Genomic DNA, 139,511 nt, shown 5'->3' on the forward strand with positions numbered 1-139,511 from the left:
CATGTTGCAAGAATGCCGGACAGCAACCCTGCAAAGATGGTGTTCGCTTCCGATCCGGCAGGTACGAGACGGCGTGGAGCGCAGCGAGCGAGATGGGCAGACCAGGTGCAAAACGACTTTTCGAGCGTGGGGCGTATCCGAGGATGGAGAGATGCGGCCTCGAACCGTGTAGGTATTGTGGCGTCAAATTGTTGATTCAGTGTTTTCTGTTTAGATGTAGACTAAATAAATGAAATGAAATGCTTCGCACGGAGCTTGGCAAAAAAACAGATATACTCCGGTAAAATGTAGACTTTTAAAAAAACAGTCACATACTTTTAGCCTTTTCCTCGGGACAACAATCCCGACCGATGCGCGATTGAAAAAAAGTCACCTACTTTTGCTTTAATTACTGACAAATGGGCACTTTAAATGGAGTCTCGCATTTTTTTGAGCAAATGTGAATGTGTGAAAGTTTGCAGTTTTAATTTCAAAGATTGCAGTTTTATTTTTTAGAATTGGCTGAAACTCTGCATGTGTAAGGAATTAGTACAATATAATGTACATGGAGCTAACCACGCTTCTCCCATTCATATATGTATAAGTCCCACTTGACTTATTAACTTTCAGAATGTTTCTCCAACGGGTTTTATCATAAGCTCATGCACTTGGACGTGCGGTGGTGTACCCAAGACATATAAAATGGCATCGGCTATGTCCTCTGGTTGTAGAATGGCTGCAGCAATGAGCGATGCGGGAATAATTTCCGTTTTAACCATTCCAGGACTAATGCTCTATAAAATAAGTAAATGTGCACAAAAATGAAACTTTTTTCTGAGTTATAATAAAAATAAATAGAAACTTTACCGTGACTTTAATCCTTGTGCCTTCTGTTCTGAACTCCTGTCTCAAAGTCTCGGTGAGTGCGGTAACAGCAAATTTGGAAGCACAGTAGACATTCATGTGAGGCATGCTGCTTTTGTGACCTGCTAAGCTGTTGATATGCACTATATGACCATCCACCGAGCGTTTCTTCATAGACTGGAAGGCTTCTCTGGTACAAAAAATCACACCCAGCACATTGGTGTCTATTACTTCCCGAACCGCAGCGCTATTATCGGCCTTCACTAGTTTGGTGTTCCTGTAAATTCCAGCATTGTTCACCAGAACATCGACTCCACCGAGCGTTTCTTCGATCCATTGAAATGCTTTTATGATGTCATCCTCTTTGGATACATCACATTTGACTGCATGCAAACGATTTCTGAGAGACTCATCTAAATCGTCTTTCAACGCTTCAGTGCGTTCCACCCGTCGAGCTAGGCCTACCACTACCATGCCAGCTTGGACCAGCTTTTTAGTAGCCGCAGCACCGATTCCGGAACTGGCACCCGTTACCACAGCCACTTTACCGGTCCAACGCTCCATGTCGATGTTTGTAATGGATGTTAAAGGTTTTGAAACGAATTTAACTCTGCGAATGAACAGACGCGGTTCCAGCGAAGTGGTGCACTTTATTAGTACAGTGATTCTGAACATATAAGGTAATGTGTTTCATCGGTTTCGATATAGAAACTTGAATAAGAAACGAGAGATAAGATAAACAATCAAATTAATTCAACTATCTACAATAATGCCTTTCTTTATTATAATTTGTTGTTTTAGAAATATGAAGCCGATAATAAATAAATTGTAAAACGTTAAATTTTATTCTGGTTTTCGTACGAATATTTTTTTCTAACGAAACATGTTCAAATTTTGATAGTGCTAAAAAAAACATTGTACCTATATTGATGGATTTTGTAAAGTATGAATTTTAATAAAATTATAAATAACCGGAGGAACGGTACGTTTCAATTAGATTCGTGCAAAACTTGTGATTATTCGTAAATAAAAAAACACGTGAGCGGTGATTCTATCGCTTGACTAGCATTGCATTAAAATCATAAACCTGTATTCACGGTATTCACTGTTTCGTTATTTGAGTGAACATGTAGTATTTCAATATCATATGGTGCACGAGAAAAGCAAAACAGAAATAAGTGTAAAATTCCCAATCACACTTCCAAACCTTTGGTGGGTGTCGTAGATTTTTCCAATAAGCTGTTTGAAACCGTTGCGCATGTGTAACGTGTGAAATACGAATAAAACATGCCAGACATGAGACAGTGGGGGAGGACGGGGCAGGATCGCTACCCGGGGCAAGAAGAGCACCGCTTAATTTTATACTGCTATTCTGCGCTGCTATTATGACTTTTTCTCTTTAAATAACCCCACACACTGTTGAACTATAGTCCAACAAAAGACTTGACGCTGAAAAAATATTATAAAAATAAAATGAATCTGAAATACAGATTAATTAGCAAAAGTTGGTGAAAACTTGGATTTTCTTATAAGAAATTAGAAATTAGCATTAGAAAATAAAGTTTTTAAAAACAAAAACATTTTTTAATGAAAATCTTGATCAAGTACACATTTTATATGTCATCAAAGAATGTTTTAGGGCAATTTGAAATATTCACAGTGAAATGTTTGACCATGATTAATTAGAATAGAATAATTTATCTCAAATGGGACAAAATGAGCACTCCATTTTTAAACAATGAAATAACACAAATACACACAAAATACTGAAACTCTCAACACGCAACCTCAATCGTGATTTACTGTGCGCTGAATCTGTTGAGTAACGTGTACATTAACAAATTTACCGTCGTGTGGTGCTTTTGTTTTGACTCTGGGGGGGGATTTTTGATTTTCTAAAATAAACTAAACGAAAAAAAATCCAAATTTGAAACAGAAAGTTGCCATCCAACTATCAAAAAGACACCCGAATGGTGACAATGGCAATTTAAGAGTATTGTACTATTGTACTATTATGGAAGTTTTGGCCAAAATACTTTTCTTACGGAACAATCACGTAAAAAAGTGTCACTCATTTTTCGGGCACTTATCCTCAACCGATTTGCTCGCAACAAGCTGCATTCGACGTGGAATCCTGTACCAATTTTCCTATTGAAAATTGGTCGGATCGGACTATGGGATTCGGAGTTATGGCTAAAATACATTTTTATGCAAGAAAAACTCTTACTCATTTTTTAGGCACTTACCCTCAACCTTACCTTGCTCGCAACATATTGCATTCAACGCAGAATCGTGTCCCATTGTTTCCTATTGAAAATTGGTCGGATCGGACTATGGGCTCAGAAGTTAAAGCCAAATACTGTTTTTCATACCAAAAGTGTGTAGAAATTACTCACTCGAAAGAAACGAGAAAGGCACCATCACCGCTAGGTGGATTAATCTGTTTTTTTTTCTTTATCAGAGTGATTTGCCCTCGGCTGGCTCATCTCTGAGAAGATAGAAGTATGTAACCACTGCACTATGGTCCAGGATACAGATTTACGCGGAAAGATGAATTTTACGCCAAAACTATATTTTCTAGAAAAAACTGTTGTTCTACAAAATTGTTCGAAATAGTAAGGCCATCATTATGGTTTTACCAAAAAATAGGGTGGCCCATCATATAAAAAAAATAGAAAATATTTTTTTTATTTCTTGGAATATTGACATGTTATGTTCTACAAAGTTGTAGCGTAGCTTATTCCAATCAATTTTGCTAAAAAACTTTTTCTGTAGCTCATAAGTTGGCTGATTTAGAGCAATTTTACTTAATTGGATTAGGGTGTACCTAAAAAAAACTGTATTTTTTATCTAATTGTTTTGTTTCAGATTTCTCGAAAAAGTCATCTTCAGGTGACTTTTAGAGCTCAAAAAAATGCAACTTTTGATGGGTAAATATGCTCAATATCTTTTTCCGATCAAAAGTTATAATCGTTTTTCTGTCAAAATTACATTTTTTTCATGAGTTGATATCTCCAGTTAGGGCAGACCAAAAAAATATGTTTACACGGCATTTGAAAGATAAATTAATATTCTTCATTATGTCAAAAAATTGGGGATATGTTATTTTTTTATCTCAAGTTTTACCAATTTTACTAAAATCATGTTTTTTTAAATAAATTGATATAACTCGACAACGGAAAAAGATACAGACGATATTCTTATAGCAAAACATGCGTTTTGAAAAGCCTCAAAAGTCTTCAGAAGATGACATTCGTGAGAAATGAAAAATAAAAAATCTACAGCTCTAACACTTTTTATAAGTTTTATCATTATCATCGTATTGCAAGATTTACGAGAAAAGATGCATTTTCGGTCTGAAGCATACTTTTAAGAAACAAAATTTGTTCTACAAAGTTTTCTGGATACTTGGGCCCTTATTATAGAGTTACCAAAAAAATAGGGTGGGCCATTTTATAAAAATGTAAAATCTTCATTTTTTATTTTGCGGAATATTGACGTAAAATGTTCTACAAAGTTGTAGCGCAGCTTTTTCCAATCAACTTTGCTATATAAACTTTTTATGTAGCTCTTAAGCTCACTTGTTTAGAGTAATTTTACTTACCAGGATTAGGGTGTCCCTCAAAAAACAAGATTTATAATCTGCTCATTTCACTTTTTATTTTTCACGGATGTCATCTTCTGAAGACTTTTGGGGCTTTTCAAAACGCGTGTTTTGCTATAAGAATATCGTCTGTATCTTCTTCCGTTGTCGAGTTATATCAATTTATTTGAAAAAACATGATTTTAGTAAAATTGGTGAAACTTGAGATAAAAAAATAACATATCCCCAATTTTCTGACATAATGAAGAATAATAATTTCTCTTTTAGATGCCGTGTAAACATATTTTTTTGGTCTGCCCTAACCGGAGATATCAACTTATGAAAAAAATGTAATTTTGACAGAAAAACGGTCATAACTTTTGATCGGAAGAAGATATTCAGCATATTTACCCATCAAAAGTTGCAACTTTTCAAGCTCTAAAAGTCACCTGAAGATGACTTGTTCGAGAAATCTGAAACAAAAAAATTAGATCAAAAATACTGTTTTTTGAGGTACACCCTAATCCAATTAGGTAAAATTGCTCTAAATCAGCCAACTTAAGAGCTACAGAAAAAGTTTTTTAGCAAAATTGATTGGAATTAGCTGCGCTACAACTTTGTAGAACATAACATGTCAATATTCTGAGAAATAAAAAAAATATTTTCTATTTTTTTTTATATGATGAGCCACCCTATTTTTTGGTAGAACCATAATGATGGCCTTACTATTTCGAACAATTTTGTAGAACAACAGTTTTTTCTAAAAAATATAGTTTTGGCGTAAAATTCATCTTTCCGCGTAAATCTGTATCCTGGACCATAGTGCACTGCCGCGAAATAAAAAAAAGGCCCCTGTCGTTATTTTGGCCCTTACATTTAATTTAACGGATGCCTGCACGAACCGTATGCTTGCGCCTTATGGAACATGGAGCTTCTCGACTTGTTGCGGTCACCAAGCTTCCACCCTTCTCTTATATGTTCTCGCCGTTTCAGTGGAGAGGAAAAAGATCCGGTCTACTGGAATTTCTTGCTAAATATCACGCAGATCAAATCTGCAAGCTTGATGTTCTTGATAAGTTGTTCACCCTTCGGAATTCTATCTACGACGGCAATGAGTTGACTGTAGAAGTTCTCTTTGTCTTGCAGATCGGCAGCTTCGGTTGGCGTATAACATTGGATTATAGTAAGGTTTCGGACCCGTGTTCTAAATCTGGGCACGATTATCCTTTCACTTATAGGCATTCATTCATTCATTTCATTCATTTATTTAGTTAACATCTAAACAGATAACACTGAATCAACAATTTGATGCCACAATACACGGTTCGAGGTCGCATCTCTCCATCCTCGGATATGCCCCACGCTCGCCAAGTCGTTTTGCACCTGGTCTGCCCATCTCGCTCGCTGCGCTCCACGCCGTCTCGTACCTGCCGGATCGGAAGCGAACACCATCTTTGCAGGGTTGCTGCCCGGCATTCTTGCAACATGTCCTGCCCATCGTACCCTTCTGGCTTTAGCTACCTTCTGGATACTGGGTTCGCCGTAGAGTTGGGCGAGCTCATGGTTCATTCTTCGCCGCTACACACCGTCTTTTTGCACACCGCCAAAGATGGTCCTAAGCACCCGTCTCTAGAATACTCCACCGAGTGCTTGCAAGTCCTCCTCGAGCATTGTCCATGTTTCATGTCCGTAGAGGACAACCGGTCTTATAAGCGTCTTGTACATGACACATTTGGTGCGGTGGCGAATCTTTTTCGACCGCAGTTTCTTCTGGAGCCCGTAGTAGGCCCAACTTCTACAGATGATGCGCCTTCGTATTTTACGACTAACGTTGTTGTCAGCCGTTAGCAAGGATCCGAGGTAGACGAATTCCTTGACACCTCGAAGGTATCCCCGTCTATCGTAACACTGCTTCCCAGGCGGGCCCTGTCGCGTTCGGTTCCGCCCACAAGCATGTACTTTGTTTTCGATGCATTCACCACCAGTCCAACTTTTGTTGCTTCACGTTTCAGGCGGATGTACAGTTCTGCCACCTTTGCAAATGTTCGGCCGACAATGTCCATGTCATCCGCGAAGCAAATAAATTGACTGGATCTGTTGAAAATCGTACCCCGGCTGTTACACCCGGCTCTCCGCATGACTCCTTCTAGCGCAATGTTGAACAACAGGCACGAAGGTTCATCACCCTGCCTTAGTCCCTGGCGCATTTCGAACGAACTAAAGTGTTCGCCCGAAATCTTCACACAGTTTTGCACACCATCCACCGTTGCTTTGATCAGTTTGGTAAGCTTCCCAGGGAAGCTATTCTCGTCCATAATTTTACATAGCTCTACGCGGTCTATACTGTCGTATGCCGCCTTGAAATCAACGAACAGATGGTGCGTTGGGACCTGGTATTCACGGCATTTTGAAGGATTTGCCGTACAGTAAAGATCTGGTCCGTTGTCGAGCGGCCGTCAACGAAGCCGGCTTGGTAACTTCCCACGAACTCGTTCACTAATGGTGACAGACGACGGAAGATGATCTGGGATATCACTTTGTAGGCGGCATTAAGGATGGTGATCGCTCGAAAGTTCTCACACTCCAGTTTGTCGCCTTTCTTGTAGATGGGGCATATAACCCCTTCCTTCCACTCCTCCGGTAGCTCTTCGGTTTCCCAGATTCTGACTATCAGTTTGTGCAGGCAAGTGGCCAGCTTTTCCGGGCCCATCTTGATGAGCTCAGCTCCGATACCATCCTTACCAACTGCTTTATTGGTCTTTAGCTGTTGAATGGCATCCACTTATAGGCACTGGTTTGTAGAAATCACTCTCAATAGGTAACGAAATACGATAAAAGACAGGCTACTGTTCCGAATCGTAACAAGTCATGATTACAAATTTATCAACTTGTATAATACAAATGCGAAAAAACAGAATCGGATAGGCAGCCCCCACAGAAAAATGGTGATTCTCGCTTTGTTTTCGCTCATTCCGTGTTGGTTACTGTAGAACAAGTGGAAATGCATCATCAGAGCCAGTGCTCCCCGCATTTGGAGCTTTCTAAAAAAAATTATAGCCTCCCGAATCAGTTCTCTATAATGAAAACTTGCGAAAAAAGTCTCTCGCGGGATGCTACACATCGTATATGTATACAGAGATGATAAGTGAGAGACTTGCTCATTCTCTCTAGGATTCAATCCCTGCTTATAGGTGCCCACTTCATAAGCGCAGAGTGTGCCTGAGCGCTTAGTAGGAAGCCAACTCCGCGATACCGGAGAGCGTGTTCACCTCGTAAACCAGAGTATAGCTATGTGGTATAATATTTAAGCTTATGTACTAAAAGCAGCATGTAGGACTCTTTCTAACGTTTATACAGCACGAAATTGAAAATAGCGTTAAATAAAACAACCTATGGGGTATGCGAAGAAGCATATCCATAATTTTCTTCGTCATTTACATATGTTACAGTGGCGGCGATGACAGAGCAGCAGCCATTGAATCAGGAGATCAGCAGTTCGAATCTAGGTAGCAACAAAATTGGTATTTCAGTTCTCACAAAACAAAAACATTAAGGTGATTATACAATAAAGCCAGAAATCGGCCATTTTGTAAACCAAGTGCTTTTCCAATACACCCGATTCTGTTTTAACACGGATTTTTTTTCACACGGCCGTGTAAAAAAATCCCATACAAAATATTTGCAAAGTTGGTTTGATGAGAAGAGCCAGCGAGTGACGGGCGAGAAAAATGTTGCAGAGAACGGTACAGTGTAGCAAGGGCAGATGAGAAACGAATCCACCGCAGAAAAAAATGGTAACATGAAGAAAGTGTGATAGCTGAAGCTCAGGTGAACATGGATAGAAACGATATGCGGAGGTTTTACGCAACTGTCAATGGCGCGTGGCATAAGACTGCGCCAGTGCCAGCCATGTGCAATGACCAAGAAGGAGCACTTAGAAAATTTGTTGAACGGTGAAAATGAGGGTGTATATAAGCAGCAGGATGGACATAGTCGGCGACGGTCAAGCTCTGGAACCACCAACGCTGGACGAGGTAAAGAAGGCTCTAAGCGAGCTGAAAAACAGTAAAGCTACTGGGAAGGACGAGATCCCGGTCGAGCTTCTCAAACACGAAAGTAAGCAACTTAATCAATCACCACATTATCCAGAAAATATGGGAGTATGAAGAATTGCTTGCTGGCTGGCCAATCTATAAGAAACGGCACAGACTAGAGTGTGCCAATTGCAGAGGGATCACTCTTTTGAACTCGGCGTACAAAATCCTGCCGCGTATCCTGTTTAACAGACTGAGACCGCATGAGGAGTCCTTCGTCAGCGAATACCAGGCAGGTTTTCATGAGGGCCGATCAACGGTGGATCAGATGTTTAGCCTGCTGATGATCCTTGATCAATTCCGGGAGTACAACTTGCAGACTCACCATCTGTTCATTGATTTCATAGCAGCGTACGATTCAGTAAAAAGAAATGAGCTGTGGCAGATGTCCGAACATGATTTTCCGGCGAAACTAATTAGACTGATACGTGCAACGCTGGATGGCTCGAAATCAAGTATTCGTATTGCAGACGAAGTGTCAACCTCGTTTGTGACCTTAGAAGCAGGGTGATGCACTTTTGAATTTATTGTTCAACATTGCACTTGAGGGAGATCTGACGTGCAGAGGAACGGCACTATCATCACACGGTCACATATGTTCCTAGGCTTTGCGGACGACATCGACCTCATTTTAATCGATTGCAGAGCAGTAGTAGAGGCTTTTGTTCCACTGAAGAGGGAGACGGCGAGAATAGGCTTAATCATGTGACTCGGGAAGGCACTAAACACCGTGTTATTTTTCCTATCTTTTGCCTCTTTCTAGCATTGTAATGCATTGTCACCTCGCAATTTTGGAGCGGCGTATTTCGGTTTTCTGTTGTTTGACGTAACTGTAAATTTATCAGCATGTAGATCGTAAGTAAGCACGCGCCGGAGATACTTTTTCAAAATCATATTTGTTTTAGAAAAAAATTAAGCATTCAATGATAAAAATGATGACTATTTGATGATTATTCGTGCTTCCGTGACTCTACCAAGACAAAGTACATGGTGGCAGGTAGAGATAGAGAAAGACCTAGTGGTGTTAGTGCTGAGGTAGTGCTTAATGGGGATGTGTTTGAAGTTGTTGAAGCATTTGTTAACCTTGGAACGCTTGTGACATGTGACAATGACGTATCCCGTGAAGTGAAAAGGCGTATTGCTGCTTCAAATAGGGCCTTTTACGGATTACGTAACCAGCTTAGGTCCCGCAACATGCAGACGGAAACAAAATTTGCTCTATACAAAACTCTAATTCTGCCAGTAGCCCTATATGGACATGAAGCATGGACGTTAAAAGAGGCGGACTGAAGATCTTTCGGGGTTTTCGAGCGAAAAGTGCTGCTTACAATACTTGGAGGGAAACTAGAAAATGGTGTGTGGCGCAGACGCATGAATCATGAGCTGTATCAGAAGAAGAAAATATTGTGAATCGAATAAAATACAGCAGACTTCAGTGGGCTGGTCAGTTAGTGCGAATGTCGTAAGTAAGAATAGCGAAAACAATATTCAACAGAGAACCAGATAGAGAACGGCGACTTCGTGGAAGGCCACGAACATGCTGGCTGTACGCGGTGAAATCGGACCTGGGGACCCTTAACGTTCGGGGAAACTGGAGGAACATCGCCCAAGATCGACGATTATGGAGCTCTACAATAAGACAGGCATATGTGTATCGGCGCTATAGCCAACCAGGTACCAGGTACGTGTTAGGAAAAAGGACATCTCCAGGATTAAGAGTCACCTAGCCTGCAAATGCATTTAAAAAATCATCACAATAATTTCTGCCTGAATCAGAGATGATTTAAACAACGAATATGGTTTTAATCGTACAAATTAGCTTTAGACAAATTTAGATATTGTCGTAGTGCCAGTGGTCAATAAACCAACATGGAATACGACATTTTCAAGCGAAACATCATTGGAACATAATCCCTAGAAGTGCAAGAAATGTGTCACCCATTCTAAATCAATTTAGCACACTTTTGATATAATTTTTGGTCTTCGCTTGTCTTTCCCCGAGTGGGTGACCATATCCCCCCAGATGTTAAATGTACTTACTTGATGAGCTACAGCTCTTCGATGAACCTTCGATGAATGGAGTATCCACTGGACTCGATCCTGGGCCAATCGCTTCCAGTCGCCCTGAACATTGAGCGCCCTCAGGTCCTCTTCAACTGCAAAAAGCCATCGTGTACGCGGCCTTCCACGAAGCCTGCGGCCTCTTCCGGGCTCTCTACTAAAGATTATCTTTGCTTGACGTTCTTTCGGCATACGAACAACGTGACCAGCCCACCGTAGTCTGCCGTGTTGTATAAGCTTAACAATATCCAGCCCTTTATATACCTGGTACAATTCGTGATTCATGCGACGCCGCCAGATACCGTTCTCTTGTTTACCGCCGAGTATTGTCCGCTGCACCTTACGCTTAAACACTCCGAAAGCTCTCCGATCAGCCTCCTTTAACGTCCATGTTTCATGGCTGCACCGGAAGAATCAGAGTAGTATACAGCGCGAGTTTTGTTTTCGTTTGCAGACTAAAGGACTTAAGCTGATTACGAAGACCGAACCCTATTTGCAGCTGCAATACGCCTTTTCACCTTGCGGGTAACATCATTATCGCACGTCACTAATGTTCCAAGATACACAAATTCTTCTACTACTTCAAATTTTTCACCATCCAGCACCATTTCGCTACCACCACCACAATTGAACCCAGCGACCATATACTTCGTTTTGCTGGTATTGACCGTGAGTCCAATCCTTGCTGTCTCCCTTTTAAAAGGCACAAGAGCCTCTTACACGGCACGGCGATCATTTCCGATAATATCAATATCGTCCGCAAAACCCAGGAGCATATGCGATCTTATGATAATGGTACCGCTTCTTTGCACGCCAGCTCTCCTAATCGCTCCCTCGAGCGCTATATTGAACAGTAGATTCGAGAGTGCATTCACAGAGAACAGACATGGAGGCTCGAACAAAATTTCTTGCAAAACGTGTGTAAACAAACACACTGAACCTCAACGCCATCGACGTCGACATTTCAACTCACAATCTCATTTTGACATCACGATGGCGCTGGTATGCTCTTGAATGCATAACGACACTAGCGCACAGTGGCATTTTTTGATGACGCTAGCGCTGATTATGCACGGTGTAACGGTGACATTCCAAAGTTATTTCAAAATGAACAGTAAACCAGTTATCACAACATGGCGAATGCAGCTTCAACGTCTGTTCTCTGTGGCGCATCACCCTGCTTTAATCCATCTAAGGTAACAAATGACGTCGATATTTCATCCGCAACCCTTACATTTGATTTCGATCCGTCCAACGTTATACGAATCAGCCGTATCAGTTTCGCCGGAAAACCATGTTCAAGCATAATCTGCCATAATTCATTCCGTTTCACTGAATCGTACGCCGCCTTGAAATCAATAAATAGATGATATGTCTGCAAGTTGTACTCCCGGAATTTATCAAGGATTTGTCTCAGGGTAAACATTTGATCCGTCGTTGATCGGCCCTCACGAAAACCTGCTTGGTATTCGCCGACGAAGGACTCTTCAAGCGGTCTCAATCTGTTGAACAGAATACGGGACATAATTTTGTACGCCGAATTAAGGAGGGTTATTCCTCGGTAATTGGCGCACTCCAGTCTGTGCCCTTTCTTAAAGAGAGGGCAAATGAGGCCGTCCAACCAGCTAGCAGACATTTCCTCGTCTACCCATATTTTCGACATAATATGGTGCAGAACTTCATAAAGCTGCTCACTGCCATGTTTGAGAAGTTCAGCCGGGAGCTGGTCCTTCCCCGCAGCCTTATTGTTTTTCAGCTCTTTAACAGCTTTTTTAACCTCATCTAGTGTAGGTGACTCCACAGCTTGTCCATCGTCGCCAATATTTATTCTGTTCACCGATGCACTGTCACTTCCACTATTCAACAAAGTCTCTTCGCCAGCCACTTCGGTTTTATCTGTCAGCAAATTCCCTTGTTGGTCGTTGCACATGACGGGGGATGGCGCTGTCTTTCTCCGCACGCCATTGACAGACTCATAAAACCTCCGCATATCGTTCTACTCCATTTTTTCCTGCGCCTCACTAATAACTTGATCTTCGTACTCTTTTTTCTTCCTGCGGTGGGTTCGTTTTTCGGCTGCTCTTGCTTCCTTGTACCGATCTCTATTCGATCGGGTATCCGACACCAACATTCGGCTTCTGGCAACGTTCTTCTCGTCTGTCACTCTCTGACACTCCACATCGAACCAATCCGTCCTGGGTCGCCTCTGTGCAGTGCCTACCACTTCTCGTGCTGTTGTGCTCACCGTTCCATAGATCGTTGATGTTGTCGCTAACGTTGATTGCACTTATCCGTTCGTCGAGCTACTGGCGGTACTCAGCCGATACTCCTTCCGCCGACAATCGCTGGATATTGTAACGCATCGTTCGCTGTGATCTTTCGTTCGATACAGTTGACAACCGTGATCGAATTTTACTGACAACGAGGTAGTGATCAGAGTCAATGTTCGGACCTCTGAATGTCCGCACATCGATAGCATTGACATCAAGGGGGGTTGACATCAAGGAAGGAGCGCCCAACAGAGCCCTGGTCCCCACAAGTTCCTATCTCACGCTTCCACGGGTCGTCCGATGACAAAAGACCGCCAGCTAAGGGTTGTGTACTTAGCTGGTACTGCAGCCTTGGCACTGTTGTCCTTCTGACATCAGCTAGAGCGAGAAGGTACGCCTCGAGCGTCTGTTCACCAGGAGGTGCGGCTCAAACAGCGTCTGCCTGGTACCCAGAGGCTGATCAACGAAATGCTGTATCGCGTCAGCTATACCTAAGGTGGCAGCCCCACCAGCAGCACGATGTAGGTAACGCGACACCGGTAAGGTAGCTTACTGAAGCCTCTCATATACCACGAAAAATGGAGATAGAAGAAAAAGAGAAAATTCTTTCGTTACATTCATTTCAAAGAACACGACAAAAAGAACCCGCTTTTCCGATAATTTTTAATATATTTTCTTAACGATCGAATAATGTCCACATTATTATGGTTTATATAGCTTTGTACATCAAATAATGTCTTAACAGGGTACGATATTACTACGTCAAAAAACCATTAGAAAATAATTCCTGAAATCGAGAACAAAAATAACCAATTCTACGGTTAAGAACGTGTAGCTTTTCGAAGAATTATGATTTTCTGCGTTCGCTTACTTGGTCGCGCGTTAGGTTCTGTGCTGTTCGTACTTTTTCCACGTAATCTATTATTATTTTCTTAATTTACTAAGTCTACGAAAAATCCGCGTGTCAGCGAGTTAATATTTTAATATAAAATAAAGACCTCAAAATAATGATATTAAAAAATCTCCATAATGTTTTGAAAACAAATAACAAAATTACCACATCTATATAATAGGATTCCTGCGAATGACCACTCTTCCTAGATCGAAAAGCAATCTCTTCCTCTACTTAAACACCATACAAATACACAATCATACGTACAACAGGGGTTTTCCTGTGCCTGACTTCATCCACTGTTTGATTTTACGTCAATGTTCTGCACCGCAAATAATTTTCACTAAGTTTGCACTTAATATGTACATTCAACATGACCTTTCGTCGTCCACACTTCAATGTTCGCAGCTACTAGCACATAATACAAATGATCAGGGAAAAGTTTCCCTAATCTGCCTTCCGTCCGAGCATGTACAATAGTTCGACTTTCTAAAAAGAATCAACAATAAAGAGCACGATATCGATTTCATCTTCTGAGATTTGCCTATTTTAAATACGACGTACGTACGAACGATATTAGTCAAAGAATCATACCACTAATTGGGATTTTGTGTTTGATTTTGCTATTTTACTCTCTTGATTAAAATATAGATTTTTTTTTAATATTTTTCTGTGACTGGTTTGTTTTATAGACTTAAAATTCCTTGGTGCAGCCTCTCGCGGCAACGGAAGATTGCTAGAGTTAGTCACGTTACTGTGATTGAATAAGCTGATTATTAATCATCACTAGGTATTTTATTGTGTTTAATCTTGTTCCTGGTGCAGAGTAAAACTGGGCGAATCTGACTGGATGTATTGACCTAAGAGGTACTATTCTGTTCTAGTGCAGATGGACTAAAGTTTAAATTCGATTTTAAACCGTTGGGGTTTGTTGCGGGGTTTTGGGAGTAGCAGAACTGGGTTCGCTGTTGACCGGAGCTTCCGGGGGGTTATTACTGGCCGGGGTCGTTCCAGTGTTAGCAGGTACTACTTTGTCTCGTTCGCGCTCTCGGCCGGGTCGAAAGGCTTCTAGCAGGGCATCAACTTTGGCTTCCGTCGGGCCCCACCGCTGGAATCCTGCGTTGTTCTGCAGCCAGACTACCATGGTTCCGTGGATGCTCTTGAAGTTTACATCCGACCTAGAAAAAGAACAACTTTTCAGTTAGATGGACCAAAAAGATAATATTTTAAAGATGGTTTTGCTATTGAATTCCATTTAGTTTCTGTTGAAAAAAATAATAAAAAATATTCTGTGCTACTTCTCATATGTAACTAAAATGCGCTTACCTCGGTATACAGTGTTGTAATCCGTGACGGTACTCGTGTTCCATACCCATCACTACCACTTGTTTCCGCTTAAAATGACTATCTTCTATTTTGGATAGACACTGCAAAGGCGGCTCCTTCCACTCTTGCAGAAACACGATAAAACTGAAACGAATCCATGTTTTAGGATCGGCACTCCAACAGTGCATACAAAACCCCAAAGAAACCTCACCTCAACGGATCCGTCGAATCCGTCAGTAGTCGGTCAATATGTTGCAGCGTGGCATCGATCAGCTCCTCGCAGTACGGTGGATTTACCTGGAAAGACCCGGACACGGGTTTGAACTCGAGAAACGAGCCCCGTGAGCCAAAGTACGAGTCCGAATCGCCGAAAGCGGAACAGTACTGTCGGAAGTAACAGTTCAGTGGGCTCGCAAAACATTCGAACGTGACGCCGAAGTGCTGATGGAGGCACTCGAAAACTACAGCTGGAAGGGCGGCTTGCGTGAGCTCTGGTTCCTGCTGGTTCGGACTCACATTGCACAGGAAGGTCGAGTAGCGTTTCAGCATACAATAAACTCGTCCAATGAAGAAGTCAAACTTCTTGTCATCGAAACAGTTGTACCGATAAAGTTGTTCCTGCAGAGTAAACATAAAGTTCTTCAATTTTGCTCATAGTCATTCAAAAAAAAATGCGGAAGGCCTTGCGCCCGTTTGAATTAATAATACTACTATTACTACTTACCAATTTTTGTAAATGAGAGCTGTTGATCGTGTGCGTGTCCGACCCGTGGATAGAGGCATGCGTGTACTTGATGGTCATGTGATCGCGGTCGGTGTTGTAGTCGATCTGGGGCATCCGCGGCGAAGGGATGGCGAACTGGATCGGATAGCACCAGACCTTGCGCATCAGTGGCGGCTGTAGGGGCTGCGTTAGCTCCTGGATGCCACTTTCCTTCAGTATCTGACTGTGCCGGTCCCGTATCGTCTTCACGTGCTGCTTGGACAGGGAGTAGATCTTCAGGCAGAGTTGTTCCACGCTGTTGCGTACCGTCTCTACAATGTGCGGCTCGCACTGCCGCCGGAGGTGTTGTAAACGGTCTTGGAAGTCCTCGTAGCTTGCGCCAACCGTTTTCCGCAGCCATTCGTATGTTTCCTCCGCGTTCCATTTGACCACCTTCTTGCTTTCAACCGAGGCCGAGGTCCGCTCGACGATTTTCTTCGCCGCATCACAATATTTGGACAGCTGCTTCCGCGCATCGCCGGTAAACTTTGGCTTTACGATTTTTATCGGAATGTCCCTTATGATTTCCCGGTACATTTGCTGTGAGATCTCCGGCTGACAGTCACTCGGAAGCATCGGATCACATCCATGATCTATAATATTGCGCTCCATGAGCCAGCGATTGAAGGACCCACAGGGAGGATTTATGGCTTCTCGTTTGGTGCAGAGATCTTCGTATGTTTTATAGAGCCGTACAGCAAAAAGTCCTCGCATTGCTTCCACTTCTGGGTACGGATGCGGATACATCGTTGGAATGCGGTCATACATTACCACGTTGGTTGGTATTTCCAGGTCCCAAGGTCCGGGCAGGATGTATTTCTTCAGAGGTGGGGGTGCTCCGGTACCTTGCTGGTGATGGTTTTGGGTGTCCTCAGAAGCTCTCCGTTTGAGGGCATTGTTATTCTGCTGTTGAGAGGTGGGGCCGTTTTGTCCAGTATGACAAATACCTAGAGGATCGGTCAACGGATCAAATTGTTGGTTACCCCTATTGAGCATCGGAGGTTCCCAGAGAGATTCACCGGTGAGTTTATTCCAAAAATAGGGTCGCCCTTCTCGTTTGGACCAAAATTTACGCCATCCTTGGTTGACCAGTTCTGGGTGAAGCTCCTCGGAGTAACTTGGCCCGGGCGTTTGATTTGGACCTGGCGCTGTCTGTGGAGTATGCGACATATCGGGAGGAGTGGTTTTAGTCGGGGTCATTGGCGGTGCCGCGGTTGTAGTTGGGCTGGTCGCTTGATGCTGTGGCGTTTGGTGCGGATGCGGTGATTGAATTAAAGGATGTTGAAGGGGGGGAGGTCCCTGCTGAGGATGGCTCTGATGCTGCATCTGCGGGTGTGGATGCGGCTGCGGGAGATGATGCTGCTGCTGTTGCGGCTGCTGGGGCGGGTGCACATGTTGGATCTGTGTTGGCTGATGATGTTGCAGATGCGGTTGTTGTGCTGCAACATGATGCTGATGTTGCAAATGCTGTTGCTGCTGATGTTGTTCGGCAAGAGCTGGGTTAGTTAACTGTTCCCAGGCTGAAGGGCCAGGAAGAACCGTTTCCTTATTGTTGGTACTAATGTCGTTCATAATTCATTAGTCGTTGGAACTCTGGGAATAGGAAAATGTTACCAAAAAAATGTTAGAATTTTACGAAACGTTCGTTTTCATGGATTTGTTTATAAACTTGCGATGCCTCCTGCTCATAAGCTATATGGATTTATTTATTTCGATCACTACTGGACTGGACTCCAATTTTCGATCTCGAGACTACACTGAAAACCAAAACTACCCAAAAGTGGGTTGTTTGCACTCAAAACCGTAGTAAAATGACTTTTCTGGCACTAGGTAGTTTGCCTTTAATCCCATGTAAACAATTTACCCAAAGCTGAGTTTAATTTATCCAAAGCGGACCTTGATCAACCCAAAATAGAGAATATTGAATTTACTCAAATTTGGGTTATTGGGCTGAGCAACCTCGGTGAGGTGTTTGCATCTTGCTTTTTTTTTCGCCGTGTACCATATAGTCGATGGTCTGTGTACGTTCCGTCAAGCGTTCCGTATCGCAACTTTAAGGTTCCCCCAAACACACGCGACGAGACAATCGTGACGCGATTCTATCGCTTGGCGACTGCGATTTTGTCGCCGTTGGTATGGAAGCGTAAATGGAACATTGCCTGCAGCGACCCAACGATAGAGTCGCGGCGACTAGCTGTCGCCGTCGCGGCGATGAAATCGCTTAGGTTTGGGGGAGCCTTTAAACTGTGTTTTTCGTGTTGAACCGATTCGATTTTATTATTTTTCCTGTTTTGATTCTAACTAATTACTGTGAAATCGTGCGTGGATGTTAAGTTATAATAAGTGTATATTGTCTGTTTCCTTGGTAACAAAACGCGCCGACCATTTTTTAGGCACTATCAAAATCGTCGCCAACTTCTTTATTTTAAAATTATGTTAGTTTTATTAGTAAATAATGTCAATCTGCATTAAAACAGGGCTCAATTTTGGGAAATAATGTGATTATTGAGTATATAAAATTTTGTTCACAGTTGATTTGACAGATCTTATGGCCATTTCTGCTGGCGACGATTTTGGCGTCAATTTGTTTTGCGACGATTTCAAATCGTCGCGGCCGATAAGGTGGGAAATTGATAATAATAAACTATTGTGAAAACTATTAGTCGATCACGGTGTTGTGTTTACATCTTTCGCTTCACTGTTCCCTTGCTGCACTTTTTCGGAGACCGTACTTTCAAACTGTCCGTGCTTAGAGCATTTCCACCGTTGATTCATAAAGCAGAATAACACCAAACTAATTATGGAATCCGCCTGTGATCATTGCGCCAAGCCCGTTAAAAACGATGAAGAATACATCTCTTGCATGGCATTCTGCGATAGAATGATCCATTTGAGGTGCTCTAGCATTAAATTAACGAAGACCTTCGTAAATGTTATCAACTCGTATTCCAATTTGTTCTGGATGTGCGACGCTTGCGCGAAACTCATGAAATGTGCACGGTTCAAGTCTACTGTTTCGTCGCTCGGTAACACGATCGAGGCAATTACCGAGAGACATGAGATCGCCCATGCTGAACTCAAAGCGGAAATCGTAAAGCAAGGAAATCAGATCGCTCAGTTGTCGAAAGGCATCGCTCTTACTACTCCGAGTCGGTCCAGTCCGAGAACTCTCTTACGCCAACCACCTTTAAAACGACGTCGCGATGATAGCTTGCTCATCAGCAAATCTCTCGTTAGCGGTACTAGAGCATGTGTTTGCTCTGTTTCTGCTGAGGTTCTTACTGTCCCTGAATCCGTCGAGCAGTTCTGGTTGTATCTCTCAAGAATACATCCTAGTGTGCAATGCGAGTCCATTGAAAAACTGGTGAAAGAATGTGTCCAGTGCAAAGATCCCGTTAAGGTTATTCCGCTAGTGAAGAAAGGTGCCGATACTAGCAGAATGAGCTTCGTTTCGTTCAAGGTCGGATTGGCCGTAAGACTAAAGGAAGTCGCACTCCGCCCAGACACCTGGCCGACAGGAATACTTTTCCGAGAGTTTGAGGACCTCTCAAAAAACCTATGGATGCCCCGTGTGAACACGCCGTCTGTCGTCATATCTCCAGACCCGAACGCCTCTCAGTTTCTGACTCCCACTTCCGGACAGGATCCGGCATGTTGATTGAAAACCACTGCGAAACCGCCCAACGTCCTTCCGTACGATGCCAAATCACATCTCCTGAAGACTCCGCATCACCCAGAGGCACAATAGAAAGCTTGTCGGAAGCCCCTGATCGCCCCAATCCAGTCCCGCTCTCTGCTGCCTCCGATCATCATAGCCGTCTGGGTCCTGAGATTGGTGGTAGAAAAGGGGGCTTCCACCATGCTTGCACAGGCAAGTATTCTTCTAATTGTAGTTCTTCTCTGCGTGACGAATTTTCCTCCACCCAGGACCCAGGACCTCCACCTTCGTTGCCTCATGCTGCTCAAAATTCCAGCACCTCACCCGGTGGTGATTTCCATCGAGATTCGCATCCCTCTCTGCTGGTCCACAACGCAAGTCAACAAGCTTCCATTGGATCTCCAGGACGCCCCATGAAAAGCATTTTGGGAGAATTTCCCGGTTGCTCTAGTTCAGTCGCGCCTGTTGCAGCCAACGTTCTTCGAAGTCGTCCTGGCCCTGAACTTAGATGTAGATCGGGAAGCTCCCAACCTGCTATTGCAGGCAAGTACTCTTACATCCCTGAACCTTCACCGCCTGATGCCGTTCAAACTTCTAGAGCCCCGTTTGTGGATTCCAACCTCGTTTGCGTTGACGAAGTGCTGATATATTATCAGAACGCCGGTGGGATGAACTGTGATGTCGAACAATATTTTCTTGCCACGTCCGATGATTGCTACGATGTGATTGTGTTGGCTGAAACCTGGCTCGACTCCCGTACCCTATCTAGTCAGGTCTCTGGGCCTGAATACGAAGTTTTTCGCTGCGACCGTGGCCCCATGAACAGTCGCAAATCAACTGGAGGAGGCGTCCTAATCGCAGTGAATAAAAAACGGAAAGCAAGAGTTATTTACAACGACTTATGGGGATGTGTCGAGCAAGTATGGGTGCGCCTCCAGCTTTCCCATCGTTCGGTGTTCCTGTGTGCACTATACATACCTCCTGATCGTGTTCGCGATGATACACTGATCGAAGCTCACACACAATCAGTCTTGTCAGTGATAGAAATGACTAATGCTTCGGACGAAATCATCATTATCGGCGATTTCAATCTGCCAGGAATTTCGTGGAGTTCCTCCTGCAACGGGTTCCTTCACATAGATATGGAACGATCTTCATTACACAGTCACGCCTCCAAACTCCTCGATTACTACAGCACAGCCACGTTACGTCAAATCAATCACGTTACAAACGAAAATAATCGCAGCCTGGATCTGTATTTTGTTAGCGCTCAGGACGCTGCTCCGCTAATTTTGCATGCTCCATCACCGTTAGTTAAAGTAGTTAACCATCATTCTTCGTTGATACTCAAGCTGAACAACACGCGAGCCAATGTTGTTGCATCGATCGAGCCCATAATCTACAATTTCCATAACGCCGATCATCATAGCATTGCTGAGTTCTTTGCTACATTGGACTGGGTTGACATTCTTGGCGGTTGTGATGCAGAGAATGCGGCATTGACTTTATCGCATATTATTGGACACGTGATTGAAAGACATGTTCCTAAGAAAATCGTTGCTCCTTATAGTTGTCCTTGGCAGACCCGTCAGCTTCGTAGAATAAAACTGCTAAAAGAGCTGCTCTCAAGCGCTATTCCAAACACGGTTCCTTATCGTTGCGTGAGCACTACAAAAAATTAAACTCTGCGTACAAGATTGTTAGCCGACTCTGTTTTTCTCAATATCAGCAAAATATACAGCAAAACTTGAGGACCAGGCCTAAAACGTTCTGGAAGTACATAAATGAACAAAGGAAACAAGCTGGGAAGCTGGGCTCCCTACAACAATGACTCTGGACGAGGAAGTGGCCTCTACACCCCAATCCATCTGTCAACTATTTGCCGACAAGTTTGCGAGCACCTATTGTAATGAAGTCATCTCTGACGTCATAATCGCGGAGGCTGCCAGCAACGTTCCTTCAGCCAGGATCACTTGAGCCACGTTTTTCGTAGATGCAGATATGATTCGTAAAGCTAACTCACAGTTAAAACTATCCATGAATCCAGATCCGGACGGCGTTCCGTCTGCGTTTTTGAAAAGGCACATCGAACTTCTGCTCGCTCTCATTCAACTGATTTGCAACAAATCCAGTGGACTTTTTCCGTCCGTGTGGAAAACCGCTACAATGTTTCCCGTGTACAAGAAGGGTGATCGAAAAGATGTCAACAATTATCGCGGCATCTCATCCTTGTGCGCTGCATCCAAATTATTCGAGCTAGTTATAACAGAACCACTCATATCTCACTGTAAGCAACATCTGAGTGCCGATCAACATGGGTTCATCTCAGGCAGATCTACGACCACTAATCTTTTGTGCCTAACTTCGAGCATTACCGACAGCTTTGTACAGAAAGCACAAACGGACGTTGTATACACGGACCTATCTGCAGCTTTCGATAAAATTAACCACGCTATCACGGTTGCGAAATTGGAAAGATTTGGCATTGCTGGTTATCTTTGCGCTGGTTCCATTCATATCTCACCGGACGGAGACTGTCTGTTACGGTAGGCAATTCTCAGTCCACTGAATTTTGGCAACCTCAGGCATTCCTCAGGGAAGCCATCTTGGCCTCTTGTATTTCAACGATGTAAACAATGTGCTTCGAGGACCGCGACTGTCGTATGCGGATGATATGAAGCACTAATTCGGTCTATCTCTGACGGAATGAACCTACAACAAGATATTAATTCATTTGCGGCTTGGTGCACATTGAACCGGATGGTTGTCAATCCTAGCAAATGTTCCGTGATCTCTTTCACTCGTGTACATCAGCCAATAATTTACAACTATGAGCTCAATGGAATTGTGATGCAACGTGTGAACTGTATAAAGGATCTTGGTGTTATTCTAGATACGCAGCTAACATTCAAGCATCATGTCTCTTACGTGATCGAGAAGGCTTCTAGAACATTAGGATTCATCTTTCGCGTCGCCAAGGGTTTCACCGATGTTTATTGCTTGAAATCACTGTACTGTTTGCTGGTTCGATCTACGCTGGAATATTGTTCCGCTGTATGGCATCCTAATTACCAGAACGGATCAGTAAGAATTGAATCTGTTCAACGCCGCTTCATTCGTTTTGCTCTTCGGTTGCTTCCATGGCGAAACCCATTCCGGTTACCAAGTTATAGCAGCCGTTGTCAATTGATTAATCTTGAAAGCCTACAATTGCGGAGGCACATTGCACGGGCCATGGTCGTTGCTGATACGCTCCAAGGCAGAATCGACTGCCCTGAAATTCTGGAATCAGTAAACTTGAACGTTCGACCTAGGGCACTGCGAGATAACGGAATGCTGAGGAGTCCTTTTCGAAGAACGAATTACGGACAACGTGAAGCGATGGTGGGTCTACAGCGGGCATTCAACGAGGTTGCCACATGTTTTGATTTTAATCTATCCAGACAGACGATTCGTCGTAATTTTACAAGGGCTTATTCTGCCATGTTTCATAAGTAGCGATGATTTTATTCTAATTACTATTTATTAGTCCGCTCGCTTTCAAATCGACTTCTATAAAAACACTCTTCATGCCTGCCGTATCCTAACGGAACTATCAATTCTATACTTTCGCCTCTAATGCTATCATGAACATGTACGTCCAAGTTTGGAAGATGATATTAGCATTTCCATATCATTGTAAATCGTTTAACTTCACGTAGAAGTAACACACACGAAATCATTAATTTAGTGTACTACCCTTGGTGGGGCATCCATCAATTAAGCTGTTATTGGTCGACGGTACAGCAGCAGTGCCTTTCTCTGCTTTGTTCTCTCCGAGGCAGCCAAGTTGGTTGCGACGAGACGGACGCAATGAGAAAACAGAACTGTGCAATAAATCCTATTCGACTAAATGCTGATGTCATATTAGAAATTTGGAGACAGTACTCGTCGATAGCAAATCCTTCCGCACGCGATGGCATATGAGCAAGTCAAACCACCTTCCTTTTGCCAGTGGAGATATATTAGCTTCCACACTGATATTCTTCCCTCCCCCTTCATACGGGAGCTTGGCAGAAGGAAGGTCGTGCGATATATGCCATCACAAATATTGCCTCCGCTCGCTTTCAAATCGACTTCTATAAAAACATTCTTCATGCCTGCCGTATCCTAACGGAACTATCAATTCTATACTTTCGCCTCTAATGCTATCATGAACATGTACGTCCAAGTTTGGAAGATGATATTAGCATTTCCATATCATTACTTTTATTAGTATTAATTAGGATAAGCATCATTAGGACCTAAGTTGTCTGTTGATGAATCAAACAATAAAGAATAAAGAATAAAGATAGCAATCATGGGAAAGAAAGGGAAAACTACCCAAATTTGGGTAAATTTTTTCTGCGATATTCTCAATAGTGCGTACCGTGCACCCCCGGTAATATGACCATTTTTAATCTGAACACTTTTAATTTGAACCCCGTTCGTTTGAACATAGTTTAAATTAAAAATGATTTAAACGTTATTTAGCACGTGGAATCGAGAAAGAAAAATGGAACATCGTGAAAAGGAATGCAGAATCAAAACAAACCAGCAAAGAGAGCAACCAGAAACCAGTTTTTCTGATGCAAATAGAGTAACCAGAAGTTCAAATTAAAAATGAACCCCGTTAATTTGAATGAGGTACCGTTCAAATTATCGGGGGTCCACGGTATATTGAACTCAAAGTTTGGGTTGATTTATCTGTCCGTGTAGATAGACGATAGGCCTTTTCATGTGACACTGCCGAGACTGCACTTGTTTACAAAAAAGATATTTTAGTTACTAGATAAAGATTGTCGCTACTGTTCCCTTTGTTTTGCTGTCCGAAACATGTGTGGTACATACCTGTCAAATCGTATGGATTTTCCTTCTTTGACATTTAGCTCCCCTATCCTCGCCAGCAAAAGATGTTCCGGACAGCGACGACAGCGACAATCTTTATCTAGTAACTAAAATATCTTTTGTTTACAACCACTGAACAGGCCTGCAAGTCCGAAGCTGTCACTTTCATAGAAGAACTGTCAATTGACGATAAAATCAGCTGTTTTTAAACGTCTCGTGAGAAGGCCTATAGACATAGACCGCTGTCATCATTGAAACGCAGTATGAAAAAAATTATAGCCCGGGACATCCTGGCTACGATCTGGCGATGGGCCAAACAATAGGATGTCAATAGCCTGGGTTTATAGACCAATGCAAACTCTAACTTAACCTCACTTATTTTGACAGTTCACAGAGCTTGTTTACAAGGTGTTAAAAGAAAAATCGACGAAGGGAAAATTAAAATTCATATTTTTAGTTGAAAATTGCTGTGATCCGAATATTTTAGTGTTATTCTTTGCATTCAGCATGAAATCAATCGCAATGGACATCTACATGCGAATAAAATGACGAAACAATTTTATCGGAAGCTGCGCCGGAGGCTAAGTCCCGGAGAAAAATCTCTGTGAACTGTCAACCTACGTCATCATGCACTGGTCTATGGCAGATAATGTTCCGTTACCACATGTTCCTGAAGTTCCGACCTTCGCTGAAGCCTTTGGATCCGTTCACAAATTACGTAAAGTAACATTGAACGATTTGAACCCCCTCCCATCCTCTTGAAACACTTTTTGTATGGATGATTTAAAGATTTAAATGTAACGTATGAATTTATTGTAAATGATCTCTTTCCTCCCCATACAGCGTTACGTAATTTGTGCGTGCCCTTTTTATGCTAAAGAGTACAGTAAAGAATTGATTTTACGTCCCAGGATTTCACCACATCAGCGTGATTAGAGATTGGACGTTGCAAATAAAAACCCAATCCAAATTCAATCCAATAGAAATTCAATCCAAATCCAATTGAAATCCTAATCAAATCCAAATTCAATCCAATAGAAATCCAATCCACATCCAATCCAAATCCAATTAAAATCCTAATCAAATCCAAATCCAATCCAAATTCAATCCAATTCAAATCCAGATCCAATTCATGTCTAATGTTATCGAAATCCAATCCAAATACAAATCAAATAAATCCAATCCAAATCAAATCCAGATCCAATTCATGCTTAATCTTATCGAAATCCAATCCAAATAAAATTCAAATCCATATCGAATCATAACTTAGCTCTTAACCACTCCTAATGAAATCTTTTTCAAACTCAATCCAATGTTTATTTAAAAGTCAATCCAAAAGTAGTCACGTGCAACTCATCAAAATCATTCTATGGTTCTAGATCTATATACACCCGATTCTTTTTTTACACGGGGTTGCGTTCCGTGTAAAAAAAGTTTTCAGTTCAAAATTTGAAAATCCGTGTAAAAAAAGTTTTATGATTTCTCGACGAATCATGCAAAATGGAGCAACTTTGCAAAAAGTTTGTATGGAATTTTTTTTACACGGCCATTTCATTGAACACTGTAAGCCATTTTATAAAAAGCTCAAATGACAGGAGACCTAACACTAATATTTACATTTTACAAGGAACATTTGCGAAAATGGAATGAAATGATGATGATGATGAAGAATTGATGATGGTTTGCAAATTTACCAAAACAAAGACCGAGCCGTTCACTCAAAATTTCGATCAGCTGTTCGAATCTGTCTCGTAAAATGGCTTGTTAGAATAGGAACGGTTCATGAATAAAACCAAGGATCCCGAATAAAAAAGTCCAATAGAATTACAATAGAAATTATTGTAACAATACGATAAATTTTATTGAAATTACAATAATCTCTATTGTTGCTCACAATAGAATAACAATTAAGAATATTGTTTCCCACCATAAATCCTATTGTAAATGGCAGTTCTACAATAAAAAATAGGGGTTGTTAGTTACCGTAACAATAAAAAATCGTTTTTTTCTCGAACAAATTTTTGCCATTACAATAGAATTTATTGTTATTCTATTGTCAACATTTTTCTGTCAATAGATTTTATTGTAAGTTTATTGGAACAACAATAAGGCAATTTAATTGGTACAATAGAAGTACAATAGAATAGAATGTTCATCAATAAAATGTATTGTAATTTTTAGATATTTTAATGTAATTCTATTGTATTTTCTATTCGGGATATCAAGCATGCAGCTCGAGCCGGTGACAAGCGCGGTGTCATCATCATCAATAGATATAGCCCGCTGTAATCATTGAAACGCAGTATGAAAACAAAAATTACAGCCCAGGACATCTGGCGATGGGCCAAACAATAGGATGTCAATAGCCTGATGCAGCTAGTAAAAACGAAAATATAATTTGCGACTATAATGACTAAAACGAAACCATAGAAAAATGCAATTAGAATGAAAACTCTCTTGGTTGCCTCTTTTAACTTTGGCTTGGTTTGGAAAAGCTAATCATGAAATACAATACCAATAAAAGCTTGAAAAAAAAACCCAAATCAATCCACCTAGCGGTGACGATGCCTTTCTCGATTAAATCGTTTGGTTTCGCTTTTATATATATTTATATATACACACACACACACGGACAGACAGATATATGTTCAGCTCGAGGAGCTGAGTCAATTCCCAACGGATTTCTATAAAAGGTTCGATTTTGGAGTGAAATGATAGCCTTTCGGTACAACTTTGTTGTTCGAGAAAGAAAAAAACCTATTTGTACACGGAGATAAATGAACTTAGTTTGAAACAACCAAAATGTTGGTTGTTTTTCAACCTAGAATTTTGTTTGCTTCAAAACTTTGAATATTTGTTCCAACCAGTTATTTTTGTTTGGAATAAACAATGAAACCAAGTCGTATTTAATTATTATTGCATATTATTTCTACCTTGATTATAGTTGCTTCAAACTAATAAATTAGTTTTCAACAACTAAATTTTAGTTTGTTTCCATCAAAAACCAGGTTGTTTATTGTTGATTTGCATTATTCAAATCAAACATGTGTTCTAGGTTGATTCAACCAAAGCAAATATTTAAATCAAGCTAAATTTGTGTTTGCTGTAAATATAACCAAAATATTAGTTTGAATCAAATAGTTTGAAAGGAAACTAATAACTATTGTCGGATTTTTTAAGCAAAATCATGCCGCTGTTCTCCGCTCCCGGGTTTGGAGTTTGTCCCATTATGGGTGCATCTGCGATACGAATTACGGTTAGTATATAACTCAGTATTCAAATAAGAATTCTGCAAAATTGTCATAAAATTTTATAACATACTCAACAGCAGATTACTGCCGGGTCGTCGAATAGAAATTGCGACTTTCAATACTATTCAGCGGCAAGCAATCCAGGAAATCGAATCAGCTAGAATGCCGATCGGGGTTTCGACTCAGATTTCGATGGGGAATCGAATAGGAGACGTTTGTAGCCGCGGTCATTTAACCTTTTGTGAAGTTTTAAGTTTATTCTACTGTCTACAGTTGGATGAAAAATGCCCATATAACCGAGGTGAAAAGTAAGTTGTTTCATTAATAGTTTGCGGGAAAAACATGTTCCTAATTCCTAAATCATTTGCAATCTAGAATCCTTACAGTAATAAAAAAATAATACTTTGTGCTGATCCGCAAGCAGGAAGAGCCGGGTTTATACGGTTTGGAATCATTACGAGGGAACTGGATCCACTGAAGCACAATGGCATTTTGTTATGGGCTGATATATAATCAAATGAACAATATGTGTTGTAGAACATTTGTATAAATCTATACATATCCATTACTCCGTAGAAATGTGCATATAAATTGCAACCGTATAAATAAAACCATTTTGAATACACAAAAATATTCCATTTTTCTCATTTTCATTTAGCACGAAACCGAAAAACAGCTATAGCATAACCACCAAATATTGATTGAAACAACCTAAAATGATTGGTTGTTTCAAACCTTATTTTTTCAAAAACAAACTAACTTATTTGGTTATTTCAATCGAAAATTTTGTTTGTTTCGCTTGCTGTCAAAACGAAACAACCACTATGATGGTAGTTCTGAACTAAATATTGGTTGAAATTACCTAAAAAAATAATTAAACATCAACATTGAACTTTAGTTTGATTCAACCAAACTACATGGTAAAAACAAATTAATTTTTGGTTGTGCATATATCAACCTGAAATTTTGGTTGAAATAAATTGAGATTTGTTTGTCTTTACCATATTTTTTTCTCCGTGTTATTTCTACTAAGGGAAGATCCATTAATTATGGATTAAATAATTTTGTATAAATCAGCTGAAAATTCTGTATGGACTTTTCCAACACCCGGTCTTCTCCCCCTTTTAGCGTTATGTAATTTATGGATTCATCTTCGTAATATATACACAGGATTCTGTTTTCACACGATTTTTTTTTCGCTCGTTTTTTTGATCGTGTGACTTTAATTTACCACCAAACTCTTCGCAACATGTTTCAAAAATCCAGGATAAATCAGAGAAAAATCACATGATGATTGATATGCGTTAAACATTTAGGATGAGTGTAAAATTGAGAAAATCACGGAGATAAATGAACTTAGTTTGAAACAACCAAACTGTTGGCTGTTTTTCAACCTAAATTTTGTTTGCTTCAAAACTTTGAATATTTGTTCCAACCAGTTATTTTTGTTTGGAATAAACAATGAAACCAAGTCGTATTTAATTATTATTGCATATTATTTCTACCTTGATTATAGTTGCTTCAAACTAATAAATTAGTTTTCAACAACTAAATTTTAGTTTGTTTCCATCAAAAACCTGGTTGTTTATTGTTGATTTGCATTATTCAAATCAAACATGTGTTCTAGGTTGATTCAACCAAAGCAAATATTTAAATCAAGCTAAATTTGTGTTTGCTGTAAATATAACCAAAATATTAGTTTGAATCAAATAGTTTGAAAGGAAACTAATAACTATTGTTGGATTTTTTAAGCAAAATCATGCCGCTGTTCTCCGCTCCCGGGTTTGGAGTTTGCCCCATTATGGGTGCATCTGCGATACGAATTACGGTTAGTATATAACTCAGTATTCAAATAAGAATTCTGCAAAATTGTCATAAAATTTTATAACATACTCAACAGCAGATTACTGCCGGGTCGTCGAATAGAAATTGCGACTTTCAATACTATTCAGCGGCAAGCAATCCAGGAAATCGAATCAGCTAGAATGCCGATCGGGGTTTCGACTCGGATTTCGATGGGGAATCGAATAGGAGACGTTTGTAGCCGCGGTCATTTAACCTTTTGTGAAGTTTTAAGTTTATTCTACTGTCTACAGTTGGATGAAAAATGCCCATATAACCGAGGTGAAAAGTAAGTTGTTTCATTAATAGTTTGCGGGAAAAACATGTTCCTAATTCCTAAATCATTTGCAATCTAGAATCCTTACAGTAATAAAAAAAATAATACTTTGTGCTGATCCGCAAGCAGGAAGAGCCGGGTTTATACGGTTTGGAATCATTACGAGGGAACTGGATCCACTGAAGCACAATGGCATTTTGTTATGGGCTGATATATAATCAAATGAACAATATGTGTTGTAGAACATTTGTATAAATCTATACATATCCATTACTCCGTAGAAATGTGCATATAAATTGCAACAATTAAAACCATTTTGAATACACACAAAATATTCCATTTTCTCATTTTCATTTAGCACGAAACCGAAAAACAGCTATAGCATAACCACCAAATATTGATTGAAACAACCTAAAATGATTGGTTGTTTCAAACCTTATTTTCAAAACAAACTAACTTATTTGGTTATTTCAATCGAAAATTTTGTTTGTTTCGCTTGCTGTCAAAACGAAACAACCACTATGATCACGGAGATAAATGAACTTAGTTTGAAACAACCAAACTGTTGGTTGTTTTCAACCTAGAATTTTGTTTGCTTCAAAACTTTGAATATTTGTTCCAACCAGTTATTTTTGTTTGGAATAAACAATGAAACCAAGTCGTATTTAATTATTATTGCATATTATTTCTACCTTGATTATAGTTGCTTCAAACTAATAAATTAGTTTTCAACAACTAAATTTTAGTTTGTTTCCATCAAAAACCAGGTTGTTTATTGTTGATTTGCATTATTCAAATCAAACATGTGTTCTAGGTTGATTCAACCAAAGCAAATATTTAAATCAAGCTAAATTTGTGTTTGCTGTAAATATAACCAAAATATTAGTTTGAATCAAATAGTTTGAAAGGAAACTAATAACTATTGTCGGATTTTTAAGCAAAATCATGCCGCTGTTCTCCGCTCCGGGTTTGGAGTATGTCCCATTATGGGTGCATCTGCGATACGAATTACGGTTAGTATATAACTCAGTATTCAAATAAGAATTCTGCAAAATTGTCATAAAATTTTATAACATACTCAACAGCAGATTACTGCCGGGTCGTCGAATAGAAATTGCGACTTTCAATACTATTCAGCGGCAAGCAATCCAGGAAATCGAATCAGCTAGAATGCCGATCGGGGTTTCGACTCGGATTTCGATGGGGAATCGAATAGGAGACGTTTGTAGCCGCGGTCATTTAACCTTTTGTGAAGTTTTAAGTTTATTCTACTGTCTACAGTTGGATGAAAAATGCCCATATAACCGAGGTGAAAAGTAAGTTGTTTCATTAATAGTTTGCAGGGAAAACATGTTCCTAATTCCTAAATCATTTGCAATCTAGAATCCTTACAGTAATAAAAAAATAATACTTTGTGCTGATCCGCAAGCAGGAAGAGCCGGGTTTATACGGTTTGGAATCATTACGAGGAACTGGATCCACTGAAGCACAATGGCATTTTGTTATGGGCTGATATATAATCAAATGAACAATATGTGTTGTAGAACATTTGTATAAATCTATACATATCCATTACTCCGTAGAAATGTGCATATAAATTGCAACCGTATAAATAAAACCATTTTGAATACACAAAAATATTCCATTTTTCTCATTTTCATTTAGCACGAAACCGAAAAACAGCTATAGCATAACCACCAAATATTGATTGAAACAACCTAAAATGATTGGTTGTTTCAAACCTTATTTTTCAAAACAAACTAACTTATTTGGTTATTTCAATCGAAAATTTTGTTTGTTTCGCTTGCTGTCAAAACGAAACAACCACTATGATGGTAGTTCTGAACTAAATATTGGTTGAAATTACCTAAAAAAATAATTAAACATCAACATTGAACTTTAGTTTGATTCAACCAAACTACATGGTAAAACAAATTAATTTTTTGGTTGTGCATATATCAACCTGAAATTTTGGTTGAAATAAATTGAGATTTGTTTGTCTTTACCATATTTTTTCTCCGTGATGGTAGTTCTGAACTAAATATTGGTTGAAATTACCTAAAAAAATAATTAAACATCAACATTGAACTTTAGTTTGATTCAACCAAACTACATGGTAAAAACAAATTAATTTTTGGTTGTGCATATATCAACCTGAAATTTTGGTTGAAATAAATTGAGATTTGTTTGTCTTTACCATATTTTTTTCTCCGTGATATAAATCGCGTAAAAAAAAAATCCAGTGTACTCTGGAATTAGTTTTGTTTATTGCACAAGCAAATAATTTTTTTCATTCAATTTATAATTATTTGAGCAAATTACATTAAAGTGTGCATAAAGCTTTTAATTTTGTTCAAATTATGACGCACCCAATTGTTACGTTTTGACAGGTCAAGTTATTTAAACAACACAGTTGAATCCAATTGACTTGCTAAAAGTTTGTCATGTTTCTTGTCATTCAATTGATTTGAACAAAAGTCTCCAATTCGCATTGAATTCAATTGACTTGATAAGAAAATTATTTTGAGCTTTTTAGTGGAATGTTTTCACCTGTCATAAGACGAGTTTATACCATCCCATTGAATTCCACCACTTAATTGTATCTTGACAGATACGTATTTCGACCTCAAAGGTAAGGCCGTCTTCAGTGTCTCGTACGTAAGTCGAGTCAAGTACGAGACACTGAAGACGGCCTTACCTTTGAGGTCGAAATACGTATCTGTCAAGATACAATTAAGTGGTGGAATTCAATGGGATGGTATAAACTCGTCTTATGACAGGTGGTCAAGCGACTTGTTCAATTTACTTGCCTTGCCTAAACTTAGCATATGACTTAATAAGAATATAGTGGAATCGCTTTTTATGCGACTCGTTTTCATGCGGATTTTGGAATTCACGTGGTTTTCTTATACAGATTTTAGTACAAGTCCATTTAATTCCATTTTACATATACGTATTTCTACCTCAACTGTAAGCCTTGTTCATTGTCTCGTACTTGACTCGACTCGCATGAAGGTGATAATTAAATCTCGGGTACTTATTCAAAAGGACGTATGTGATTTTGTAAACAAAAATTCGTACGTCGATTTGTCCAATCTGGTGGTACTACCACGCAAACCAACACCACGAACAGGTAGCCAAGCCTCCACCTACCTGTCTGTGATGATGGTTTGCGTGGGAGTGATTTCAGATTAGAGAAATCAACGTTCTAATCTTTGTTTACAAAATCACATACGTCCTTTTGAATATTATCTAATATATATTGATTTATCTAATATAGGGGAACGGTTCGGCACTTCATTGCATTGCTCCTTTATGCATCCCATCAAAAACATTGGAAAGGAATTTGGTTGGTTTCTTATTTTTGTTATTTTTTTGTCACCAGTAAACACGCGTGATAGTAATAAGAAGCGACGAGGTTGATGCCTTTGTCTATAAGGGGAACGGTTCGGCACTTCATCCCATAGCTCCTATTTCCATCTCATCAAAAACAAAGCAATGAAAAGGAATTTGGTTGGTTTCTTATTTTTGTGATTTTTTTTCACCAGTGAGCACGCGTGTTAGCAAAAAGAAGCGACGAGATTGGTGCTGTATTTCTTTGTTTTGCGATGAGATGAATATTCAGTTGGATGGAAAACGGAACAGTTTCCCTAAAAGTACACGATCATTTTGAAAACTAAGCCAATAATTCTCAAGGCCGACTTAAATATGACGTCAAATACATTAAGATTATTTAACCAACGTCACCCCCACACCTCCTTTGTCAAGGCCCCGATGCCATTTTTGAACGACTCCGGATGCCAATTTTGAACGACTCCTAAATAAAAATAGAGGACAAACAAAACCGTATAGGGACACGGCAGGTATTTCCGTCCTTCGTCGTAGGGGGTAAAACCAACGAAAGCAACGTACATTTGCTAGAACTCCACTATTGTAGAACGTTTCTCCTGAGTTTACGATTTGGTACGTATGAGTTTTACAAAAAAGCGTCTTTTTTATTGGTTTTCGAGACTATGACGAACAGACGAAAATACCTGCCGTGTCCCTACATAATATAATTTGGAAATAAGGAGATGTATAAATCGAAAGCTATATTCAAATTCGCCCTTGAAATCACCTAAACTTCATCATAACACCACACCATACCACCCATCTTACCACACACCCAATGTAAATAAATACTAAGGTATGGAAATCCATATATTGTGTGCGTGCCTTTGTGTATAGGTTGGTATCGTGTTCAAAAGAAATTTCTTTTCTATCTCAATCACATGTTAAATTCCGTTCACTGAATCGGAAAAGTAAAGAATCAAAACAAAATTCTCACAACAGTATCCACATTGAAAGAACAAAAACAAAATTGGCATTTGTAAGGTTTCCACGCAATGTAATGGGAGCTGTCACTTTACTTTCGGAAAAATATTCTGCTCGATTATTCCGTAAGTAAAAGTGACAATTTGCTCCATGCAGATCAGTTGTCAAAATTCCTCTTGGTAATATTGAACAAAATTCCGTAACCTCTCTACTTTTTAAGTCGATACTGCCCTTATGGCGAAAAAGTTTTCACTACTACATTCGAACGAGCCCCCATAAGAAGCCGTGCAAATATGTTCGTCACCATTTGCTGTTTACGTTTTTCATCATCCACTCATACACTTGCATTTGGTCTTCTTCCACACCTTCTATCTATTCTCATTGCCACACACCACCCAAACCAAACAGCATGTTGAAGCATCAATAAAACCCCTCTTTTCCTCTTCCAATGTATGACTCAAAACAAACGCAAACTTCAGCTAGGCCACGAGCGTACGATCCAGCAGTTACCGCGTCGTTTTCGAGCGCGATTTCTGTTTCCAACGATGAAACTTTCAACTGTGTTGGTGCGAATGCTCCGATAAAGAAGTATAATGGCAATAATCATCATCGAGTCGGCTCTCAGCTTAAAAGCGCGTGCGTTGTTCGTCGATTAGTTTTCGTGTTCAACACGTTCCACATTGCAGGCTTTGAAAAGCTTTGCTCGTTGCGTTAGCGTTATCGATATTGCCGTAGCGAGGATTCTAACCCATCGTGCAAAAGTAATTTATATTATGGCATGGTAGCTGCTCAATGCTCGTAGTCCCGAATCGATTATATGGGAAAAAATTTAAAACTGTCTAAACCATTTTCCTTGTCAGCTGCAAACGCATTGATCAATCTTGATAAAATTAAATAGCATGTCATGAGAAAAGTGGCTCTGCGAAATGCAACTTGTTGCGATAAAATCAGTTAAGTCTAAGTACATGAAAATCGTGTGAGTTTTTGGGGTTGAAAAAGTGACCATACAGACACACAAACATACACACACACATACATACACACACACAGACATCACCTCGAATCATCAAACTGAGTTGAATGGTATAAGAAACATTACTATCAGATGTTCCTGTAAAAAGTTCGTTTTCAGAGTGAAATGATAGCCTTTCGGTACAACTTTGTTGTACGAGAAAGGCAAAAAGCGTCGTTGAGACAAAAATGCCTCGAAAATTAGCAACAATTATTAGAACAAAACTCGCTGTCTTCTAGTATTCAAAAAAAAATCATCAAAATATCCCGCACTGATAAAAAGTAAAAAACTACAAAGACTAGCTTGGGACAATTATGCGTATTCATCGTGCTGATTAAGACATATTAGAAATTACTTCAATCAGTGATTAAAAAACCTTTAAAATATATTTTTATTTGCGCTATGCGTAACATTTGGTAGTACCCACCCCCTCCCCCATCTTTTAGTGTAACAAAGTATAACTCAAGATGAACCTCCCCCCTCCCCCCACAAGCGTTGCGTAATTTGTGAACAGACCCTTATCCGAATGAGAAAAAAATTGGCATTTGTAAGGTTCCCACGCAAAGTAATGGGAGCTGTCACTTTACTTTCGGAAAAATAAATATTCTGCTCGTTTATTCCGTAAGTAAACATGAAAATTTGCTCCATGCAGATCAGTTGTCAAAATTCTTCTTTGGTAATATTGAACAAAATTCCGTAGCCTCTTTTCAAGTTGATACCACCAGGGGGAGAAGGTGGAGCACTGAATCCCTACCCCAACATGTGCGACATCTGGATTTGGTTCTAAACTGTAAACAACAGTGTTAATTCTCTACCACCTTTTGTTATGGCGAGGCAATTTTTATGCACACTTTTGTTTTCGATATTTTATCAAAATTAAACACTCAATCATGCAGCAATATAACGATGCGGTATGCTTGAGATACCTGCTTGATTATAGGGACTCGAAAAAGAATTTGTTGCAGTAAATAACCGAATATAAAATGTTCACATTAACGATTGCGCCCTAACACCGGTTCTAAGCTTCGATGCAGAGTACACGAGCTTTGTTCGCCAGTGACAGGCGTATGAGGCCCTTGGATACCACCCCCATGAAACGGCTGTCATCCACGAACAACTCAAGACAAAATTTTCAAAACGACTTATCTGCTTTTGTAAACAAAGATTCAAACGACGATTTGAGGAATCTGATAGCTCTCCCACGCAAACCAACACCATCAATAGGTAGGTGGAGGATTCCGCTGCCTGTTGACCAACTGTTGACAACCAAATCGATTCTATCCGCACCACCCAGGTCGATACGCAGAAGTTCCGAACTGTATGATAGATACATTTTTGGAAAATATTCAAAAAATTGAGATAAGCTTTCAGACATGTATGTCAGAACTTTTTCCGTACCGTACATCAATCAGATTTTAATTACATTTTGTCTAGAATTTATTATAAGCATTTTAAAATGATCTCCCTATGCTGTGCTGTAGGATCATGAAACTACAGGCTGATTTATTTTATATATTTCACCAAAGGATAAACATGTTTTCTCTACGTTTGCAATGTAAAACATTGTGATCAATATCCTGATAAGATTGTCCACAATCACTTAAATTAAAATCTTCTATAGATATTTATCCAATAAAGAAGACTATCACAAATATACTGATTTGAAATAAGTCTTGAAAATGTACAAACACAATCCAAATTAAATTATCGTAAATAATAAAACCATAGTTTGTTCGATAAATAGAATAACACTAGAGTTCCAATCAAATTTCCACAATTTAAAACCGTTTTAATTTGGAATGATCTCGGGAATGATGTTTGGAATGTCAAATAAGGCGATTGTAACTACGCAAATAGTTATTATTGCATCCCAGAATGCAACTACACAGGATTCTGTTTTTACACGATTTTTTTTTTCGCTCGTATTTTTGATCGTGTGACTTCAATTCACCACCAAAATCTTTGCAACATGTTTCAAAGAATCCTGAATAAATCAAAGAAAAATTACATAATAATTAATATGCGTTAAACATTTAGGATGAGTGCTAATTTGATAAAATGTAAATCGTGTAAAAACAGAATCCAGTGTAGTTGAAAAAAGGTAATTATTTCAACACGAGTTTCGCTTTGCGAGTTGGATTAGAAAGCTGTTAAAGTTGAATATTGCAACCTGGCTACTGGCATCCTATTGTTTAGCCCATCGCTAGATCGTAGCCAGGATGTCCCGGGCACAAACATTTTTTCATATTACTTTTCAATGATGCCAGCGGGCTATGTCTATTGAAGATGACGACACCGCGCTTGTCACAGGCTCGATTGCAACATTTAGCTTTGATTTGATTGCTCGGGTCTAAAGTGTAGTATATCAGACGTGAGTATTGTTAGCAAAAATCCGATTCGGGCAGAGAACAATTTGACAGCTTCTCAAAAATTTGATGCTGGAAATTTTTAACACCGATCTTTAATAAAATTGTTGGATTTAGTAAACACACTTTTTGAAGATTCAACCATACAAAAAAGATGGATCCATGAAAGTACTGTCCCGTTGTTGGTTTCTCGTGATATAGTAAATAAAAAAAGTCGAAAAAAATGCAATCAGAAGTATTGATTATCATAGTGATCAATGTATTTCCATCAAGTATTTAATACACCAAGCAAGCCGGCATCACCGAATGCGGATAACTGAATGTCATACAGTCAAATGCTAACTATCTATCAAACTTCCTTCTGAATCTCGTATTCAAATAGTAAGCAGAGCAGAGCTCTCCACGCTCTTCATTGATGCTATTGAGAAAATTGAAAAAGAAATACCACAAAACTCCACAAAGAAGCATCACAATCCGATCCGGAGCCGAACGATCACATGGTCTGGTGTATTCCAAAATCATTTGTAATAGGTCCCATCGCCCAGTAGCTTTGTTCTCTTCGGTAGTCCGCGAGCGACTGACTGATGGTCGACGCTTCTACAGGGGTTCAATTTTTGAGATTCCTATAAGCGCTCTATATGTGTTGTAGGTTATAGGTAAAAGCAAAATAAAATACCCGTGTTAGATGGGTGCCTTGCCTACTTCAATCTCGGCGATGATGGAGTCGGGCGTGAGTGAGTTTTGTCTAGTTGAGGGAAACCACAATGGTTGTAAAGCTAGCAGTCCTCAAACAGGATTCGCAACTCGCAAGTAAAAGGATTATACTAACATAGTATCTTCTAATACAGGCAGTAGTAAGGACGGGTTTGTATAATTTATCGTCAATTTAAAAAAAAAACAATACATACTATGGCATGTGCCCAATTCGGATGTTGAACATACATAAAAAATAATGCAATTCATGAGATAGAGCTCGCTTTGATTTTTTATTGTTTAATAAATAAAAACATTGATAATACCTTGTTTGTACTACGACCTAAGCAACATGTTATTCAAATTACCGGAAAATCGAATCATTTTATTATAGATGTCTTATTGGTCTGGGTCTGTCTCATTTGGAGAATTAAACTTAAAAGTGGCAGTTCGAAAATTAAAAAATCAACCGATCATAAGAATGGCTGGTGCTACTCATGAATTCCAATAAGATATCGATGAAAAATGATTCGATATCTGTTAAAAGTAATCTTGCTCTGCAAGCAGAATTATTTTATAATTATTGAAATGTCATTTTTAAGTTTAATTTCAGTTCAATCGTCCAAATCAGACGGACCCTAAGTTCAATTTGACTTTCAATTGGAATGATACATAGCCTTAGTGTACGAGAAAGACTTTGCTTTTCTGCTGCCGCCTATGAAGCATCGCAACATGTTTAGCAGGGATGATAGTGATGCCAGCTTCATACCTTAAAGTTTCAATTTATTTCAAAATTGATAGTTTTCAAAACAACTGTTTATGTGGAATGTGACCATTATGAGTATACCGTCATGAGAGTATCGTAACTTCTTTATTTATTTATTTTATTTATCGTTAATTTTGCTGGTTTCATTTGCATACATTCCAAATATATGTGCCTTCACACCTTATTCAATAAATCTGGCAGCCGTGTGGAATGAGCAGTAGTTCCATCCAATCGGATTTGAAAGCAAAACAGAGCGACACTGCCTCCGCTTGCTTCGCTGTTAGTGCATTATAAAGATATTGAGACGAAGAGTAAAGTGAACAGAAACAATTTGGACGTTTTGCTGTACGGAACGCCCTGTACGTGGCACCTTCGGAAAAGAATTTTAATGCTGATTTCGAGGTTTTCTTCTTCCTTTTTTGGTGTGTTGTCGTTGAGTTTCGTGGTGATTTCTGTAATGTTTCGATGAAATTAGGCACCGGAAAGTTTTTCGGATTATTTTCTGCCGTTGATTTTCGTAGTCAGAAATATTTTCATAAGATCATCCCAACCCAGAAAATGTTCCGATGATACTCACTCGAAAACAGAACGACGTAGCGAGTAGACGCGTTATTTTCCTCTGCTGCGGCTTTGTGGAGCGCGAAAAAAACTTCTAATCAACAAATCGCGTTTTTTCGCGCGACTATTCCTACTTGCACAATATTATACTTTTTTCGCTTTTTGTAGTCTTGAAACTACGATTTTTTAACAATTTTCAATAACGAATCACTGATTGAACAGCAAGAGCTATTTTTTTATTCTGCACCCGCAAGAGCGAAAAAACTGTTTGTTCCCAAACTGGTCAACACCAGGATTTTTCGGTCGCAGCTTTTCGTCTAGTTGGCGGTCACTAAATAGATGCACTTCACCATTCCGAATAGCCGGAACACTTTATTTCCAACTTGACACATAAATTTCCCGCTAATACTTCGCGCGATGAGCACTTTCTTACGAAAACTTTTCTAGCGCAGAAAATCACTACGTTCCTCTACCGTTCGCCATTTGCATTTTCTGAATCGCTGTCGTTCGTTTTCGTTTGTCAATGGTTGAAAAATGAAAACTCTCTCCATTTCTCAATGAGTCGAACAACTCGCGCGAGAGAACGCTCCGAAAGGTCGTGAGCAAGAATAGGATGGCACATTGCCTCAGAAGATGGACAAACGAGATGGCTTGCGATGCAAATAAACACAAACAGCGCAACGAAGAGGAAGACGCGACTGCGTCATCTCACCAGTGTGAGAAATTTTGTCGCGGGTGTATCGAAGCCACTTTCCCAGAGAGGGCGGAAAAATGAGAGAGTATTATTGTTTGTGTTATTATGTGTCAGGGGTGGAAACAGTTGGATTTTTAAATTGACCATAAGGGTGCCAGCGTTATGCAGCGTACACATGCTCAAACACGTTGAACCAACATTGACTCCACCCCAAGAAACTGCTACGGTTGCTGCTTTGTTTGACTGTGTGTGAAGTTGTTTGAACAATCATTTGACAGTTGACCGGTTGGACAAAATCAAACCGGTCGATGCTTGACTAACGAGGGGTGGAGTCAATGTTGGTGAAACTGTTTGACGTCGGGAAAATTTTCGGCCGGATTTTGGACCCCGTGTATTTGAAATAGGGCCGGGGTTTCGATTTTCCAGGTCTACATTTCGTCGATCCTGCCCCATTCAAATAACACGGGAGCATAAGGCGCCGTTCAAAAATTTCGTAACGCTGTATGGGGAGGGAGAGGGTCGGACCAAGTGTTACGAGGGAGAAATATCTTTATTCCTGCCCCTTTAAAAATACACGGGAACAAAATCAGTGAACAAGATTCCCGAGGTTTAAGATATAACACCACGAGTAAATTTTCCGACGGATTTTCATCTGGATTTTGGTCCTTGTGCATTTTAAATGGGGCCGGGATTTTGGTTTTACGTGTCCAAATTTCCGCAGACCAAATTCCCGAGTTGTGAGGCTACAATAGAGGTAATAAACTATCCAGCTTTCCACGCTCGGTAATGGCGGCTTGCTGCTGTGTAAAAATCAATCGGTCACTGTATTGCTTTTTGCATTGAAACTTTTCGTTTCGTCACTAAAATCATTGACACTTGTCTTCAGCGACTGCTTTCACGATAGAGCATTTGCACATTTTATTCACTCATACATCTATATTACTGTCAAAATGTGCATTTGACAATTAAATTTTCAGCTAAAAGCTCTATTTTTTTTTGACACCGGTGCACTCACACAACCAATCGACATCAGTTGTCAAAAAATCAGGAGTACAAACTTGACGACTATCCCCTTGTCGCCGAGTCTGGCGCTGAGTGCTCGGCGCGGAAACCCAAAGGTGGGAATAAAATTTTGGGGCTTATGCGCAATTCTGTTTGACACTAGCTGGAGGAAAGCTCACTGGCGTTCCTGGGTGAGGGGAAGGGAAAAAAGGCCTTTTCGCCAGTGAGTTTTCCTCCAGTTAGTGTCAACAAGTACAGTGACCGATTGATGTTTACACACCGACAAGCCGCCATCCAGCTTTCCACGCTCGGTAATGGCAGCTTGTCGGTGTGTAAAAATCAATCGGTTACTGTACTTTTTGACACTAACTGGAGGAAAACTCACTGGCGAAAAGGCCTTTTTTCCGTTCCCCTCACCCAGGAACGCCAGTGGGCTTTCCTCCAGCTAGTGTCAAACAGTACAGTGACCGATTGATTTTTACACACCGACAAGCCGCCATTACCAAGCGTGGAAAGCTGGATTACCGAGCGTGGAAGGCTGGATAGAGGGCGATTGTCGCTGGGGTTCCATTTGTTCTCGTTCAAAAGCATGTTGGGTACACAACTTTCAAAGCGTACTGATGTTTCCTTCGTTGAAATTTAGCGCCCTATCCTCGCCAGCCAAAGATGTTTCCCCATCAGTGACGACAGCGACAATCTTCCTCCATAGTTTATTACCTCTATTGAGGCTACCTTTAAGTTACTACTACTAAGCGTGTGGGTCACTTTGACATAATTTTGGGTAGATCCAGGTTAAGATAGCCTCACATCTCGGGAATTCGGTCCGCGGAATTTTCCCCACACGCTAAAGGCTACCTTACACCTCGGGAAAACTTTCCGCCGGATTTTGGTCCCCGTGTTATTTAAATGGGGCCTGGATTTTGATTTTCCGTGCTCAAATCCCGAAAACATCGCATATGTGAAAATATCACGCTTAGTTCAGTTCACCCAAATATGGGTGAACAGTACCCATAATCTCAAAAAAGTGCACATACCTATTTATGGGTGAAGTGCCATTCACCTATATTTGAGTACATGTGGTTTATGAAAATATTAGTAATGTTTACTTATTTGTGGGTACTCTATTATAGGTGAAAGTTACCTAAATTTGGGTGAAATTTTTTTGTTTTTGTTTTGAAAATCGTTTTGGATAAAATCTTAAAAATTCTATAAATATATTGCAAAATTTTTTTTTTGTCATATTACATATAAAGGAAAATATTTTATTTATCTATGTATTTAAATTTACATTTTCATAAAACAGTTTGATCCACATCTTCATCTTCTATGAAGCTGGATGATTGGCTACTGCTGTATTACCTGCAGCAGAACCTGAAAGCAGTAATCCCGGATGGCTCGGAACATCCTTCAGCAGAAGCTTCGTATATGGTGGAGGAGAGTCGATCGCAGCAAAAAGCAGCGGAGAACAAGTCTAGAGTGCTTTGAGAATAGGTCGTATGTGCAAAGAGAGTCTCTCTTTGCCTCCATTCTCTTTCGATTATTACAGATCTATAATAAAGTTTACTTCAAATTTCTTGGCAGATATCTAAAGATTATAGCTTTGTCTAGTGTTCTGAAGTGAAAATGTGGCAAAATATGCAAAACTAGCTTATGTACAAGCGAAAGAAAGCGTGAACGAAGAGAGCCTCTCTTTTGCACATACGACCTATTCTCAAAGCAATCTAGAAGTAAGCTGGCAATAAAAGCAACAACTATACTGATGAGGAGCTTTGGCGGCATGGCATTAAGTAACTGGTGGCAGCTTTCCAGGTGGTAACTGTGCCGGATGAACAGATATGTTGGTGTACCAATCAATTAAACGGTTGCCACTGATAGTAAAACAATCTGGAAAATATTAAAAGTCGCAATTAAATTTAAAATAATTCCTTTAAGCTATACAATTTTAACTAATAATTGAACCTACCTACCTGACTATCTGCGATCCGGAAATTATTTGAGTAGCATAGCAGCATTGGATAGCATTGAAACAAATTTGTTCCAGTTACAAAAAATAATCAGCATCACCTCCCGCGCTCACGTTCCGTTTTCCTATTACGTTTCCTGGATTTTTCCATCTTTATTGTACAGTTAATAAATTCAATTTGAGCTTTTAGCACCTGCCGGCCTTTCGATCCGTTGACGAGTTGGGTGTTGTCATTATTTTCACTCGCACAGTAGAGGTCCTTCGAATTATAGTTCGTGAGACATTCAATTTGGGACGTGTCGAATGGGATCTGCAATCGAGTCTGCAATCTTCTGAATATCTCGGGGCACACCGAGAACTCCCAATATCCAAACCGAAACGCTTGCTGATAGATTTCAACCGGTTTCCTTTTATGGACATATTGGGCCGCTCAGCGACTCGCAATTGTAAGCAGAAGTTCTCCGCCGGTGGATCAGGAATCAGTTTCCATTCTTGCTATCTGCTGTATGATCCTCGGTATAATCGATCACCGCCTGCGTGGAGGTCGATATAGAGCTGCTGATCGGAACATCGGAACTGCAAAAGAAAGTTTCAACCTTAAAGTTGTGTTTCGAAAGTCAACATTTGATTATCAGAATAGCAATCCCAATAAAAACATAAAAATAGTTACCTCACTGCTTCCGGAACTAAAATGGTTATAGACTTTGACACCAGAAAGGATAAATAAACTAAAAATAGGAAAAATTTAAAAACTTTCAATGATTGCGACGTGGGACGTGGTGGCCATCAGCTCGAATTTGTTTATGTTCAATTTTTCACCCAAATATGGGTAACAGTGATTACTCAAATATGGGTAAAATCGGTTTATTCAGAAAATCAGTAAAATTAACTGATTTTTTGGGTATGTTTTACTGATAATATTGGTATAATTGAATTTACCCATATTTGAGTGAATGAAGTACCTATAAATAGGTAAACCAAACTAAGCGTGCATGGGGAAAAAATCCGCGGACCAAATTCCCGAGGTGTAAGGCAGCCTTAACCTAGATCTACCCAAAATTATGTCAAAGTGACGCACACGCTTAGTTCAGTTCACCCAAATATGGGTGAACAGTACCCATAATCTCGAAAAAGTGCACATACCTATTTATGGGTGAAGTGCCATTCACCCATATTTGAGTACATGTGGTTTATGAAAATATTGGTAATGTTTACTTATTTGTGGGTACTCTATTATAGGTGAAATTTACCTAAATTTGGGTGAAATTTTTTTGTTTTTGTTTTGAAAATCGTTTTGGATAAAATCTTAAAAAATCTATAAATATATGGCAAAATTTTTTTTTGTCATATTACATATAAAGGAAAATATTTTATTTATCTATTGTATTTAAATTTACATTTTCATAAAACAGCTTGATCCACATCTTCATCTTTCATGAAGCTGGATGATTGGCTACTGCTGCATTACCTGCAGCAGAACCTGAAAGCAGTAATCCCGGATGGCTCGGAACATCCTTCAGCAGAAGCTTCGTATATGGTGGAGGAGAGTCGATCGCAGCAAAAGCAGCGGAGAACAAGTCTAGAGTGCTTTGAGAATAGGTCGTATGTGCAAAAGAGAGTCTCTCTTTGCCTCCATTCTCTTTCGATTATTACAGATCTATAATAAAGTTTACTTCAAATTTCTTGGCAGATATCTAAAGATTATAGCTTTGTCTAGTGTTATGAAATGAAAATGTGGCAAAATATGCAAAACTAGCTTATGTACAAGCGAAAGAGAGCGTGAACGAAGAGAGCCTCTCTTTTGCACATACGACCTATTCTCAAAGCAATCTAGAAGTAAGCTGACAATAAAAGCAACAACTTTACTGATGAGGAGCTTTGGCGGTATGGCATTCAGTAACTGGTGGCAGCTTTCCAGGTGGTAACTATGCCGGATGAACAGATATGTTGGTGTACCAATCAAATCAACGGTTGCCACTGATAGTAAAACAATCTGGAAAATATTAAAAGTCGCAATTAAATCTCATTAAATCTCAAATAATTCCTTTAAACTATACAATTTTTACTAATAATTGAACCTACCTACCAAGTTTGACTATCTGCAGTCCGGAAATTATTTGAGTAGCATAGCAGCATTGGATAGCATTGAAACAAATTTGTTCCAGTTACAAAAATGAATCAGCACCACCTCCCGCGCTCACGTTCCGTTTTCCTTTTCCTGGATTTTTCCATCTTTATTGTACAGTTGATAAATCCAATTTGAGCTTTTAGCACCTGCCGGCCTTTAGATCCGTCGATGAGTTGGGTGTCGTCGTTGTTTTCACTCGCATAGTAGAGATCCACCGAATTATAGTTCGTGAGACATTCAATTTAGGGCGTGTCTAATGGGATCTGCAATCTTCTTCATAACTCGGAGCATGCCCAGAACTTCCAAAAGCCAAACCGAAACGGTTGCTGAAGGATTTTCAACCGGTTTCCTTTATGGACATATTGGGCCGCTCAGCGACTCGCAATTGTAAGCAGAAGTTCTCTACCGATGGTTCAGGAATCAGTTTCCATTCCTGCTATCTGCTGTATAATCGTCGATCGGCGCCTGTGGTGCTGCTAATCGGAACATCGGAACTGGAAAACAAATTGCAACTTTAGTTGTGTTTCGAAAATCAATATTTATTATCAGAATATAGCAATCGCAATAAAAAACATAAAAATAGTTACCTCACTGCTTCCGGAACTAAAATGGTTATCGACTTTGACACCATAAAGGATAAATAAACTAAAAATAGGAAAAATTTAAAAACTTCCAATGATTGAGACGTGGTGGCCATCAGTTAAAATTTATTTATGTTCAATTTTTCACCCAAATATGGGTAACAGTGATTACTCAAATATGGGTAAAGTCGGTTTCTTCAGAAAATCAGTAAAATTAACTGATTTTTTGGGTATGTTTTACTGATAATATTGGTATAATTGAATTTACCCATATTTGAGTGAATGAAGTACCTATAAATAGGTAAACCAAACAAAGCGTGCAGATTCGGCAAAACCGTGGTTACTCTAAAGCAGACCCCACACGACGGAAAAAGTTTGACAAACTCTTGATTATTGAAGAAAAAGATTGATGGTGTGAGGGCGAACCCAAAATATTGAAGTAAATATTGAGGGAAATCAGAAAAGTTTGATATTCCTTTCAATATTTCCCCTCATCTCCCCCCGCAGTTTGCCCACAGGAGTCGATGACGGTTGAGTGTGTGCGTGTTTTGTGCGTTATACCGCTATTTGATTCGTATTAGTTCAAGAAAAAAATGAGTTTTTCTTCAGCTACGGCCATGCCGGCTAATCAGTGAAAATATTGAAGAAAAGTTTGATGAAAAGTTTGACGAAAAAAGTATTGTCAATATATGCCTCGTGTGGGGTCTGCTTAATATGGGTAAGGGTACCTTGACTCAAATCTGGGTAACCGTACAAGCGAAAAAATTTGGGTAACCGGTACCCAGCTCTTTTCGCTTCAGAAAATTATTATTATGTAAAAAATATTAAATAAAACAAAATCCCCACCGCATATCACTTGCCGGCTGTGCCGACAATACTCCGCCATGATAACTTCAACACTTCTTACCTGTTTCTTGCTGCATTCTATAAAAAATGCCATCATTTATTCTAGCATGCGACTTCGACGCCGGTCGACGCCATGTTGATACATCCGAAAATGTTTATGTCCCCAGTTACCCAGATTTCGGGTTCGTCTGACTCAGATCCATTTTGTTGACATACCCAGATTTTGACAACTGCTAATATCAGAAGAATCCGAGTACAAACGACCCAGCGACTGAGTTATTTCAGGTTAGCGTGCACGTATTTTTACCAGGGATCATAATTCTCACTCATTCTCACGAGCAGAGAATGCTCCCTCACGCTGATTTTCGCCGAGAAATCGGTTTGCGGGAAAAGAAAAAAGGTGTGATGAGAGATAACAATTTCTCCCTCACTACCAGTTCCGCGAAAAGTTGATTTGCTCGTTTTCTCACTCCTTTCTTCCTTTTCGTGCCATCACTAATTGCAAAACGAGTAGCATTTATGGAACAAAAAACCTATTTCCTACATGCAGTCAATGTGGTGGTATGGCTATAGTGACCGCATCCTATCGCAATTTTTGTTGATGTTCTAGGTTCGAATCCCGTTGCGGCCATAAAATTTTTGTAATTGCTTACCGAAAATTTTCGCGAAAAGTGAGTGAGGCGTAAAAGTGATGAAACGAAAAAAGGAATTCATCAAGTAGACAGCAAAAAGTTGTTGAATATTACATCGAAATCGCTGCAATCCGCTGAATCCATCGCTTGTTGAATATTACATTGTGCGATGTACTCGAGAGCATGCTGTGTAATAAGCAGAAACGATGTAATTTCTTTCGATGTAATAAATAAAACTACGTAAACGAAGCGATGTAAATTAATGTGATGTTGAACCGTCCGACGTATGTATGGGTTTCCCATATTGGTATTTTCGGTTTTTAATTATTACTTCATTTTTATTGATATTGCACATGTAGTAATATTTATTTATTCTTTTTTTTTTGTTATCTATTTCACAGTTCCTGAAGAAAATTTATTTTATGTTCACAGATCGGGTTATTCCAATACAGCAGATTTTTAGGTTGGATTTCACTGCCGGTGACCATCACTCACAGACCGGTGGCATTGCACGTCGATTTAATAGGAGCCGCTAGTATCAGTCCGTATGATTCGTTGCACTGTTCGGTCTATCCGCGGCAATTACCTGGGATGGCCGGGGGTTCGCGAGTAATCGTAAACACGGAAGCCGATCCGGTGAAATGGCATTGTGACATGTGAGCATCTTCTCACTTGAAACACGCAGATCACAGCACAAAAGTCGATGGTCTTTCAAATTTCAGATGCTAGAATACAAAAAAAAATTCAGTTGGGTTAGTTGATCGCTTCCAATTGATATTAAGATAATTTATTGAAGATAATTTATAGTATGTTTTGTTCCAAGAAAACATCCAGAACGCCATGTAAGATTTCTCAGAATTCATAAGATTTCTAGAGATGCTTGGAGGTACTATTAGGAGGATTTTCAAGGGAAGGATTTCCTGGAAGATTTTTTATATGAAATTATTTCAAAATGAAGTACATAGTTCGGAAGGTCGAATCCTTCCCGGATTCCGAAGGGAATCCCTCCCGAATTTCGAAGGGTATCCTTCCCAGATTTCGAAAGGAATCCTCACCGGATGCCGCAGAGAATCCTCCTCGGAAAGCCCCTAAAATAGAACGTGAAATTATTCTCTTGTAAAATAGAATTTCTTCGATTTCACAGTGGGATTTTATTCAACAACTGTCACAGGAATCACGAATGCGATGGCAGGAGTAAGTACATACTAACATTGCAACGTATGGTCAAATGGCAACAAACTTCCAAAAGACCTGTGTGCCGATTGAAATTTAATCAGCGGTGGTGTGATAGATCATTTTCAGGCAGCTGCGACGGCGTGGCGTCGTTAGCCATTGGTGATTGGCGGCGTGGGTTAGCGTAAAATAAATCCATGCAGCAAAAATTCTTCGAAAGTTCACCACAGCTCCTCTAAAGTTCCTCCTGAAGTTTCTCCAGAAATTCCTTCCGAAGTTCTTCCACCGGTTCCACCGGAAGATCCCCCAGTAATTTCTCCGGAAGTTCCTCCAGAAATTTATCAAGGAATTCGTCCGGAAGGTCAGCAATTCCCCTGTTATCCAGCAATTCCCTCCGAAGTTCTTCCGGCAATTTACTCCGAAGATCCGCCAGCAATTTTCGGGAAGTAATTCCTCCGGAAATTATTTCAGGAATTCCTCTACAAGTTCTTTCAGGACTTCCTCCGAAAGTCATTCAGAAGTTCCTCCGGAAGTTCTTTCAAGAATTCCTACAGAAGTTCGTCCATAAATTCCTCTGGAAGATCCTCCGAAAGTTCCTTCAGAATTCTTTCAGGGATTTCAGAAATTTCAGGAACAATTTTTTTCAGGAGTTCCTCCGGAACTTCTTTCAGACCCAAGTAACCAAAAGTTCTTTTAAGAGTACGTTTTTCGCTTAAGCAGCTCAGTGAAGCTGATTAAGCGAAAAACGTACTCTTAAAGGAGCTTTTGGTTACTTGGGGAAGTTCCTCCAGAAATTCCTCATCAAGTTTCTCCTGGAAGCCCTTCGCATTTTCCTCCAGAAGTTCTTTCAGGACTTCCTCCGGAAGCTCCTCCATGAATCCCTCCAGAAGTTCCTCCTAAAGTTCCTACAGGAACTCTTCTGTGAATTCCTACAAGAATTCCTTACCTTCAGAAGTCCCTCCAGAAATTCCTTCGGTATTTCTTTCAAGAATTCCTCCAAAAGTTCCTCCACCAATTCTCTCGGAAAATCGTCCAGCAATTCCTTCGTAAGTTCTTCCAGGAATTCCTCCAGAACTTCTTTCAGAAGTTCCTCCAGAAGTTCTTTCAGGAAATCGTCCGGATGTTCCTCCATGAATTTCTCCGAGAATTTCTTTGAAGGTTCGTCCAGCAATTCCTCCGAAAGTTCTTTCAGGACTTCCTCCAGAAGTTCTTTATGGAATTCCTCTGGAAGTTCCTTCAGGACGTATTCCAGAAATTACTCCGGAAGGTCTTTCATGAGTTCCTCCGGAAGTTCTTTCAGAAATTCACCAGAAGTTCCTTAAGGACTTTTTCCAGAAATTGATCCGAAAGCTCCTCCAGGCATTCCTCTCCAGTTTCTCCAGACATTCCTCCGGATGATCTTTCATAAGTTCCTCTGGAAGTTCTTTCAAGTTCCGCATGAAATTCCCTCGGAAATTCGTCCAGCAATTCCTCCGTAAGATCCAGTAATTTCTACAGAAATGCTTTCGGCGGAAGTTCCTTCATAAATCCTCCAGAAGTTCAGCCAGCAATTCCTCCAGAAGTTCTTTCAGGATTTCTTCCGAAAGTTCTTTCAGGACGTATTCCAGGTTTGTCTACAAATTCTATCGGAAGTTCTTCCAGGAATTCCTCCGGCAGTCCTTCGAGGAACTCATCCGGAAGTTCCTTTAGGACTTTCTCCGGAAGTTTCTCCATGAATTCCTCCAAGATTTTCTCGGAAATTTCCTCCAGGAATTACTTCGGAAGTTCCTCCAAGAATTCCTCTGGAATATCCCCTGAAGTTTTTTCTTGTGTTCCTCCGGAAGGAATCCACCAAAAGATCCTAAAGGATTTATTCCAGATATTCCTTCAAAGGATCATCCAGCAATTCCTTCGGAAGTTCTTTCAGAAATTCCTCCGGAAGTTCCTCCAGGAGTTCCCTCAAAAGTTCTTTCAGGAGTTCTTCCAGAAGTTTTTTTTTTCAGGAATCCATCCGGAAGTTCCTCCATGAATTAATTCAGAAGTTCCTTCGCAAGTTCTTTTATGAATTCCTCCGGAACTTCTTCAAAGAATTCCTCCGGAAGTTCCTTCAGGAATTTCTCTGAAAGTTCCTCCAGGAATTCCTCCAGAAGTTCTTTCAAGAATTCCTCCAGGAATTTCTTCGGAAGGTCTTTCATGAGCTCGCCCGGAAGTTCTCTCAGAAATTCAACAGAAGTTCGCTAAGGACTTCTTCCAAAAATTCCTCCAGGAATTCCTCCGGAAGTTTCTCCAGGAATTCCTCCGTGAATTCCCTCTCTTTCAGTTTCCCCAAAAGTCCCTCCATGAATTCCTCCGGAAACTCCTGCAGGAATTCTCCAGAATTTCGTCCAGGATATCCTTCGGAAGTACGTTCAGCAATTCCTCCGGAAGCTTTTCCGGGAATTCCTCCAAAAGTTCTTTCAAGGTTCTTCCAGAAGCTCTTTAATGATTTCGTCCGGAAGTTTCTATATGAATTCCTGCAGAAGTTCCTCCAGGAATTCCTTCGGAAGATTGTCCAGCAATTCCTTCGGAAGTTCCTCCAGGAGTCCCTCCGAAAGTTCTTCCAAAAGTTTTTTTTTTCAGGAATCCATCCGGAAGTTCCTCCATGATTTCGTCCAGAAGTTCCTCCGTAAGTTCTTTCAGGAATTCCCCCAGAACTTCTTTAAGGAATTCGGCGGAAGTTTCTCCAAAAATTCCTCCAGGAATTCCTCCGGTAGTTATTTCAGGAACTCATCCGGAAGTTCCTCCATGATTTTCTCCGAAAGTTCCTCCATGAATTCCTTCGGAAGTTCCTACAAGAATTCCTCCAGAATTACTCCCGAAAATTTTTTCCTGTGGTTTCTGGAAGATCTTTTAGGAATTCACCAGAAGTTCCTTAAGGACTTACTTCAGATATTCCTCCGGAAATCCCTCCATGAATTCCTCCGGAAGCTCCTGCAGGAATTCCTCCAGAAATTCTTTCAGGAATTCTCCAAAATTTCGTCCAGGAATTATTTCGGAAGTCCGTTCAGCAATTCCTCCGAAAGTTCTTCCGGGAATTCCTTCAAAAGTTCTTTCAAGGTTCTTCCAGAAGCTCTTTAAGGAATTCGTCCAGTAGTTTCTATATGAATTCCTCCAGAAGTTCCTTCAGGAATTTCTTCGGATTTATTTTTTATCTTTATTAATGTTTTTTTTTTAATCTATAGATTAAGTTCAACACCGAATTCCTTCGGAAGTTCTTTCAGGAATTTCTTCGAAAGTTCCTCCAGGAGTGTCCCCGGAAGTTCTTTCAGGAATTCCTCCATGAATTCGTCCAGAAATTCTCCCCCAAGTTCCTAAGGCAATTCCTCAGAAAGTTTTTTCACGAATTTCTTCAGAAATACTTTCAAGACTTTCTCCGGAAGTTGCTCCATGAATTCTTCCGGAAGCACCTCCAGTAATTTCTCTGAAAGATCCTTCGAAAGTTCTTTTTCTCCCGCAGTTCCTTCAAGTTTCTCCAGGAATACCTTTGGAAGTTCCTCCAGAAATTTCTCCGCAAGTTGCTTCAGGAATTTTCCTCCGGAGGTCTCTCCAGGAATTCCTCTGGAAGGTTCTTCAGGAGTTCATTGGAAGTTCCTTCAGAAATTCCTCTGGAAGTTCTTTATGGAATTCCTACGGAAGTTCCTCCAGGAATTCCTTCGGAAGTTTATCCATTAATTCCTCTGCAAAGTCCTTCGGGAATTCACCAGAAAGTCCCTCCAGGAAATCCCTCTGAATTTTTAACGGGCTTAGTTTTTCCAGGAATTCCTCTGGAAATTCCTCAAAGGATCTCCGGAAGTTCCTCCTATTTCCAGGGGGGCTTGGGGAATGCCACAAGAAAATTTCTGAAATAGCTTGTAGTGAAGTTTATGAACACCAACAGATTGTTTGAAGTTATACCGGAGGAAAACCTGAAGGAGCTTCCAGAGGAACTTCCGAAATGATTCCTGGAGGAATTTTCAAGGGAATTCTCGAAGTAACTTACGGAAGAATTCCCGGTCGAACATTCGGAAGATATCCTGAAGAAAATTCAGGGGAAATTTTGAGGAGTTTCCAGATAAATTCCTGAAGACCAAACGGAAGAATTCTTAGAGAAGCTACCGGAGAAATTCTTGGATGAGTAAGGAGGAATTTTAGGAAAACTTCCGGAAGAACTACTGAAAGAATTTTGGGAGAAATTCCTGGAAGAGCCTTCGGAAGTATTCCTGGAGTAACTTCCGGAGAAATTTCTGAAGGACCTCCCAAAGGAATTCTAGAAGGAACTTCCGGATTAGTTTCTTTAGGAATTTAAGGAGGAATTCCTGAAGGAACTTTTAAAGGCATTTCTAGAAGAACATTTCTGAGGAATTACTGGGCAGACATCCGGGTGGAATTCCTGGAGGAACTTCAAGAGAAATTCCCGGAAGAACTTCCGGAGTGTTTTCTGGAGAAACTTTCGAAGGAATTCCTAGAGGAACTTTCGGAGGAATTCCTGGAGGAACTTTCGGAGGAATTCCTGGAGGATCCAATTCCTTGAGAAACTTTCGGAGGAATTCTCGAACGAACTTCCGGAGGAAATTTTGAAGGAATTTCCGGAGGAAGTTTTGAAGGAATTTTCGGAGGAAGTTTTGATGGAATTTCAGGAAAAAATCCTGGAGGAACTTCCGGAGGAACTCCTGGAGGAACTTCCGGAGGAACTCCTGGAGGAACTTTCGGAGGAATTCATGGAGGAACTTCCGGAGGAATTCCTGGAGGAACTTCCGGAGGAATACCTGGAGGAACTTTCGGAGGAATTCCTGGAGGAACTTTCGGAGGAATTCCTGGAGGAACTTTCGGAGGTATTCCTGGAGGAACTTCCGGAGGTATTCCTGGAGGAACTTCCGGAGGAATTCCTAGAGGAACTTCCGGAGGAATTCCTGGAGGAACTTCCGGAGGAATTCCTGGAGGAACTTCCGGAGGAATTCCTGGAGGAACTTCCGGAGGAATTCCTGGAGGAACTTCCGGAGGAATTCCTGGAGGAACTTCCGAGGAATTCCTGGAGGAACTTCCGGAGGAATTCCTGGAGGAACTTCCGGAGGAATTCCTGGAGGAACTTCCGGAGGAATTCCTGGAGGAACTTCCGGAGGAATTCCTGGAGGAACTTCCGGAGGAATTCCTGGAGGAACTTCCGGAGGAATTCCTGGAGGAACTTCTGGAGGAATTCCTGGAGGAACTTCCGGAGGAATTCCAGGAGGAACTTCCGGAGGAATTCCTGGAGGAACTTCCGGAGGAATTCCTGGAGGAACTTCCGGAGGAATTCCTGGAGGAACTTCCGGAGGAATTCCTGAAGAGACTTGCGGTGGACTTCCTGGAGGAACTTCCGGTGGAATTCCTGGAGGAACTTCCGGAGGAATTCCTGGAGGAAGTTCGCGAGGAATTCGTGGAGGAACTTCGGAGGAATTCCTGGAGGAACTTCCGGAGGAATTCCTGGAGGAACTTCCGGAGGAATTCCTGGAGGAACTTCCGGAGGAATTCCTGGAGGAACTTCCGGAGGAATTCCTGGAGGAACTTCCGGAGGAATTCCTGGAGGAACTTCCGGAGGAATTCCTGGAGGAACTTCCGGAGGAATTCCTGGAGGAACTTCCGGAGGAATTCCTGGAGGAACTTCCGGAGGAATTCCTGGAGGAACTTCCGGAGGAATTCCTGGAGGAACTTCCGGAGGAATTCCTGGAGGAACTTCCGGAGGAATTCCTGGAGGAACTTCCGGAGGAATTCCTGGAGGAACTTCGGAGGAATTCCTGGAGGAACTTCCGGAGGAATTCCTGGAGGAACTTCCGGAGGAATTCCTGGAGGAACTTCCGGAGGAATTCCTGGAGGAACTTCCGGAGGAATTCCTGGAGGAACTTCCGGAGGAATTCCTGGAGGAACTTCCGGAGGAATTCCTGGAGGAACTTCCGGAGGAATTCCTGGAGGAACTTCCGGAGGAATTCCTGGAGGAACTTCCGGAGGAATTCCTGGAGGAACTTCTGGAGGAATTCCTGGAGGAACTTCCGGAGGAATTCCTGGAGGAACTTCCGGAGGAATTCCTGGAGGAACTTCCGGAGGAATTCCTGGAGGAACTTCTGGAGGAATTCCAGGAGGAACTTCCGGAGGAATTCCTGGAGGAACTTCCGGAGGAATTCCTGGAGGGACTTTCGCAGGAACTCATGGAGGTACTTCTGGCGGAATTCCTGGAGGAACTTCCACAGGAAATCCTGGAGGAGGAACTTCGGAGGAATTCCTGGAGGAGGAACTTCCGGTGGAATTCCTGGAGGAACTTCCGGAGGAATTCCTGGAGGAACTTCGGAGGAATTCCTGGAGGAACTTCCGGAGGAATTCCTGGAGGAACTTCCGGAGGAATTCCTGGAGGAACTTCCGGAGGAATTCCTGGAGGAACTTCCGGAGGAATTCCTGGAGGAACTTCCGGAGGAATTCCTGGAGGCATTTTCGAGAGAATGCCTGAAAGCACTTCCGGAGGAATTACTGAAAGCACTTTCGGAGGAATTGAAAGCACTTCCGGAGGAATTTCTGGAGGCACTTCCGGAGGAATTCCTGAAAGAACTTCTGGAGAAATTCCTGGAGGAACTTTCGGAGAAGTCCTGGAGGAACTTCCGGAGGAAGTCCTGAGGAATTCGGAGGAAGTCCTGGAGGAACTTCAGGAGGAATTCCTGGAGGAACTTCCGGAGGAATTCCTGGAGGAACTTCCGGATGAATTTCTGGAGGATCTTCCGGAAGATTTCCTGGAAGAACTTCTGGAGGAACTTCCGGAGGAATTCCTGGAGGAACTTCCGGAGGAATTCCTGGAGGAACTTCCGGAGGAATTCCTGGAGGAACTTCCGGAGGAATTCCTGGAGGAACTTCCGGAGGAATTCCTGGAGGAACTTCCGGAGGAATTCCTGGAGGAACTTCCGGAGGAATTCCTGGAGGAACTTCCGGAGGAATTCCTGGAGGAACTCCCGGAGGAATTCCTGGAGGAACTCCCGGAGGAATTCCTGGAGGAACTTCCGGAGGAATTCCTAAGAGGAACTTCTGGAGGAATTCCTAAGAGGAACTTCCGGAGGAATTCCTTAAGAGGAACTTCCGGAGGAATTCCTTAAGAGGAACTTCCGGAGGAATTCCTTTGAGGAACTTTCGGAGGAATTACTTCGAGGAACGTCCGGAGGAGTTCCTTAGAGGAACTTCTGGAGGAATTCCTTAGAGGAACTTCCGGAGGAATTCCTTAGAGGAACTTCCGGAGGAATTCCTTAGAGGAACTTCCGGAGGAATTCCTTAGAGGAACTTCCGGAGGAATTCCTTAGAGGAACTTCCGGAGGAATTCCTTAGAGGAACTTCCGGAGGAATTCCTTAGAGGAACTTCCGGAGGAATTCCTTAGAGGAACTTCCGGAGGAATTCCTTAGAGGAACTTCCGGAGGAATTCCTTAGAGGATTTTCCGGAGGAATTCCTTAGAGGAACTTTCGAAGGAATTGCTTTGAGGAACTTTCGGAGGAATTACTTTGAGGAACTTCCGGAGGAAATCCTTCCAGGAACTTACGGAGGAAATCCTTATAGGAACTTCCGGAAGCATTCTTAGAGGAACTTCCGGAGGAATTCCTGGAGGAACTTCCGGAGGAATTCCTGGAGGAACTTCCGGAGGAATTCCTGGAGGAACTTCCGGAGGAATTCCTGGAGGAACTTCCGGAGGAATTCCTGGAGGAACTTCCGGAGGAATTCCTGGAGGAACTTCCGGAGGAATTCCTGGAGGAACTTCCGGAGGAATTCCTGGAGGAACTTCCGGAGGAAGTCCTGGAGGAACTTCCGGAGGAATTCCTGGAGGAACTTCCGGAGGAATTCCTGGAGGAACTTCCGGAGGAATTCCTGGAGGAGCTTCGGAGGAATTCCTTTGATGAACTTCCGGAGGAATTCCTTAGAGGAACTTCGGAGGAATTCCTGGAGGAACTTCCGGAGGAATTCCTTAGAGGAACATCCGGAGGAATTCCTTAGAGGAAATTCCGGAGGCGTTACTTTGAGGAACTTCGGAGGGATTGCTTTGAGAAACTTCCGGAGGAATTCCTTAGAGGAACTTCCGGAGGAATTCATAGAGGAACTTCCGGAGGAATTCCTTAGAGGAACTTCCGGAGGAATTCCTTAGAGGAACTTCCGGAGGAATTCCTTAGAGGAACTTCCGGAGGAATTCCTTAGAGGAACTTCCGGAGGAATTCCTTAGAGGAACTTCCGGAGGAATTCCTTAGAGGAACTTCCGGAGGAATTCCTTAGAGGAACTTCCGGAGGAATTCCTTAGAGGAACTTCCGGAGGAACTTTCGAAGGAGTTCACGAACGAACTTTCGGAGAAAGTTTTGAAGGAATTTCCGGAGGAAGTTTTGATGAAATTTCCGGAGGAACTTCCGGAAAAAATCCTGTAGGAGCTTTTAGAGGAATTCCTGAAGGAACTTTCGAAGGAATCTCTGGAGGATTCCCTAGAAGAATTTCCGGAGGAATTCCTGGAAGAACCTCCGAAGGAATTCCTGGAAGATCTTCCGGAGTATTGCTTGGACGAACTTTCGGAGGAACTTTCGAAGCAATTACTGGAGGAACTTTCGAAGGAATTTCTGGAGGAACTTCCGGAGCAATTCCTGCAGAAACTTTCGGTGTAATTCCTGCAGGAACTTCCAGGGGAATTCTTGGAGGAACTTCCAGAGCAATTCCTTAAGAAATTTCTAGAGGAACTCCTGTTGCAACTTCCAGCAGAATTCCTGGAGAAACTTCCGGATGAATTCTTGGAAGAAATTCCGAAGGACTTCTTAAAGGGACTTCCAGGAATATCCAGTTCGAGCGATTGCTAGAACATTAGAAAGATAGGGGCAATATGAACATACGGGGCAATATAAGCCACCCTCATTTTGAGCTTATTGACAAGTTTTAACATGTAAAAGTTTTATGATCTTTAAGAGGAAGCTCCACATATGCATCAACGTGAAAACCGCATTAAAAATCAATTCAAGCATGAAAATACACTTGAAAATGTAAATTTTCGCTGCATAGGCAAAATTATTATAAGATTTCAAGTTTATAAATAAGGTTTTGACACAAAACTGATTAAAATACACCACAATCAAAAGATGTATTAAAATTTAATATTGTGCACACATGTTTATATTGATACAAATCTGAATTTATCATAAAACTTTTTTTTTCCCAAACCAGTCTCTATGGGGCAATATGGGCATACCTGCATAGAACAAGATATCTGGCCTTAAAATGCGAACTAGTTCAAATTTCAGTAGTCAAATACAAGAATATTATCATATATGTAAGATTCATTACGGAAAAAATTACAACAGCGCATTACTGCGATAGAAACATAAAAAATGACCATTGACCAATTGAAATGTGGCTGTTCAAACGGTGAAGAGTGGCAAATCAGTTCAGTCCGCTGTTGTGCAGTTTTTTTCATTTAAATTGGTATGGAATACTCACAACTGTTGTAGGAATATCATATTCTTCCATATTACGATACTTTTTTCGCCTAAATAAACGTTTTGGATGGGTGGTCAATACTGCCCCAAATGGTGGCTCATATTGCCCCGTATAGTCGGGAACACACATTGAAATCAATACATTTTCAAAAGTGCATTCCAACAATTTCCGAACGCATTTTTCGTCATTCATCGACGTAATATGAAAGGTAAAATTCTCTAGTACAAGTCAACTACATTTGAACGGTGTTTTTTTGAGTTTTTCAACGCTTTTCGGAACGATTTCCTTAGGTGGCCCATATTGCCCCGATCACCCCTACAAAGTAAGAGAATGCAATTCCAAACCGCTTCCTATTGAGATTCTTAACTAAAATCTTCTGCGGGTCTTGCTGTGATTCCGATACTTACTTTGATTCCGAACGGAATCTAATACTTTGATTCCGATAGGAATCCTTCAACGATTCTGAAATAAATTTTCCTCATGTTACGAACGAAAACCACTGGTGAAAACAAAATTCTCAAAATTTTGAAATTCTGACAAGAACCTTTGATTCCGTTTGATATATATTTCGAAAGGGAATCCTTCTATGTTTCTGTTATTTTTTAAATGAAATTCTCGAGATTCTAAACGGTATCCTTCTGACATTCCTTTCGGAACCCTAGTGAGATTTCGAACAGCATCCTTGTGGGATTCCGAACAAAAGCTTTATGCGTTTCCGAAAGGATTCGAAATCCCGAAAGAAATCCTTTCGGAATTAAATAAGGACTCGCTTCTAAATATTCTAACGATTAGTTTTATGAATCCCAAAAATATTATGAAAGGATGACTTTCGAAATTATAATAAAATTCTTTGCGGTATCCCGATAGGATTCGCTTTGGACTCGCAGGATTCCTTACGAAATTTAAAAAATATTTCTTGCGTAATCTCTTTTGGGGATTTTTTTAGCTCTTCGGAATCCCAAAATGGTAAAATATGAAATACAATGTGATCATGCCAAAAAACACAGTCAATTCAACAAAATATGCCAATTCAATTCTATAGGTCCAATAATAACTAGAATAATAACTTATTTAAAAAAAATGTGTCTTACATACCAAGTGCCCTGGAGTTCCACTGGCACAGCGGTCAAAGAATAACCGCTGGTTCTCAGTTTGAGTGCCATGCCAAAAACGCAAAGATGTTGATTGTTGTCCTTGCCTCGACCTTATAAAGCCCGATTGGTTCTGTTCTGCGATGAGAAGCGGTTCGAAAAACGCCTGGCTAGCAGACAGCAGCTAAATAGCAGAACATCCAGAACGATGCTAAAATTAAAGAAACATTATAAATATTTACATTAAGCTGCAACTATTTTAGCAATATATCAAGCGGAAATACAATTTACATAAAGTCTAAAGCTAACACAAAAACAAACGGTAGTTATTGGGAAGACAAACGAGCAAAAAGCATCATCTCGCCTGAAGGGTGATCTCAGTTCTCTCAGCTATTACGAAACTCAACTCAAGTTCCGGATCTCAATAGAAAATAAGTATAGAATAATTCCATTTTCAGCCTTTGAAATCTAATCCTTCTTGTTGAACCTTCTTCTTCACTGGCATTACATCCCCACTGGGACATTGCCGCCTCGCAGCTTAGTGTTCAATTAGCACTTCCACAGTTATTAACTGCGAGGTTTCTAAGCCAAGGTACCATTTCTGCATTCGTATATCATGAGGCTAACACGATGATACTTTTATGCCCAAGGAAGTCGAGACAATTTTCAATCCGAAAATTGTCTAGACCGGCACCGGGAATCGAACCCAGCCACCCTCAGCATGGTCTTGCTTTGTAGCCGCGCGTCTTACCGCACGGCTAAGGAGAGGGCCCTGTTGAACCGGATCCATTGAATCCCTTTTCATCAATTTTTTGCCGATTTCAACGACGTTTATTTAATATTTGCAACGAAATCAACCCTGTTGCATCAAAAAGTGGGTACTCACGTGGTAAGGCTGACAGAGCGGAGTGGGTCATGCCATGACATTTCTGCAGAGATGAGCTGGTAATCGTGCGGTCTAATCTTCAAACTTTGCCCCTTGAAATTGATGTTATCGAATGCCATTGCTTCAGATCGATTTGACAGGCCAGAACCGGGCGGGTACTCGTTAAACTGCTGGGTGACATCGAACGAAATATAGCCCACATACCATCAACGAGCTTGTCGCGGGATTGTCAGCCCGATGAACGTTACGGCCGCCTAGGATGTATCCGCTTTCCATCGTCAGTTTACTGTTGTCGGTTTCTTGTCATCTACGACCTCTTCCTGAGTTACTAGGTTTTTGGGCGACCACAGGTTGTTTGGCAGGTAGTGGATCATCATCAGTGTCTGGTTTACCTTCCTCCAATTCTGAATCCTTGTCCGAAAGCTTGTGCGTAGTTTTACGGTTTTAAGTCGCCTGAACGGGAATAGCTGATCCGCTACAAATTCTCATGTGCACTATTGTCTGCAGATTGCTTTTTCTCGGGTGGAAAACCGGATCCGACGCAAATATACGATCTCGATCTACAGGATGTTAATGGAAGTTAGATGTCATTGCCAAATACAAAATATCCTAAATATTCTTACCCATTTTTCAGGAAATATCACAAAGGGCTTTTAAAAACTCACTACTATTAGTGTTTTCAATTAAAGACGCTACAGTGTCTTTAATTTCAATAAAATAAACATTTGTTTTCAATAATATAAACAATTTTGTTCTGCTACCGAACAAAAATTTCAGAAACAAAATGGAACCTTTCGGTTCCTCGAAGTGCACAAACGAAAAATGAGAAGTGTTGCTAGATTGAATATTATATCATCATCGAACACAATATTACATTTAATTTGTGTAATATGACACAAATTTATTAGAATCAACTGGTTGCATCTAATTCTATGTAATATTCACCATTTCAACATTTGAATATTACACAGCTGCAATGCAATGGAACTTGGTGAATCTGATTTCAGTGTAATATCCAGCTGATGTAATATTACATCGAAGTGGATGATAATATGCATTCAAATTCCGACGTTACATCGAAAATTTAGTACATTGCTTCGATTACGTCGATGGATATTACATTATTTTTTGCTGTGTAGGCACGATTTTCGTTTATCTTCTAGGTTTGCTCTAGAAAAAAGAGGGATGGGAGAAAGATGTTAATCACTACAAACTCCGAAAAAAGATTCTCCTCCGACCCGAAAATCGCTTGTTTTCGTCTCATCGAAACGAAAAGTACGAACCCTGATTTTTACATATGCAATGTTTTCGGGATTCGAGCACGAATAAACAAAATATTTAGTTTCCATTAGACTCATTGCTTGTGAATAACAAAGATTCCAAGTCCAAACTACTCACCGTTAACTTTGGGCATCAAAGTTGGCATTGGGTAAAAAAAAATTTCCACCAGTGCGCGCAAGCAAACTGTCATCATTCGTCATTCGTCTTTGTTCCTTTCACGTCGTCGGGAGTGTTTGATGAGCGATTTTTTTCCAAGTTTTTATTTTATACGTGTCCCCGTGTATTTCTTCAACCCGTGAAGGTTCCGGCCAATGTCCTTACGGCCAATTACAAGATAGATCCAGCCAATAGACCTTTTCATGTGACACTGCCGAGACTGCACTTGTTTACAACCGCTGAACAGGCCCCGAAGCTGTCACTTTCATAGAAGAACTGTCAATTGACCATAAAATCAGCTGTTTTTAAACGTCTCGTGAAAAGGCCTATTATCCTCATGAGCATGCGTCTCATGAAAAGGCCTATGGGCCTTTTCACAAGACGTTTAAAAACAGCTGATTTTATCGTCAATTGACATGATTAATTATTTTAGAGCGTCTTAGGGGAAATGCTACAAGGTTAAAAGACTATTATTCTTCCATTTACTTCCACTATTAACTTTTTTATGTATCAACAAGCAGATACGTATTTCGTTTCCTACTTGGAAACTTCTTCAGTGTTTGTGTTATGTTAGTTCAGTGTTATGTTAGTCGATAACAAACACTGAAGAAGTTTCCAAGTAGGAAACGAAATACGTATCTGCTTGTTGATACATAAAAAAGTTAATAGTGGAAGTAAATGGAAGAATAATAGTCTTTTAACCTTGTCAATTGACAGTTCTTTTATGAAAGTGACAGCTTCGGACTTGCAGGCCTGTTCAGCGGTTGTAAACAAGTGCAGTCTCGGCAATGTCACATGAAAAGGCCTATTATATATTTAAACTGGTAGCCCTGGTCAGATTTAGATTATAAATATTAAATTTACCATTAGGGAAAATTGACAATCGTGAACAGGCAAACAAAATCAGAAAAATTTAATAATTATTTTGATTGAAATTCTTTTCCCTGAAAAATACATTTCATTTTATTAAAAATATGTCAGAAAACCAAAACGAGCCAAGTTTGAGTCAATATTTTGCCAACGATCCTCCCAGTTTTTTCGATCATCTTGCAGGAAAAGATGGTAAGTCAAAACTGTGTTAATTTTCTATTATATATGTGCCTACATTCACATTCCAATTTTCTCAAACTGTGCAGGCAAAAAATCCGCCCAGGTTCCAGAATCATATGCTTCGTATGACTTACTTCAATCATCATCAATGGTTGATCCGAAATCTAACGTTCCAGACAGCGTTCGTGATTTGTGGGAGCTACCCGTGTTAGAACCGAAAGTATCCGTCCCACTCACTATGCCCGGTGTAAGTGTGGCCACTGATTTGAATGATCCTGTGCAGGAGGCGGTTAGTGTTCTTGTGGACCCGGTGGAAGCTCAGCACCGGAAAATCCTATCACCGGACGATGTCACGCAAGACGAGCGCGGTTTGAGGGAACTGATCGAGCACGGATGTTTCCGATCGGCCGTCAATCTTACGGCCAGGTTGTTATTTATTAAGCAGCAAGGCTTTGGCCGGGCAGGTTACACAGTCAAACATTCGCCCAACTCGTTACAACTCTGGTTCACACGGTTGGCACTTTTGGTGAAGCTTGGCCAGTTCGATATAGCCAACGTTGAGGCGGAACCGTTTGGGTCACTGAACAAGCCAGACGTGTTCTACGAATTTTACCATCCGGATATGCATTCGGATAAGAAAGGATCAATGGCTTCATTTTCATTTAGGTGAGTTAGGGACCCAAGATGAAGTAGAGCGAAGACCAAAAATATTAAGGTCAAAAAATGAATAACGAAAAACCCACATTCTAAGGTCCCAGATCGTATGTAATTTTACATTTTCAAAATAAAAATGATGCACTTTGTTCATACATATTTTTTCTCATTTAAAAAATGTATACACACATGGAAACGTTTTTGCTTTTTGGCCTTTTAATCTATTTATAGTTCCCTTTACATCTTGTTTAACAGATTCTTTTTAGGTTGCTGTTGGCGGAACTACCAATTTATCTGGGATTCCCAAGAGTTGCACTGGATCGCTTGACTGAAATGTTGGCCATTACCAGTCAAATTAAAAATTATTTCGAACGATTGCCGAAAGAAGAGGCCAATAAAAATTCGGCACATTTTTGGCACTTGAGAGAAAAGCGCCTTCTACATTCCATCGTAAACTGTTCGATTATTTTGAAGGATTTCAGTCTTACTGATCAGTTGATTCGTCGGCTGGCTGACGATCAAACTGCGTCTGTGGATGAGAAGCGTTCGTTAATGTCTGCATGGGGAAGAATTCGGCTGCAGTGCGGAGACATCTACGGCGCAGAGAAGAAATTCTCCGAAGCGAAAAGATTACGAGATGGCGATCAAACCGAGCAACCAGATGTGCGAGATCTAGTCGATCGTGGCTTGCTGGCGGTAGCACAAAATGATTTTCAAAGTGCTTTTGATTTATTCCAGAAGGCATCTGTACTGGAGTCCAACAACACCATGCTTTATAATAATATGGGAGTATGTTTGTTGTATTCGGGGAAGCTGAAGGATGCAATCAAAATGTTTGAGAGCGCAGTTCAAAGAAACCCGAAACTGGCACTAAACGAGTCATTGTTGGTTAATATCTCCACTCTTTACGAATTGGAGTCGAACAATGCGAAAGATAAGAAGATTGCACTCCTGAAATTGGTCAACAAGCATCGAGCGGACTTGTGCGTGGATTTAGATATTTGCCTGAAGCTTAAAATCGTTGCATAAAACTTGATTTATACAATCAACGACACAGCTATCGCAGTTTAGTATTAGGCACATAGTTTTAATCTGTTTAATTACAGTATATCTTGTAAAAAAATAAACTTTCGAGATTTGTTGTATTTATTGTAATGTTGTCTCGGGATTACACCCAGGTTTTTTTTTACACGGTTGGAATTCATTAATTTCTCGGGTAACCTGAATTTTCACTGCTTTCTAAATACCCCCTGAATTTTCTTTGATTTTTTCTGAATTTTTTCGTGGGGTTAACTCATTGTTTCATTGATGCTGAAGGTCTTAAACGACTAAAACCAAACCGTATAAAAAAAACCTGGGTGTATTATATTACCACATATTACCTAAATAAAAAAGGATGCTTTAAATATTTGTTGTGTCTCAAAAATACCCAATACACATACAGCCTATTTTTTACACCAGTTTAAACAAAACCATGGTCGAACACTCGAACCATTCGTTTGCTACTCCGTGATCAACTATACTTGCGAGATTGTACAGAGGATCAAATGAATGAGGGTTTGGGCAATCCATTTCCGAATAACACTGTATTGTATACACATTTCGAAGACTCGTGTATTTCCCGCCGGTTGGAGACAGAGAAAGACGCTGGCCGTAGTGAGAGAACAGCGCCGGCCACTACCTTATGGTCATACAAAGGATTTTTAGTCCAACTCTCATACTGAAGACCAAACATGCCTCTATATCTCTATATGTATTTAATTTGCAATTACATTGATAAGTTTGGTAAGCTTAAGAACGGGATTATAGTAATGCATATTGAATGCGGTCTACTTACGTTCCTTGCAGTCAAATGATAACACGATCCGATGCGCAGTAAATAATTTCCTGGTGTAAGGGCGATTCAAATATGACGTCCACTTTTTTAGATTTCTAGGTCCCCTCTGTCCAGCTTTTTGCATGCCTAGAATATGTATATTGTCACAAAACCTTAGGCCCCTCCCCTCTACAACCTGTGACGTCATTTTTGAACGACCCCTAATCGAAACAGTTTGTTTCCGCATATTTTGGCCCTACGATTCGACTGCCGTACAAAGCCATACAACACAATCCGACTCTACAATATAGCATATCCAATCGCGGTGTACAAATTACATAATTTCGGATCGTGGCAGAAACTGTATTTTTAAAACTCCGCGTTCGTCCCGAACAATCCGGCGTGCTGTCTGAACTAGAGATAACAAGCCGAAATATCTCGCAGTAATAATTTCTGATAATCGGAGAAGAAAATTTCTTATACTATTTTCAATAGTATTTTCTGTGCTCAGTGTTCTTCCTGATCAAAAACCTACGCACCTAGCGAAGAAACGAACAATCGTGCACAGTCACGGAACCGGTTAATTAGGGTATCCAATCATGGTTTGAACTAGTGAAAATCGTATCATGGTTTGAACCATTTTGAAATCAGTAGAAATTACCATCTCATTGGCAGGAAATTTACCTAAAATAGTATGAATGGCTTATTAAGGTATACTAGAAGTGATAGAGTTTATTTAAACATTCGTACATATTGTTTAAGTAATAAAATAAAGCGATTTAAAAACGTTCTGTATTTGCGCTAAATCCCCCCCACCAGTGGCATAATTTCCAAATGCTCGTAAAGGACGCATTTTATGACACAGGAGTGAGATCAATATATCAAAAGAACGCTATTTTTATCTGTAATCGATTGACATCATCATACAATTAAGAAACAGTTTTAAATAGTTAAAATAGCAACTTTTATACAAGGTAAAAACTGATCATGGTTTGAACTAAATTCGTACCATGGTTTGAACTTGTAAATGCAGTCATGTTCTGCTGCTGTCCGCTAGGAGCGCTGCATGCGCCTAGCTGGAGCATTTTGTTTACATTTCCAATATGAAAAAATCGCAATTTTCCTATCGATAATTTAGTAGATTTTCACACGTTTCGAGTTACTAATCTAATGCGAGAAGATGAAAAGTAAAACGAATTTGCTTTTCTATAGATTTCCTCAGCGTTTCATGGTTGTGATTAGTATTATATTTAGGAGCTGCTGGCTGCTGCACTAGTTCAAACCATGGTACGAATTTAGTTCAAACCATGAACAGTGTAGTTCAAACCATGGTACAAATCAAAGTTATGTAATTATTAAGTTTTTTCAATGAAACTAAGCATAAATATGTGCACCCAGGATGTTTTTAGAAAGATAATGAACTAAGCTTCCATATAAACTAGAAATCGCAGTTCTAACATGTCCCTTTAATTAAATAAGTCGACTTTGTTTTGACGGCTCATCTGAAACCCGCCATTTGGTTCAAACCATGATTGGATACCCTACTGCTCTCATGCAGGTTACTGCACTTTTTCGACACTAGCTGGAGAAAAGCCAAGTGCGTAGAGATATCGCAAACTAATCGATTACTTCGATTAATCGTTGTGATAATCGATTAATCTTGAATCGATTACTTCTCATCGATTAATCGATTCAATAATCGACAAGAATCGAGAGCAATCGATTAGTTAGAAATCGATTCATCTGGATTTTACGACAACGCTTAGATGTCGATCACTTTATCGTTGTGATAATCGATTTATTTTGAATCGATTACTACTCAATGATGAATCGATTCAATAATCGTCAAGAATCAAGAGTAATCGATTAGTTACTAATCGATTAATCGAGATTTTACGACATCTCTAAGTGCGGCAAGAGATCCCCGACCCCCGTAGAAAATTGACCAGGGTCTGCGAAGCGGCCATGTTTCTGATGCCAGCATCAAAATCATCGATTAATTTAATACGAAGGCGTAATCATAATCGTTGAAAACTGCCATTGAAAATATATTTTGAATATCATAATATTTCGGCAAAATAGAGCGCTTGGTGTCGATTGAAATATGAAAATTTATTAAAGACATCAATATTCTTGTTGAAATACACCTCGCATTCATACTTTCGCACAAGTTCTTGAAAAATGATGAAAAATAATTACGTCTATTTGGAAAAAATCACTTCGGAACAGTGGTTTGTTTACAAAAAAGAATTGTCAGTGGGAAACCCAATTTCAATAGAACAATGGGAAACTCAAAGATCCCTCTAAGAAATCTGAGTCCGACAGGAGCTTGACATCAAAGGGAGGATCAGTGAGACAGAGTCCGATCTGAGCCTGAGCAGAGCAAGAGGATCCGCCTTACATCTCGCGATTCTGCACCGTTTGCGTCGAGCTCGTCTGGCTTCGAACATGCGAAATGGGTTTGACGTTTCAGCCTGATGCGGGTCCGACGTCGTGCTATGGAACGTCAAGCCCCATCGAGCTCCTGATTTGGGGTTCTTCTTCTTGTTTTTGTTTTCTTTCATTAGTTGTTGTTTTGAAAATAGAGCCTGCTCACGTCTAATCATCTTTCTCTTTCAAGCGCATGAAAATGATATAATTTGTTTCCAAATCCTATCTTTTCTATATGCTTGAAAGAGATAGATGATTAGATGTCAACAAACTCGATGAGAATTGGGAAGCAGAAGCTTTACGTATTTTTATTAATCTAAAAAGAAATAATACATACAATAATTGCCATTGAAGCAATCGATCGGGTTACAAAGTCAGACGGAAGGATATTTGTGCTGCTACTCCGAAATCTCTAGCGAATCGGACAAGATTATTTTGGGAGAGTTCCTTCTCCACCAGGAAATCGGAACTGTTTTCACGATCTGTTCGATTACTTCCACTGGTATCATCCTGAGCAGCATAAAACGAAGGCCAACAGCCAGTTCTGGATCTGAAAAGGAACAACAAATCACCGAATGATGCTACTAAGTTAATTTTATAATTGGAAGCACCTTTCGTTCCAGGAACAACAAAAGTGATGGTTCCTCAGAGTTCCGTGAAAAGAATTTGATGATTCATGCAAAAATATTCGAGAAATCTGCGAAATATTGCATCGATAAGTACATACTTCGGAATTTCTCCCGCATTAATAGCGAAATCAAACGGAAGGTAATGCAGGGATTTCAACGACAACTCCTAATTGAAATGCTTCCAGCATTCCTACGGGAAATGCTTTCAACTCCGGAAGTTTTCTTAGCATCTTTTAGGAGAATAATTCATTTTGAGATTCCGAAATCTCTGGAATTTCGATGCGAATCCTTTTGGGGTTACGAAGGGAAACCTTTTTGGATTTCAAAAAGAATTCTTATGATGTTCATGAAATAGATCCTTTGGCCTTCCGAATAGCATTCTTTCGGGGTTCCAAAAGAAATCCTTTTGAGATTTAGAGAAGCTTCTTGGGATTCCGGGAATTCTCTTTTAGGAATCCAAAGAAAATTCTTTTGGAATCATGCAAGGAATTCTTTCCAGGCTTCATTGCGTTTAGGTAATCGTTTATGATTCGGAAGAATCAAGATTCCAAAGAAAATCCTTTTGGGATTCTGAAGGCAACCCTCTTAGGATTTCGAAGGAAATTCTTTTGGGACTCGGAAGAAACTTTTTTTTTTGATGAAGAAGGAAATTAATTTGTGATTCCAAAGCCAATTTTTTTTTTGGGATTTTTTGGGAAATTCTGAATTCTCTTTGGATTCTTGGAAGGTTTCTTCGAATCCAAAACAATTATCTTCGGAATCCCAGTATGGCTTCCTTCAGAATCTCAGGAACTTTCCTTCGGAATCTTGGAAGGATTCAGGGAGGAATATCAAAAGGATTCCCTTTGGAATTTCCAGACGTATTTTTCCGGGATTTTTTTTGAGAATTCTTTCCGAAATTCTTGCGGGAATTACTCGGCCGTCGGATATTCCTACGGAAAATTCTCTAGGAAATCCCTCAAAGCATTTCTTCGAAAAATTGTTTGGAAATTCCTCCAGGAATATCTCTGAATATTTCTTCGGGCATTCGAGAATTCCCCTGTCAATTCCTCGGGAATTTCATTAGAATTTTCTACTTTCAGCCCTAGACTGGCTCGTCTCCGATACAAGAATTTTTATGGAAATTCTTTCGGAATTTTTTTTGGAAATTGCTTCGGAAATTCTTTTGGAAATTACTCTGGGAATTCCTTCGAAAAAAACTTCGTGAATTCCTTCGAAAATTCCTCTAGAGTTCCGTTAAAAATTTCTTCGAGAATTCCTTTAGAAATTCTTTCAAAAATTTCTTTAGAAATTCCTTCAAGAATTCCTCCGGGAATTCCCTCTAGAATTCCTCCAGCTATTCCTCCGAAATTCCTCTAGGAATTTCTGGAATCCCAGGAAATCCTCCGAGAATTCCTCCGAATTCCGAAGAATTCGGAGGAATTTTTAGTGGAATTCCAGGAGGTATTCCCGGAGGAACTCCTGGAGGTATTCCCGATGGAATTCCTGGAGGTATTACCAGAGGAATTCCTGGAGGTATTCCAAGAGGAATTCCTAGAGATATTCCCGGAGGAATTCCTAAAGGTATTCCCGGAGAAATTCCTGGAGGAACTCCTTGAGAAATTCGTTTTTTCTTCGGAAAATCCTCCGGAAATTTCTTCGGGATTTCCTCTGGGAACTACTCCGGGAATTCCTACGCAAATTTCTCCAGGAATTCTTCTTGAATTGCTTTGGGAATTCCTTTATTCCTCCAGGAGATCCTCTAGGAATTCCTCCAGGGGATCCTCTAGGAATTTCTTCGGGAATTCCCCCAGAAAATCCTCCGAGAATTCCTCCAGGAATTCTTCCGGGATTTCCCCCAGGAATTCTTCCGGACATTCTCTCAGGAGTTCATCCGGGAATACCGCCAGGAATTCCTCTAGGAATCCTTCCAGCTATTCCTACAGGAATATCTTCAGGAATCCCCCAGGAGGAATTCCCGGAAGAATTCCTGGAGTATTTCCTGAAAGAGTTCCCCGAAGAATTCCGGAGGAATTTTTAGAGGAATTACAGGAGGTATTCCCGGAGGAACTCCTGGAGGTATTCCGAAATCCTAGAGGTCTTCCCGGAGGAATTCCTCGTAATTTCTTCGGGAAATCCTCCGGAAATTTCTTCGGGATTTCCTCTGGGAACTACTCCGGGAATTCTTACGCGAATTTCTCCAGGAATTTTTCTTGATTTGCTTCAGAAATTCCCTCATACCTCCAGGAATTCCTCCGGGAAATTCTCCAGGAGATCCTCTAGGAATTCCTCCAGCTATTCCTCCGGGAATTTCTCCAGGAAATCCTCCGAGAATTCCCCCAGGAATTCCTCCTGGAATTCCCCCAGGAATTCTTCCGGGTATTCCCCCAGGAGTTCCTCCGGACATTCCCTCAGGAGTTTATCCGGGAATACAGCCAGGAATTCTCCAGGAGCTCCTCTAGGAATTCCTCCAGCTATTTCTCCGAGAATTCCTCCAGGAATTTCTTCAGGAATTCCACAGGAATTTCCGGAGGAATTCCTGGAGGAATTTCCGGAGGAATTCCTGGAGGAATTTCCGGAGGAATTCCTGGAGGAATTTCCGGAGGAATTCCTGGAGGAATTTCCGGAGGAATTCCTGGAGGAATTTCCGGAGGAATTCCTGGAGGAATTTCCGGAGGAATTCCTAGAGGAATTCCCGGAGGAATTCCCGGAGGAATTCCTGGAGGAATTCCCGGAGCAATTCCTGGAGGAATTCCCGGAGGAATTCTTGGAGGAATTCCCGGAGGAATTCCTGGAGGAATTCCCCGAGGAATTTCTGGAGGAATTTCCCGAAGAATTCTCGGAGGAATTCATGGAGGAATACCGGGAGGAATTTCCGGAGGAATACTGGGAGGAATTTCTGGAGGAATACTGGGAGGAATTTCCGGAGGAATTTCTGGAGGAATTCCCGGAGGAATACCGGGAGGAATTTCCGGAGGAATACTGGGAGGAATTTCCGGAGGAATCCCTGAAGGAATTCCAAGAGGAATTACTGGAGGAATTCCTGGAGGAATTCCAAGAGGAAATCCTGGAAGAATTCCCTGAGGAATTCCTAGAAGAATTCCCTGAGAAATTCCTGGAGTTATTCCTGGAGGAATTCTTGGAGGAGTTCCTGGAGGTATACCGGGAGGAATTCTTGGAGGAATCCCTTGAGAAATTCCCGGAGGAGTTCCTGGAGGAATTCCCGGAGGAATACCAGGAGGAATTTCCGGAGGAATCCCTGGAGGAATTCCAAGAGGAGGAAGTACCGGTGGAATCCCTGGAGGAGTTCTTGGAGGAATTCCTGGAGGTATCCCCGGAGGAGTTCCTGGAGGAATTCCCGGAGGAACTCTTGGAATTCCCGGAGGAATCCCTGGAGGAGTTCTTGGAGGAATTCCTGGAGGTATCCCCGGAGGAGTTCCTGGAGGAACTCTTGGAAGAATTCTCGGAGGAACTCCTGGAAGAATTCCCGGAGGAACTCCTGGAAGAATTCCCGGAGGAACTCCTGGAAGAATTCCCGGAGGAACTCCTGGAAGAATTCCCGGAGGAACTCCTGGAAGAATTCCCGGAGGAACGCCTGGAAGAATTCCCGGAGGAACTCCTGGAAGAATTCCAGGAGGAACCCTTGGAGATATTCCAGGAGGAATTTCCGGAGGAATTCCTGGAGAATTCCCGGAGGAATTCCTGGAAAAATTTCCGGAGCAATTCCTGGAGGAATTCCCGGAGGAATTCCTGGAGGTATTCCCGGAGGAATTCCTGGAGGTATTCCCGGAAGGATTCCTGGAGGAATTACGAAGAACGGCGGAGGAATTTCTTCGCAAATTTCGCAAGGAGTTCCTTCGGAGATTCCTCCAGGAGTTCCTTCATGAACTCCTCCAAGTTCCTTCGAAATTCATCCGCATTCATCCGAGAATTTCTCCCGGAATTCTTCCAGGAACTCCTCCACGAATTCCTCTGGGAATTCCTCGAATAATTCCTCCGGGAATTCCGGAATTTCCGAAGTAATTCCTGGAGGAATTTCCGAAGGAATTGCTGGAGGAATTTACGGAGGAATTCCCGGTGGAATTCCTGGAGGAATGCCCAAATGAATTCCTGGAAGATTTCCCGAAGGAATTCCCGGAGAAATTGCCGAAGGAATTCCCGAAGGAACTCCTGAAGGAATCTCCTAAGGAACTCTTTGAGAAGTTAGCGAAGGAATTCCCCCGGAATGCCTCGTAATTCCTTCGGGAAATCCTCCGGAAATTTCTTCGGGATTTGCTCTGAGAACTACTTCGGGAATTCTTCCGCGAATTTCTCCAGGAATTCTTCTTGAATTGCTTCAGAATTCTTCCGGAATTCCACCCAGAATTCCTCCAAGAGTTCCTTCGGGAATTCCTCCAACAATTCCTTCAGGAGTTCCTCTAGGAATTCCTCCGGGAATACTTCTGGGAATTTCTCCAGGAACTCCTCCGAATACCGCCAGGAATTCCTGGAGGTATTCCTGGAAGAATTCCCGGAAGAATACCTGGAATCATTTCCGGATGAATACCTAGAGGAATTTCCGGATGAATTCATAGAGGAATTCCCGGAGGATTTCCTGAAATGCCGTCGGAAGTTCCTCTGTAAATGCCTTCAGAAGTTTATCTGGAAATTCTTTCGCAAGTTCCTCTGCAAATGTGTTTGCAGTTTCTCTAAGAATTCCTTCAGAAGTTCCTCTGGGAATTCCTTCGGAAGTTCTTCTAAGATTTCCTTCGGAAGTTCCTCTGGAAATGCCTTCAGAAGTTTCTCTGGAAATTATTTCGCAAGTTCCTCTGCAAAGCTTACGCAAGTTTCTCTGAATTCCTTCGAAATTCCTCTGGGAATTCCTTCGGAAGTTTCTCAGGTATTCCTTCGGAAGTTCCTTTGAGAATTCCTTCGGAAGTAACTCTGGGAATTCCCTCGGAAGTTCCTCTGGGAATTTCTTTGAAAGTTCCTCTGGGAATTCTTTTTTAAGTTCCGCTAAATTCCAGAGGAACTTCCGAAAGAATTCCCAGAGAAACTTCCGAAGGAATTCCTAGAAGAATTTCCGAAGGAATTCCCAAAGGAACTTCCGAAGGAATTACCAAATGAACTTCCGAAGGAACTTCCAAAGTAATTTAGAGGAACTTCCGATGGAATTCCCAATGGAACTTCCGAAGGAATTCCCAGAGGAACTTCCGAAGGAATTTTCAAAGGAACTTCCGAAGGAATTTTCAGAGCAACTTCCGAAGGAATTTCCAGATCAACTTCCGAAGGAATTTCCAGAGGTACTTTCGAAGGAATTTCCAGAGGAACTTCTGATGGAATTCCCAAAGAAACTTCCGAAGGAATTCCCAGAGGAACTTCCAAACGAACTTCCGAAGGAATTCTCAGAGCCACTGCCGAAGGAATTCTCAGAGCCACTGCCGAAGGAATTCCCAGAGGAACTTCCAAAGGAATTCCCAGAGGAACTTCCGAAGGAATTCCCAGAGGAACTTCAGAAGAAATTCCCAGAGGAACTTCCGAAGGAATTCTTAATGGAACTTCCAAAGGAATTCCCAGAGGAACTTCCGAAGGAATTCCCAGAGGAACTTCCGAAGGCATTCCCAAAGGAACTTCCGAAGGAATTCCGAAAGGAACTTCCGAAGGAATTCTCAAAGGAACTTCCGAAGAGAAACTACCAGAGAAACTTCCGAGAGAACTACCAGATGAACTTCCAAAGGAATTCCTACAGAAACTTCCGAAGGAATTCCTAGAGGAATTCCCAAAGGAACTACCGAAAGAATTTCCAAGGGAACTTCTGAAGGAACTTCCAAAGAAATTTAGAGGAACTTCCCAAGGCATTCCCAGAGGAACTTCCGAAGGTATTCCCAGAGATACTTCCGAAGGAATTCTCAAAGGAACTTCCAAAGGAATTCCCAGAGAAACTTCCGAAGGAATTCCTAGAAGAATTTCCGAAGGAATTCCCAAAGGAACTTCCGAAGGAATCACCAAATGAACTTCCGAAGGAACTTCGGTAATTTAGAGGAACTTCCGATGAAATTCTCAAAGGAACTTCCGAAGAGAAACTACCAGAGAAACTTCCGAGAGAACTACCAGATGAACTTCCAAAGGAATTCCTACAGAAACTTCCGAAGGAATTCCTAGAGGAATTTTCGAAGGAATTCCCAAAGGAACTACCGAAAGAATTTCCAAAGGAACTTCTGAAGGAACTTCCAAAGAAATTTAGAGGAACTTCCCAAGGCATTCCCAGAGGAACTTCCAAAGGAATTCCCAGAGGAACTTCCGAAGGTATTCCCAGAGATACTTCCGAAGGAATTCTCAAAGGAACTTCCAAAGGAATACCCAGAGAAACATCCGAAGGAATTCCCAGAATAACTTCCGAAGGAATTCCCAGAGGAACTTCCGAAGGAATTCCCAGAGAACTTTGCGGAGGATCTTGCAGAGGAACTTGCGAAAGAATTTCCAGAGAAACTTCCGAAGGCATTTCCGAGGAACTTCGGAAGGAAATCTTGGAGAAACTTGCAAAGAAATTTGCAGAGGAACTTGCGAAAGAATTTCCAGATAAACTTCCGAAGGCATTTCCAGAGGAACTTCCGAAGGCATTTCCAGAGGAACTTCCGAAGGAATTCCCAGAGGATCTTCCGAAGGAATTCTCAGAGCAACTTCCAAAAGAATTCCCAGAGGAACTTCCAAAGGAATTACCAGAGGAACTTCAGAAAGAATTAACACATTAAAAATGTTTAAAAAAAATCAGATGGAATTCCCAGAGGAACTTCCGAAGGAATTCCCAGAGAAACTTCCGGAAGGATTTTAGAAGAACTTCCGAAGGAATTTTCAGAAAAACTTCCGAAGGAATTTCCAAAGGAACTTCCGAAGGAATTCCCAGAGAAACTTCCGAGAGAATTACCAGACGAACTTCCGGAGGAATTCCCAGAGAAACTTCCGAAGGAATTCCCAGAGGAACTTCCGAAGAAATTCCAAAAGAACTTCCGAAGGAATTTTCAGAGAAACTTCCGAAGAAATTCTCAGAGCAACTTCCGAAGGGATTTCCAGAGGAACTTCCGAAGGAATTCCCAGAGGAACTGCCAAAGGAATTCCCAGAGGAACTTCCTAAGGGATTCCAGAAGAACTTCCGATGGAATACCCAGCGGAACTTCCGAAGGAATTCCTAGAGGAAGTTCCGAAGGAATTCCCAGAGAACTTTGCGGAGGATTTTGCAGAGGAACTTGCGAAAGAATTTCCAGAGAAACTTCCGAAGGCATTTCCGAGGAACTTCGGAAGGAAATCTTAGAAGAACTTCCGAAGGAATTCCCTCTGGGCTCCTCTGGGAATTCCTTCGGAAGTTCCTCTAAGAATTCCTTCGGCAGTTCCTTTGGGAATTCCTTCGGAAGTTCCTCTGGGAATTCCTTCGAAAGTTCCTCTGGGAATTCCTTCGGAAGTTCAAAGCACACCTTGAATTCTCTTGGAATTTCTTCAAAAAAGAGGAACCTTCTGGTGATGACTGACGGTTCCTGAACATTTTTTTAACTCGAGAGGGTTCGAAAAAAAATGTCTTCTAAAAGATTTGTCTCTGGGGGGGGGGGGCTTTATGTCCAAAACCACCCCTTCCCGTGGCTACGCCACTGCATTTGACCAATAATATCAATCAATGCGAATCTTCCTTCCTTCTTTATTTTGTATTTTTTTTATTTCTTCTTCCTTATTTCTTTCTTCTACTTTGCTTCCTCCTTCTTCCTTTTTCCGTCTTTCTCCTTTCTCATTTCTTCTTCCTGTTTCATACTTCCTGCTTTCTTCTTCCTTCTGTATTCTTTGATCTTCCTTCCTTCTTCTATCTTCTTCCGTATTTCTTTTTCCTTCTTCCTTCTTCATCCTTCTCTCTGCTTCTTTATCCTTTTTTTGTTTTTCTTTCCTATTTCATCTATATTCTTTCTTATTTCTTCTTCCTTCTTCTTTATGTCTTTCTTCTATTTTGCTTCTTTCTTCTTCCTTTTTCCGTCCTTCTCATTTCTTCTTTCTTCTTCCTGTTTCCTACTTTCTGCTTTCTTCTGCGTCTTCTTCCTCATTTCCTCTTCTTTCCTCATTTGCGAAGGAATTCTCGAAGGTATTCCCGGAGATGATTTCGAAGGTATTCATGAAGGCACTCCTGGTGCAATTACCGAAGGAATTCGTAAATGAATTCCCGGAAGAATTTTGTGGAATTTCCAAAAAACATTTTTGGAGAATCCTTTAAAAATTACTCCCACTATTTCCAAAACTATTCTGCAAATTCCGTAGGTATTCCCAAAGGAATTCCTGTAGGAGCTCCCGCAGAAAATCTCGTAGATATTCCTCAAGGTATTCCAGAAGAAATTCCCAAAGAAAACCCCGAAAGAATTTCCAAAGAAAATACCGAAAGACTTCTCGATGTATTCTCGGCGGTATTCCTAAACAAGTTATCGAATGAATTCAGTTTTGTTATTTAATAAATATTATTACTGACCTATTCAGGCTTTGGAGCAGCTCTAAGGAATCCGGGATGGATCGAAAATACAGAAATTCTTTTCGTAGCTTCGTGCTGTAAATTATTTCCCTCGTATTCATCAGACCCGTCTGAAATCAAGATGACCTACGGCAGCTTGCCTTCCGGTAGAATTATCCATCCGACAAAATGTGGTTTTGTCTCAAGCATCAAGGCCTTCCTACCTTAGAGGCGACCTATGTGTATGAAATATGCATTTATTTTCTAGAAATAGAATCATAGAAATAAACATTCACCTCTCGTATGGTTGCCTGAAGAAACGAACCATTTCCTTCCGCGTCAGTGACGTCCTTCGAACGCTTCAACTACGCTTTCAGCCGCTTGGTGCCGATCGGGAAACCTTGCATCGCCTGGATGGCGGCCTGTGCCGAGGCCACATTGTCGAACGACACAAAGCCGAAGCACTTGGGAAGGTTGGTTTGCTTGTCGATGAACACCTTCACGGACACCACGTTGCCGAACGGGATCTTTTATCTGCTTCCCGGCGCGGCGGCCGCGACCACTGCTTGTGCCATTGTAGGAATAGGTAAATACGTTTTGATGAATGCTGCTGCTGCCGCCGAGCCAATCTGAGGCAGAGTGGTGTATGGCGTCAGATTGGTGGCATCGGTTCCTGCGGCCTACAGTGAGGTCGCTGCGTTGGGCGTTAGGGAGGAACGGTTGCGTTTATTGCCGCCAGCGTAACAAGATTCTTCATCGGGCTCTGCAGAAACTGCTGCTGCTGGGCCACCGCGTCAGTGACGCCGGCGAGATAGCATCCGCCGCCAGGAACGGTATCTGCTGCTGCGGTGGGTTCGGATGGTGACCAATGGCCGGCGCGATTAGAGTCGTAACCGATTGCGTGGTTGATGCCGGCTATGTTCTACAGATTCGTCTGCTTCTGCTGCATCCAACTAAAAGCGAGGTGAACAAGTTGGTTTATGGTTTCAGTTTCGAATGGTGCAACCGAAAAAGCGTCTCGATGTTGTACAGCACATCCTGGACCTTGAGGACCGCTTTCTCCGAACAGTTCGCACTGCAACCGTTTTAACACTCGCGACTGAATCGGAGGCCTAATTTTCGCGAAGTTGTTGACCGGTTCACAAAACATTTTATTTTTGTAAGAGTGAGAAGGAGAAGTTCGAAACCCCGTTTTCAAATTATTGTTTTTATTCTTTTCACTCTTACAGCAAAAATGAAACGTCAAACCACGGCGACATGATTTTCGACAAAAAAGAAGAAGTAGATTTCGCCGAGAGCTTGATTTGTCGAGGGCGACGCTGAGAGGGATGTTGGCTATTGTCAAACGTAGTGGGTAGGATTGGGGTTGCCAGATACCTGAAATTGACCGAATACTCCACACGGAAGAAAAAAGTACCCAAAATTGAGTATTTTTAAACTTACTTTTGAGTAATTTTTTCTCTTCTCTTTCATCCACTCTTTCTTTTGTTGTCAAAAACAAAAGAGCCAAACAATCCAACAACGCCAGTTCAATACCGGAAGCCACTTTTGAGTTTTATTACCTGAGGTCGAAGTTGAGTGAATTAAACTTAAATTTGGGTAAATAAATTTTCCGTTGGGTACTTTTTTGACAAGGGAGTAGGCAAACTACTTCGACCCTACTATAGATAGTGGAATATATAGATGAGCGAAGATAAATCCTCTGTCTCCAAACGAACTGTCAAACGTGTCTCCAAACGTGCATGACGTCACGATTTCAATGGAAACGTTAAGGGCTGTGACGTCATATGCGCGTGTGCACGGGCAAAAAAATCGACTCAGCCATGCTTTCGCTCATCTATAGATTCTACTATCTATAGACCCTACTTACTCAATTTTGGCTTCCCGTACGGATGTTCGAGGTTGGGTGAATTAAACTCACTATTGGGTAGTTTATTTCTTCCGTGATAGACCAATGCAAGATCTTGATCTAACCTCACTTATTTGACAGTTCACAGAGCTTGTTTACAAGGTGTTAGAAGAAAAATCGATGAGGAGAAAATTAAAATTCATATTTTTAGTTTAAAATTGCTGCGATCCGAATATTTCAATGATATTCTTTGCATTCAGCATGAAATCAATCGCAAAGGACATCCTGAATAGAAATAAATTGTACGCCGAATAGTTGATATTTTAGTTTTCCATTTTGCTTTATAATCATCATATACTGTATGATACATGTACATTTATATGATAAACAAAACTAACAACCCAATCGTATAAAATTTTTAACGGATCATACATGCTGTAGTAAGGATTACCTGCTATAATTTTATTGTAAAGGTATCTTATCGTAAATGATTTCAATAGCTATTTCCCAACATAAAAATTAAGTGTTTTCTTTTACAGTGTATTAGTGACAATTCTTTCGACAACAGTGTTTGGGCCAACCGCCATTGAAACTTTTTTCTAAAAGTCGGAGGCAATGTGAATTCAAAAAGTAAAAAGTTTATTCGCCGAAAACAAAACAATATTAGGATCAAAATGCAAGTAAGTGGAAACTTAATTATAGGAAAAAAGGTGATATATATATATTGATCGTTTATTCTCTTAAAGAACCGAGGTATACACCAATGAATTCGGAGATTCTACTGCGAATTACAAAAAGCTTTCAAAGGTGAGAATAATCTATGATGTACTTTCTTTAATGTATGTAAAAGACCTACTATCGATCCAATAATTGAACAGTGTTGCAACTGGCCATACCATTATGGATACAATAATCCCCCTAGCACAAACTAGCAAGTTTTTTTTTCGCATGGCGGCAGAACCAACCGCAATGCCCTTTCAATCGACCTTTTATTGCTTAATCGAGTTTATTCATTTAATGCCAGTTTAAAAAAACATCTTTTTAGTGCCTCAAACTATTATTAAAATTAAATGCAAAATCCCAGATTATTCCACTATTATTGGCTTATTTTATAGGAATATGCAGCCCCGTTGAAACATGCGAAGAGTAACTGATGGGAGAGCAGCATATCTGCTGGACATGGACAAAGGTCTCATCATACAAACATCGTTTGAAAGGGATTTGTGCTCATCTATTGTATTATGAACTGAAAATAAAAACTATAGCAATCGTAGCAGCAATCATAGTGTCTTTTAACTATCATATCATGTATCGTAGTTTGTAAAATATAATTATACATATTGTGATACTGCTATCGTACAATTAAATGTTTATTGAACACCTTTCAATTTGGATTAATCATGGAATCTTTATTTGTATTGACAAAAATCTTTCTATCGATCTTCTTTGTTGAATACAATTATAATCCGTATCATCTCATGACAACAAAATTATGATAAACTAATGATATCTGGTAAAATTGCTTGTCGAAAATATATGGAAAAATTAACCTTTTTGAATGGTAACGATACTTAACAACCCATTCAGTGTATCGTCCGAAATGGAATTATTATAAAGGCAATCATAAAAATTGTTCATGGTGTAATTATCGTACGATATTTTTTATGATTCCGTTAAAAATTAAATTATAATTCTATGATCAAAAACGATAACTAGAAAAATAGTTGAATAATATAATTCTATTCGGGATCTACATGCGAATAAAATCCTGAATAGAAATAAATTGTACGCCGAATAGTTGGTATTTTTAGTTTTCCATTTGGCTTATAATCATCATATACTGTATGATACATGTACATTTATATGATTAACAAAACTAACAACCCAATCGTATAAAATTTTTAACGGATCATACATGCTGTAGTAAGGATTACCCGCTATAATTTTATTGTAAAGGTATCTTATCGTAAATGATTTCGATAGCTATTTCCCAACATAAAAATTAAGTGTTTTCTTTTACAGTGTATTAGTGACAATTCTTTCGACAACAGTATTTGGACCAACCGCCATTGAAACTTTTTTCTAAAAGTCGGCGGCAATGTGAATTCAAAAAGTAAAAAGTTTATTCGCCGAAAACAAAACAATATTAGGATCAAAATGCAAGTAAGTGGAAACTTAATTATAGGAAAAAAGGTGATATATATATATTGATCGTTTATTCTCTTAAAGAACCGAGGTATACACCAATGAATTCGGAGATTCTACTGCGAATTACAAAAAGCTTTCAAAGGTGAGAATAATCTATGATGTACTTTCTTTAATGTATGTAAAAGACCTACTATCGATCCAATAATTGAACAGTGTTGCAACTGGCCATACCATTATGGATACAATAATCCCCCTAGCACAAACTAGCAAGTTTTTTTCGCATGGCGGTAGAACCAACCGCAATGCCCTTTTAATCGACCTTTTATTTATTGCTTAATCGAGTTTATTCATTTAATGCCAGTTTAAAAAAAAACATCTTTTTAGTGCCTCAAACTATTATTAAAATTAAAAGCAAGATCCCAGATTATTCCACTATTATTGACTGATTTTATAGGAATATGCAGCCCCGTTGAAACATGCGAAGAGTAACTGATGGGAGAGCAGCATATCTTCTGGACATGGACAAAGCGTCTCATCATACAAACATCGTTTGAAAGGGATTTGTGCTCATTTATTGTATTATGAACTGAAAATAAAAACTATAGCAATCGTAGCAGCAATCATAGTGTCTTTTAACTATCATATCATGTATCGTAGTTTGTAAAATATAATTATACATATTGTGATACTGCTATCGTACAATTAAATGTTTATTGAACACCTTTCAATTTGGATTAATCATGGAATCTTTATTTGTATTGACAAAATCTTTCTATCGATCTGCTTTGTTGAATACAATTATCATCCGTATCATCTCATGACAACAAAATTATGATAAACTAATGATATCTGGTAAAATTGCTTGTCGAAAATATATGGAAAAATTAACCTTTTGAATGGTAACGATACTTAACAACCCATTCAGTGTATCGTCCAAAATGAAATTATTATAAATGCAATCATAAAAATTGTTCATGGTGTAATTATCGTACGATATTTTTTATGATTCCGTTAAAAATAAAATTACAATTCTTTATGACCAAAACACGATAACTCGAAAAATAGTTGAATAATATAATCTATTCGGGATGACGAAACAATTTTATCGGAAGCTTCGCCAGAGGCTAAGTCCCGGTGAAAAAGCTCTTCACTGAAAGAAGCGCCATAGTAACGCTTACTATATCGAGGGTAAAATTAAAAACATTTTACCACTAGATTTGTGCAGAACGCAGCTCATATTTGAAACTACTGCAATTTGGTGTCAATTTTACTATGCTGTTTTGAGTAACGCACAGTCACAAATTTGACAATGTTATTTTCAATTCTACTATGAGCAAGCGGTCTTGCACATGGTAAATTTAACCGCAAAAATATTTAATGTTTTACTGTGCATATGACGCTGTATGAAAATAATATTGTTTAGTAAAACAAATGTTGAGTCTCACAATTAATTTTATTCTTAAACATGATGCTGAATCAATATATTGTGTTCATATTTCATTTTGATATACGCCATTTACTTCGAAAACGACGTTTTAAAACAAACAAAAATGTAATAGAGCTTGCTGACGTTTACTCATCCTACTCTTTCAAGCACATGGGAAGGATAGGATTTGTTTTCATCGGGAAACGCTTCGGAAGGGTTTCCCGATGAAAACAAAACCCATTCTTTCTGTGCGCGTGCAAAAGAAAGGTGACCAACGTCAGCAAGCTCTATTGGCACTCGCGGCACTTTTCCTGACAACCTCCGGATGTTATGTATATCTCGATGTATATATAAAGTAACCTTTTGGTAGGTCCGGAATAATTCTTGGGACCACGGTAAGCAGGCGGCAGCATTTTCCAGCTCATTTTCTGTTCGGCGGTGTGCAGTAGAATACAGCGGGAATGCATTTTCATGTAACTGCGAGTATCCGTTCTAGCAGATTTGGTGTCCCAGTTTTTGTAGTCCAATGGAGTCATCTTCCAAAAATTTTGCGTGCATTTATCAAAGAGTAATTATCTCACATTTCTCCCTGTAATAATTTTACAATTCTTATGTAGCTGTTGACGGTTTACATATGTATTTCACCAACTTACCATAATATGCTCAATTTTATGCTGAATAACACCAAGTTAAATTAATAAAAGAATTTAATTTTCTATGAAACAGTCGAAATGAATATGAAATAATCCGTTCAATTCCTCGGAGTGGTTTTATCAATACTCCATGTTTACTGAATCAGCGACAGAGAAATTATTTTTCTCAAAAACACTGTGACTTAAAATTGACTATGCTGAGTAGTTAAAATAGTAAATAATCCATGGTCGTCTTAAACACAATGAGGGTTGATAAAAATGCATCATGCTCAGGAATACTATTTTTATGAATAGTAATAACAAACAGATCTACGATGATAATTCTACCACAGAATTATTATCAGTGTGTGAACTGTCAACCTACGTCATCATGCACTGGTCTATTGCACAGTGACGTCACGCACGACTTTTGGCAGGTACTGGTCCTGTCGTTTACAGACGACTTTGTTTTAATTTTGAGATACTTCTATCATTCTTTGGATTTCCCGATTGTTAATTACCTAAACTTATCGATAAATACCAATATTTGAATGCGGAATGTACACGCTTAGTTCAGTCCACCCAAATATGGGTGAAGAGTACCTAAAATCACCAAAAAGTGCACATACCTAGATATGGGTGAATTTCCATTTACCTATTTATGGGTGATCCTATGTTCACCCATATATAGGTACTTTTATAGGAGCGGTTTATTAGTAAATTTCACCCATATTTGGGTGGTTTTTGTTTTTGTTTTTGAGAATATTTGCAACAGAAACAATTTCTAAATTTATAATCATAGAATCAATTCAATTTATTGTTAAGAAAATATTATTATTATTTAAAAGTATATACAGTGATCGTTCGCTAATTAAGATGACCTCACCCCAACTAGCGAATGCCGTTCGCTAATTGGGGCGTTTTGACAAGCGTCAATGTTGTTTACTTTCTGCATTGAACAAAGGAAAATTTTACGCGCCAGAAAATATCGATCCCGCCAAACACGGAAACAAAATGTCAACGCGTTTTTGACATCACATTCTGACGTTTAGCTGCTTTTTAATTGGGTTTCGACCCAATTAGCGAACCCCCAACTAAAAAACGCCCCAACTAGAAAAACCCCAATTAGCGAACGTTCACTGTACACAGTTTGAGCCTTCATTCAGGCAAACCAAAGTAATGCCGTATCGCTTTAAAGTCGGGAACAGTAGGAGGTTAAGTAGCAGCTGGTGCTGTCGACATGCCGCCGGATATTCCTGCTTGCGGCATGGGTGAAACGGGTGTCCATCTCGTTGAATATTTCATAGTACCAAATCCGATGTTGATGGCAATTTGTTCCAGGGCTGATAGCTGTTAACATGGAGGGGAGATTTATCATTTTCATTGTAGAGATGAGAATGAAAATTGAAACTTACCTGAGTCTGAAATTGTGGGTACGGTTGCTGCTGAGTTGACATTGTGGCTTGAAATGAGGAATGCTCTGATAGGACTAGGTGTGCCCCAGGTTGTCGTTTGTTGTGTATTCTCCGCTGGTACTATCACAATTTTATTAGGGGCTATGAGGAGACCAGACCACCCCACCCGCCCTGATGGGATGTGGTCCAATAATGGATTTTACACACAACTCCTGAGGTCACTGTAGCCGCCCAAAACACAGCTGCCAATTTTCTGCTTAAAAGAATCTCTGCTGCGGTCATCGTTTTCCTGAAACATGTATTTTGCATATTACATTAGTTCTCATGGCACAAATCATTTATTTCCAGCATTACTTACCGCGAATCTGTTGGCCACAATAACAAAACTGCATTTATTTGAGTATCATCAGCAGCCGAATTCCGGTCAAAAAATCTCTTGAAAGAAAAGAAATTCTCGAAGAGATTTTCAAAATTTTCTTATTTTGGAATTCCGACGAAAGTGTGGAAGAAATTTTTTGACAGATGAAAAAGAAAACGAGAATTTTAATTTCTTCGAAATTTTTGTTGGAGAAATTTGATAAGAGATTTTTTTGGGATGTAATTTGAATGTATAATTGTGTCTTCACTTCCCATAATGAGTGTACAGTAATGTTGGAAATATTCTCGGTTTCCTGTGCATGCATATGTTGAACTTAATTGCTACTCTAGAATGCAGTGGCAAGCATAGTAAACCTTTCAATAAATAACTGTGGAAATGCTAATAGAACGCAGAATTGAAAAATCAGGCCAAGTTCCAGTTGGAATGCAGAGCCATTGAAAAAGAAGAAGAATCGCATTTGCTTGATTATTTGATTACATTTTTTCAAAGCAAACATTCCAAAACATCCAAATTATTCCAATATCATGGTATGTGCACGTACAATCAACTATCATAATAAAAAGTACGCAGATCGCAAAAACAAAGCTAAAGCTAAGCTAAAGCTAAGCTAAAGCTAAGCTAAAGCTAAGCTAAAGCTAAGCTAAAGCTGTGTTAAAGCCTAGCTAAGCTAAGTTGTTAAAGCTAAGCTAAAGCTAAGCTAAGCTAAAGCTAAGCTTAAGCTAAGCTAAAGCTAAAGCTGTTGTTAAGTTAAGCTTAAAGCTAAGCTAAAGCAAAGCTAAAGCTAAGCTAAGCTGCTAAAGCTAAGCTAAAGCTTAAAGTTAAGCTGCTAAGCCCCAGCTAAAGCCTGTGCTCAGCTAAGCCCAGTTAAGCCCCAGCCCTGTGCTGCCCAGCCCAGTTAAAGCTGGCCCTGTTGCTCCAGCTGCCCCTGCTGCCCAGCCCTGCCCCAGCTCCAGCCCAGCCCTGGCCCAGCCCAGCCCCCAGCCCCAGCCCCAGCCAGCCCCAGCCCAGCTCCCAGCCCAGCCCGCCAGCCCTGGCCCAGCCCGGGCTCAGCCCCGCCCAGCCCTGGCCCAGCCTGGCCCAGCCTGGGCCCGCTCAGCCCAGCTGCCCGGCCCAGCCTGCCCCAGCCCCCGCCCCAGTCAGCCTGCCCAGCTGGCTCACCAGCCTGCCTCAGCCCGCCCAGCCTGGCTCAGCCTCACCAGCCTGCTCAGCCCCAGCCCGCCCCTGCCCGCCTGGCCTGGCTCAGCCTGGGCTCAGCCTCCCAGCCTGCTCAGCCTGCTCAGCCCGCCCAGCCTGCTCAGCCTCCGCCTGTGCCTGGGCTCAGCCCAGCCTGCCCAGCTCAGCCTGCTCAGCCTGCCTGTCAAAGCTAGCCTGGCTCAGCCTGCTCAGCCTGTTGCTAAGCCTAAAGCTGCTAAAGCTAAGCCAGCTAAAGCTTGTTTAAAGCTAAGCTAAGCCAAAGCTGTTAAAGCCTGCTGTGCTAAGCTAAAGCTGTTTAAAGCTGCTTGCTGCTTGTAAAGCTTAAGTTGTTAAAGCTAAGCCTAAAGCTAAAGCTAAGCTAAAGCTAAGCTAAAGCTAATGGTTTATACACCGAGGTAAGAAAGTTAGAGCATTTCTTGGAGTATTCGTTATTTTCAGACAGTCAGCTATTACTGCATATTTTCATCACAAGATTGAATATTTATCATTTTTTCCCCTCCATTATTTCGATAACTATAAGCGAAAGCAAGCTTTGTTTTCGATATGAGGATGTTTTGAACAATCAGTATACAAATAGATGTCAAAAGACATCTAGTGGAAAATAAGTGAACTAATATTTTTCTTCGCAAGAAATTTTAGTTTTTTCTTTCTCTTCAGTCTATCGGAATACGGTATGAAGAGAAGAAATTTTTGGAAAGAGAAAGAAAATTTATAAATCTCTATTTGTAAAGACATTTTTAATTTTTTCTTGAACCACCGGAATTCGGCTGCAGGTGTGGGTATTTTACCGCCTGCTGCATGTCGAGTTTCCCCAGTTCTGTCACGAATGAGACCGGAAGCTCCACCAGCGGAAAACCTTGTGAGGTGAGCTGCGCAGTTCTGAGACTTCTGCTGTTCCTATAAGGAAAAGAAGAGTCATGAATGTTAGAGGAGCGGATCATTAAATAAACTTACCTATTGACTGGGAGAACGCAATGGTTTCTAATTCGACGGGTATCCGTATCCGGTGACCGTTGATAGCTGAAAGATTCTCAATTCGTTACCTTAATACGTTACGTTTCAGCAGATCAAATAGACATTATTTTTCCAGTTACAATATTTCTCATGAACTTTCCAAATTGAGTTTTGTTAGTCTGATCGTGGTGCTTGTGCCATATATTGGTAAAGTCGAATAACGAATAATTTGAGTAAAATTAACTAATTTTCTCGGTACATTTCACTCATAATATGAGTAATGTTTGCAGTACCCAAATATGGGTGAGTAGAGTACCCATAAATAGGTAAACTGAACTAAGTGTGTAGGGTAAAATGACCTATACACTAATAAAGATCCACACATTTTATTGGCAAAATCTAAAGAAATTTACAAATAAATTTTATGTGTGCGTTAATAACCACCCGCTATGGGAAAATCCACATAAAGGTTATTAGTTAATAACGGTTATGTGTGTTTCCACATATATGCTATGCGAATTCACATAGCCGTTATGTGGGAAATGCTATAGTCAAAATTTATGTGTGCCACACATAATGGATATGATTGGATTTTTGTCAGTGTAGTGGACCCCAACCAATAGTGGACCCTCCAGCAATTTTTGCATTATTACAGCATAATGTCAACATTTTGCAATGAAATTCCACCGGGAGAACCTACCTTAGGCCGGTCCCAATGCTGAAGTTGCAGTTTCGGTTTAGTACTGCTTGAAGTTTTAATATTTATAGTTGTCAAAATAAAACTACAACTTGGTGCCCGCAACGCAAAGTTGTAAACAACATAAAACTTGGTTTTATTTTTTCAAAACGCAAAAACAAAACAAACTAACATTTTCCGCGGTAGTTTTTCTCTCGCAAACGAACAACAATGAGTTTGTCTATCATCTGAGACACACAAACACTATTAATTAAATTTAAAACTCAGTTGCATTTCAGTTTCAAATCAGGTCATATTTACACGGTTAGATGACTTTACCCATTAATGGGTACTATGTTATTGTTGATATTATTCCCACCGTGAAAAATTCACCCATTTTCTTGAAAAAGTGCCACTACCCTACTGTGACGTGATTTATTACCCTGGATTGTCTGCAGTACTGAAAGATCAACTTGACCGCTGCTTTAAAGCATCTGTACGCTTCGTACATAACATCAAGCGCAGAGAATCAACGTACAGAGTAATCAACACAATAATTGGTCATGACATACGAACGAACTACCACGAAAGGATCTGCTGCTTTATACGACAAGGCTTTGTTGGTAATCTGCCCGACTATCTCCAGCAACACCTTCTACGCGGACAACTGGAACGTGCTCGTGCTTTTGTGATTCCACGACATACATCATCTATGAGGAAGAGTGTCCTCATCGCAGGAACTATAGCCTGGAACCGACTCCCGTTGTCGGTAAAACAACAATACTCCACCAACGCATTCAAAAGTTCACTTAGGGCAAGCTTTCGATAAAATAGAACAAATCTATGTAATTCCACTTATTTAGTTTTCCATTTTGTATAACATTTTTTTTTATGTAAATTTCCTTGCCCTGAAAATAAGGTCTGTACCTACAGGATCACGTAAAACTGAATGAATAAAATTACAATTACAATTTAATGAGTAGTGGCGCTTTTTAAAGCAAATGGGTGAATTTTTCACGGTGGAATAATATCAATAATAACATAGTACCCATTAATGGTAAAGTCATCTGTTGTATACAACAAACCAATCGAGCAGTTGCAAATCAGTTTAAAAAGTGCTCGAAAAATAAAATTACAACTCTGCGTTGCGAACTGGTAGTTTCAGTTTCAGTTTGATTTCCAAACACGCCATACAAAACCCAACAGCATTGCGACCGGCCTTACAGTCCTATGATTTGATTACATGCATTGGAAATGCTATGGAAAGTAAGATTAGATGATTTTTTTCAATTCTATTAAAAATAAACACGAGAGTGTCCATTAAAGGAATATTTTGGGGGGTCCACAATAGGGAGGAAGAACGTCCCGAAACGGAACATAAAAATCAAATGAAGTGTCGACTATAGGGAAGCAATTTCCTATTATGGACCCCCAGGGGGTCTACTATAGGGCGAATTCAGTCAAACTTTAAAATGTCAATTTCAACGAATAACGTCGTGTATTTGGGTGTTTTATGTATGTATCGTGAAGAGGAGATGCAGAGCGTGGTAAAACATATCATGCAGAATTAATATGTTGACAATTTCTACCCCTTATGACAGGTAGAGCAAAATTCCGCTACTAGGGGGTCCACTATTGGGCATTTTACCCTACAGATTGTCTTCATCATCGTGAAATATGCAGATTAAATTTGGATAAAAAAATTCTAAGTCCGAAACGTAAACAACAGGACCAGTACCTGTCAAAATAGTGAGGTTAGGTTTGCCGCGCGCAATGACCTATTGGTCAGGGATGCCAGATACAATTTTCATAAGTCTGTATCAATCTTAGGCTGTGAACCATTCCACCGATTCGTTTAACTTTTAGTTAAAATTTGACACTCCGATGGTTATTTTCCCATCGTGGTTAAAATTTTACTCCGAATCCGACCCATTTGAGTTTTGACAGCTTGATAGTTATTTACAACGAAATGGATTTGGCGCCAATTTTCTCGCGAACAAATTTTAACTATCGAACTGTCAAATCAAACCATGCTTCGGAGCAGGGTTATTTTTAACCACGGCGAAATAACCATCGAACTGTCAAATTTTAACTAAAAGTTAAAATTGGTGGAATGGTTCACAGCCTTAGTAAAATGTCTGTATTTGTCTGTATGGAGCTTAGAAGATACATAACAGGAATTAGAACAGGAATTATTACATAACAGGAATTAGAAATTATTAAATAATCATGCACTTTCGCCAACGTAGAATATCGAGGTTTCAATAATCCAAAAGTCGGTGTAAGGCTTACTCAAGTCAAGTACGAGATTCTGAAGGCAAGTAAGGTTGCTGTAGAGGTCGAAATACGTATTTTAGAAGTTACTGCAAAGCTACAATTTAGTGGTGAAATTAAAAGGGATAATACTATTTCGTCTTATGACAAGTGAAGATATTAAACTACACAGCTCTGAATAATGTTCTTGCTTATCAATATGTACCGTTTTGACTCCAATCACGAACGTGACTCATATTCTGAACACTGGCGTTTTAGCGCCCTCAAACTAAAGGATCAAGATTACAAACGAATTCAAGATCCAATGATGAAAAATACACGAATAAAGCCAAAATGGCAATTTGAACGCGAGTGTTTGGAATATGAGTCATGTTTGCAATTTGAGTCAAAACGGGTAGTTACCTTGGAATAAATTGACAATATTCACGCTATTTTCTAACTGAAAATCCGTCAGAAAGCTCAAAAGAGTTTGGTTCCGAGGAGAGGCATGGAAGGAATACCGTTTGAAAACCCAAAGAACTGAACGGACATCTTTTGGATTCACAAACGGAGAACGTTTGGTATTTCGAACTTCTTTAGGCCTACGAACTATTTTTGCGTTTTTTGAACAAAATTCTTTTGGCATCCGAAGGGAATCTTTTTAGGCTTCGGAATCACAAAAGGATATCTCTTGTACAGAGAAAGAAAAAAAAATCCCATTTAGAAGCCCAGCTGGCTCCACTCGGAATTCTAAAAGTATTCCTTTCGAAAGTCTAAAAGGAATCCCTTTGAAAGTAAAATCCAAGATAATTTTGTTCAGGAGCCCAACAAGGTTTCGTTCGGAAATCCAAATTAATTCTGTTTTGGAAGCCCAAAAGAATTTCAATTCCTTTCAGAATTCCAAATAATTTCATTCGGAAAACATGAGAACGGCCTTGTTTTAGGTTTACGAACCGATTTTGTTGGTTTTCTAAACGGAGATCTTTTTAGGTTTCGGTTAGGTTTAGGTTTCTTCTAGGTTTTAGAATCGATTTCTTTTGCGCTTCCTAACAAAATTCTTTTATGGCTTCGGTATTAAATCCCATAGATATTCTAATCGGGATCATTTGTCCAGAAACAGAAAAAGACTCCGTTCAGCCCAGAACGCTTCAATCGAAATTTCAAAAGTATTTCTCTCGAAAGTCCAGAAGGATTCCGTTCGGAAAACTTAAAGTTTTCCGTTCGGAGAACTAAAAGTATTCCGTTCGGAATTTTAGAATGATTTTGTTCAGAATCCAAAAGGATTTTTTTGGAAATGAAAGTGAAATGTAGTGATTCGTTTCAAAAGCCCAACAGAAACTCGAAGGGATTTCGTTAGTAAACCTAGAAGGATTACGTTCGGAAATTCACATAATTTTGTACGGAAATCCGTATGAACGGATATCTTCTATCGGACTTCTGGTATCTTTTTAGGTTTCCGAAAAGAATAAAAGATTCTCTTGAAAGAATTGTTTTAAATTCTAAAAGGATTCTGTTTGGAACTCAAAAGGGATCCCATTAAGAAGCCTAAAAGGCTCCGCTCAAAATTCCAGAATGATACTGTTCGGAAACCTTATAGAATTCCGTACGAAATCTCCACAACGATTTTGTTTGAATTCCCCAAACTGGTTTAATTAGAAAGCTCAACAGGATTCTGTATTGCAGTCTGTAAAAGTCTGTAACTTCAATCGAAAGTCTGTATAATGTCTGTAATCTGTATGATGTCTGTATGCAAGACCAAATGTCTGTATAAATACAGACATGTCTGTATGTCTGGCATCCCTGCTATTGGTGCGAATGGGCAGAAGCTCGGGCAGAAGGGACTATGTCCAAGGGCTTGACGATCCCTCCCCAGGCCATCTGCGAGTTGTGGGGCTTGCCTTGGATGTGGTGGGGTTTGACAGTGGGCCCTGTTATGGAACGTACACACGGTCAAGCAGTTTGACCAACATTGACTCCACCTCTCGTTTATTCAAACATCCATCAAGTTTTTCCAACAGCAGCACGAACAATCAATTTATTCGACCAACAATATCACACACGAACGACCGAAGCGCCAACTAGAGCACCAACCATCAAAAAATATATGAGGGTTTGTGCAACTTCACTACACAGAAAAAACAAACATGGTTCTATTAAATATTTTGTCCTTTTGATTTAAAAAGTATTCAATTTTAGTGAAAATAAAAGTAAAATTTTTAAGCGTGAAAATAATATACCTATTTATTTAAAAAGTGTTTTTTCACGATTTAGTATGTACATTTAAAAGTTGTAAATTTCAACACAAAAATTGTACAAGCGTACAAGTGTCAGACCATTGGATTTTTTTTTGTTTTGTAAGTGCCAGAGTTCGTGTTTGTTTTTGTCTGAGATCAGGTTTTTGATCTCAGATTTTTTGTTTGCCAGCGCTGCAGCTGTAACGCGAAGTCTGGAAAGGATCACATCTGCAGCCGAATTCCGGTGGTTCAAGAAAATATTGAAAAATTTCTTTACAAATAGAGATTTATAAATTTTCTTTCTCTTTCCAAAAATTTCTTCTCTTCATACCGTATTCCGATAGACTGAAGAGAAAGAAAAAACTAAAATTTCTTGCGAAGAAAAATATTAGTTCACTTATTTTCCACTAGATGTCTTTTGACATCTATTTGTATACTAATTGTTCAAAACATCCTCATATAGAAAATAAAACTTGCTTTCGCTTATAGTTACCGAAATAATGGAGGGAAAAAAAATAATAAATATTCAATCTCGTGATGAAAATATGCAGTTATAGCTGACTGTCTGAAAATAACGAATACTTTCTTACCTCGGTATATTAACCATTAGCATTTGGCTTAGCTTTAGCTTAGCTTTAGCTTAGCTTTAGCTTAGCTTTAGCTTAGCTTTAGCTTAGCTTTAGCTTAGCTTTAGCTTAGCTTTAGCTTAGCTTTAGCTTAGCTTTAGCTTAGCTTTAGCTTAGCTTTAGCTAGCTTTAGTTTAGCTTTAGCTTAGCTTTAGCTTAGCTTAGCTTTAGCTTAGCTAGCTTTAGCTTAGCTTTAGCTTAGCTTTAGCTAGCTTTAGCTTAGCAGCTTTAGCTTTAGCTAGCGAAGTTTAGCAGCTTAGTTTAGCTTAGCTTTAGCTTAGCTTTAGTTAGCAGCCCACTGCTTAGCTTTAGCTTAGCTTTAACAACAGCTTAGCTTAGCTGTTAGCAACTTTAGCCCAGCTTTAGCTGCTTAGCTTAGCTTTAGCTTAGCTTAGCTAGCTGTTAGCTTAGCTTTAGCTGTTCAGCTAGCTTTAGCTTTAGCTTTAGCTTAGCTTTAGCTTAGCTTTAGCTCTTAGCTTTAGCTCTTAGCTTTAGCTCTTAGCTTTAGCTCTTAGCTTTAGCTCTTAGCTTTAGCTCTTAGCTTTAGCTCTTAGCTTTAGCTCTTAGCTTTAGCTCTTAGCTTTAGCTCTTAGCTTTAGCTCTTAGCTTTAGCTTAGCTTTAAGCCTGCTTTAGCTTAGCTTTAACTTAGCTTTAGCTTTAGCTTAGCTTCACAGCTTAACTTTAGCTTAGTCTTAGCTTAGCTTTGAAATCTGCGTACTGTTTATTATGATAGTTGATTGTGCACATAGGTACTCAAATAAATGAATAAATATTTAAATAATTCGGATGTTTTGGAATGTTTGCCTTGAAAAAAAAAATGTAATCAAATGATGAATCAAACACGATTCTTCTTATTTTTTAATGGGTCTACATTCCAACTGAACTTAGCGTTCTATTGGCATTTCCACAGTTATTTATTGAAAGCTTTTCTATGCTTGCCATTGCATGAGTATGCATCTTGAGTGGCAATTAAGTACAATGGATGCATGCCCAGGGAACCGAGAATATTTCCCACATTATTTTACACTCATTATGGGAAGTGAAGACTTAGTTATATCGTCAAATTTTATCCCAGAAAAATTTCTTATTGAATTTCTCCCACAAAAATTTCGAATAAATTTAAATTCTCGTTTTCTTTTCCACCTGTCAAAAAATTTCTTCCACACTTTCGTCGGAATTCCAAAATAAGAAAATTTTTAAAATCTCTTCGAATATTTCTTTTCTTACAAGAGATTTTTTGACCGGAATTCGGCTGCTGGGTCCAACATCAGTCGATGCGAAATGACTCTCGGGATGGATCTCGGTGTGGAATATTTCCCCCACTGCCTCTAGCAGAATATTGGCGCAAGTAAGTTTTTCCAACATCCTATCATTTACCAGCGATTTCTTATCAGAATTCGATTTGTATACATAATGAGCTTACGTATCTTTCCAGCAAATTGTTTGCCGTTGCTAGATCCGGCCTGCCATGGATTTCTAGTTTGGTCTTGCCTACAACTCATCATTGTCATTCCAACGTTTTTAAACATGGGTCATCTTGCTGCCATCCTGGACAGAGGTAAGTTTTCGGAACATAATATTCAATCTTTTATTCATTGGTGTTTTATTTGCACATGAGCTTTACTGATTCACCATCAAATTTTCGTCTACTTTGTGTACCAGATCCTGTACCCGTTCGCCCATTACCGGATTAGAAATGGCTCCACGCAGAAAAAACTACGTTAAAAACAAACATATTCTAGGTAAATCCAAACATAAATTCAGTTTGTTCTGGCATCAAACATAAATATGTTTGGATCAAACATATTGTTGCATTTGAAGCGAACGAAAACTTTTTTTTGAATCAAATGTGTGTTTCAAGTTGTTTCAACCAGCTAAATGTTTGAAGCAAACATGGATATTATTGTTTTGGTTCGACCACTCATAATATTTTCTTATCAATTCTACCAATTTTCATATTCTGGTAGCATTTGACTACCAGATTTCACAATTCCAAACATTCATATTTCATTTACTTACCTTTCTGTACCTGAAAATCATCCTTATCATCAATTTGGAAGCAAGAAAACATGATTCACTCTTGCTCCTGCTCCTCCTGTGTTGACTTCTGATCGGATCCGATCCGAACTCGAGTTTTTGTTTACTTTTGCAAGAGCGAGCGAGGGGCTACCCACTAGTGTATGTATAAAACAAACAGAGATTTAATTTGGTTTTAAAAATAAATATGTTTGATTCAAACATATTACCATTTTGGAAATAAACATGTATATTTTTGAAGCAAATGGATGAAATTTGTATCCGTGTCTCACGCATCTATATTTACTGATATGTATTCGAAATTATCATCAAATTAGAGGGCATCAGAATCATCGCATCGGTTGGAATGGTTCGACAAGGCTAGCTCTTCCTTAAATAAGACTATAACAATAATCTCGACAGTAATAAATGTTTTCTAAAAACGAACAGTGGGTAATGTCTGTGACATAACCGCTAAGTGGACGTAGGACTTGACTTGACCATGCCTTTAAGATACATAATATGTCCAAATTTCATCACATCACCTATTTTGGATAAATAATCGGCGTTGCATACCATTTCTTGGCAAAATGTTCTCACCAAACCGACACAGTAATCAAATCTACCTCGAAGAAGAATCATCAAAACAATTAAGGAAGTATCTGTCCGGTCACGGAATATTAGCCTCGACAGTGGCAACCTTCCCACTGAAGGACTGCCTGAAATAAGCCACAAGTTGGCCCAGCAGAGATGTAGGGCCTCTAATCTGTGCGATAGCGACTGCAGGAGAACATTATTTTTAACTCTTAGAGCCTTGAAAAAGGCTGTTTGCTTCAGCTAAGTCCAAAAGTAAGAAAACGATCTTTTCAAATAACCGCGAATTTCTAGTGGTGGTATAAAACAGACTGAATGTTCTGCGAGCGAATGCACTTTTCTTTTATACCTTATTTTGAATATTCTCTGCTTCACAATTGGTAGGCCAATCAGCCAGTGTCTTGTATCCCGCTTCTTTGTCAGCCAAAGCGTCATCATCATCAACGCGTTCGAGAAGGACTTCTTCTTTTTACGCTTGTTGCTCGCCGCTGGCGTCTATTTCCTAACAGGACTTTTCGCTTGATACAGGCCAATAAGCCGGACAAGCGAGCTTAGAATTGCAGTTCAGGTGAGAAGTACGTGTTCTTTTCTGAGACAACATTGTTACAGTGATCGTTCGCTAATTGGGGCACGACCTCACCCCAACTAGCGAATGCCGTTCGCTAATTGGGGCGTTTTGACAAGCGTCAATGTTGTTTACTTTCTGCATTGAACAAAGGAAAATTTTACGCGCCAGAAAATATCGATCCCGCCAAACACGGAAACAAAATGTCAACGCGTTTTTGACATCACATTCTGACGTTTAGCTGCTTTTTAATTGGGTTTCGACCCAATTAGCGAACCCCCAACTAAAAAACGCCCCAACTAGAAAAACCCCAATTAGCGAACGTTCACTGTAGTAGTAGTAGAAGGAAGGAAACACCCGGACATGGGATTTCGGGTGATAAGATTTAGAATTGATAACATGGGACGATCATTCAGTCTCGTTCGCTTTGTGTGCGGTCAGTATCAAACAATGTTTATCTAGATATTTCTTGATCAATGCCAAAAATCCAACATTTGATGAAAATCGATTGATAGTTTATTAATGTTTGAGCTGTTTTTTAATCCAAATATCCAAATATTATGTGAGAGATTTGGACATCTTATGTTTTTTAGGCATGGTCAAGCGAAGTCGCTATTTATGAAAATCACGCATAATATTTTATCACTAGAATATTGGAGTACAATTTCTATCCCAAAGGATATTGAAAGCTTCGATATTGATCTCTATTATTGGTTCTCTGAAGAACCGTTTGCTTTTTGACATACATGCTGCATCATGTGGCTTTTCTTCAGCCTGTCTCGGCTCATCACCGATGCCGGCCGGTCTCGGCTCGACTCTGCTGCTGCTGCCAGTATCTGCTCAGCATTGCTGCTTTGTCGGGTCTGTAGGGTGGACTGCTGCTGTACTGGCTCGGCTGATGATGGTGGCTTCGATGGTGTCGAGCCGAAAAGCGGTCGGTGCAGACTTCATTACCTGGTGTGAGTGCTGTTCAATCGATGATGCGGTTGCTTCGCTTGTCCCGGTCAGAATGAAAGGAAAAAACCGCGTTGCGCTATTTTATGGCTTCTCGGCAGACCCAGCGGCTGCTCATTCGCTGGTGTCTGCACCAATCAGAACGTGGTAATGGAATGATGCAAGAATTATGCGGTACCCATATTTATAGGTTCCCTTGATCTCAATGTTTTTCATTTAAAACAGTTTCATGCCTATTGAAACAAGTTTTTCGGGTCTTATCAAGCATAGACATGAAAGGCATACTTGAAATCTGTCGATTGAGGCGCTTACCGCAGAAATTCGTCCACTGAGACGAACGCTATTAACGTTTAAAATCTTTCAACACAGCGTAACGCGGTCGATTTGAATATTTTGGAATGACACCCGGTATAGTAAAGAGAGACGTAAGTCCTACGTCAAAAACATTTTTTTGGCAAAAGTTAGTTGTCTGGAAAATCAGAAATATAAGCTGGGTAGGAGAAACAGGGTGGGGAAGGAGTGGTTTTTGGGAATTCTCTGGAAAAATCAATCTTTATTCTAACAGTGTTATTATTTAAGTTTGACAGTTTTACAATTTATTTCAAAAGTACATAAACTTTTATTTCAGGGGTTGCGTACCGAGTGACTATCAACTTTTTTTTAACAGTTTTCTAACTTTTGCTCTAAACATACACAACTCTCTACGAAAAAGAACCAATGCAACTTTTTATTTTTACCAATGGTTTTTTCAATAATACCAATGAAATTTCTTTCTGTGTACAAATGCTCAAACATGTTCTGCGAACCTTGACTCCACTCCCGGTAACTCAAACCAAAATCAAACCGTTTTAATTTTTGTCAATCGAGCCGCCAACTGTCAAATGGTTGTTCGAACAACTTCACACACGTTCAAACAAAGCAGCAACCGAAGCGTTTTCTTGGGGGCGGAGTCAATGTTCGTCAAACTGCTTGACTGTACTGTACGTTGCATTAAACCTCTATAAAAAGCTGCATGTATCCCCAAGAGGACCCACCAAAGCGACCGTGTGCCGCTCAAAGCGCACAAGCCTAAGTCCTGGTGTTAGGTGCAGCACGCGCAACATCTTTAAAATAGGTATTTGTTCCTAATAAATTGCATTGAAGGCACTGGCAATACATCGAGTCACATTAAAGCCACTTTCCAGTTTCAGAAAATCTCAATGTTTCATTACCGTTTAAGTGGCGTCTCAATATTCTACCCATCTGACTTCTTGGGTGTTTTAAAATTTGATTTGTTTCATATCAGAAACAAAACAGATAAGTTGCAGAATTAATAACACTTCGGATCATTGCTGTTACGACAATGTTTCTGATACGTTGCAAAACACTTTGAGCTCAGCTGAGCAGTATTTTATTTCTGACAGTCCCCTGCATGTTCCGTATAAGGTACAATGAAGTTACAAATGACTTTGTTGTTTATGTAGTGCACTTGTAGCAGAATCTCCAAATAGAATTGTTGGTGTGATGGTTATAGTAGCAGGTTGCAAATCTCAAGGTCCATGGTTCGATTCCCGGTTGGTTTTTGTGTTTTTATTTTCATAGTAGCCGCAAGATGTTGCAAATAGGCTCCACCTCTTGCGCTTTTTGTGTCACAAAGGAGTTCCAAATACGACGCGTTGTGCATAAGTCAGACCTTTAGTAAGTCACACCACAGTTGTTGTTACTCACTGAGAAACAAGAGGTGTTGCTTAGTGGACGCTAAACAGCCCTGACGACGGCCCTCCGACGAGACAGGAGGTTTGCGCAGGCCCAATAAGCCGCCTGAAAAAGCAATCATTACGAACAATATAAGAGATAATGCAACTCGATATAATCGGCAAAGCCCTAGGCGACGAATACAGGATCACGATTGGAAGCTTGGAACATGGAACTGCAAGTCGCTAGGTTTCGTAGGTTGCGACAGGATGATCTACGATTAATTACATCCCCGCAACTTCGGCGTCGTGGCGTTGCAGGAGATTTGCTGGACAGGTCAGAAAGTGTGGAAAAGCGGGCATCGAGCGGCTACCTTCTACCAAAGCTGTGGCACCACCAACGAGCTGGGAACCGGCTTCATAGTGCTGGGAATGATGCGCCAACGCGTGATTGGGTGGCAGCCAATCAACGCAAGGATGTGCAAGCTGAGGATTAAAGGCCGTTTCTTCAACTATAGCATCATCAACGTGCACTGCCCACACGAAGGGAGACCCGACGACGAGAAAGAAGCGTTCTACGCACAGCTGGAGCAGACATACGATGGATGCCCACTGCGGGACGTCAAAATCGTCATCGGTGACATGAACGCACAGGTAGGAAGGGAGGAAATGTATAGACCGGTCATCGGACCGGATAGTCTGCACACCGTATCGAATGACAACGGCCAACGATGCATAAACTTCGCAGCCTCCCGAGGAATGGTAGTCCAAAGCACCTTCTTTCCCCGCAAAAATATCCACAAGGCCACATGGAGATCACCTAACCAAGAAAAGGAAAATCAAATCGACCATGTTCTAATCGACGGTAAATTCTTCTCCGACATCACGAACGTCCGCACTTACCGCAGTGCGAATATTGAATCCGACCACTACCTCGTTGCAGTATGCCTGCGCTCAAAACTCTCGACGGTGTACAAAACGCGTCGAAGTCGGACGCCGCGGCTACAAGACGGTAGAATAGCCCAAGAATACGCGCAGTAGCTGAAAGTGGCACTCCCAACGGAAGAGCAGCAAGGCGCAGCGTCTCTTGAAGATGACTGGAGAGATATTCGATCCGCATTTGGTACCACCGCAACCGCTGCACTTGGCACGGTGCCCCCGGATCAGAGAAACGACTGGTATGACAGCGAATGTGAGCAGTTAGTAGAAGAGAAGAATGCAGCATGGGCGAGATTGCTGCAACACCGCACGAGGCACGATATAAACAGGCGCGGAACGTATCGTGCTTGAAAATTCAATCCGGCTTGAAACCATTTTTCCATTTGTTCTATCACTACACTGGGCTTCTTGGGCGCAGACTCCGCCTCGTCTATGCGACTGAGTGTGCATTCCATAGGACGTTTCAGTTAAAGGTGAATGTTAATCTTGATAAAATTAGCACAATTTGTCATTTCTTTCGGAAGGGAATCGGCTGAACGATAGGCAAAACTGTCGCGAGATCAGAAAAATACGGAGCAGCAAAATTTAAAACTGCCATCCTCTAGAACGGATTGCTTCGATATATGAACACGCTAAATACATTGTATACAAATATGTTATAAATATTATATCCAGTTTAATGAAATGTATATTGCTATACATAATGAAGGATATGTATCCAATTAAATAAATAAAATAATTACTTTTTTTACGTGTACGTCAGTTCAGCGGGCGATGGAAGTCAACTAGCCCCAAGACTAGCCCCCATCTCGAGGGAAGTTAAGGATGCCAGCAGCTAAAGACCAATAAAGCAGCTGGTGGTATTGGAGCTGAGCTCATCAAGATGGGCCCAGAAAAGCTGGCAACTCGCCTACACAAACTGATTGTCAGAATCTGGGAAACTGAACAGCTACCGGAGGAGTGGGAGGAGAGGGTCATTTGCCCCATCTACAAGAAAGGCGACAACCCAAGTAACCAAAAGTTCCTTTAATAGTACGTTTTTCGCTTAAGCAGCTCAGAAACCTGATTAAGCGAAAAACGTACTCTTAAAGGAACTTTTGGTTACTTGGGAAGCTGGAGTGTGAGAACTTTCGAGCGATCACCATCCTGTGAATGAGTACGTGGGAAGTTATCAAGCCGGCTTCGTTGACAACGAACGACGACAACAACGTCGCTTGACAACGGACCAGATCATTACTGTACGGCAAATCATTCAAAACACACTGGGGCAGAGCCGCCTTGCAGCTTAGTGTTCATTAAGCACTTCCACAGTTATTAACTGCGAAGCTTCTGCTCCAAGTTACCATTTTTGCATTCGTATATCATGAGGCTAGAACGATGATACTTTTATGCCCAGGGGAGTCGAGACAATTTTCAATCCGAAAATTGCCTAGACCGGCACCGGGAATCGAACCCAGCCACCCTCAGCATGGTCTTGCTTTGTAGCCGCGCGTCTTACCGCACGGCTAAGGAGGGCCCCTGTAACAGCCAAATATTTTATTTTCAAATATTTAAATATTTTTATTTTTTTTCACAACAAACTTTCATCACCAATTAGTTAAGCTTTTATACATCCGCATTGAGCAATGCAATTTATTGATAGACTTGAGAGCAGCAGTTCTTAGGGTATCCAATTTACCCCCAACACCCCTACAAGAAATACACCCTACTACAAATTTCGAAATTTCTCCTCTTCTCCTATCATCTCTTGTTCGTCTGTCAAGATGTTCCCATTCTTATCCCTGCATTCAGCTTCTGATAGAACTTTCGTTTTTCTTGAAAAGGGGACTGCTGTTCCCGTTTTTGTCTATAGCGTTCCACGTGATCGCCTCTGCATATGCCCATCACTATGAAAGCTGTTTCCAGCTCGTGTGTTTTGCCGTAGCTTTGGTATGATTAGGTACTTTGTACCTAAAACATAACAAGCTTCATACCCAATATACAAGTATGTACCTATTACGAATATTTAAAATAATGGGACCAAGACTCAAAATGATAAATATTGATCAACCATCATGATCTTGAGTTGCCTATTTGCCATCGCATTCCATTTGACCGGGTGTGTGTCGACGTCCGGATTTTATATCGATAATGGTCAGGGTCAAACAATTCGCAACAACGAAATTAGCCACCAGGATCGACAGAAAATCGAGCATGAGATCCTAGATTTGCTAGGATTGCCGGATCGACCCAACAAGGAACATATTCATCCATCCCTACGGAAATCTGCTCCGCAATTTCTGCTCAACATCTACCACAAATTTTCGGCGGAAGCTAACGGAGATAACAAAGGTAGACGTGTTGCTAGAAACGCACTGTACAGTAGCTCGGATCTATTCACACTGACGGATGAGCGGACATTGAAGGAAAGTGATTGGATCATGACATTCCTGAATAAAGGTCACCCGAATATGCCTAAGGTAAGGCATCATAGATACGGAGAGCGATTAGTGTTCGACACAAGTGAAGCTGCAGCAGATGGTGCGCTGCTTTTATATGCGAGTTTGAAGGTTTATAAAAATTCTACCTTGGACTACTTTAATGCGATTACAAACGGTAGGATGTTAACCATAAAGATTTCTTTGATCAAAGCTTATGACTCTAGTCGCAATTTTCATGAACTTGATTATTTGGCGCAATATACCGTACCATACGACTATCAAGGATGGATCGAAATTAACGCAACCAAAGTGATGGATCAGTGGATGGTTGGATCTACAAGAAATAAGGGAATATTCGTAGAGGTGTTCTTTACCGAGGCTCCCAAAAAGCAAATCAGACCTCAGGACATTGGGCTGATTTTATCGAATAAGTTTGGACGTTACCAACCATTCTTAGTTAGTTACTATAAAAGTCGTAAATTGATCCAACCGACTCCGCATGTGACTCGTACAAAACGCAGCGTGAGTACCCAAAGTCAACGACGAAAACCCATCAAAAAGACTGTTCGCCCGAGAAACCCATTATTGGAGAAATGGTCTGTAAAAGAGAAGAGTTGTCAAGTCCACACACTGTATGTAAGCTTTCGGGAGTTGAACTGGCAAGACTGGATTATTGCACCCGATGGGTTCGAAGCGTTTTTCTGCCACGGCGAGTGTAGTTTTCCGTTGAACACGCACATGAATGCAACGAACCACGCGTTGATCCAAACGTTGGTACATCTGAAGAATCCGGCGAATGTACCGAAACCTTGCTGCGCCCCGACGAAGCTGACACCGATTTCCGTACTGTACCACATTGATGACGCCAACATCAATTTGAAGAAGTATAAAGACATGGTGGTCAAAAGTTGTGGGTGTCTGTGAGGTCGGCCAGCGAATGGGTTTGATTTAAAAAGGGGTGTTTCGGATTACAATGAATGAATCGCAGTGAAAATATTTAGTATTATTTATTCGTGTATTATCTAGGTTCGATTATAATAAAATGATTTTGTCTCATATAATATAAATCCTTTGTTTAAATTCTTCATATACTATATATTGCACCTTTCAAGCTGATTAAATCGCCTAAACTCAAATTGGATAAAATATTCATTGGTGAATTTTATAAACTTCTACTGATCCAATGCATTCTCACTCGTTTTTTCTAGCAATTCCACAATGATCTTATATGATAAGTTTTAATTTTATAAATGACGCAATATCATTTTCCAGTCACATGTCGGCTATGATTTATTTCAATTCAATGAATTAACTGTTGACCGTTCGTAGCTCAATTTTTAAACTGCACATCATTTAGCTTTCTCATTCATGATCCGAATAACTTGTTTTCATCAGGAATAAACTGCTACAACCTTGATATTATTAAGTCTCACCCAAATTTCGACGTCAATTTATCATCCCTATATTGGTTTATCAACGAATGGACCTTTCAAACAAATCGCGTTTGTTTGAATCGTTTTCCGACCCGATTTAATTTTGTTGACGGAAATGGGAATTTTGGACTTTCGCTCGAAAGGGGCCGTACAGAAACCACGTGGTCATATATGGGGAGGGGGGTTTGGCAAATGACCACGATAAGCCACATGGGGAGGGGGTGTTGCTCTCGAACCACGTGGTTTTTTTACACGAAAACTTTTGGTGAATAACCAGCGGTGTAAAGAATACAAATCAATAAAATTTAATGATTAAATATTAAGCGCAAAGCGCATCTAAGAACCGATGCCCACGTAGCGTCTTTTCAACTCAGCGTTAAAAGACGTAGGTGCACATCGAGAAAAACCGGTAACGCAGCGTCGGTTGCAATGCCGATGCATATCTGCGTTATTTGACCATCTTAGCCTTAGATCCTATTTCCCGAAAAAAATAAACGAAAAAACAGGTTGCAATTCAGTCTCAATTTCCACAAAAAAAAAATTGGAGAGGAAAAATAGAAAAATATTTTTCACAAAATCCGCCGCAGATGATTTTTGGCATCACGCCGCCGACACCTTGCATCAGCGGACTGCAACTACAATTTTGGAAAATGTTCATGTTTTTACAATAATCCAAGAAAAATCTTAAGAAGAAAAATTCAAAAGAATTTTTTGTGGATATTCAGAAAAATCAAGTAAAGAAATTTCCTATAAAAACTTTGACATTACTTCATACAATCCTGATAAAGTGCTGGCATTCAGATTTTTTGATCAATTCTCTCTGAAAAATTTTGCTTGGAAATTTTGCTACAAATTAGCAATTAAACAAAAACAAAACATCTTCAGTGTTAATTCCGAAAATTTTCCTTAAAACTCCGAAAAAAATTCCATGTAAATTCTGTCCTTTTTAATTTTCAAAACAGTCCTGTGGGAAATACATATAATTTTCGGTGGAAAAACATTCTAATGAATTTCTTCGACAAGTTCTTCCGAATCTTCACCAGAAATTCTTCTTCATTTACAAAAGAAGTTTTTCGAACATTTTAAAGAGTGCACTTCAAAATGTTCAGTCTCCAGTTAGCCTTGCGAGCAAAGGCGTAGGATTGCCAATCCGGAGATGACGAGTTCGATTCTCGTTCCTGTCTAGGATGTTTTCGGGTGGGAAACATTCTCGACACCCTAGGTATAGTGTATCCATCGTACTTGCTACACAAGATATATAATCATGCAATGGCTGGCATATAAAAGCTTTCAATTTATAACTGAGGAAATGCTAATAGAATATACTAAGTTGAAAAGTAGATCAACTTCCAGTTGGAATATGGAGCCAATGTCACATAAAACACTTTGATATTTCCGTTGATTTTTTTTTTCAATTATGGAATTTTGAAATGAAAATTTTTCGGTATACATTTTTACGCTCTTTGTGAGTTCTATCACATTTTTTTAAATTTTCCAAGTATTTTTTTATTCGAGGCATTATTTAGAATTTCCACGGAAGAGTCTATGGATTACCTTCAAAAAATTCTTTGGATTTTCAACCAATAAATCTTTAGAATTCTCAAGGTTCATGTTTTTTTAATTTGAACCAGAAATCATTTCAAAATTTCATCGGGAATTCATTCTTCTTCGGGTTGTCATTTTGATTTCTTTGTAGGTTCAGCTAAACATTGCTTTAAATCTTTACCATGCAAAGATGCACATGATTTAGAAAGTTTAAGGAATTTTAACATCAGAAAATCTTTAAAATTTTGATTTAATTTTTTAAGGAATTCCTACTGGAAATGCTTCAAAAGTACAACCTTCACAAGTACTACAAAAGTACAATTTTTTCGTTATTTCTACTTGTAAAAACATCGGAATTTCCTCGGGAAATTCATTATTTGTGATTCAGATGAACTTTTTTCGATTTTCTACTGGAAAATCTTAGGAATTGCCATCGGAAATATTTTGGCATATTCCTTATAATTTCTTTTGGAAATTAAAAAAAAACTGCTGAAAATTTCTAAGAATTTCTTTTGGGAAACGAAAAAAAAAATCCATTGGAAATTTAGGATAATTTCCTTTGAAGATTCATTAAAGTTGCCCAGGATTTAGGAAAAAATCTTTGAAGATTTTGTAAAAAAGTAAGCTGGATTTTTTATACTTGAAATTCTTCGGAATTTGATGTTTATTGGAATTTTCATCGTAAATATGCATTTCGGATCCTTCTACGGATTCTTCTAGTTCTCAAAAATTTCTACCGACCATTTTTCGGAACTCTTCCACAGAATTTCGGAAAAAATGTCTTTGAAATTCTAAAGATTTTCCTTTGAGACTCCGAAAAATTTCTTATCAATATTCCGAAGGGTTTCCCTTGCAACTCCAGAATAATTATTCTTAAAAATTAAGAAGATCTTGGAGTTTAAAATTAATCCAAGCAATAAATGTAGACAATAATTTAGGCTTAAGAAGCCTAGTTTTTATGATATTGAATAATTATCATAATTGATCGAAAAAATTAATAATGCACCTAAATGTTCTAAATGCACAAAATTCAAGTAGTGCGCATGAAAAAGGTTATGACATAGAGAAGCTTGCATTTAAAAAATCAACATGAAATTCTAAATAAAATGCTTTTAAATTCATAAAAGGGTCTTAGAACTAAGGAGATTCCTGCGATATAAAAAAAGGGGCAGTGTTCCAGAAAAAAAACTCTCCAATTCCTAAAATAATCTAGGCTATAAAATAGTGTTATAATAACGATTGAAATTGAATTCAAAAACAAATCTCAACCCTTTAAGGAATGAAGGGTCATATATGCCCAGCGTTTTAGATTGTCTATAAAATCACAAAAGAAAGCTAGGCCACCATTTTCTTCAGTAAAATTTTTCATCTAGATATAGGCTTTACAGAAAAAATATGGGAGCTCAAATTTTACTGACCATGAAAACTCAGATATCCAAAACCTTGGGAAGATTTCGATTCTAAGAGCGTGTAAATAAAGTTTAAATGCTTGAATCATTCTAAACAGATGGGTTGTCAGATAGGTTAAGCCAGTGATTAATATTCAGGAACACGAGATGCTCAAGGTACTTCAAAATGCTCTCAAGTTCAACCCACGAATCTACCAGATCAATCAAGACATTTGCAATGTTCTCATCATCGGTATATACCCAATCCGATGAAATAAGCATATGACCCTAATTTCCATTAACATGAGATTCAAGAGACAAGGTACCCAAAATTATCTTGAGTCAACAGCAAGTTGCGCAATGACTATGAGGTATGTTCGCAAACTGTTTTTGTAGGGCCTTAGAAGCACTGGGTTCACGGACTTGAATGATCAAGTAGTTCCAGGACGATTTGTATAAACTAAAAAGTCTGTAGTAGCTTGTGTAAATAATAATTGAAGTCATATTAACCCAATGGACCTACTGGGATATTATATCATACATCATTCATATGTTGGTTAATTGGATAAATGGAATGATCCGAACTCCAAAATAATAATTGGTCTATAATACATCCATTTCTCTATGAGTCGCTTATGAAAGGACCATTGACTGAAGCATATTCGAGATGTGGAATAGAAGTTCCTTGGAAAATTATTCCAAAGAACCATCAGAGTGACCGAGAAAATATTTTTAGTATGGCAACATTTGCTTCCACGAGTCGATATCAAAATAAAATTTCAATGAAGAATTAGAAATTTTGAGACATGAGCCAGATCTGGATTTAAAATCTCTTTAGTATAGAAATTTTCCATAATAAAATAGGAAATTGCCAATAAAGAACAATAATACACACAACAATAATAAATTAGCACTTGTAATAGCAAAAATTGCAATTATAAAACAAGAATTTTCCATAAAGAAATCAAAATGTTCAACGGAAAAATACAAAATTTTCATGAATAAATCAATATTAGCAATGAACAATTAAAAAAAAAATTATTTTATAATTATTTATTTCTAATATTGATGATTCTGAAAACAATACTGAAATTTCTACAGGAATGCTACTCAAAAGAAACAACAGTAGGAGGTTTCATTTGCATCTCTAATATTACATATTAACTTTGTGATTCTCTGATAAACCTTTCATTGTATAAGTTCAGTTCAGATGCTTCGCTGAGGTTAATATCTTAAGAATTTCCAGTAGCTCCAGAGCTATGGAAGGTCCCGAATACTCTATGGAATCTATAGGGATATTCAGTAATGAACTTTCTAGTTATTAAAAAAAAACACTAATAAAAAAATTTCGAAGAAATTAAAAGTATATGGATATTTTGGAAAATTTCTTAACCATTATAAATTTTTCTCGAAATTTTTATAAGATATTCGCGAGCCCACATTTTTTTGTATCCTCCTGAAGCATTGAAGGTGTGCGAGTTCTAGATATCCTAATACCTGATACACATTACAACATGATAACATAATCAAAATTTTCGACTTCATGAAAATTTATAATTTCCATGCTGGGTTTAGTTTAATTTTGAATCCATTGAAATTGTCCATCTTCAAAATTGATCGGATTAACCATATGTTTTAGTTACATAAGGTTTTTTTTAAATTTTTGTACTTGAAAAAAACCACGTGGTCATAGGGGGGGAGGGGGGGGGGGTCTGCCAAATGACCACGATAAGCCACATGGGGGGGGGGGGGGTTGAAAATCTTCAAAAATATGACCACGTGGTTTCTGGATGGCCCCAAAAGAGCATCCGAACGCGAACGAGAATATGATGTAGGTGATATATGTTCTCGTCTCAGACGCAGACAAACAGTAGATTTTTTTTACAATTTATAATTTGACGCATAATCACCAGATTGGTAATCCTACGCTTTTGCTTGCAAGACTAACTGGAGACCTTGGGAGAAGAGAAATTTGAGGCTGTAATCAAATACATAGTTACAACATTTCCGATAAAAGTGTAGGTGTAAGGAATACAGAAAGTAACAAGGCCTTGACTTATGGATTCATTTGACTTATGAAATCATGCAAACTATTTCTTTTCCCTTAGATAATAAACTCAACTCTTGTTTCACGTCACTTAATGGCAGGACGTAAAAAGAATACATATGACGTAAAAGGAATTGTTGCCTCAATTATTAGATTTTCAATTAGTTCATTGATCATTGAACACTTTTAAATACAATACATAACCATTGCAATCTGATGATGACGCAAATTGGATGTGTTATTATCACATGTGATAGATCTTCCAAGAACTCCCTGCAGTTTAGGCTTTCAGGCCTTCACGCTTTTAGAGTGAAATCAGTAGTACGGGGCATTCATTTTGAAAATGAATCTGAAACATGCATTTTCTCAGCAGCTGTTTCTAGATTCATTATTTGTAACATAGTCAACTGTCAAAAGCATAAAACTAATTTATCGCTTAGTTCTATTTTATGTAGATTTGAACCCCGAATAAATAACGAGATTCGAATATTTTTCAATCGCATTCAAGTGCGAATGTATCCTTTTATCTACGGATCAATCCATTTAACAATTAACTACTCGCGTTTTCATGGGCAAACCATCCAATACGGAAGCAACGCACAACTGTCATTTTTATTATTTCAGCTTTGCTGCGTCGCAGCATGCGTGAAATGATAAAAATGTCAGTTGTGCTTTACTTCCATATCGAGTGGTGTGCCATTGAAAACGCGAGTTTTGAATTTGCATCATAACATTTTCCCATTTCTTACTATATTTGTCAAACTCTCTGATAGCATACTTCATCAATGGTATACAAACCTATTTTTTTCATTTCGTATGCTGCTTGAACACAAAAGTTAAAAAATACTCATATTTTTTTCTAACGTAGGGACCATTCTTTGATAGGTTTGCAATCAATTTTCCTCCAGAATGTCTAGAAAAGTGTTTTTTTATTTGACCTAGTAGGTAACTTTTTTTCTAATCATTTTCAAAAGTAAAAACGAAGAGTGGGTAATGTCTGTGACAAAACCGCTAAGTGGACGTAGGACTTGACTTGACCATGCCTTTAAGATACATAATATGTCCAAATTTCTCACATCAACTATTTTGGATAAATAATCGGCGTTGCATACCATTCCTTGGCAAAATCTTCTCATCAAACCGACACAGAAATCAAATCTACCTCGAACAAGAATCATCAAAAAAAAAATTCAGGATGTATCTGTCCGGTCACGAAATATTAGCCTCGACAGTGGCAACCTTCCCAATGAAGGACTGCCTGAAATAAACCACAAGTTGGCTCAGCAGGGGATGTAGACTGTATCTCAGCCCTTCCACTGAAGAGCCTTCTAATCCGTGCGATAGCGACTGAAGGAGTACATTATTTTTAACTCTTATTTCTTTAACTCCGATTTCTTCACCAGCCCCGCTTAGCGTCATAAACCTGGTCTATCGTAAGCTTTGCTTATATTTAAACGTCACTTTTAAGCCGAGCCTAAAATTTTGATTTCTTCACGCGCGCTTAATGGTTGGAGGCGGTCGCTTAACGTAAGTTGCGTTTAACTAATTTTCCAATATCTTTCCATTACTTTCCAATTGAAACGTCAATCTCAGCCTTTTGTTTTGTTGTTGTTGGTGCATTCAATCTTGCGTTGAAATTTTGAAAGTGAAAAAAATGGCAGCGAATTCTGAACAGAAAAAGCGAATCCGTTCGGCAAATTTTTCAGAAGCGGAGGAAGAACTACTGGTACGGCTCGCGTTGAGTCGGAAGTACATAATCGAGTGCAAGGCTAGTGACGCACAAAGAAACGAAGATAAATCTAAAGCATGGAACGATATTTGTTCCGAGTTTAATGCTAACTGCCTTAACACGGTGAGTGAAATAGTTGAATTTTAAAACTTTGTGAGTTGTTGCGGTTTTTTAGGGTACCGTAAATGAAGGCATGCAAATCAGTTCAAAAATATTTTTTTAGGTTCGTACTGCGGACTTCGGAAAAAATATGAGAATATTAAAAAATATATCCGCCAAAATGCTTCGAAAGAAAAAATGTCACGTAAGGCCACCGGAGGTGGTAGAGGTCCTGATGAATGGTGTCCAAAATCAGAGGCGATGGCAGAGCTTCGCGATGTGATTGCGCTGTCTGTAGATGGACTTCCTTCCTTGTGCGATGACGATGACGACGGTCGAGGCGAAGCTCTAAATGTGGACGCTGATAAGCACATTGAAAACATACTGGTGCCCGAAGTGAATACGAGCGATGCATTTGTGGTGGAATATTTGGAAGACGAGCATATCAGTGGAGAACAGGAAGCCGTATCTCACGAAATCCCTGAGAAGTCGCTCGTTATTCCATCTGGTGATGACCAAGGCGCAATCCCCGGACCGAGCCAAATTTTGAATGGACGAGAAAAGTGGGAAAACTACAGCCCTGCGATGTTGAGAAAGCCCACGAGCGAAGCATTAAAAACACGCAAGAAGCGTCAAGCCTCACGACAGGTGACGACGGTTGAGTCGGAACTTAAAAAGAAGTTGTTGGAGCGTGACCAGGAGATGATGGAAGAGCTCCATCGTCTCGAAGTTCAGAGAAAAAAAGTAGAGCTTGAAACGGCGCATATTGGATTCAAGACCAACAAAATGAAACTTCAAACACAGCAGCTGCGTTACCAGCATATGCGGGAAGAACATGCTGTGCGTATGAAGCTTCTGGGAGTCACAAATTATCAGAACCCAGGAAACCAGAATAATAGTTCTGGATCAGAGAATGACTAAAACTATTACATGTATATTATTCCACATCTTCTTCTTCTTCTTCTTCTTATTGGCATTACATCCCCACACTGGGACAGAGCCGCCTCGCAGCTTAGTGTTCACTAAGCACTTCCACAGTTATTAACTGCGAGGAAGTCGAGACAATTTCCAATCCGAAAATTGCCTAGACCGGCACCGGGAATCGAACCCAGCCACCCTCAGCATGGTCTTGCTTTGTAGCCGCGCTTCTTACCGCACGGCTAAGGAGAGCCGCTATATTCCACATGTTGAATACATAAATGAAGTTAAAGAGTTACAATAGATTATTATTCTGAAATTCACTGTATTTTACTGCATTTTTATGATTTGTTCACTTTACTTCTGAATAGCAAAAAAAACTGATGAAATTTTCGAGCATCAGATGCTTTAGGGCATCATTTTTCTTCTTCAATGACTCTACAATCCCACTGGAACTTAAGCAGCTTCTCAACTTTATGTTCTAAAAGCAATTTTACAGCTATTAATTGAAACCGTTTCTATGCCGCCATTGCATAAGTAAAGTATATATCTTGTGCGGCAGATATAATGGGTACACTATGCCCAGGGAGACGAGAATGTTACACACTCGCCTTTTTTGTTTCCTAGGGATATTGCCTTTCTCTCAATAAGCTAATACATCAACCTTTATGGTTTGAACCATTATTTTCTTAATAACTTTTGAACGTAATGATCACTTGTATGGAAATTTGGTAGTCATCAACCGAGTCATCAACTGGGAAAGCTGTCGAATGTCGAAGAAAATCGGTTTAGAGGTAGCCTCACACCTCGGGAATTTGGTTCGCGGATTTTTTCCCCATGCATTTTTGCATATGCGATGTTTTCGGAATTTGGACACGGAAAATCAAAATCCCGGCCCCATTTAAAATACACGGTCTCAAAATCCGCTGGAAAATTTTCCCGAGGTGTGAGGCAGCCTTAGGGTTGAAAAATTGGTTTTGAATGGCTTCAATGATTTTCTACAAATGGCCGGGGTTCTGCCAAATCGCACCAAGCGCCTTCAAAAAATTACCTACTATTCAGTCCATGCTTTCGTTTTGCAGATTTCATTAATCTCATTAGTATTATATATGCAATCCTATCAATTTTAAACACACAACTTTTCTTAGTGTATACGAGCTGTCAGTTGAATGTAAAATAAAAAAGCCGCGTGTCGCGAAGTTAACGCGTCCGATATTAATTCGCGGTTTATCTTTAAAAGTAATAAATCTCCTGTAAAGTTAGCGGTAAACGATTTGTTTCAAATTTCTTTATTCCGGGTGAACACCTGCAAACACGACAATTGGTGTCAGAAGTGGGATTGGTCGAAAACTTCTCGCGCTACGGGAGTGAGGTTAGTGTTTCACCGAAAGCATATTCTTCCTGCTGCCAAGAATGGCCACCACAAGTCCCGAATTCATGGAGGCGCTGTCCGCAATGATTGCACAGGCCCTCAAAGCATCTATTGGAAGTGCCGTTGAACAGGCGAGCGCTGGTCAACAGATTCCGGTTGGAGATGCTGCTGCTCCACCACCGAAAGTACCGTCGTTCACAATGCCCGAATACCACTCAACAGGAGAAACTTCCGTCGCCGATTACTTCAACCGGTTCGAGTGGGCACTACAGCTGAGCCACATCCAGGAAGCCCAGTATGCAAATTTTGCAAGAGTCCACATGGGGCAGAGTTGAATAATGCCTTGAAGTTCCTCGTCACTCCCCGTAATCCTGCCGAGATTCCCTACATGGAGCTACGCACCACCTTGGTGAACCACTTCGATCGTACAAGGAATAAGTTCGTCGAGAGCGTCAAATTCAGGCACATCGTTCAGCAAAAGGGCGAATCCGTTGCACAGTTCGTCCTTCGACTAAAGCAAGGTGCTGCCTACTGTGAGTATGGAGATTTTCTGGACCGGATGCTTATCGAACAACTTTTACACGGACTGGAAGCACGGGATGTCTGCGATGAAATCATCGCAAAGAACCCAGTTACTTTCAATGCTGCGTACGAGATCGCGCACACCCTGGAAGCAACCCGGAACACAGCACGAGAAATCAACAGTGGGACGCCGTCGACGTATGCGGAAGCAACCAACAAGCTTGGCTACGAGAAGCCGAAGACGAAGAAGTTTGCCCAACCTCGTTATCGATCGCCACCCTTCCATCGGAAGCTACACGAGAACCAATCCCGGAGTGCGTCAGCCGACGAACAACGAACTAGAGTTCTTCCGAACAGTGCTGGTGGATCAACTTTCTGCAACGGCTGTGGCGGACACCATCTGCGGAGTCAATGTCGTTTTCGCGACGTTAGGTGCAACATCTGTTGTAGGATGGGGCACATAGCCAAAGTCTGCAGATCAAGAAATTACCTGTCTCAACACTCATCTACCGATCAGGTGCAATCGCAAGACGAACCAGCTTCGGAAATCGACTTGGTACAGTCGCTCAGTCAGGTTCGCAACATCCCATATACCGAAAAGAAAATGATCGATGTGGAAATCGATGGCCACCACCTACAGATGGAACTGGACACCGGGCGCCATGTGGAATCATAGGAGAATCAAAGCTACGCAGTATTAAGCCGGAGTTTTCGCTGCTGCCAACGGACAGACAATTTTCGAGTTACACTGGTCATCACATAAACTGTTTAGGTCGACTACCTGTAGACGTATCCGTCGGATCTGCAACGCACAGACTAAACATATACGTAGTGTCCGGAGAATCCAACTCTCTCTTCGGGCGCGAATGGATAACTCCCTTCGCTGGTGATATTAACTTGAATCGAATGTTCTCTTCGGACACGGCCATCAAATCCCTCACGAGCACTGATGTAATTGTGTATCAATCAGTGCAGCTGTCAAAACTTCTGGACAACTTCGATAGTATCTTTAGCGACGTTCCAGGTAAGCTCGTGGGACCTCCAGCGAAAGTCCATCTCAAATCAGGAGTCTCTCCAGTTTTCACGAGGGCACGGGACGTGCCTATTGCACTTCGTGATCGGTTTGCCATGGAGATCGATAAGAAACTTGCATCTGGATTCTACGAGAGAGTAGATCACTCCGAGTGGGCATCGCCAACTCATATTGTCATAAAGAAGAACGGAGGTATTCGAATAACCGGCAACTATAAACCAACAGTCAACCCAAGGATGATCATTGACGAGCATCCTATACCCAAAATTGAAACGATCTTCAACAAGATGAGAGGAGCTGCCTTGTTTTGCCATCTAGACGTAACCGATGCCTACACGCACCTGCCAATCGATGATGAGTTCCGCCATGTGCTCACTCTCAACACTCCAACGCACGGACTCATTCGTCCTACGAGAGCCGTGTATGGAGCTGCCAGTATCCCAGCCATTTGGCAGCGACGTATGGAGTCCATTCTTCAAGGGTTGACCCACGTTGTCAGCTTTTACGACGATGTCATTGTTTTTGCAAACAACTTCGACGAGCTGCTGCTTGCTCTTACCGCAACGATGGACAGGATGAAGCAAAATGGTCTGCGACTGAACCGATCAAAATGCATCTTCGCTACGTCATCGCTTGAATGCCTAGGTCATAGGATTGATCGTCACGGACTACACAAATCAGGAAAACACGTCGAAGCGATTCGTGATGCACCACGGCCGTCAACCCCGGAAGAACTGCAGCTGTTCTTAGGTAAGGCAACCTATTATTGTGCGTTCATCCCCAATCTCTCTTCAAGGGCTAAAAGTTTGCGCGACATGTTACTTGCCGATCCGTTCAAATGGACACCCGAAGCAAACAAGGCCTATCATGACTTGAAAGAGGTTCTAGTCTCACCGCAAGTGCTCATGCAGTACGACCCATCATTACCGCTGATTCTTGCAACGGACGCCAGCAAAACTGGACTCGGTGCGGTCCTCTCGCATCGACTGAACAACGGAATGGAGCGACCAATAGCATACGCCAGCTGCGCCATGTCCGTCACAGAGCAACGATATCCGCAAATCGACAAGGAGGCTCTGGCTATCGTATGGGCGGTGAAGAAATTCTTTCATTACCTTTATGCACGTAAGTTCACGCTGATAACGGATCACAAGCCGCTCACCCAAATCCTGCATCCAGAGAAGTCGCTTCCTACGCTCTGCATCAGTCGAATGGCAAACTACGCCGATTATCTGGCTCACTTTAACTTCGACGTGGTCTATAAGCCGACCGGTCAGAACACGAATGCCGACTACTGCTCCAGAATTCCATGCCAATCGACGCAGTCCGATGTCAACACCGTTTCTCTTCACGAGGGAAGAAATACTGAGGACGATTTTGAACTGTTTGCCTTACACCAGATCAGGCAACTACCTGTGCGAGCAGAACATATTGCACGCGAGTCACGGAAGGACACCCATCTTGGGAAGATTATTCAAGAGCTGGAGCTGGGACGGAACCTTGCGCAGCTAGGCTATAAAGCACCGGAAGTGAAATACACCTTGACAGGCAATTGTCTACTCTTCGAGCATCGTGTCGTTATACCACCTACTCTTCGACAAACGATCCTGAACGACTTGCACGTTGCTCACATCGGAATCGTTAAAATGAAAGGCATGGCACGTTCTTTTGTGTATTGGCCAGGAATAGATGCAGATATCGAGGGTCTAGCAAGATCCTGCACGGAATGCGCACGGCATGCACCATCACCTCCGAGATTTAGCAGCCATCATTGGGAGTACCCAAAGGGTCCATGGGAGCGCATCCATGTTGATTATGCTGGCCCAGTAGCGGGAGCAATGCTGCTGGTCATTGTGGATGCGTATAGCAAATGGGTCGAAGTTCAAATAACCAACTCAACTACAGCTGCTGCAACTGTCAATCTTCTCGACGGATTATTCGCTGCCTACGGATCACCAGTAACAGTTGTGTCGGACAACGGTCCGCAGTTCACTGCCGAGGAATTCAAGTCGTTTCTCCAGCAGCGCGGGGTGAAATTCCATAAACTTTCTGCACCGTATCATCCGGCCACGAATGGGCAAGCCGAGCGTTACGTCCAAACCGTTAAGAGAGCTCTCAAAGCTATGGGAACGACAAAAAATTCTCTGCAAGCCAATATCAACGAATTCCTGCTGCAATACCGAAAAGCTCCTCATACTGAAACTGGAGAATCACCAGCGAAATTATTTCTTGGTCGGAACATTCGGACTCGGATGGATCTCGTCAAGCCGCAAGATATCAGCACGAAGACAGCCGAAAAACAACGAGCATCGTTCGAATCAACATTCCGTTCTTTCACACCAGGACAGCGAGTCTACTGCCTTTCTGGGAATCTTCGGATGAACAAGTGGATTTTAGGAGTTGTTGCTTCTCGTTTGGGTGATTTGCACTATGACATTGTCTACGAACGAAAAACATCTGAAACGTCATGTTGATCAAATGCGACGTTTCTATGACAACGAGTGCATCCATCCGTCAAGCGGATCAAGATCATACGAAACAGGTGAGCAATCTCGTCGAATGCATTTTCACGGAGGCATCGTGACGTCACAAGAATCGCAACTCGAACAAGAGACCAGTTCAATGTCGGGGACCGATGGGTTCGATACGCCAGGAGCACGGTTCGTCACCCCTTGTAGCAGTGCAGAGCGTTCACGTGAAAGTTCACCACCGATATTGCGCCGTTCGGAGAGACAACGTCGCCCACCTCTGAGATTTTCTCCATAGTGCAACCGTTAGAATTACTTTAGTAAAGAGAGAAGAAATATTATATATGCAATCCTATCAGTTTTAAACACACAACTTTTCTTAATGTATACGAGCTGTCAGTTGAATGTACAATAAAAGCCGCGTGTCGCGAAGTTAACGCGTCCGATGTTAATTCGTGGTTTATCTTTAAAAGTAATAAATCTCCTGTAAAGTTAGCGGTAAACGATTTGTTTCAAATTTCTTTATTCCGGGTGAACACCTGCAAACACGACAATTAGGGTCTGTTCAAATATTACGTAACGCAAAAAACGTTGTTTTTAAGAACCCCCCACCCCCTCGTAACAATCCGTAACAAATTTCAGAACCACCCCACCCCTATGCGTAACGCGTAACAAATCATATTTTTTTTAAAAAAGGTCTTTATTTTAATAAAATTTGAAGGACTGTGCCATACATTATTATCTATTGCATATTTTATGCTTTTTCAAACATAATGAATATTTTTTAATTTTTAAAATATTTTTTCTCTTTGCAAATAATTTGTTACGCGTAACAATATTTCGAAGGACCCCCACCCCCTATATTTTGCGTAACAAAGCGTAACAAAATCCAGAGGGACGACACAGCTGTCAAATTCCATAGATAACCCATCTTCCCAACATGTGTTTTGGTACTTTGGATTTTGGTACCCACTTATTGTAACGTTTACCCTAAAAAATGTTTATTGGAGTAAGCGGATTGTTGTACAAAAAGACATATTTCCGACAATTAACGATTCTTCAACAAAGACTTGCAATTATTTTGTTGTTTTCTTTTTTTAATGCAATAGTAATATATTTATTATTTGTTGAATGTATTAAACATCATATGTTTCATATATTTCATATGAATGCTTACTTTGGATGCTGTGCTTTGGATATTCTTGTATTCCACAGTCAAATCAAAACCAATCTTTTAGGACTCCAATTATTTATTGCAGGTGATGCAGGAAAACCTTTTATTTTGGAAAAAAGGAGAAAAACCAATGCTGGGATGAGTAAAGATCGTAGTGATACAGAAGGGAATAGTAAAATAAAATTAGCGAACGAAATTAAACGAAATGCAGTGAATGCTTGGGGAGTGGGATGGAATCCTGATTTGAAATTGAGTAACAGATGAGCAATTGATTCTTGGGCGACATAATAGAGAAATTGTTTTTTTATTTTGCACACATTATTTACACATTTTTACATTCTTTAAACCATCGTCTACATGAATTGAACAAAATGTCTCACAAAGTATGATTAGTTAACTTGCTCCACTGCGCTCCTGCGTGGGAAAACTGCTGCAGGTATCAGATTCATCTCTAGCAAACACGAAATCACTTCCGGGGAAACATCGTGGCCATAGTTTTGTAGTCTGGCAGATCCGAACAATATGTACCGGAGAGTATCGATATGCAACAACGGGCTATCTTATTTTTCAGAATCCTGCAATGAACATATTAAAGAATGTTGAGAAGCGCAAATCATGTTGGAAGACGAAGATTAAGCCTACCTGTTTTGCTAAACCACGGTTTTCCATGCACAAATGTCCGATTTTGGCATTAATACACTTCTTTTTCGCAAGAATCTTGTTGATGTTGATGCCTTTAACTCTGATGTTTACCGCCTTTGTTCGAGACAAAAACATAAACAAACAATATCATGTTGTTTCGATGTTGAGTAGGCAAAATTATGACAGTAGCACCTTGCAAAATCAAACAACCACCCACCCCTAGTGCGTTACGTAATATTTGAACAGACCCTTAGGATATCCTTCAACAAATGTATGTATGAATAAATCACCCATATTGAGAGTGTTAACAGCGGCACACTATAAGTTAACTTTTTGAAATCAGTATTTCTCGGGTACTTATTCAAAAGGACGTATGTGATTTTGTAAATAAAGATTCCAACGTCGATTTGTCCAATCTGATGGCTCTCCACGCAAAACGACAACACTAACAGGCAGCCGAAGACTTCCCCTACCTGTCTGTGGTGATGGTTTGCGTGGGAGTGCTATCAGATTGAACAAATCGACGTTTGAATCTTTGTTTACAAAATCATATACGTCCTTTTGAATAAGTACCCGAGATTTATCGAAAAAGTATTTTTGTTAAGCGTAGTAGCAGATACCTTCCTACATAACTGGTACCAAATATTTTTCTCGAAAAAGTTCCCACTTTTGAGAAAATCCGCGTTAAATGTCTTTCGCCGTACAATTTTTTGGCGGTTAACTAATGCTGGCTATTTACGCATATACGATAGCGCCTGGATGCTGGCAGCGGCGGATAGGAAACCAGCCACTGCTAATAATTCATTGATATGAAATGATTTCCGTTTTACTTTTATCAACAAAATATCACAAAATTTGTGTTATTTAATAACAAATAAGGTTTTGACGAGTAGGTACCTAATTCACGCGCTACCTGCACTAACGGGAAAGGGAAAATCATGTGTTTTCAAAACGTGTCATGCAACTGCTCTCCACGATTTCTGACGAATAAATTCTGATAATTATGTAAATGCCGGTAGAACTCATTGACCAGGGCCACTCCCGAAACCCCGAAATTCGTTATTTTGTAAGGTGATGATTTTTATAAATGACGAGAAATAAGTCTAGTCAAATGGCCAGTGAAGATTCATTAGAAGTTTATTCGTACCATGCAAAAGAGTTATCGTACGACACATTTAAGACTAACTCGGAACCGACAATTCATAAAACACGTTAGCGATGTTATCGTTGAGGTTATCGTATACTCTACTGATGAAATTTAGGAAGTGTACATAAATTTTGTTTTACTGTAGCTCTTGGCCTTTCTATTTAAAGCAACTGAGGAACTTAGGTATGTCATAATGGGTTTAAAGTTGAGAAAATATTGTCGAACTAAATGTTCACGAACACAACCTGTTGCGCTTCTCTCCATGTTTGGGCAATCCGGAACAATAGTCGCGGTCAACATTTCCTCAAAACCTTCGATTTCTTCAGGTGGTTCAGATTCCTTCGCATCAATTGCTATGTTATGCAATACCGCACAAGCTACAATAATTAGTTGAACTGTAGATATTCTAACACGCATACCCAAAGATAAAACTGGAAATCTACGCTTCAGCACGCCATATGACCGTTCCACGACATTTCGGGTACGAATTTGACTTTCGTTGTACAGAGCTTCAGTTGGCGATTCACATCGAAGGAAAGGTGTGGCCAAGTATTTGGTGTTACGATATCCGGAATCACCGACAAGTATGAAATGTCCATAATCACCTCGTTCAAGTTGCATTTTAAAGTTGAGTTATTAAAAATGTGCTGGTCGTGCGATGCTCCTGGCCATCTTGCAACTATATTCAAAACTTTTAGATTTGCTGAACTCACTGTTTGTACATTTAGTGAGAACCATGATTTGCGATTTCGATAATTCTCAGCATGATCACCTCCGGGTGATTGTATCTTGACATGTACAATCAATCTCACCAATAGTTCGAGGAAATTTAGCAATGCTGTAAAAATCGCGACTTGCAGCGAGTAATTGACTTTGGGTGCTTGGCATCTGAATGAAGCGCTGACGTTGTTCAGCTAATGCCAACGAAACACGCTGAATAATGCGGCAAACGGACGAAACACATACTCCAGCAAAATCGGCAATAGCTATCTGCATAGATCCCAGTGCATAAAACCGAAGTGTTATCAATAGTTGCACCATTGGGTGAATGTGCCGTGATCTATATGTTAGAAATTCAATCAGATTAAATTAAATATTATGAAATCTGTGGTCATTTAACACGGAAACTCACCTTGTTTCATCAACTTCTAAGCTAGGACGAATTATTTCCAAGACCATTGTGACGGTACTTTTTGAAGGCGGAATCTCATAAAAAATCCTGATCATCCCAGGTATCAATACTTATACGAGTGCGCATTTTATACTGACGACGTGCTAATTGTAAGCCAATAATATCCTCCTCATCTTCACTATCACTTTCGAAATATCTCCAACGAGGGCGATCCCAAATGTGCTGGCGTCGTGAGTTCATTTTAAATTTGTACTTTTGATACCTTCCAGAATTTTTAAAATATAATTGTCAAATTCTACAATCTTCTGCGCTTAGCGCTCTTAAGCGATGTCAAACCATCGTTTAAATTGAACCTCGCTTATCTTAAACGTGACGTTTGATAAGCCACGTTTAGTAGTTGAGTGAGGGTGAAGAAATCGAAAAAATACTAAACCAAGTTTAAACCTCGTTTAATTTATAAGTGCAGGTGAAGAAATTGGCCCTTAGAGCCTTGAGCCCTCTCTGTTTCCCAATTGGTGGGCCAATCAGCTAGTGTCTTGTATCCCGCTTCTTTGTCAACCAAAGCGTCATCATCATCAACGCGTTCGAGAAGGGCTTCTTCTTTTTTACGCTTGTTGTTCGCTGCTGGCGTCTATTTCCTAACGAAACTTTTCGCTAGATACAGGCCAATAAGCCGGGCAAGCGAGCTTAGAATTGCAGTTCAGGTGGGAAGTACGTGTTCTTTTCTGAGTCAACATTGTTAGTAGTAGAAGCATTGACGAATACATAGACCGAAATGTCCGGTACAAAGCCATCAGAAAATCAGGCACCATGTCTTCTTCTTCATTTTGAAGAAAATACCCCTCGTGGGTGATGAATTACATTATACATAAATATTTTACGAGCGCTGACTTACCCTCTTGACGTTTTGACAGTTTGTCTGTTTGTTTTTCTGCCTTTCTGCCTCACCTTGCGACGTCGTTTCGGTTTTGCATCGTGCATAAATATTAATCCAAGACAACATTTTCAAAACGACTTGTCTACTTGTAAACAAAGATTCAAACGACGATTTGACGAATATGTTTGCTCTCCACGCAAACCAGTACCATCAATAGGTAGATGAAGGTTTCCGCTACCTGTTGATGGTGTTGGTTGCGTGGGAGCTATCCGATTCGTCAAATCGTCGTTTGAATCTTTGTTTACAAAACAGATAAGTCGTTTTGAAAATTTTGTCTTGAATCCGTATCGAAAACATTACATGAGCGTGAGTTCGACCGTTTTGGTGCCATCAAAAAGATCGAATATAACAAAGGGGACACCCAGGCCTACATTCTGTACGATTATATTGATGCTGCTACGGCTGCTGTGAAGGAAATGCGTATGCACCGATTCACGAGCAGCTACCGAAGGCCGCCATCAAGCACTGTCGACGTTTACCCTGTCACCACCATAGCGGCTCCGGTAATGTAAGTAAAGTCAGATGTTTATTTTGATGATTTATTCATAAGTTCATCACTTATAGGTAGTTGTTTCCTCGTCGAATCGGGTTGCGAAATGCTGGAACTGATACTAACCGTCAAGTCGGAAAGCCCCAGGAAAACGAGAACGGAATCTCAGGCCACTGGAAGGGAAGACCAGTCACCCCGCCAGCCAACGATAGGTCCCTCCATCATGACAATCCAACAAACTGATTCTTCATGCATCCACCGAAGGCCGCATAAACTGCCGTCATCCGGTACTGGCTCGACTTTTCCCCTGTCACTATTCCTAGCGGTTCCGTCGTCGGCTGGGTTGCTGAATGTTTATTCTGCTGCAGGTACGTAATTTGTGATTTAATAATGATATAAAAATCCTGATGATTATAACTTATTTTCAGGTCAATGAAAAAGGCAAACCTCCGCAACCAAAAAAACCCAGCAGGAGACAGAATCTCGTGTGACGGAAAGGGAAAAGTAAATCAGCTGAACGATTGCCGTAAGCTTGAGAACCGGGTGGAAACGGATCATCTACTCGAGGAACTCGACTTTAAGGGCCGGATGGAACTGTACTCCCAGTCTGGTAAATCCGTGAAGTTATCAAGCGCTAGAACACTTGGACACTGCGGAAGGTGGCCCTCGTCGTAGGAGTCTGGCGAGCAACGAAAGGAGTCAAGCAGAATATATTGAGCACGATTATGCTGGTACCACCAACGTATTCATCATTGGTTATACGCAACCACCGGACGACAGTAGCAATGGACATTAGTGCACACAATTATCACATGGATTACAACCGCTACGTAGACTGACCGATACACCACCAGCACAACTATCGCAATAATGTTAACGGCGGTTATGAAATGATGAACAGCAAGGATATGGCACTGGACTTCGGTACTGTTCAAGACACACAATGAGCATATAAATGCAATAATTATTTTTAAATAAATATGTGAATTTAATTGAAATTGAAAATGCACAAATCTTGTTATTTCGAAAGTTTCATTGTTGATTCTAATATAAAAGGCACATTGTTATTTTAAAAGTTAAATTAACGTTGTTTTGAGAGAAAACTGTTATTTTAAAAGGTTGGCTCTAGTTGAAGTTCATATCAAAGTAACATTTTTACAATTATTATTTCAACAATGTTATACTTTCTACTGAAAATCACTAACTGATTTTCTTAATTTTACCAACGATTCTTACATTGTTACCAACAATTTTTTATGTGTTCCATGGGTTCCTGTTAGGGGCACCGGATCGTCGTATTCGTATCGATTTTGCTGATAACGGAACAACACCATCGTTCTCGAAGAGCAGTGGTAGATTAGTTGGTTGGTTGCTTGATTTGTTAGTTGGTAGAATGATTGATTGATTGGTTGATTGCTGCTTGATTTGTTAGTTGGTAGAACTGTTGAATGGTTGATAGTTGGTTGGTTGCCTGACTGGTTGATTGATTGTTGGTCGGCTGGTTAGTTGATTAGTTGTTTTGTTATTTGGTTAATTGGTTGGTTATTTGATTGATAGGTTGCTTGACTGGTTGGTTGATTGGTTTCTTGATTAGTTGGTCGACTGGTTAGTTGATTAGTTGTTTTGTTGGTTGCTTGGATGGCTAATTGGTTGTTTGCTTGATTGATTGATTAGTTGGTTGGTTGCTTGATTATTGGTTGGTTGGTTGATTGATAGCATGCTTGAATGGATGGTCGTTTGGTTGATTAGTAATTTGGTTTATGGGTTGCTGCTCGATTTGTTAGTTTGTAGAATGGTTGGTTGATTCGCTGGTTGGTTGCTTGGTTGATTGGTAGCTTGCATTAATTGTTGGTTGCTTGATTGTTGGTTGGTTGCTTAACTGGTTGATTGGTTGGTTGCTTGATTGGTTAGTCGGCTGGTTAGTTGATTATTTGTTTTTTGGTTGCTTGATTGGTTGATTGGTTAATTAGTTAATTGGTAGCTTGCTTGAATGGTTGGTTGTTTGATTAGTTAGTTGATTGATAAGTTGGTTATTTGGTTAGTTGGTTTGCTGCTTGATTTGTTAGTTGGAAGAATGGTTAATTGGTTGGTTCCTTTTTGTTTATTGATTACTTGATTGGTTGGTAATTTGGTTGATTGGTTGCTTGACTGATTGATTGATTGGTTGGTCGGCTCGTTAGTTTATATGTTGTTTTGTTGGTTGCTTGAATGGTTGATTAGTTGGTTGGTTGAATGATTGCTTGGTTGATTGGTAGCTTGCTTGAATGGTGGGTTGCTTGATTGCTTGGTTGATTGGTAGTTTGCTTGAATGGTTGGTTATTTGATTGATTGCTGCTTGATTTGTTAGATGGTAGAATAATTGATTGGTTGGTTGATTGCTTGCTTGATTGGTTGGTCGGCTGGTTTGTTGATTAGTTGTTTTGTTGGTTGATTGGTGGCTTGCTTGATTGGTTGGTTGTTGGAATCGTTGACTAGTTAATTATTCAGTTGATTGGTTGATTGATTAGTTGATTGGTTGATTAGTTGGTTGGTTGATTGTTGGTCGGTTGCTTGATGGGTTGATTAGTTGTTTTGTTGATTGCTTGATTGGTAGATTAGTTGGTTGGTTGCTTGATTTGTTAGTTGATAGAATGATTGATTGATTGTTTGGTTGCTGCTTGATTTGTTAGTTGGTAGAACTGTTGAATGGTTTATAGTTGGTTGGTTGCTTGACTGGTTGATTGATTGTTGGTCGGCTGGTTAGTTGATTAGTTGTTTTGTTAGTTTCTTGGTTGATTGGTTAATAAGTTGATTGCTAGGTTGCTTGATTGGTTAGTTATTTGGTTGATGGGTTGGTTGGTTGCTGCTTGATTTGTTAGTTGGTAGAATGGTTGATTGGATGGTTGCTTCATTGTTGGTTGATTGATTGATTGGTTGGTAATTTGGTTGATTGGTTGCTAGACTGGTTGATTATTTGGTTGCTTGATTGGCTGGTCGGCTGGTTATTGATATGTTGTTTTGTTCGTTGCTTCAATGGTTGCTTGGTTGGTTGATTAGTTGATTCGTTGCTTGATTGATTGGTAGCTTGCTTGAATTGCTGATTGCTGGATTAGCCAATCAAGCAACCAATCAACTAAATAAACAACCAAGCAACCAACAAACAAAGAAGCAATCAACCAACCAATTAAGCAACCAGCCAACTATCAAGGAACCAACTAATCAACAGTTCTACCAACTAACTAATCAAGCATATTCAACCAATCAATCAATCAATCAACTAATCAACCAATCAAGAAACCAAAAAAAACAACTAATCAACCAATTGATTGTTGGTTGGTTGCCAATCCAACCAACCAATCAGGTTATTTGATTGATTGGTTGGTTGCCTGGTTGATTGATTGGTTGGTCGGCTGGTTAGTTGATACTGTTTTGTTCAACCGTTCAAGACGAGTTTAGGACTCTCCATTTAATTCCACCAATTATTTTGATATCTTTGCAGATACGTATTTCGACCACAGCTGTGTAGTCGTATTCAGTGTCTCGTACTTGACTCGAATGTTTTGTTGCTTGCTTGATTAGTTCGTAGGTTGGATAATTGATTGGTTGATTGGTTGGTTGATTGATTGGTTGGTTATTTGGTTGATCGGTTGATTGGTTGCTGCTTGATTTGTTAGTTGGTAGAATGGTTGATTGGTTGGTTGCTTATTTGGTTGATTAGCTTGTTGGTTGATTGGTTGATTTGTTAGTTGGTTGATTGGTTTGCTTGCTTAATTGGTTGGTTGCTTGATTGGTTGGTTGGTTGGTTTGCTTGATTGCTTGGTTGATTAGTTGGTTGGTTGCTGCTTGATTTGTTAGTTGGTAGTATGGTTGATTGGTTGGTTGCTTAATAGGTTGATTGATTGGTTAGTAATCTGGTTAGTTGATTAGTTGTTTTGTTGGCTGCTTGGTTGATTGATTAATAAGTTGATTGCTAGATTGGTTGGTTAGTTGATTGGTTGGTTATTTATTTGATTGGTTGTTTGATTGGTTATTGGTTGGTTTGCTTGATTGGTTGATTAGCTGGTTGGTTGCTTAATTGCTTGGTTGATTGGTAGCTTGCTTGAATTGTTGGTTGCTTTATTGTTGGTTGGTTGCTTTACTGGTTGATTGGTTAATTGCTTGATTGGTTAGTCGGCTGGTTAGTTGATTAGTTGTTTGGTTGGTTGCTTGGTTGATTGGTTAATAAGTTGATTGATAGCTTGCTTGAATGGTTAGTTGATTGATTGGTTAGATATTTGGTTGATGGGTTGGTTGATTGTTGCTTGATTTGTTAGATGGTAGAATGGTTGATTGGTTGGTTGCTTCATTGTTGGTTGATTGATTGATTGGTTGGTAATTTGGTTTGCTTGGTTGATTGGCTCGTCGGCTGGTTAGTTGATATGTTGTTTTGTGGGTTGCTTGGTTGGTTGATTAGTTGAGTCGTTGCTAGATTGATTGGTAGCTTGCGTGAATGGCTGATTGCTGGATTATCCAATCAAGCCACCAATCAACCAAATAACCAACCAAGCAACCAACAAACAATGAAGCAACCAGCCAACTATCAAGGAACCAACTAATCAACAGTTCTGCCAACTAACAAATCAAAACAACCAACCAATCAATCAATCAATCAACTAATCAACCAATCAAGAAACCAAAAAACAACTAATCAACCAATCAGCCGACCAACCATTCAATCAAACGGTAAAGCAAACCCATCAACCAAATAACCAACCAATTAAGCTACCAACCAACTAATCCAGCTATCGGCCATTCAAGCAAGCTGCCAATCGACAACGAATCAACTAATCAACCAACCAAGCAACCATTGAAGCAACCAACAAAACAACTAATCAACTAACCAGCCGACCAACCAATCAATTAACCAGTCAAGCAACCAATCAACCAAATTATCAACCAATCAAGGAATCAATAAAAAAAAAGCAACCAACCAATCAACCATTCTTCCAACTAACAAATCAAGCAGCAACCAACTAACCAAATAACCAACGAATCTATCAACTAACAAATCAAGCAACCAACCAATCAAACAACCAACCAACTAACCAATCAAGCAACTAATCAATCAACCAGTCAAGCAACCAACCAACAATCAAGCAACCAACGAATCACCAATCAAACAACCAATCAACTAAATAACCAACCAATCCAGCAATCAACTTATTAACCAATCAACCAAGCAGCCAACAAAACAACTAATCAACTAACCAGCCTACTAACCAATCAATCAACCTGTCAAGCAACCAACCAATCAACCATACTACCAACTAACAAATCAAACAGCAATCAACCAAATAATCAACCAAGCAATCAAGCAACCAACCAACTAATCAAGCAACCAACCAACCAACCAATCAAGCAACCAATCAACTAAATAACCACAACCAATCAATCAAGTAAAGCAACCAATCAACCAAACAAGTAACCAACCATCAATCAATTAACTAATCCAGCAACCAACCAATCAAGCAAGCTACCAATCAAACAACTAACTAATCAACCAATCAACCAACAAGCTAATCAACCAAATAAGCAACCATCCAATCAACCATTCAAGCATCCAACAAACCAACTAATCAACTAACCAGCCGACCAACCAATCAATCAATCAATCAAGCAACCAATCAACCAAATAACCTACTAATCAATCAATTGGGCAACTAATTAACCAATTAAGCAAATAACAATTCAACCAACTAACAAATCAAGCAACCAACCAACCAACCAGTCAACCAATCAAGCAACCAAATAAGCAACCAATCAATCAACTAACAAATCAAGCAACCAACAAGCTAATCAACCAAATAAGCAACCAACCAATCAACCATTCAAGCAACCAACAAAACAACTAATCAACTAGCCAGCCGACCAACCATTCAATCAACCAGTAAAGCAAACAATCAACTAATCCAGCAATCAGCCATTCAGGCAAGCTACCAATCTACCAAACAATCAAGCAACCAACCAACTAATAATCAACCAAGCAACCATTGAAACAACCAACAAAACAACATATGAACTAACCAGCCGACCAACCAATCAAGCAACTAATCAATCAACCAGTCAAGCAACCAATGAACCAAATAACCTTATTAGTTGGTAAGATTGAGAACCAATCAACAATCAAGCAACCAACCAACCAAACAACCATTCTACCACCTAACAAATCAAGCAGCAACCAATCAACCGATCAACCAAATAACCAACCAATCAATCAAGCAATCTACCAATCAACCAATCAATTATTCAACCAACGAACTAATCAAGCAAGCAACAAAACAGTCGAGTACGAGACACTGAATACGACCACACAGTTGTGGTCGAAATACGTATCTGCAAAGATATCAAAATAATGGTAATAAAACTCGTCTTAGACGGTTGAACAAAACAGTATCAACTAACCAGCCGACCAACCAATCAATCAACCAGTCAAGCAACCAATCAATCATATAACCTGATTGGTTGGTTGGATTGGCAACCAACTAATAATCAAGCAACCAACCAATCAACCATTCTTCCAACTAACAAATCAAGCTGCAACCAACCAACCAAATAACCAACGAATCAAGCAACCAACCATTCAAGCAAGCTACCAATCAACTTATTAACTAATCAACCAAGCAACCAACAAAACAAATAATCAACTAACCAGCCGACTAACCAATCAATCAATCTGTCAAGCAACCAACCAATCAATCATACCATACTACCAACTAACAAATCAAGCAGCAGCCAACCAAATAATCAACCAACCAATCAAGTAACCAACCAGTCAAACAAGCTACCAATCTACCAAGCAATCAAGCATCAAGTCGATTGATGTATAACAATATGGATCGTCGGGCCTCTCAACAAAAGTTCGTTTTGAAGTGATCTTAAAATAGGTATGTATTCGTAATCATTACGGTAATTTATTACACATTTATTTATTTATTCAGAACAAAAAGATTCATATTTATATATTTATTTCCATAAACAAGTTTATTATCCATATATCAATTTATTATTAATAAAAAATGTTAGTTGAGAAAAGGAACGAGCCCCTCTCTGTTCAGAAACACTGGGTGATATGGATAACGCGACCAGACTAATCCGCTTTTTGAGGATCCGTTAGAGGACGTTAGAGCAACGAATTAACCAATCAAGCAACTAACCATTCAACCAACAAAGCAACCAATCAATCAAATAACTAACGAATCAAGTAACCAGCTAACCAATCAAGCAACTAACCATTCAACCAACAAAGCAACCAATCAATCAAATAACTAACGAATCAAGTAACCAGCTAACCAATCGAGCAACCTACTATTCAAGCCCACTTCCAATCAATCAAGCAACAAACCAATCAATCAACCAACCAATAAACCATTTAAGCAAGCTACCAATGAACTAGTGGGCCCTCCTTAGCCGTGCGGTAAGACGCGCGGCTACAAAGCAAGACCATGCTGAGGGTGGCTGGGTTCGATTCCCGGTGCCGGTCTAGGTAATTTTCGGATTGGAAATTGTCTCGACTTCCTTGGGCATAAAAGAATCATCGTGCTAGCCTCATGATATACGAATGCTAAAATGGTAACCTGGCTTAGAAACCTCGCAGTTAATAACTGTGGAAGTGCTTAATGAACACTAAGCTGTGAGTCGGCTCTGTCCCAGTGTGGGGATGTAATGCCAATAAGAAGAAGACCAATGAACTAACCAACCAATAAGCATCTAATCAATCAAGCAACCAACCATTCAAGCTAGCTACCAATCAACCAAGCAAACAATGTACCAAGCAATCAACTAATCCACCATTCAAGCAACCAACAAAACAACTAACCAGCCGACTTACCAATCAACCAATCATTCAACCATTCAAGCCGGAGGGATTCTTTCAGGATTATTCTTTAAAACGAGATAGTTTTTTTCTCTGTACAATTCCTGAGCGTTTCTAAATTCCTTCCAATCTCAATAAACCTAACTGCCAGCGGTTCCTTTTCGTGCTTTCCGATAAATTGCACGCAAAACAACAAATTTACTTCGTTCCTGTTGGTGCAGGACATTCGAATCGTGCGTTTACTGTTGGAGTTGGTAGTAAGTCTTTGCAGGAAAGTTTTGCCGATTACGTTGGTGAGTCGCCTACGTTGGTTCCGGCAATGGCATATGTCGTACTGTTACGGGATCTGGATTGACCCGGTGAGAAATCGATCGCGATGGAATATTCCTGGGCCATGCAACCGGTTGTCTGGAATAATTAACGGCTGGTGTAAGACTATTGAGATTCACCATGGTGTTATCCGTGATGGCATTTGTCTTTTCCGTCGAGGACGTCTTCTCGTACAGCGTCGTGGACCGCCTTGGCATCATGCCGCCGGCACTGGGCCCAACCGTCCGGTTGCCGTTGCCGGGGTCGAACTGGTGCTACGCGGTTTCGCCGGGCTGGAGATCGATGAATTATCTGCCGATGTGAATGGTTTGGAGCGGTTTGGTTATGCTCGACGCCGGCCTCTGGTTTTGTGCGGCTAATCTGGCAGTGTTCTCCTTCTTCTGTCGTTTGAAATTACTGCTAACTGACATTCCGAGATGCCACTGCTGGCCTTCGAGCTGTGATTATTACTGCCGGAGTTGTCAACCGCCGTGGGACCGGGCCCAATGGCTGCCGATGCATCGCGTTGTTTCCACCGCCACCAGGCAGCGGTCACTGCTGCTGTCGGTCCGACACGTTAGGTTACACTGCCACTGGAGGCTCGTTTGATAGGTTTTGTGCTCGATGCAGATATTAACATTATACTTCGATGCACACCTCGGTACCTGGGACTTTGCTCTTGGGGTAGCTAGCAGCGGCACCCTCATTGCCGGCGATATTACGTAGTGACAGAGACGATCCGGGCCGGGAGCCGTCGGACTCGGGGTCCATACTCTTTCTTCCGAGTAGCAGATAAATGGTCATCAAACATCAACAACGCTCACGACAAGCAAACACTTTGTTTAAATAAAATGAATAAAATCAACCGAAAAAGTTGTGCGACACGCGAGGGAAAAACATTGAACTGTCATGACAGATGATGTCATGATGCAATTGATCGTTAGCCAAAAACATATCAGAGGTAAACAAAATGAAAATGACAACTGTTGTCAAACTGACGTGGTTCGAATTGAGGGCTTTTCAATGGTCGAGTGATTGTAATAATTGTAATCCGTCACTCCCCAGGGGTATATAGTGGTGCCCGGAAAAATGGCCACCCCTCCGTCTATGTATTCGTCAATGGTAGAAGGATGGAAACACCCGGACATGGGATTTCGGGTGATAAGATTTAGAATTGGTAACATGGGACGATCAATCAGTCACGTTCGCTTTGTGTGTGGTCAGTATCAAACAATGTTTATCTACATATTTTTTATCAATGCCAAAAAATCCGACATTTGATGAAAAATTCGATTGATAGTTTATTAATGTTTGAGTTGTTATCGGTGTTTTTTTATCCAAATAAGATTATGTGAGAGATTTGGACATCTTATGAATCTTTAAAGGCATGGTCAAGCGAAGTCCTTCGTCAACTTCGCGGTTAAATCAGAAAAATTATCCACTGTCAAGTCAAGTCAAACCACCTTCCTTTTGCCAGTGAAGATATATCAGATTCCACACTGATATTCTTCCTCCCCTTCATACGGGAGCTTGGCAGAAGGAAGGTCGTGCGATATGTGCCATCACAAATATTGCCCTCCGCTCGCTTTCAAATCGACTTCTATAAAAACATTCTTCATGCCTGCCGTATCCTAACGGAACTATCAATTCTATACTTTCGCCTCTAATGCTATCATGAACATGTACGTCCAAGTTTGGAAGATGATATTAGCATTTCCATATCATTATCCACTTTAGTTTTGACGCTATTTATGAAAATCACGCATAAAATTTTATCTCTAGAATATTGGATTTGGCACCCAAGTACAATTTCTATCCCGAAGGATATTGAAAGCATTGATATTGATCTCTATTATTGGCTCTCTGAAGAACCGTTTGTTTTTTGGACATACATACATGCTGCATCATGTGGCTTTTCTTCAGCCTGTCTCGGCTCAGCACCGATGCAGGCCGATCTCGGCTCGACTCTGCTGCTGCTGCCGGTATCTACTCGGCATTGCTGCTTTGTCGGGTCTGTAGGGTTGACTGCTGATCCACTGGCTAGGTTTCGGCTGCTGATGATGGTCGCTTCGATGTGAGTGCTGTTCAATCGATGATGCGGTTGCTTCGCTTGTCCCGGTCAGAATGAAAGGAAAAAATCGCGTTGCGCTATTTTATGGCTTCTCGGCAGACCCAGCGGCTGCTCATTCGCTGGTGTCTGCACCAATGAGAACATGGTAATGGAATGATGCAAGAATTATGCGGTACCCATATTTATAGGTTCCCTTGATCTCAATGTTTTCATTGAAAACAGTTTCATGCCTATTGAAACAAGTTTTCAGGTCTTATCAAGCATGGACATGGAAGGCATACTTGAAATCTGTTAATTGAGGGGCTTACCGCAGAAATTCGTCCACTGAGACGAACGCTATTAATGTTTAAAATCTTTCAACACAGCGTAACGCGGTCGATTTGAATATTTCGAAATGACACCCGGTATAGTAAAGAGAGACGTAAGTCCTACGTCAAAAAACTGGATCAGAGCCTGTGGAGTGACTAGGAGTGAGCCCCGGAAGTATCCGAAAAATCGGACCACCATCTTAGAAGTTTGCTTTCAAAGTCAAAAATTTGCCTCCGTGGATGCTTTGACCAGTACTGCAAAAGGCCGTGATCATCATAAGACAGAGAACAAAGCACCTTTCCTCAGGTGCCCAAATAAAAGTGTCGACGGCTCTTTGATCAATTTCGCGATCAATGTCATGGAATAAAAATTGGTGAGATTTTTGGGGCCCTCCTTAACCTAGTGGTAAGACGCACGGCTACAAAGTAAGACCATACTGAGGGTGGCTGAGCTCGATTTTCGGTGCCGGTTTTTTCGGTTTGGAAATTGTCTCGACTTCCCTGGGCATAAAAGTATCAACGTGTTAGCCTCATGATATACAAATGCAAAAATGGTAACTTGGTTTAGAAGCCTCGCGGTTAATGACTGTGGAAGTGGTGAATGAACACGAGACGGCAATGTCCTAGTGGAGGATGTAATGCTAATAAGAAGAAGAAGAAGTATGATAATGAGAAATTTCAGTATTGGCTTTGCCTCTTCAGAAGCTTTGTTTGGAAAAACATTTAATGGCCTCCCTCGACTCTAGAACGAACTCGAAGGCTTTTATGGGTGACGAACATAGGGTCGAAGCGGTGTGCTATATTGGTTTTGTTTCCACAATACTGCATAAAACGATTTAAAAATAGTTTAACTAATTTAAAATTGTCAATTCGGAGCCGACCAATTGGGGTAATGGGTAAAATTTATCTCGTAATTTTAGTTTTGAAACTCATCAATATGAAACGAAATAACAAAATCTGATTTCTCTAGTGGTGAGCTCCGTGGAATTCGGTCGCATTTCGTTTAGATTCACCTCAAGTTTTTAGCAATCTTGCTGTCTTGGAATAGATGTCTCGTTAATGCAACCGTTGACTTGTAGGTTAAGGTAATTAGAATGCCACAAGACCCATTTACTCTAAATAAAAAAGTTTTTTCTTTTTGCGGAAGTTGTTTTTTAATATAATAAATGACTGATATAATAAGGTCTTTCCGTCAAAAAGAGAACATTTTTGGCTGAAAGGAGGACGGGAGGACATTGTATGAAAAAGGAGGACATGTGCTCCCAAAGGATACCATCTGGTAAGCCTAACCGAAGGGAACTTTCAGGAAATCTGAAGGCAATCCACCAGGCATTCGAACAGGAATGTTCCAGTAATTTGGACGATAATGTTCCAGAAGTTCCATCGGGAAAGTTCCAGGGATTTCGTAGGTAATGTTCCAGGGATGTAGAAGCAAATCGTCGAAGGATTTCTAAGCAATCAGTCGAGGGATCCGGAAGCAACTCGTCGAAGGCCTCCGAATTAATTATCCAGGGATTCCGTAAAGAATCCTGCAGTGATTCTGAAGGGAATCCTCCAAGGATGTTGAAGCAAATCGTTGAGTGATTCCGAAGCAAATCATCGGAGGAATTCGAAGCAAATCGCCGATTGATTCCGAAGCAATTCATCGAGGGATTCGAAGTAAATCGTCGAGGGAGTCCAAACTATATCTTCGAGGAATTCTGAAGCAAAAAGTCGAAATATTCTGAAGCGAATCGTCGAATGATTCCAAAGAAATTCGTCGAGGGATTTCGAAGCAAATCGTCAGAGGGATTCCGATTGTCGAGAGGTTCCGAAGCAAAACTTCGAGAGACTTCGAATTAAATATTCAAGAATTTTTTTCTAGGAATGGCTAAGCTTCAATGGGAACACTGCTGGGAAAACCAGCTATGTAGTTTGTTCTATTTTACTCCAGATTCAAACTATAGAATAGTGTTCGAAAATTTGCAATGAAACTGAATCACTACGGATTTTACTCTTAGGGCATCTTTAATAGAATTATAAACTGTATGAGAGTTAGAAAACAAAACTGATACTGGAAAAATTGCAATCTTCAACAGCAGTTTCGTTAGAAAATTTATAACTGCTCAGTTGTATTTTTGTTCGAATTTGCAACATAATTTACCATATCGCCATTCAAATTCAGTTCAATCCAAGGTTCAATCAAATCAATCAAATGCATACTTTCCGGTAACTGGATTGGAAATGTGCCTGTTGTTAGGAATTTGGGCTCATTAGTAGCTGTGGAGAGCTGTGAAAACCATGAATAAAACCCTGATTAATCCACCTAGCGGTGATGATGCCTTTCTCGCTCGTTCAAAATAGTTGATAAACATATATGAAAAGTCTAAAATAACAATTGGTGAATAAGACTTATTTTTCACATTTATTTATACCAGATAAACCGGCCTAGGGTCGAAGATCTCGTAAATAAAGATATATTGAATTGAAAATTCACATTTGTTATAATTGCTGCCGGATGCAATTTGTTGCAAGCAAATCGGATGAGGTTAAGTGCCCGGAAAATGTGATGAGGTTGTGCAATTGCACAAATCGAGTTTCAGGCATAGTAGAAAAATTTTGAGCCCATAGTGAGTTCGGGCTGATTTTTAATGTGAAACAATGCACTATGGTCCAGGATACAGATTTACGCGGAAAGATGAATTTTACGCCAAAACTATATTTTTTAGAAAAAACTGTTGTTCTACAAAATTGTTCGAAATAGTAAGGCCATCATTATGGTTTTACCGAAAAATAGGGTGGCCATCATATAAAAAAATTAGGAAATTTTTTTATTTCTCGGAATATTGACATGTTATGTTCTACAAAGTTGTAGCGTAGCTTATTCCAATCAATTTTGCTGAAAAACTTTTTCTGTAGCTCTTAAGTTGGCTGATTTAGAGCAATTTTACCTAATTGGATTAGGGTGTACCTCAAAAAAACAGTATTTTTGATCTAATTTTTTTGTTTTAGATTTCTCGAAAAAGTCGTCTTCAGGTGACTTTTAGAGCTCAAAAAAATGCAACTTTTGATGGGTAAATATGCACAATATCTTTTTCCAATCAAAAGTTATAATCGTTTTTCTGTCAAAATTACATTTTTTTCATAAGTTGATATCTCCGGTTAGGGCAGACCAAAAAAATATGTTTACACGGCATTTGAAAGATAAATTAATATTTTTTATTATGTCAAAAAATTGGGGATATGTTATTTTTTTATCTCAAGTTTTACCAATTTTACTAAAACCATGTTTTTTCAAATAAATTAATATAACTCGACAACGGAAAAAGATACAGACGATATTCTTATAGCAAAACACGCGTTATGAAAAGCCCCAAAAGTCTTCAGAAGATGACATTCGTGAGAAATGAAAAATAAAAATCTACAGCTCTAACACTTTTTATAAGTTTTATCATTATCATCGTATTGCAAGATTTACGAGAAAAGATGCATTTTCGGTCTGAAGCATACTTTTAAGAAACAAAATTTGTTCTACAAAGTTGTTCTGGATACTTGGGCCCTTATTATAGAGTTACCAAAAAATAGGGTGGGCCATTTTATAAAAATGTAAAATTTTTATTTTTTTTTTTTGCAGAATATTGACGTAAAATGTTCTACAAAGTTGTAGCGCAGTTTTTCCAATCAACTTTGCTATATAAACTTTTTTATGTAGCTCTTAAGCTCACTTGTTTAGAGTAATTTTAGTTACCAGGATTAGGGTGTCCCTCAAAAAACAATATTTATGATCTGCTCATTTCATTTTTTATTTTTCACGAATATCACTTTTGGAGCTTTTCAAAACGCGTATTTTGCTAGAGGAATATCGTCTGTATTTTCTTCCGTTGTCGAGTTCTATCAATTTATTTTAAAAAAAACATGATTTTAGTAAAATTGGTAAAACTTGAGATAAAAAATAACATATCCCCAATTTTTGACGTAATGAAGGATATTAATTTCTCTTTAGATGCCGTGTAAACATATTTTTTGGTCTGCCCTAACCGGAGATATCAAATTATGAAAAAATGTAATTTTGAAAGAAAAATGATTATAACTTTTGATCGGAAAAGATATTGTGCATATTTACCCATCAAAAGTTGCATTTTTGAGCTCTAAAAGTCGCCTGAAGACGACTTTTTCGAGAAACCTGAAACAAAAAGTTAGATCAAAAATACTGTTTTTGAGGTACACCCTAATCCAATTAGGTAAAATTGCTCTAAATCAGCCAACTTAAGAGCTACAGAAAAGTTTTTCAGCAAAATTGATTGGAAATGAGCTGCGCTACAACTTTGTAGAACATAACATGTCAATATTCTGAGAAATAAAAAAATATTTTCTAATTTTTTATATGATGAGCCACCCTATTTTTTGGTAGAACCATAATGATGGCCTTTACTATTTCGAACAATTTTGTAGAACAACAGTTTTTTCTAAAAAATATAGTTTTGGCGTAAAATTCATCTTTCCGCGTAAATCTGTATCCTGGACCATAGTGCAATGGGACAGGATTCGCCGTTGAAATAATCGGTTCAGGATAAGATTTCGAAAAATGAGTTAGATTTTTTTGCTCACATGCACATACACATACTTCTTCTGAAAAAGTTCGTATCGTTTGCTTTGAATACGAGAAAAGCAAAAAAACGGTGGTGAGAAAAAACAAATGTTTCCATTTGTCAAACTTTCGAGTGCTTTCCGTTTTGAAGCCAAAATCCAGCATAGACTTCTATCATCTAATCAATAAGTTAGCTTTTTTGAAATTGTTGTTTTGAATAATATGATTCTTCATACAAATAAAAATTAAGTTGACCATTTCCGTCAAAAATTGTATTTCGTTTCATTATTTCAGTCGATTCTTTGGCTTATCAACTTTCCCAAAGAACCCATATTTTTTTAAGCCTCTAACAACTAAATCCAAGGGCCTCATACGCCTGTCACCAGGGTTGCCACATATACAGATTATTCTGTATTTTACAGATTTTTGGGGTAGAGCGGTGACCAAGAATCTGTATATACAGATATACAGATTTTTAACAAAATTACAGGTTTTACAGATTTCTTGTAGAGTACAATACTGAAAATTATAATTAAAATTATATACATGATATGCACTTAGTAAATACCTATTTTTAATAAGATTTGAGGCTTATAATATTATATTCTCCGCCAAACTGATCTTATTAAAGGCCATTCTCAAATTAGCAAAAAAAAAAAATTAAAAAGACAGAACATGTTGGCTCTGGTAGGTTTTACTTTTTATTAGCAGTTATGCAAATCAACGATTTTAAAACCAGATTATGCTCCGCAAAATGTTCAGACTACAGTCAAACCTCCATTAGTCGATGTTCTATGACTCGATATCGACTCAAGGAAGCAAATTATGCCATATTAAAAAATATTTTCTGGGTTACTGTGATGGTCCCTTAAACGGCTTTCCAAAGATTTGCTATTCCTCATCTCGATATTTCCATAAGTCGATGGTCCCTTCAATATCAACTCATGGAGGTTTGACTGTATATTTAAATACAGGGCTCTCAGAAAAAGTTCAAGCAATAATAAAAGAGAAACAGATCTAGCCTTTTTTCACCAGAAACAATTAATCAGTAGTTCTGTTTAGTGGGTTTAGCATGACTGCATGAGTGAGCAATGTGGTTGGTCCACTGAAGTTGTTGCGTACATGGCTACAATAGTTAAAGACGGACTCTCGACAGATTTCATTCACATATTATCGAATTTATATCTTTTTCAAAACAAAGTTTGTTTAAAAACCATTTCGATTGGATTTAGATAGATACAGATTTTCCATACAGATTTTTGGCTTGAGATACAGATATGTAGATTTCCTGGAGAAAAAATACAGATTTAAATGTGGCAACCCTGCCTGTCACTGGCGAACAAAGCTCGTGTACTCTGCATCGAAGCTTAGAACCGGTGTTAGGGTGCAATCGTTAAGTGAACATTTTTAAAAACAAAAGTGTGCATAAAAATTGCCTCGCCATAACAAAAAGTGTGCATGTGTGAACCGGTCTGTAAAAATTCACTCGATGTTCGTTCAAAATCGGGTCAATCTTAAAAAACAGCACATTTTCGATTTTTGTTTTGAATTTAAAAATATTTAGTGGCGTAAAAAATATAGGTTAATTGGGAATGTTGACCTTAAATAAGCCAAAGAATCTATTAAGGGAATGAACATTTTTGACGAGAAAGGTAAATTTTTGCTGATGAGCAGTTCCATTTTTGTCATTATCATTCACACTTTTCAACAAGATTTATAAATTTGATCCGACTTAAAAAAAATCTGAAGAGAATTCTACTGGGGTTGCTTTTCTTTATATGGAAAGCATTTTGCAGTAATTGGTATGAATGTATGGTTAAAATTGAATATTTTAATTTCTAAACTGATCCAAAATTATTTATCAGATCACTCTTTACAGGTAAACGATTCAAGCACAAAATCTGATAGATAACGCGTGACAGAGCTAGTGTTACCAAAATCAGCATTCTTGAGCTCATATTGTGCAATACTTTATATCGTGATGATATCGGAAAATCGAAAATCGTTGCTTACCTTCGTGTAATTTGTTATGGATTATAGCAAGGCGATCATTTAAAAATATAGTTTCGATAATTTAGTAGTTTGTCAATAACTTATTCCAGAGGTTAAATTTCAAAAGTGATATGTGGAGGACTTCTAGAGCGAAGGTTTTTACAACTCTGCCTAATTGTTGTTTCTATTGCACTAATAACAGAGTTATAGCGCTAGTTGCAGTAACTTATTATACAGACTGGTCGAAATTTTGTTATCATTTAGTATTAGTAACTAGTGCTTTAACTCTGTTATTAGTTGAATTAAAACAACAAACTATTAGGCAGAGTTGTAGAAAAATAATCGCACTAGAACTCTGCTGTAACACGTTTTGACATTTAACCTCTGGAATGAGTCATTGTAGTTTGTGAATGATCGAACTAAGACTATTAAATTATCTAAAACATACTTGGATTATAGGAAAGTTTGAATACTTTTTCTACTGACTTCCAAAAATAAAAAATTTTCTTCGAAGCCTACCAAAACTCATTTTCTCCTGCATAATCCGAGTGCTTTTTATTTGAATTCTTCTAACAGACATGCTGTCACTATGAACGGGGTTCCAATTATTTGGTCTAGCGAAGTCCACGATTTAGGACTTATGTATAGCATGAATGAATCAACTATCAAAAACCACACAGAAGGTATGCAAGCAAAAAGGTACAAATATAGTAAGTGAATATTCATAGAAAATCAAAATCTTAAAATATTTTTTTATTTACAAACTAATTGTTAGGCCAGCCATGTTTTACATACATATACTGTGCCAATATGGGTTATTTGCTGTAACGCCAGGAAGAATGCATTTACAGAGGATTCAAAATAAAATGTTGAAATTGATTATGAAGCACCAAAACAATAAGAATATTACATGTGACTTATTTGAATGAAATGACACAAAAGCACCTGACGTAAACTCAATCGTACCGTTTTGACTCAAATCCCGAACATGGCTCATATTCCGATATAACTAAACTTTTTATCGGTTCAGATTACATGCCACCGAACCAAAGCACAGCCCCCG

General features: G+C 39.9%; 6 protein-coding genes and 7 long non-coding RNA genes across 17 annotated transcripts; 9 read left to right on the forward strand and 4 right to left on the reverse strand.

The window, feature by feature from the left end:
- Window positions 1–461: 461 nt before the first annotated feature.
- LOC134223953 (farnesol dehydrogenase-like) lies at window positions 462–1,550 on the reverse strand. The gene is made up of 2 exons (XM_062703176.1): window positions 847–1,550; window positions 462–773 (listed from the first exon to the last, which is right to left on the reverse strand). Exons 1-2 carry the CDS (start codon window positions 1,516–1,518, stop codon window positions 606–608), a joined length of 840 nt encoding a protein of 279 aa, XP_062559160.1. The 5' UTR covers window positions 1,519–1,550; the 3' UTR covers window positions 462–605.
- An 11,950-nt stretch (window positions 1,551–13,500) lies between these two features.
- LOC134226820 (mRNA (2'-O-methyladenosine-N(6)-)-methyltransferase) lies at window positions 13,501–65,318 on the reverse strand. 4 transcript variants are annotated; one of them, XM_062707833.1, is made up of 5 exons: window positions 64,875–65,318; window positions 15,794–17,425; window positions 15,281–15,687; window positions 15,070–15,213; window positions 13,501–14,921 (listed from the first exon to the last, which is right to left on the reverse strand). In XM_062707833.1, the coding sequence occupies exons 2-5, from the start codon at window positions 17,402–17,404 to the stop codon at window positions 14,657–14,659; spliced, it is 2,427 nt and encodes an 808-aa protein (XP_062563817.1). In that variant the 5' UTR covers window positions 17,405–17,425; window positions 64,875–65,318; the 3' UTR covers window positions 13,501–14,656. The 4 variants fall into 4 exon arrangements, with proteins under 4 accessions (XP_062563817.1, XP_062563816.1, XP_062563818.1 ...); XM_062707832.1 differs by lacking the exon at window positions 64,875–65,318 and adding an exon at window positions 39,455–40,076; XM_062707834.1 differs by lacking the exon at window positions 64,875–65,318 and adding an exon at window positions 17,506–17,595.
- Window positions 27,233–28,218, forward strand: LOC134223954 (uncharacterized). Its single transcript, XR_009982786.1, has 3 exons — window positions 27,233–27,612; window positions 27,688–27,915; window positions 27,983–28,218. It is a non-coding gene; the product is annotated as an uncharacterized LOC134223954 (long non-coding RNA).
- Window positions 29,129–30,023, forward strand: LOC134223955 (uncharacterized). Of its 2 annotated transcripts, none has more exons than XR_009982788.1 (4): window positions 29,129–29,284; window positions 29,360–29,435; window positions 29,511–29,738; window positions 29,806–30,023. It is a non-coding gene; the product is annotated as an uncharacterized LOC134223955 (long non-coding RNA). The 2 variants fall into 2 exon arrangements; XR_009982787.1 differs by having other exon boundaries at window positions 29,266–29,284; window positions 29,508–29,738.
- On the forward strand, window positions 30,707–31,193 carry LOC134223956 (uncharacterized). Its single transcript, XR_009982789.1, has 3 exons — window positions 30,707–30,739; window positions 30,812–31,042; window positions 31,110–31,193. It is a non-coding gene; the product is annotated as an uncharacterized LOC134223956 (long non-coding RNA).
- Window positions 62,195–64,474, forward strand: LOC134223959 (trafficking protein particle complex subunit 12). The gene is made up of 3 exons (XM_062703181.1): window positions 62,195–62,395; window positions 62,470–63,049; window positions 63,304–64,474. Exons 1-3 carry the CDS (start codon window positions 62,308–62,310, stop codon window positions 64,064–64,066), a joined length of 1,431 nt encoding a protein of 476 aa, XP_062559165.1. The 5' UTR covers window positions 62,195–62,307; the 3' UTR covers window positions 64,067–64,474.
- A 2,247-nt stretch (window positions 65,319–67,565) lies between the features above and the next one.
- On the reverse strand, window positions 67,566–76,571 carry LOC134223961 (uncharacterized). Its single transcript, XR_009982791.1, has 2 exons — window positions 76,368–76,571; window positions 67,566–67,833 (listed from the first exon to the last, which is right to left on the reverse strand). It is a non-coding gene; the product is annotated as an uncharacterized LOC134223961 (long non-coding RNA).
- Window positions 76,572–83,347: 6,776 nt separating this feature from the next.
- LOC134223962 (uncharacterized) lies at window positions 83,348–84,224 on the reverse strand. Its single transcript, XR_009982792.1, has 3 exons — window positions 84,175–84,224; window positions 83,817–84,105; window positions 83,348–83,751 (listed from the first exon to the last, which is right to left on the reverse strand). It is a non-coding gene; the product is annotated as an uncharacterized LOC134223962 (long non-coding RNA).
- A 226-nt stretch (window positions 84,225–84,450) lies between these two features.
- LOC134222994 (uncharacterized) lies at window positions 84,451–85,644 on the forward strand. Its single transcript, XM_062702134.1, has 2 exons — window positions 84,451–84,461; window positions 85,086–85,644. Exons 1-2 carry the CDS (start codon window positions 84,451–84,453, stop codon window positions 85,642–85,644), a joined length of 570 nt encoding a protein of 189 aa, XP_062558118.1.
- A 7,747-nt stretch (window positions 85,645–93,391) lies between these two features.
- LOC134223963 (uncharacterized) lies at window positions 93,392–93,836 on the forward strand. Its single transcript, XR_009982793.1, has 3 exons — window positions 93,392–93,481; window positions 93,569–93,691; window positions 93,796–93,836. It is a non-coding gene; the product is annotated as an uncharacterized LOC134223963 (long non-coding RNA).
- Window positions 93,837–100,925: 7,089 nt separating this feature from the next.
- LOC134223964 (protein 60A-like) lies at window positions 100,926–102,864 on the forward strand. The gene has a single exon (XM_062703183.1). It carries the CDS (start codon window positions 100,929–100,931, stop codon window positions 102,216–102,218), a length of 1,290 nt encoding a protein of 429 aa, XP_062559167.1. The 5' UTR covers window positions 100,926–100,928; the 3' UTR covers window positions 102,219–102,864.
- Window positions 102,865–113,253: 10,389 nt separating this feature from the next.
- Window positions 113,254–115,854, forward strand: LOC134222995 (uncharacterized protein K02A2.6-like). The gene has a single exon (XM_062702135.1). The coding sequence runs from the start codon at window positions 113,254–113,256 to the stop codon at window positions 115,852–115,854; it is 2,601 nt and encodes an 866-aa protein (XP_062558119.1).
- Window positions 115,855–121,088: 5,234 nt separating this feature from the next.
- LOC134223965 (uncharacterized) lies at window positions 121,089–121,843 on the forward strand. Its single transcript, XR_009982794.1, has 3 exons — window positions 121,089–121,388; window positions 121,445–121,738; window positions 121,799–121,843. It is a non-coding gene; the product is annotated as an uncharacterized LOC134223965 (long non-coding RNA).
- The last annotated feature ends 17,668 nt before the right edge of the window (window positions 121,844–139,511 follow it).

Source organism: Armigeres subalbatus, chromosome 3, assembly GCF_024139115.2.
Source record: "Armigeres subalbatus isolate Guangzhou_Male chromosome 3, GZ_Asu_2, whole genome shotgun sequence".
Lineage (NCBI taxonomy): Eukaryota > Metazoa > Arthropoda > Insecta > Diptera > Culicidae > Armigeres > Armigeres subalbatus.

Coding starts and splice junctions, on each gene's coding strand:
- LOC134223959 (XM_062703181.1), top strand. CDS start 62,308: ATGTCAGAAAACCAAAACGAGCCAAGTTTGAGTCAATATTTTGCCAAC. Junction 62,396..62,469: donor TCATCTTGCAGGAAAAGATG/GTAAGTCAAAAC, acceptor CAAACTGTGCAG/GCAAAAAATCCGCCCAGGTT. Junction 63,050..63,303: donor ATGGCTTCATTTTCATTTAG/GTGAGTTAGGGA, acceptor GATTCTTTTTAG/GTTGCTGTTGGCGGAACTAC.
- LOC134223953 (XM_062703176.1), bottom strand. CDS start 1,518: ATGTTCAGAATCACTGTACTAATAAAGTGCACCACTTCGCTGGAACCG. Junction 774..846: donor GCACAAGGATTAAAGTCACG/GTAAAGTTTCTA, acceptor CTTATTTTATAG/AGCATTAGTCCTGGAATGGT.
- LOC134223964 (XM_062703183.1), top strand. CDS start 100,929: ATGATCTTGAGTTGCCTATTTGCCATCGCATTCCATTTGACCGGGTGT.
- LOC134222995 (XM_062702135.1), top strand. CDS start 113,254: ATGTTCTCTTCGGACACGGCCATCAAATCCCTCACGAGCACTGATGTA.
- LOC134226820 (XM_062707833.1), bottom strand. CDS start 17,404: ATGAACGACATTAGTACCAACAATAAGGAAACGGTTCTTCCTGGCCCT. Junction 15,214..15,280: donor GATTCGACGGATCCGTTGAG/GTGAGGTTTCTT, acceptor GATTCGTTTCAG/TTTTATCGTGTTTCTGCAAG. Junction 14,922..15,069: donor TTACAACACTGTATACCGAG/GTAAGCGCATTT, acceptor TTCTTTTTCTAG/GTCGGATGTAAACTTCAAGA.